The 144,179-nt window shown below is 43.4% G+C and overlaps 1 protein-coding gene across 4 annotated transcripts; it reads right to left on the reverse strand.

The window, feature by feature from the left end:
- Positions 1-21,400: 21,400 nt before the first annotated feature.
- Positions 21,401-109,073, reverse strand: ZNF462 (zinc finger protein 462). 4 transcript variants are annotated; one of them, XM_048290612.1, is made up of 13 exons: positions 108,956-109,073; positions 70,190-70,440; positions 64,068-69,586; positions 63,039-63,203; positions 61,282-61,556; positions 58,124-58,242; positions 53,755-53,946; positions 38,578-38,842; positions 35,923-36,059; positions 30,364-30,587; positions 27,868-28,000; positions 23,000-23,114; positions 21,401-22,042 (listed from the first exon to the last, which is right to left on the reverse strand). In XM_048290612.1, exons 2-13 carry the CDS (start codon positions 70,407-70,409, stop codon positions 21,841-21,843), a joined length of 7,566 nt encoding a protein of 2,521 aa, XP_048146569.1. In that variant the 5' UTR covers positions 70,410-70,440; positions 108,956-109,073; the 3' UTR covers positions 21,401-21,840. The 4 variants fall into 4 exon arrangements, with proteins under 4 accessions (XP_048146569.1, XP_048146567.1, XP_048146570.1 ...); XM_048290610.1 differs by having other exon boundaries at positions 108,007-109,073; XM_048290613.1 differs by having other exon boundaries at positions 61,282-61,385; positions 108,007-109,072.
- Between the last annotated feature and the right edge of the window lie 35,106 nt (positions 109,074-144,179).

The following is a 144,179-nucleotide window of genomic DNA, read 5'->3' on the forward strand; positions in this document are numbered from 1 at the left end:
TCCAGGCAGCAGGAGCAGCTGAGCCCGGGGGCATCGGTATCACACCTCCACCTCTGGAGAGATTAAAGAAGAGATTAGACAAACATCCATCTTGAATAACCAGCCTTGGGGCATGGAGATGGAGCAGATATCTCTTCCAGGCCTGTTCTCTGGTTTCCTGTTTGCCAATTGACTTTTTAAATAAAGCACCTCCATCAGAGGATTATTTTACTCTTCTGTTGTGTGAATGCGTTGCTGATGCTCAGATTCACTCTCTCCATTTTCCTCAGGCTCCTTTGTGCATTTGACATTGCAGAGCCCCAGAGCAGGGTTTCCTGGCTGTCTGATCACTGTGATCATGTCCCTTCCTTGTCCCTGAGCTACCACAGCTCAGCTGGTACTAGGTGGCTCCTCCAGCCATGGCTGGTCGTGTGCTTGAGCCTCAACAATCCTCCCCAGCTCTGTTTAGTCAAAAAGAACCTGAAAACCTTGGGGGAAATGCACTTTTGGAAAGATTACACTCCTCTCAACCCTTTGGTGTTGAAGGTCTACATGGAAGCAGAGTGCTTAATTCCACTTGTATTAATTTCTAATTAATGAACCTTTATTCCCCTCCCTGCGAATCCTCACATAATTCAGCTCCTACTCCCAGTTCTTGTGAATTCAGGAACTGGGAGTGCCCAGCTTGGAAATCAGAGGCTTGCTTGCCAGCTGCAGGGAAATCAGTGTGAAATCAACAGTCTGAAGCCCTGTGGGCTGTGTTCCTGCAATGGATCGTTTCCTCTGCGCTGGGCGTTCAGACGCAAGACCACAAAAGCCAATTTAGATAAGAAGGAACTTTGCAGCAGGGCCTTGTGATAAAAGGATCCAGAAACCAGGGCTGGGGAGGCAAGAACTGAGCCAGAAGGAGGAGGGGGTGGGGGGAATTTCCTGTTTTACACACACAAAACAAAATAGCAGCTAGAAACCCACAAAACCGTATGTCTTACCCCAAAGCTGACAATCACTTTTCCTGCTCTTTCAGCAACAGGAGGGAGGCACACACACATGATATGGAAGGCTGGCAAACCATCACCCCGTGCAAAGACACTGCTCTTAACAGAATGACACCTGTCCACTTCAGTAGCAGGGGTGTTTTTAGGGACTTTATTAGAATTGCGGCAATTGCTGGATAGGAAAACTTCTGTTCCATCCATCAGTCTGGGTGGATAAGGGCCCACATCCTCAGCTGCTGTCCAGAACCATGATTGTCTATACAGATACACTTCCCCAAAACAAAGCTTAGCTGCCTGCCAGCAAAGTTCCTTCACTCTAATTTTGGACTGGAGATAGGAGAAACATTCCCAACAATGTTGCTGTGGCACTTGGATCAAAATCAGTGTTATCAGGAGGAGTGGAACAAGGAACTAAACAGGGTTTTTTCCTAGAATTTCTTATTTCTCCTTATCTCTTTGACTCACAGCCTGAAAAAAGTTGTAGTTAGAATATATTTGGGTTTGGTATGGCTTGGGATTTTTAAGAAAAAGGCAGGGGGGAAAAAACTCCAAACCACCAGCCTGGAAAGCCCAGCAAACCTTCTGCTTTGGGATTTTCTTCAGAAGAAAAATGGTATGCAGGAAACTGCCTCACTCAGTTCAGAAAAGCATGCAGCAGCTCCTTCTTTCCCTTCAGCTGCAGCATTCCTGATGGCCAATTGTTGTCACACTTAAAGCAGCAACCAAGGACAACCCCAACATGTTATTTTTTTTTTCCCTGAGGGCTTCAAGGCTTTGAGGTTCTCCTTGCACCACGTTTGATGCCATCACTGTTCCTTCACTTCTCTGGCAATAGCACCCAGCAGCCTCAATCATTTTGGCAGATGTTGTGCGAACACAGAGGTCCATTTACACTGCCCTGCACGCCCTGAGCTCTTCCATTATTGCTGGGGCTTATTTGCAGAGCTGGTGAGTGTTACTGTGCTACCTGCCTTTCAAGCACCCTCATCTCAGCCAGATCTCTCAGAGAGCTTCTCAAAGTGTAAGCAAGCCAAGGCTTGGTGGAATCTCTCTCTTCAAGCTGTCATATTCCCTGAGAGAATGTTTTTGGGTCTTTTTCTTGCCTCTGGGCTGCCCCTTCTCAAAACTGGAGGCACCAAAGCAGATAGATGAGGAGAGCTCAGTTCTTTCTGAGCACTTGCCCATCAGTGTGTCGTTTATATTCCCCTCACTTTTAGAAACCCTTCTCAGGGCTTTGTTTGCTTTTCAACTGCTGCCAAACATTGTCCAGATGGTCTTAATGTCACATCACTGTAGGTCTTTTATTTTCTAGTCTGTGCCCTGTTTTGTCCTTCGTTCCAAGCCAATGTCTCTAAGACTATTTTTGGCCCCTTACTTCATTTCCCCTCCCTTCTGTCCATCAAGCTGGGTGAGTCACACTCATATGTCCAGGAAACCTCATCTATTACCCCAATTGTTCTGGACTGAAAGGAGGAGAAGAACAGTCACCTCCAGATGACATTGTTTATGCCACCCCAAAGTAGCTCACCAAAGGTTTGGGTACTTAATACCAAGCAGTGACTCCACACACACACAAAAGGCTGCCCTAGCACCGCTGACTGAACTTTCAGGAATGTGCTTTGGAGAGGGAGCATCCTGCCAGGAGCCTGCAGTTATCACATGCCTGTGTGTTTTTTAACAGCACCAGGAGATCCAATTCTCACCTATACAAGGTGAGAAGGAACCCACGGATGCCAGCAGAGATGTCCAAGCACAAACACTGGGCTGAGATTCAGCTCCTCGCGCAGGGTGGGCAAAGGAAGATGCAAACAATCCTTGGGTCTTAAATTCAGACAAATGGATGCCTTTCTTCAGCATTTTCCTCACCAACGTGATCATTAGAAGCCTTCGTCTCCCTCCTGAGTTTTTCTCTTGTATGACAAGCAACTATCTGCTCTGAGTTTAACTCCATCACAATGAACCCCTTTTCCATTCCTTCAGTCCCATTCTCAGGGAAGAAACCTTTCCTGACTTCCACCACTGCCTTCCAAATTCTGAGGACATTTTCCCAAGGCTGTTGGTTTCATCATTGTCCTTAGTTTTCATGCTCTCCTGCCTGCTCGGTTTTATCATCTGATCCTGGCCAAACATCACATTCCTCCAGAACAGGGAGCTCTTTCTCTCTAATGTAACCATCAATATCAGCAAACAGGAAGGAAAATAAATCATCTAAGCCTCGAGGAACAGCTACTCCTGCCCTTCAGAGGCAGAGTAGAGGAGACATTTGGGTTTTGGAAACAAGGCTGTGAAGGGTGGCAAGGTAGAACTGTAGACCCTTTTGCAACCCTCAGTTTAACACCAGTCATTTGTGAAAGGAGTGGGAATTATATCTGATTATAAAAACAAACAAAAAAAAAGGACTTCACTGACAGCATCTCAGGAGTCCCCACATTGTGTTCAATTCATCAGATTTTGTAAAACACAGAGCCAAATTATCACATTGCTTGCCTACCAGTGCAGATAAAACCCCTTCTAATGCCAGAGAGATAAATCTGGAACCACACACTTTTTCTAGGCAGTTTCTAGGAGGTGAACTTGGTGTTTTCTCTCCCATCCAGGTCCGGGGTTACGAAAGCACTGCAGAACTTTCCGTGGGGGGCCTTTGTGTGCTTACCAACTTGTGCAGCAAAAAGTGCTGCAACCAGCAAGTTAACAAGGTAGCAAGGTGCTGAGGGTCATAAGGTGTGCATACGAACTAATTTTGGGAAGGAAGGAAGTTTTTCTTTTCTGTGGGAAAAAAAAAAAAGAAGAAGAAATCTAGTTCACAGAAACCCCAGGTCGACCTCATTTTTTTTTTCTAAATGCACACAATTCCAAAATATCAAAAGCACCTGCAATCATTCAACACCTCTGTGAAATCAGGGCAAATCTTGGGCTTTTCTTATTCTCCAGAGTAATATAATACAGCAAGTTCAAACCAAAAGATCCTTCCCAGGCTGCCTAGTAATCTCCTGAGAGCCATCCCATACATCCAAACACAATGCTGTCAGCTGGATGATGGGATTAAATAGCATCCAGGTTAAAGCCAATGCAATCCAGAGAACAATGATTTCAAGCTCAGCAGTCTGGGAAGTGGAATGTATGGTGTTCCTCCTTTTTTTTTTTTTTTTGGTGCCTTCAGGAATACTCTTCCATGCTGAGAAAAGGAGAGTGAAACTCTCAAAGGTCACCCTCCCTGCCCACCAACATGAAGATCTGGGTGGGATGTAATGGTGTCAGGAGCCATTCAAGACCATATTTAAAGCAGAGATGTATTTTACAAGATTTTAGTTAAAGGAAATGCAAAAATATTATTATTTTTAAAATATATATAAATCTGTCCAATCCTACCTCCATTTCTCACCAGATTATGATGATACAGGCTTGGGTCCACAGAAACCAAAGTATTCAGGCACAAAAACTGGCTTTGGACTTTTCACTCCCTCTGTCTGTAACACAGCTTTCATATCTAGAAAGCAGAGAAAATGATCTTGAAAATTTTGGTAAAATCCTTAAACTCTGATTTTTGAGGTGTTTTGCACACACTGAATAGGCAAAGCTGGAGCGTGGCCTAAACAGACGAGTCTGGTGAGAAACCCAAATCAGAATTCCTATGAACAGTTTCCTCCCGACTCCACACCCCCATCATTACGGTTGTTATTGTAATTATTGTGGTTGTTGTTATTATTTCACCAGTTCTGATGTTTACATTCAGTCTCCATCTGCCAGGCAGCTGCTGCAGAGCGGGGATCCTCTGCGTATGTGCAGCTACTTTGGTGACCCGAGTAATTACAGAAGTACTTCATAGCTTCTCCCTTCCCTAGGCACCGTGGAGATGACATCCCTGAGACAGCAGGATACGGGTTTGGTCTGTGACTGTGGATCATCACTAAATTGTTTCCTGAGCTTCTGTCACCACCCTGTAAAGATTAATGTGAACTGAATGAAAAGCAGAGTTTTTCCTCTCAGACCCTTCCACTCCTGCTGCTCACAAAGGAGGGTGAGCATGCCCCACATGTTCTCAGCACTTGAGGCAGAGCACAGGAGCCTGGTAGGTGAGGAAGGAGGGCCAGGTCATGGCACAGTGAGGCACGAAGGGTGGGGATTTCACCGGCAAACTGAGCGTGCACTTCTCCACGCTCTTCTGAGCCTTGGTCAGGGACAGCTCTTTACCAAGACAGCTCTTTACCACATTTTTTTCTACCTTGCTTTGTCCTACCTCGTGCTGAATGCCTTGGGCCAAGCAGCACTCAACCCCAGAAGGCAGAGCTGGGGCACAGGTGAACCCACGCCGCTTGTCCCACTCCACACACAGATGCTCAGCCCTGCCACGTGAGGCCACTCAGCTTATCAGCAGCTCCAGTGGTCGGCCACGCTTTTGAAATTATTTACGCACTGATCTCCTGGAGGTTCCTCAGGCTTTTTTGTTCTCCAGACAGGAGGAGCAACAACTCTCAGAGCTTCACAAGTTTATGAGGCACAGCTCATGTCACTGCAACCACGGTTTAGAAACATTGAGGTGCTGTATCCAGCTAGCTATTTATAGAGGGACATAGGAGCATCTTCCAAATCACTGAGAATGCTCCAGTCTGACTCGTTTTGGCACTGGAACCAAAGGATGGGATTTCAAAGAACCTGGTCATGTAAATCTGCACCTCTGAGTACCTGACAGGGCAGCAAAGAGCAGTGGCCAGAGCCTCTGGTCAGATTCTTGAGGGGCACAAAGGAAGGTAGATCCATCAGTCAGTGGAGGGGTGGTGATTTGTGCCAGTGGAAGAACTGTTGCCCTGGGGGAAAACTTCACAAGCAGTCTTAGTCACACATTCCAGCTCCTCAGGAAGTTTCTCTTGCAGACACTGCAAGATGCATGTGTGGGCATGTGTGAAGGTAGCAAAATTTCCTTCTTTAAATGTTGGGGTTTTTTCTCTGCAGCTGGGTGGGAACAGCTTCATCCAAGCTCCTTAAGGACTGTTTGACAGCTATCCAAAGACTAGATCTTCCCCTATCTTCTAGTTCCATGCTCTGGTGTTCCCATCTTTCCACATTCATGACCTGTCCTTGCAGGGCCCCCACCTTTCCCAGTTCTCCGTGCCCAGTGCATCCCATTAACTTTGTGTCCTACATTATCTACCTGCCACATCTCTTTCAGGCAGCACTTGTCCTGGCAATGGAACCGAAATTCAGTGCCACAGCTGCCCTCATAAGGGATGAGCAGCCTCACTGTCACTGCCACAGGTTGGGAGATACTCAGGAGGTGTCCTTCCATTGCATTATTTTATCTCTTTTTGCAATATTTTTAATAGTACTCAGAGTCTTACTGTGTTTATTCAATCTTTCTGGAGATAATTCGACAGCATTCATAATCTTCTTTTACTGCGGCAGCATGAAGTACTAGAGGAAACAAGGGTTGACCAGTGTGGGTGAGAAAGAAGAAGCTGACAAAACTTCTGGGGTTTTTTTGCAGCCCCCTTGACAAAGAGGAACAAGCCACAGATGTGCAGTTGAGCAAAATAGGTGTTTTTGTAAGAAAGGGAGCATTACAGCTCTGGGCATCGTGTGAGCCTCAACCTTTTCTAAACTAAGGTTTAGGAGAACCTGTAACAAGTCTTTGTGTAACAAGAAAGAATATTGAACCAGCACAAGTCCACTGACAGTTGAAAACTCTTTATTGCCTTGTTTATATCTCTGGAAAGGCACAAGGAGGGGAAAAGACTCTGGTCTTCAAGCAGGAGCTGGTGGTAGGATACAAGAGGGAAACAAGACAGCTGCTGTGGGATGCTTGCAGGTTTAAAGGCATGATCCAGTTCTCTGGCACAGGGGTATTTTTCATCAGGGTAGTGTGAAGTGCATGCCCTTCTTTAGGATCCACAGTCAGTGAGACTCCCTGGTATGCCTCCTGGGCTGCACAAGGTGAGAACTGAGCCTGGTGAGGTCATGGAAAAACACCCGGGAAATGTTGCGTGACATGCTCTGCCTTTGCTCAGCCTGTGCTGTTTCTGTAATCCTGACCTCATCCTTCTCTCCGGTGTCCAGCCTGGATCCAGAGACGGTAACTGAAGCTTCTCATCTCAGTTGCCTGTCCCTTTACCAAGCTTCAGAGGAGCTGTCAGTAAAGGCATTGACTCCCTGACACTTCTGCTGCTTGGCTGAGGTGCCACCAGGCTTCAAAGCCCCCTTCTCTCTGCACCTCTCTTCCAGGTCCACAGGGATAACTCAGCTTTAATCCCTCTTGCTCACTGTGCCCCCATCTGACACCCCAACCATTCTGTCAGCACTAAGGAGAAATTGGAGAGCATGGATTCCTGCTTCAGAGTGTTTGTTTAACTAAGTGCCCAGATGCTGAAGTACCAATTGTCCTCTGTGCTGCTAGGGGTGCGTTTGTGGGACTTGGTGGAACAGGAACACGTGAAACCCATCAGGGCAGCTCAGCCGGGACTGAGGAGGAGAGGAGAAGGGACCTGCTCAGCCCTGCCTGCTCCACCCCAGGGAGGCTCTGGGCATCTCCACGGAGGCTCTAGTGAGGGGAGGCACAGAATTTTGGGGTACAGGCATGAGGCAAAACGTGATCACTGCCCTGCCAGCCTGTGGTGCCTCCCCACAGTGGGAACCAGGGCGTGAAGGAGAACCTGGAGTCCCCAGGCAAGCTGAGAGCAGGTGCCAAACCCCAGGGAGGGGCATCACCAGCTCTGCTACACGGTCGGAGCCACTGGTCCTCCCCAGCCGAGGTCCCTCTCAGCCCCCATGGGTGATGTGTGGTGTGTGACACATCCACAGAGCGAATTCTTGGGACTTCTCTTAATCCTATCCCGCATCCCGATGGAGAGGCGGGACACGGGGGTAAAGGTGATTGTCCTTCCCAAGGAGGAGAAAGGGACCTGCTTTCCAATCAAAACTGAAACCTTCCGTTTCAAATCGAGCTCTTAGCAGCGCATTGTCTCTAAACAAAGGCCGTCGCTGTCAGGACTTAGAGGAAGTGACACCCGCTGCTTTGATTTTCGAGGAGATCCCAGCCAGAGAAATGCTCCTGCACGGCAGGTTTTGCATTCATGGAACAGGCACCTCCCAGCAGAAAACCTTGCCTATGGAAAGTTTCCAGCCGTGCTTTGGAAACAGCGCTTGGGGCAAATCACACTGCCACATCAACACTGAATCATGCCTCAGATGGAGATAGAAGCCTACAGGGTTTCCAGAGCAAGCTTTTTTTCACCACACCCTTCATTCAAAAAAAATCCTTTTTCCACTTCCAGTTCTTCCCAGGGCAATGAGCATTGTTAGGAGTGTTTACATTGCTGCTCTCTGCCAAATTAACATCATCACTCTCACCACCGCAGGAGCTTCTGGGTGATGCTAGCTACTCTCAAGCAGCGATCTCAGAAGCACTAAAAGCAAACAGTATATATGGCTACATTTAACTACCACTCTGCTTCAACAAGCAAGAATCCTGACTCCTAAGCTTTGTGAAAAAGCCGGAATATCAGATGCCTCCGAGTTTAGTGAAAGCGACTTGCTTTGAGCACATATTTTGTTGCTCTTCGCTCTTTCAGGTGTCATTCCACAGCCACTGCTGTATCAGAAGGTCGTGAGAAGTAAAGAACCACCTAAAATATGATTATGGTGACCCAGGTCTACACAGAACATTTCATGACCCCTTTGCCCACCTTGAACCTCCTGTGGGATTCACCTTCCCCAGGTTCCTGCTGTCTGTAGGAGCAGGACAGCATTGCCACAGCTGACTGAGACACGAGTCATCCCGTGGTGTAGAACACTGAGGACGATTCATCTGAACCTTACCCCCAAGCCCGACCTTTAAGACTGTTTTTCCTCTCCCAGCTGCGTGTGCCAAGTCTCGATATATCATCATCAGTGGGAAATATGCAGCCGCGCTGGAGGAGGAAAATAACTGGGAGACATGTGAGTAACTGAGACAATGCAGAACTGCCAAATCTGTGACAGCTGCTGGGGGCAGCGCTACGGTCTGACATCCAGGTAAATTATCGTTTTGATATGTATTTTCCTGTGGGCACAGGAATCAGCACAAACATCAAGGGATTTTTTACTATTGTTATTATCACATTATGAAGGAAGCATTGAAAGCTCCATTTCACCAGTGGCTGTTTTCTGAAAGGGAGAAGACTGGTGGTGTCCCTCCCAAACACCCTGAAGTGGGTTGAATGAAGGCATTCCTTCAAAAATGCTAAATCTACAACTCCTTATCCAGCCAGAACATATTTTAAATTAGCTTTTCCAAAGTTTTCTAAAAGCCCTCAGCAACAATAACAGCAGCCTAAACACTGTAAACAAAGTGTCTTTTCCATGCTGAACAGCTTAAGGAAGAAGGAAAGTGAGAAAAAAAGAGACAGAATAGGAAGAGCAATGGAGCACCGAGGCTGTCCCTGTCTCTGTGGGGACAACTCCCCACACCTGGTCCGAGTGCCTTGTGGCTTCAGCAAAACCTCTGCCTCAAGCCTTCAGCTTTGCCAGGCAGGTTCCTGGCTGGTCTCAGCCCATGCTGGTCTGTTTGGTGTCCATCACCCTGTAGGATAAAGCACTTTCCCTGCTTTTTGTGCTGAGTGAGTCCCTGCAGCTCCACAGGAGCGTAGCCCCAAGCCTCTGGTGAAATGCACAGCGCTGCCTGAGGGACTGAGCTTCCCCAGGCTTGTTAAAAACCAGCCTCTCAATATCCTGCAGCCTGCCTGGGAAGTTTTGGCCAAGCTTCGTCAGTGAGATAGGATGAAATATACCATCTTGTGGTGGAAATATTAATTAGTTACTGTTTCTGAAGTGTATTAGATGTTATGGTGTCTCTGTCTCTTCTTATCTGCAATATGGGCTTTCTGGCCCTTCTCTCTACCCCAACCAATTTTTCATATAAACCTGGAGTGCAAAGTCTGCACTGACACATTACAGGATGAGCCAAGTGACTATCATTCAAATATTTATTTCATGAGAAGTAAGAACATTTTGCACTTTTCTCCAGAACTCTTTCAAAATCAGCTCATTTCTTCTTGTTGGAAGAGAGCCCATTGTTCATTTGACACTAAAGATAGAGCTTTGCTGTTTTCTTTTAAGTCTGCATTTGGAGGGTGGACAGCAGAGAGGGAGTTAAGCTTTATTATGCTGCCTTGTCAAAAGGATACAACATTATGCAAAAGGAATGAAGTGGAACAAAAAATTTGCTTTCTTTTCCACAAGCTGTCTCTCACTGGCATACAGTTTTCAAACGATATTCCTCTTTTGCTTTGTCTGGTAGATTGGGTTTCAGATGACTGTGTCAATTAAATGGCAAGAGCACCTTGCTGCCTCAGGAAACAGCCACCAGCTTCCTCCTGCCCTCAAAACTTCTGAATTAATGGGGCAGAGGGGTGGTGCTGTTTGTCTGGTTTTAAATCTCTCTTAAATAAGCATTTGAACAGCTTAGTGCTGGAGCCTGCAGTCTGGAATGAACAATGTTCCCCCAGAGCAAAGGCAGGCAGAGTGTCACACCCGCAGGAGGGCAGGAGGGGCCCTGAGGCACAAAGTGATCTGCCCGAGGTGACACCGAGCCTCAGTGCAGGGGCAGGGACCCAGGCTCACAGCTTCCCTGGCTTCAGACTGGCGGCAAACAGAGAGGGACTGCGTGATCCACCAAGAGAAAAGAGGACAGATGGTTGTTTTCCTCTGTGGCTTTGCAGGATAAACCAGGAAACACTGAGGGATGCCCCTCCTGATTTGTTTTTCTAACAACGTGTCCCTACATCCCAGCTGCTCGGCTCGCTGCAGAACGCTGTGCAGGGAAGGGCTGGAGCACAAATCTCATCAGGAGCAGCTGAGGGAGCTGGGGGAACTCAGCCTGGAGAAAAGGAGGCTCAGGAGGGACCTTCTGGCTCTGTTCAACTCCCTGACAGGAGGGTGCTGCCAGCTGAGGGTCGGGCTCTGCTCCCAGGGAACAGGGACAGGAGGAGAGGGAATGGCCTCGAGCTGGGCTAGGGGAGGTTTAGGTTGGGTATCAGGAAGAATTTCTTCACTGAAAGGGTGAAAAGCGTTGGAACAGGGTGTCTAGGGAGCTGATGGAGTCACCATCCTTGGAGGGATTTAAAGGATGTGTAGATGTGGCACCTGGGGACGTGGTTTAGTGTTGGGCTTGGCAGCGCTGAGTTAATGGTTGGACTTGATGATATTAAAGGGGTTTTTCAACCTGAACAGTTGCATGATAGCCAACAAAGTATTTCTTTGTGTGTTTATCACCCTTGGAAGTGGAATCCCTCATGGCTGGATGTAGCTTGCATGGTGCACAGCGAGGGACTCCAGGCAGACTCCCAGTGAAATCCCGAGCTGGGTGTGATTAACTTCCCTGCGCCTCTGAGGAGCAGCACCAGGAAATTGCTAACACTGTAAATTGTCTCAAACACGCACTTACTGAAGCCTTTAAAGAGCAATTACTATATGTTAACTGAACACCCATCAACTGTAAAACCAGCAGTTATGTGGGTTTAATAGGTATATAAAGGAGAAAATCTCACCACCCTGCAATTAGTTCTAAATCACATAAAAAGTGTAACTTGTACACTTATTGCTTATTAATACATAAAACATGTACAGCGTGTTAAAACATTTAATTAGCACGTGCCTAATAGGCTAAAAGTTAAGTACCAAATTATGACTAAAATACTGCTGAGCTCCTCATTAGCCATGTGAAACCACCCCCCAACACGCAGAGCTCATATTGTCCTGAGAATTAGGTGCTTTCAGCTGCTGTTCAGTGATTTTAGATAGGGGACAATGATATTCTGCCCACTTCCACTGACTCCAGAATCACCTCACAACACAGGATATTCCTGAGAGAGCCAGGAGGCAGAGGAGGGAAGAGATGCTCCTGAGCAAAGTCTACAGCCCTCACCTCCATGAGGCTGTGTTTAAAAATCTGGCCAGAAAATGAGGTGTGAACAACAATCCACATTGTGCTGACCTCCACCAGGGGCTATCAGCACATCAGGACAGAGAGGAGGAGGAGTGGAGAAGGTCCTCGTGATGGAAGAGGAGATCAGTGGTGAATGACATCAGCAGGAGGGTTTGTGGCAGAGGCCAGGGAAGAGGGGAGCCAAAACTGGAGGGCTGGAGGCCTCCAGCATCACCAAGAGGGAAGTGAGGGACTGGATATTACTGAAAAAGTAGGAAAAGGGGGTGAGGGCGGGCAGAGCAGGGGGTAGGGCTGCAACTTGGACCTGCAGCAAGGATGGATTCTTACCAGGGATCCCAGAGGGTGGAAAATAATATCTGGTGTGTGCCATTGGGAACGCCACCCCATCACGCAGTCTGTTGACAGAAGGAAACCACAACGCAGAATTACCCTTTGTTTAGTCTAAGTCAGCTGTCAGCATGCACATACACCACATGAAAGGCAAAACCTGAACATGTTCCCAGAACATCTTCCTGAAAAAGCCATCTGCTGCTGCCTGAGCTAATGTTACCGTCCTCCCCACCACTGTGAGCTTTGGAAGCATAAACTCCATTTTCCAAGCGAGATAACATCCTCACCTCTGCTTCAAGCCCCAAGAGACTTGTAGGGTTTCTCTGCTTGCACAAGGAGGTGGTGGGGGTGGGACATCCAGAGAGCTCCCTGATTCTGTGGGGTAGGTCTGGAAGTGGTTGGCCAAACTGAAAGTCCAACAAGAGAGGGCTTTCTCTTGACCCCAAACAAACAGAGGTGCAGTTGCTTCTCCCCAGAATGTGATGGCACTTTATTCATCTAGATAGTAGATCCTAACTCATGGTACCCCACCAGATGGAAAGATTAAAAAAAAATATTAAAAAATAAACATTAAAATTAATAATTAAAAAAAGAATTAAAAGTTGTGTGACTTTCATGCACAAAGATATAACTTGGAGCAAATATTTAACTGAAAGCTAAATCCTTTCCACTTCTAAATGTCTTCAGGCTAAGGCCATGGACAAGGATCCAACTCACCTGAATTTGTTTTTGGGTTATGATAGAATTCCTCAAAACAACCTCAAAAATACTGGTTCTCCATCTAGCAAAAAAGGATGGTAAACTCTTTTTCTGCTCCAGCAGAACAGTTCTTTATATTGCAAGATTTTTTTTGGTGGAGTATTTCTGCTCTGTTCCTTCCAGAGGAAACACTACAGAAATACTTGTGTGACATGACTTCTTTATGCTATTGTCATGTAAAATAGATTATTGTCTTGTTCCATTTTTCTTATTCCATCCTCTAATTACTCTCTTTGAAAGAGCATTAGTGGCAAAGGATAGTAGCATGAAACACTAACAGACTTTTGCTCAAACGCTATCTACTCTTGGTGAAAAGAAACATTAGATTTAAAATAACTGAAATACTTCATGAACATGAAAGCCTCTCTAGTGCAACTGATCCTTCATGAAAGGGACCTTGAAATGGTGATAGGAGATACTTATACATAGTTTTAAGCCCTTGTCTGTCACTGGACTATAAACAGGAATTAAAGTTTAGGGATTTTGAATGCAAGTTTTTACAACTCTTCCTCCTTTGAGAGACTCAAAGCCTAAATATTATAGGTTTAGTGAGTGTTATTCATGACACAGTAAAGGTAATCAAGAGGGGACTATCACTAGCTTTAAAAGAAAGAGATCCCAGCCTGAAACTGGAGACAACCTGGACTAACCATAGCTGTGCTGGAAACCTGCTTTTGAGGAAGAAAACAAGATTCCCCACTGCTCAGAGTCAGCTGAAGACAATCGAGAAAACTTTGTGTGCGTTCAAACCAGCCATGGAATGGAGTTCCTGGCATTTGCAGAAAATGTGGCTGAACACAGAATTAGTAAACTCCCACAAAGCAGAAACGCACCTGAGTGCTGGAGAGCAGCCCAGCTGCACTGCACCCTTGATATTTCATTTACAGCACTTGCTGGTGCTCATTCCAGGATGGGAGCTCTCTGAAACTTAATCTGGACATTTTAACTGAGAAATCTTGGAGACTTGTCTTGTTCAAGGTTCCACTTCTGCATGAAAAATGAAGTGATCACCTCTTTCCTGAGCATTTTAACCACTTGGTAGCACAGCACTTCTCCACTGCTGACTGGTGAAGGCACATGATCATGCCTCTATTTGAATTCAGAGTGTACAATCACAGAGTTTGCTTGCAAGGATGACACTGAGGAGAAGGTCTACCTTTTTTTCACAGCCAAAACCCAGGTGAATTCTCCCAGTCTAAGGCTCTCCCAGAATGCAGTGTCCCTGGGAACAGCCCATCGACTCAGCAACAGCACCCACTTGATATAAATTAATGGGAGAGGAAAAAACATCTCCTTGTCAGCTTTCCAATTAAATTACATGGAAAGAAATCTAGGTTACAGCACGAGACCCTGCAGAGGTCCTAACTGCTGAACATGCACTTTTAAATGGATTAAATAACAACATACAGTTAATCTGATGGTAAGAATATAATTAATACTTTTGTTGCTGCTGGTCATTTTCATGGGATATGATATCAACCTCTGATCACCTGTTCTTCCTACTCTTGGTTAACAGGACAGAAGCACAACCAGTTCCTCAGAGAAGGATCAGTCATATTTAAAGCTGTTGACCCCCAAAAATCTTTTTTCTGCCATTGAGCTGAAGAAGCACAAGTCCTGTCTGCAACACCTCCCAAACAACCATAATAATGTCTCCTTAAATATCCCAGCTCCTACCAGCCACATCCTGGGCCAGAGTTTTCCACCTGGCTCCCAGAGCACTCCTGTGAGGGAAGGTGGAAGAGGTGGCTACAGGAGCAGCTGAGGAACAGGGGGAGTAAACATCATTTTCTAACCTGGTTTCCAGGAGGATATTCCTGTGGCATTAGCGCAAGAAATAGCCTGCAACTGCAGCAAAATGTCTCAAAGGCCTCATGCCTTTCTGCAGGCAGCATGTTTTGAATGCTGGGTATTTATTCACCTATGAGAAACCAGATCCTTTCCACTTCTGAATGACTATTTTTGCTCAGATCATGTGGCTCCAACAATCATGTGCCTGAAGTCCTGAAGAGTCTAAGCAAAGGAAAACATTTTCTGGAAAAAAACACATCAAAGACCTAGTGCTTTACAGAGCTTGCCTGCTAATTCTCTATTGGTTCTTACAGACCCAAACTTCATTCCTTTAACTGCAGCATCTCTGCTAGAAGTCTGCAGTGACTTCAGTCTAAATGATTCCACAAACACTTGAAGCAATGTTTGGCACAGTAGCTGAATCTGGTTTCCTCCAGTTGCAGAGAAAAACTTAAAATTTCAGTCTAACATTTTCAACATGAGCTAAATTAATTTGAGGCATTGCTGGTGAGTACCCCCCTCTCTTTAAATGATGCTGAGAGCACAACAGAACAGCTGCAGAGAGACATATTTCACTTAGATCTGGAAGTCATGCATGTACAGTTGGCTAGACTGAGCTAAGCTCTTCATTAATAGAAGTGTAAACTCTACGGAGAATTCAAGAATTGAGCTGAGGCATATTTGCTGTTACACCAAACTTTCAAAGAGAGGAATTATTTGAGAAGGAAAGCGTGACTCTTCTCATTCCAGCACCTGACTTCATTTTTGTTCCCTAAGCATCCCAGCTGAAATTAATCAATAGCAATTCTTGACTGATTATTTTATGAAAAATGCATTTTATGAACAGTGTCAGAATAACAGGACTCTCACAACTAACTTTTAGGAAGCACTTCCTTTTAGGATACTAAAATAGCAAAATTTTTTAACACAGAAGTATTTCACCTCTCAGTTCTCATCAGAAAAACCAGGTGTTTAGTCAAATCCAAAACTGAACTGGTAGCAAAAGTACTGTGACTTATATTACTAGAACACAAAATTAATGTGAAAGAGGACTTCTACTTCTGTGGATAAAAGCTTTTGTCAGAATGGATTAAGGTGAGACTTTCATTAGGGACAGATTATTCCCTTCCTGCTCACCATGGGATTTTCTTTTTTCTCCTTCAGGAGTCAAGACATTGAACCAGAGAGGGAACACACTTGATCTGATCAATTTCCACATTCTGCTGGAACAAAACAGATCTCAAATGCAGCGAGAGGAAAGTCAATAGTGCTACCCGAGTCTTAGCTGCACACTCTGTTGCTACACAATACAGTGCAGTGCATGAGGATTTATGTTATTTTGCTTATTTTTTGAGGCTTTTTTCTCACTTTTTCGCAAGCTGACAGAGTTTGCATTGGATTCCTCTAGCTGTAAAAAGCAAGAACACTGGTTCAGCCATGAGAGCAAAGCAGACCCAAAATCTCTCCACACTGACACTGTTTTTTGGGTTTGATTTGAGGCATATTGCATGTGTGCTGCAGAGAAGGGATTGTGGGATCCAAGTTGGGATGAATTAAATCTGAGCTAGAGATCGATAACTTCTCCTCTGTGATGGTCACTTTCTACCTGTTAAGGGCTCTCGTGTGCTGTCACCCGGCAGTGATGCCTATGAACCTAAAGAGAAAATCTGACAAAACCCACTTTGATTCTGCTAAGAAACCACTGCCTTAGTTAGGTGATGTGCCACTGAGCATACATTTAGATGCTCATTTATTTTTGGTCAAAAATGATTAGCCGTAGGACAGGCAGAAATGCTGTTCAGAGAAGGGCTGTGAGTCAGTGAGCACAGCATCAAAGTAGTTCACACTTTCACCAAAAACCTGGGCTTGCAAAAGCAGACAGGCTGGAGAAGTCAAAGGTTTAGAGAACACCAGAGAAAGAGGAATTGGGAAACAGGCTCATGAAGGAGATCTGGAGGTCTCTGGTTCCGCCTCTTGCCAAAACCAGGATTATTGCTGACACTAGACCAGGCCAGTGGTGTTTGTGGTCTCTTTGCCTTGGAGCCAGACAGATGGCTTTCATGGTGGAAAAGTCCTGTGTCCTCAGAAAAATACTGAAGGAAGACTTCAGGGTGAGGAAGAGAGCAGAAACTTGGGCCAGCTCCCATTGAGCTGAACACCAGCAATTGTGTTTAGATATTTTCTTGAAGCCTGGGGGCTCTTTTGCTGTGTAGGTTCACATGAAGTCCTCCAAGATAACCGGGCCAAGAGTACCAACATTCCACATAGTCCCTATCACTTCCCTAAGAGTGGATTTTCCTCTGGAAACCCCACAGATCCAGTCTTCTGTGTGACCCTGCCAAGTGCCAGTGCTGTCCCTGAGTCACAGGACAACCTCAAAGGCTGACCTCTTCTCCAGGGAGGTTGGATGTTTGGAAGGGAGGGAGATATCAGCCTGATAACTGCTTTTCCCATAGCAACTCCTGCCAGGCCTTTGCTCTGGGGTGAACACAAAGGCAAGAGCTCTGCATGGGGAGCATTCAGTACCTCCAGGCTGAAGGAAAATGCCAGCAGTCAAGATAGCAACAGTAAGGCAAACATTTACCCAGGCTTCATAAGCAAAGGGAGGACAATGAGCCTGGGAACACAGTGTGTGCAAAATCCTGGCCGTCCCACGGCACAAACGCTCCCTGGGAAGCCCAGGGCTGAAAGAAAAGGACTTGCCCATCGAGGCAGAGAGGTAATGTGAGTAAAGGATCACTGTCAGTCACCATTCCCTTTGCTTCTTCTCTCCCACTCCTGTGTTGTGTTTCAGCTCAGCACAGGGAGCTCAGCACAGGTGATCCAGGACCTGAAGGGAACTTACAGGAAAGGTGGGGTAAGGCTGTCACTGTAGTGATAGGACAAGGGGGAGTGGGTTCAAATCAAAGTGAGTGGGTTTAGTTTAGATATTAGGAAAAAAATCTTGGCTGGGAGGGTGGGGAGGCCATGGCACAGGGTTCCCAGAGAAGCTGTGGCTGCCCCATCCCGCAAGGCCAGCTTGGACAGGGCTTGGAGCAACCTGGGATAGTGGAAGGTGTCCCTGTCCATGGCAGGGGGTGGAACAAGATGAGCTTTAAGGTTCCTTCCAAACCAAACCATTCTAGGATTTTGTGATCCAGTCACATCCAGCCTGATACCTAAACATGGGGAGATCAAATGCTTTTGTTTCCAACTCACACAATCCTGACGCCAAGGTGGATGGCAAAATGCAAGTGCAAGAATCTAGAACTCATCCCAGGGTCTCCCACTGTTACATCAGTGATGCAATCCTTATTAGTAATGTCTCACTGAGCAGCCCTTTCCTTTTTTAAAGTGGTGGAAGCGCAGGTAGGCTCTGGGCTAGAACACATTGCGTGCAAATTACTTGTAGGCCATCCTGAACAAATGTTGCCAGAGATCACTGGAAAAAGGTAGTGTCTGACAGCCCAGAATGCATCATTCCTCCCCTTCCCCTGTAAACATAGGTTAAGGAAATAAGCACTGTAACAGGGAGATAGAATATTTCTCTGCTTTTGACTTCTAGGGAAAAAAGCACACACAGCTACGAGGCGATCAAAGGTTTCATACTGTTTCACAGCACACACATTCCTTTAAGATCCAACTCCAGTAACAACCAGAAAGCTGCTTAAACTGGGAACAGGGTCTGATTAAAACACAACCAGATAAAAAAAAAAAATCTTCTGGCATCTTCTGAACATGCACTCAAAAATCTGTATTTAGCAAAGGAAGAGTCCATGACGACACCACGAGCATCACTTTAGGTTTCTGGAGGATGAGGAAAGCCTCCAGCTCCAGATTTCTGGTGTATATTCAGCTCCAGTTAAGCACAGCCCCAGTGCTGGATCCAGCAGGTCATCAGATACTGGGGAATACAATACTGCAGCAGCTCATGACGAGGCTGAGTTGGTAATCCAAATACCAGCCTGTCTCCATCTATTTTGATCTTCTGATACAGCCTGCAAAATTCCCTCATTTCTATGTTTGGGTTCAGGAGGAGTCAGCAGAGCTTGGCAGCATGCCCCTGACCTCTAATGGATGTTGGCTGGGGCATAGTTGAAGCATTCTTGGGGGATGTTGTAGACCAAGACCTGCGTGAGCTAGGGAAAGTCACTCCCCATAACCTGCCAATGAAAAATTCCCTGTGAAACACTGGGGGAAAGGGTGCAGGAGGGAAAAAAGAGCACTTTGCTCCCCTTCAAGAGCTGCCAAAGCCAGTCCAGTTGTAGGGACCCATCTCCAGAGCAAGCCAATAAAAAACCACACACAGACAAGCACGCACTCTTAAAAAGTTTTTATTAATTTTCATTGTTTTTTTTTTTTAAAAAAAACAAACCCGTCAGTGCAACAGTTCAGTATCCCCTTCCTATCCCCCATCAGTAAGCAGTAATTTTAAAATCAGGAAATACCGAGTGCTGAAGCCAATGGGTTAGCATTTTGCTATTATTTCCTTCTGTCAAACTCTGAAAAAGTCCTCTGTATAAATTAAACAATGAAAAAAATGTTATTTTCAATTCTATGTCATTACAGTCAACAGAATCATAATAATGCACCTAAAATGTGTGTCCACAATATATCAGGTATACATTTTTGGGAAAAGAAAAAAAAGGAAAAAAAATATGACATTCTAAGTTGTTAAAAGGATAATGGTCCCATATTTTTTTTATTACAGGTTAGCAAAACAAAATCCAATGGATTACAATATTTACATGTTATTTGAAAAATTAAGTAGTGATAAAAGCATGTCACAATCATTGTTTCTTTTTTTTTTTTTTTTTTTTTTTTTTTTTCCTTTTTCGTTTTTGGTAACCATTACAAACACCCAATCCAGGTATGGAACTGTTTAAATATATTTGAAATTAGGCCAATTAAAAAACAAATACACAAATAAAGACACAAAATGTGTATTTATACTTGTCCCTCCAATGTGTTTTTTCTATGATGTTCCCTCCCTATATAAAAAAAAAAACAAACCAAAAAAAAACCAAAAAAAAAACCCAACAGAAAAATTGAAAGAATCCCCTTAACACGCAATTGATGAATCCCCAAAAGCAAAACACCATGCTTCTCAAGTAGCACTTATTCCACAAATGCAACATTTTTGCCATCATTTTTAAGTGAAGCTCTCCAGGACACAATTTCCTGGAGAGCTTTCTATTTTCCCCCCTCCCCCTCCCCCAGATCCCCCCCAAAAAACAAAAAAAACAAACAAAGACACATGCATTTCTAAAACTAGGTTTCAGTCAAGTACTTTCTACTTTTTGGAAAGAAACTTTTTTTTTCAGTTTTTTTTTGTTTTTATCGTTTTTCCTTTTTTTTTTTTTTTTAATTCTTTTTTTTTTTTTCTCTTATTTTGTTCACAATCAGAACATACCATGGGCACCAGATCCTGTATTGGCCACTCAGGCAAAATCCCCAAATTGAGTTTAAATAGGCTTCATCGCCAAGGAGTAGTGCAGGATCAGCCACTTAAGGTATGCAGGTTTCTATCCATTCTACACTGCTCCCCCCATGCTAAAAAGCTAAGGAGGAGGGGAAAAAAACTCAGCAACTCCATCCACTGGATTAGAGTAAAAGTAGTTCTCCAGGCTCAATGTCGTGTGTAACCAACTCACCTCCGCTTGCAAAAAGATGTGTTAACAGACACCCCTCCCTCCCACCACACCTAAACAAAAAAACAAAACAAAACAAAACAAAACAAAAAAAAAAGAAGAAAACACTCACAAACCACAGACGGAATTAAAAAAAAAAAAGGGGAAAAAAACCAAAAAACAAAGGCAGCCAATCTCAACGAAAAGTTACTGGTGTGAGACTGATCGATGTTAATATGACAAGCAACAGAATGGTTATGAGGACCCATGTGTTTGGCCCATGAGCTGCATAGCTGTGCTGTAAGTTTGGTTCTTAAGGTTTTTTTTTTTTTAAAGTTAAAACTTCTTTGTTATCTCCATATGTTTAAAATTAACGAGGACGACGACAACAGCAACAACGAAAAAGGTTCTATTCACAAGATCTAGTCTCCTTTCCCTGTCCCCCACTCAAAAAGAAATACTCATTTTTACATGAGAAACTTAATTGTGCTGTATTTGTAACACCTCAGGCTGATAGAAAATAAAACGTGTGGCAAACAAAACTGCACAATCAGTCACATGAAATCTACCAAATACTAAAATTATAACTGAATACTAACAAACAGCTTACCTGGAATAAAGGATGACAATTCACAAACAGTTATCTAGGAATTAAAGTATTTCTCTCTTTTTTTTGTTTTTTTTTTTTACTAAAATAATTAAAAAAATCACAGTATTTTAAGAAATAAAACCCACACTGGGATTTTAAGCACAATTTGTTTTTTTTTCCTTTCTTTAAAACTTTTTTCTTCTTCTTCCTCCATTCACCACCTTGCCCAGCAGTCTCTCTACATTTAACCACAACAACAACAGGTAGTACTGACAAATGCAGAGATCTCCCTTGGTTAATTCTGAGGTACTAGGAAACAGGTGACTGTTTTTTAAGCAAAGCAGTTTCTGTTTTGTTTTTTTTGTTTTCCTTTTTTTTTTTTCTCCTTTTTATTTTTTCCTCTTTTTATCTTTTTTTTTTTTTTTTTCTTTTCTAAAGCAGTTGCGTTCAGTCTGGAAAAGCGTTATGTATTAAAACTAGAAAAACGCACACAAACTTGTGCGTTGAAAAGTTGTCCCCCCACCACTTCTTCCACACTCACGACGCTTCCACTCATAAAACAATCGAAGTCTCTCCACTGCAAAGCACGATGTGTAATGTAGGAAAAACACGGGGAGTTGCTTCATTAGTCCAAGATGAATATAACTTCCCATTGTCAGATCCAGGAGGAAAAAGATGCAGTGACGTAATGGAACCACTTATTCCATCACTTAAATAACTTTTAATATACACACACTCACACAGGTACCAGTGCTTTGAAAATAGATCATTCAGTCCTAAAAGCAGCTTTATCTCTTCCTTCTGCCCGCCCCACCCCACCCCGCCCCTCTCATCACCGTTCAAGTACGTCGATTAGAACCACACACCAAATGCTTATTCACTTTTGGCCTCCGGGTTGTCTAGGAGAGGTTTGTCAGCAGCCACGATGCTGACCGCTGTTTCTCCGGCGTGGGAGTAGTCCACCACCATGGTCTCGATGCCTTCCTTCTCTTCTGGCAGCGTGCTGGCGGTGTCCTCCACATCCTCCTTGGGCTGGCTGTCCTCGCCGCTCCTGTGCTTGCTCTCGTTCAGCGCCCTGCGGTGAAAAACAGGAACGGTCGGTCGGGCACAGGGTACAGCAAAGCCATGCCCGTCCCATGAGGGACAGGAGAGGATCACTTTCCAAAAGAGCAGCCACACCATGCCACAGGCTCAAAAGGAGAGGCAGACGAATGAATGTGCTGGTTGGACCCATGACATTCAAGCCCTGAAATCGAATCTTTGTTTGTTCCGCGCTGGGACAAACTTGGGACCAGAGGGAAGAACTCAAATTGTGACACTTGAAGTTTATTCCCATCTCCCTGGCCTCTTGTAAACAAGACTTAGGAGACACCAAACAAAAGAACAGGAAAGGAGTACTTTTCCCAACAAATTAATAAAATCCCATAAAACTTTTCATAGGTTGCAGCATTTCAAGTACTTATATTCAGACTTATATTCTCTTAAGGGTAAGAGAAGTTATTGTTTCTCCTCCCATCGCAGTTAACCCACAATATTGTACTCAAATGCTTCCCAGATGTCCGCAACCTTGAAAGAAATCCACTCTTTGAAGATACTCTGGCTATAAAGGAGATCTCTGCTACCAATGAGATCTTCATCAAAAGAAGGAAACAGACTGTTCCAGAGATGCCTGTGATGCATATCACACCACAGTGTGCAAACTGCCACAGAGAGGAAAAATTATTTTAAAAATCAACAGTACACTTAGGGGAAGTTAATCCTGGCCAAGAGGCATTCACCTAGAGACAATCTTTAAGTTTTAGAATCACAGTTAAACCCTACGGTTTATAGCCAGCCTGGTCAGCAGAGTTAAGAAGAATGAATGGGTGAACATGCAGAGACATCTGATGACAGTATCCACAGATTTAGGTCTACACAGAACTGTGTTTGCATTCATCGTGGCTTTTTGGGAGGGGAGATCTGGGGTGAGGAGAATATACAGAGTTCTACTGACACCCCTGGCTGTTTGGCAAGGGAACACAGAGCAACTTACATGCCGTGTCTCAGCACGTGCCGCTCCCACTCAGAGCCCTCTGTAAATGATCGGCCGCAGAACTCGCACGGGAAGCGTTTCTCTGGAGCGCTGCTGTCAGGAAACATCATGGGATCTGGAAAAGGACAGCACAGCCCATGAACTCGGAAATGCCAGGGCAAGAAGGGACCACTGTGATCCTCTTCTGATCCCCTCTGCTGCACCTCTCATTCCAGAGAAGCAAAAGGACTTTCCTGTCAAGTAACTGGGAAAATGCAACTCCTGCAAAAGAAAAGTGACGCTGCAAGTGACAAACCCCATCCTAGGTCTTAAAGCATCTCTGCAAGCAGGGGCAACAAGTTACTACTCCCTGTTCTTGTATTTCAACAAATGAAGAGACTGTGGAATTTGAATTCTAAATCAAAACTGTAAAGTCTAGGACTGAAGTGGCCTGAAAGCAAAATCGAAAAACCCACTCAAGTCCATCTACAGTTTTGGAACCGGTAGTACAAATTTTAGGAAACACATGGATTTGGTATATTTAACATGTGATTCTTGTAATAAATCATGAAGTCTCATGGATTAAGTCCTCCATCTTAACTACATAGGTGTTTCATCGCATCCTAATCTTTTATACAAAGTGCTTGGGGCCTCATTTGCAGAAGTGTAAAGCACCTTGTAAAATGAGTGAAGTCACTGGCAGCTCAGGGAGTGACATTCCTGAAAGCCAAGCTCCATGTGAACACAGCCTGCTCCGACAAAAGATGAAACATTTTCTCACAAATTAAGATGATCACCGCACAAGCCATTAAAAATAATTGCACGAACTATCTCACTTGATTCTTTTGCTGGAAATGAGACAGCACCATCTGCTCAGAGCATTAATTCCTTAGCAGGGATTATCTTAAGCAAGAAATCAACAGAATGTCTTTCTGACTCCTCCTGAACTACATAATAAAAGGGATTTTGCTTAATTTTGGTTCTGATCTCTGCTCACTTGATTTCTTCTCTCAGACTTACTCTGCTCGGGATCAGTCTATGAACTCAAAATTGCTCACACATTCCCTGTTATTCATACCTAAGTCCTGCAAATGCATTTTTGTGACACATTTCTCACTAGTTAACCTTTACCTCAATTTTATATGGAATGGTTCTTGACATAATTTTTTGCCTCTTCCCATGAAAGGAAAAAATAAAAATCCACTTTGCATTTCTTATTGTTGGGGACTTATTTGTTATGTGGTTAAATATCATAAAGCTGCTGTGTCAGGGGGAACACCAGAATGCAAGCAAATGCCATTAGCTCCGTTTACATCTGGATTTTTAACACCTTAAGCATGGCACAAATGCATAAACACACTGCAACACAGACTAGTCATGAGAGGGGGATTAATATTTTTGATATTTAAATCAGTTTTAGAGGCAAATGCTGCTGATGTTCTGTATAAGAATATACCTATGGTAATAGCACACAACAGGGTGTTTATTCTGGGCCTCTGCAGAGAGGAGATGTGAAACACAGAGACTGTTTTTGCCTAAACAGGGAGGAGCTGGGGTTGTGCAGCCTGGAGAAGAGGAATCTCTGGGGAGACCTTTCAGTTCTTAAGGGAGGCTTATGAGAAAGACAGAGAAACACTTTTCACCAGAGAGCAGTGACAGAGAAAAGAGCAACAGTTTTAAACTGAGAGTAGGATAAGACTGGACACAAGGAAGAAAATTTTGAAGATGAGAGTGTTGAGACAGTTGCAGAGGGTGCCCAGAGAAGCTGTGGCTGCCCCATCACTAGAAATGTCTAAAGCCAGGTTGGATGGGCCTTGGAGCAGCCTGGGACTGTGGAAGGTGTCCCTGCCCATGGCAGGGAGTGGAACAGGATGAGCTTTAAAGGGCCCTTCCAACCCAAGGCAGTCCACGATTTGCACCTGCAACCCCCATTAAGTTTAGCAAGTGTTACTCCAGTAAATTCACCACCTCTTCAGACAACACTATCCTGCTCATCCTACTTCCCAGTAACTTTTGCTTCTAGGGATGTGAATTTGGGCTGGTTCCCTGGAGGAGTATCAGCAGCTGCTCTTCTCTGGGTCCTGCAGAGGAGAAGTACCAGACTGCACACATGCCTGACTTCTCTGTGGTTTTGCTGTGTCACACAAGCACTCACAGACATTTAATTTTTGCCTGTTACAGAAAAACACCTCTCGATCTGCTAAGACCAACACATAAAGATCAGTAAGAACCTGTCTGAGACAGAGTTCCTACCTGGGAGAGCTGTACTTTGCATGGTCTATGCCAGACACTTCATTTCTCCCCACACATCTCCTTTTATGCTACATCCTTTACCACAAGCAAATGACTGCCCTCCTTTCCCATCCAAGACTGCAGGTCAGCTCTGCTGCCCAGCTCTGTCTGTCCACATGGACAATGGCCTTTCTTTGGACCAACGGCCCACTTGGAGAAGCCACAATCTCTTATTTGCACCTTCAATACTGCGCAGAGGAGCTCAAGTCAAAGTGGTGAATCTAGGGAAGAAATCCTGATTCTCCCAAAGTCACACACCTCGGACAGGTACTTGGAGCACACAGAGGCACTCTCAGCAAATCCCACTTCCTGCTAACACCACAAAGGCTAGAATTGTCATATGCACCCCACTAGCACCCAGGATTACACAGTTTGATGTGATTTGAAAGCTGTGACAGCATTAGCCACTGTGACAGGCTCTGTCTGAAACCACAGGTCTGGTCCTTTGCTAAGAGGACAAACCATTTCTGTGCCAGAAGTATCTTCTGAAAATGCCTAGGAAGATGCCAGCATGCAACTGAGCATCCACCCATGTCTTCAGTTCCTGTCTCATTGGGATATTTCTCAAAAATCTTGCACCTTAGAGTGGCAATTCACACAACTTGTCTAGAAAAATGCAATCAATACAGCTGGATCTTTTCTAATATCGTTATTGCAGTAGGCATAAGTGTTTTCCGCATTTTCTACCTATTTTAGTATCATCTATTACAAATGGTTAAGAGATTAAAAAGGAGGAAAAAAAAAATAACAACAGTGAGACATTAACCCTACAGGCCAGAGAGGAAAGAAATGCTGCAAAACAAACTTGAAACCTTGCCTGATTTTTTTAGGCTGGTCATCCAAACAAGTATGCAGAAATAATTTTAGCCAGTCATGGATTGAAGAAAACAGAGACACAGGTGAAAAAAAAAGGACAGAATCATTAAAACACTGCCTTGCTTAGCTCTGAAACATGAAGACAACACATCCATTAACCCTTGCAAATGTAAAACTCCAGCATAGAAGGTGACGGTTTTACACTTTCACAGTGTAACCTAAAGCCAGTTTAAACAATGAACTTCACCTTGGGCTGCCCCCCCTGCCCGTGGCACATTTGCAGGGATTTGTAAGGCTTGGCAGAGAGCACTTTCCTCTCCTTGGTCTGGGTACCACAGCCTCCAAGGTCACCTCAGCACCTGTGCCTGTGTGTAACGCTAAGGTAATCCTCACCAGGACAGCTTGACTCCTCACCCCCTGCTAGCTGTGGGTCTACACAGGACATTAATCAGCCTGCTGCATCTGCAGCTGTGGTGAGCTGGTGCTTCAGTCAAACCACAACACCATTTTTGTTCCAGCCACCAAGCTCTGAGGGTCGAAGCTGTCCCTGAGCAGACACAACCGAGCAGGTTCCCAAACAGCTGCTAATGCTGAACTCTGAAATGCATATGGAATTGACACCCCTTTAGGTCCTCCTCCACTGGCTTCCATTCTCATTTAAGTAAAAGCCATCACTACCCACTCTTGAAGTGCTGCTGATAAGCAGAAACTGAATTTATGCTGCAGGGACACTAAATTAAACCCAGGATGCTGGGGTCTTGCTGTTAAAAGGCAAGAGGCATGATCTGAACCCCCCTAGTTCTGTAAACTACCTGTAATCCCAGAAATAGGAATTTTTGAATGCCTGAAAATATGTACAGAGACATGTTTCTTTTTGTGAAAAGCCCTTGAGTGAGTTTGAAAGCTAAAAAATCAGGAGGAAGAAGGTAAAAATGGTGCAAGTACAGAGAACTTGGCTAACTGCAGTTGTCAGCATCAAGAACTGGGTGACCTGTTGTACAAACCACAAAGGGACTAAAGACATTAGAGAGCTGTTGCATTTGAATGCTGAATTGTTGCACCAGACAAAACACAGTTACACCAGATATTGAAATAACTTGGCTTTCATGGGAGAAGGTTGTTGGAAAAGAAACCCTTCATTTAATTAACTGAGAACTTACTTTTTCCCTGCTGATCTAACTTCAACCAAACCAAAAGCATATGGCCCGGCCTTGTTGAAGTTAGTGGGATTATTCTTAGATACAAACCATGGCACATATTTAAATATAAAATGGTACAGACAGGTGGGGTAGGGATGTACCGTGGCTCTGGAGCTGCCAGCTGCAGCAACTGCAAACAGGACTGACTATCTGACAAAGAATGCTGGCCAGAGAGTAAATAACAGCCCACAGAGTAGCCTACATCCCTCACTTGGACAACGCCAAGTGAAAGCTGGGTACTGGTTACTGAAACAGAAAATCTGACAGGCCACTAAAATACACTTCCATAGTTTTCCAAGTCCTTATAGATGTTATCTGAACAGGCAGATTAGTCACAGATGCTATCTGTGCTTTCTCATAGCATGTATTCTCTTAACAGAAACAAGGAGGATTAGAAACACAAGATTCCCAGAGGAGCTGTGTCTTCAGGAAAGCCACATTCTGCTTCTGCTGCCATGCCTGCTGCAGACTTTGTGCTGTCCACTCAACAGCTGACCTCGCACAGTTAGACTGCTGAGGCATGTTGCAGTGCCTAAAAAAACCCAATGAAAACCCCCCAACACATCAAAGAGCATCACTGACCTCTCTCTTCAGCCTTGGGGCTTAACTCTTCTTCTTTTTCTTCTTCATCACTGCTAGAGCTCTCTGTTTTCCCTTTCATTTGTTCCAACTGGTCCAAGTTAACCCGTCCAACCAGCTCAAAATTACGACTCACCTTTGAAAGAAACACTTCTGTTAGCACCCAGCACAATCACCAACCAACCAGAGACGTGGCCACATATGCAGAACAAAACCAAGCACACCCCAAAGCCTGCTCAGGTCGAGGTGACATGCAGCCCCCATAAACAAATTAACACTCATTTATTTCCAGTGACAGCGATCCTTCTACTGCTGTTTATTCGGCATTCCTAATTTCTGGTTTCTGGAAATTAATGAGATTCGGCAAACCCCCTTCATTTCTCCATCCAGTAAATGTGAAACATCAAGTCGTATCCTCATTTTTATGCCATTATTCAACCACTGTGATCAAACACTGCTACCACAGATCCACGCTGAAGGGAAACTCTCTGTGACTGGTTCATTCAGCTTTATTCATGAAAGGATGGTTCTTTTTCTCACTAAGCACACGGCTGCTGTGTGCCACATACACTCTCACTCATTAATAACAGATTAATTTTCATTACGCCGGGCTGCAAAGTGCTTTGCAAACTGATACACAGACTATAATGGGAACACACTTCACCCAGCAGACAAATTCAGCTAACCCTGGGGTGAAATGCACCAGCTACTTAACAGCTCACAGCAGCAGTATGAAAGGAGCAGCTCAGGGCACAGGAGTCAGGAACTCCACCACATCCAACAGGAACAGTGGAGCAGCAGCCCAGATTTACAGTGGAGGCGGAGAGCGTGGAGCATGACCAGGACACTGAGGCTAATACTTGCTGGATGACAAACGCCCTCTGAGCTCATTGATCACTGCTGGGAAGTGTTTTGGATTCATCTTTCATGCAGAGAGACAGCCCTCCAGCAGCACAGGCACTGAGCCACGGAGGCAGAGGGGATGGAGACAGAGTGGTGAGTGCAGTACAACATGTCCTGCAAGATGCTGAATGAAATATCAACACCCACTGACTGTTTTTTACCCCTCTGTGGGAAAGGAAATGGGAACGATCCCGAGGAGGATGTGAAGTAGACTGCAGTGTACATCCAAATAACAAAGTATCCTGAATGCAGAGGTGTGAGGATTCCTAGTACTGGGTACAGACAGTTGTGATGAGGTTCTCTAACTCAGCACATAACCCACAACAAATTTAAACAAACAAGACCACACGAAAGGCACTTGATTTAACTCAGCTCATACAAAGAAATTCTTTTTAAGGTGCGATAGACAACCTGTGTAGTAGCTGAGCCCAGAACTTAAAACACAAATTGGAGAGGTATAACTTCCAACGAAAAAAGGAGAAAGGATGCCCTAAACTCCCCAGCACCACCACTGCAAGTCCAGACTGGAAGGGAGAGCTAAGTTAAGGGAATAATCTTCCCAGCCTGATGCACTGTGTCAAAAAGAACCAAGCAAAAGCTCCTCCTGCATATACTAGACATCTTGCTGTGATGACCAGGAGGTGTGGAACTCCTTCTGCACCATTTGAATTGCAGAAGACTCTCCAGAAGTAATAAAAGATAGCAGAGGAGCATAGAAGCCCAGCATAAATTAACAAAGTTTGGTTTTGTAAGATGGACAAATATTTTTTAAGCATAAAAAGTGGGAGGTTTTTTCTGGGACTTCTGCTGCTAATACCTTCCCTATAAATATACTTGGCTTTAAGGAAAAGTCATTCAGTAAATGAAGTTTTAGTGAGGACCTTGGGCAGCTCAGCTCCAAGAGGTGAAGGCATATAGCTGCCTCCCCTGGAAACTGCCAAGGAAGCACGCTAGGAAATATTCCAAAACACATCCCAGTTCTAGAACTTAAACGGTTTCTCAGCTACAGAAATTCAAAGCTAGCAGTCTGTGGAAAGCCTTTAATGACTTCTCAAAGACTGGACCTGGTATGCACTCAGGTAATCCACAAAAACTCCAAAGCAGTCTTAACTTAGGACCTGGTTAGATTTGCTGTTTATCTTTCCCTTGTTAAATGTAAAGCGGGATATATAGCCCTCTTTGTTAATAAAATATGCATGGCATGTCACGCTGCTGAAGTTACCAGAGCAATCCTGTGCTTGGAATCTCCTGCCTTTTTACAGGGGCTGAATCACACTGCCTTGGTATTGTTCCACGACCCTTTTCCCACCCCCTTTTAAATAAGCCCAGCATGCACAAGGAGCCTTTTACAGATAATCACACTCTGCATGCAGCAGTTTGCCAATTCTGATCAATCTGAACAGCTTCAGAAATGATTATTTTTCAGTTTCTGAAGAAAAAAGAAAATAAGTAAGAGAAAAATGAGGAAGGGAAGTGCAACATGGGATTAGTTTCCAGATTTGGGGAGGTAAAAAACCCCCAATGCCAAATTGGCTACTAAGACATGCAAGTAAACCAATAATGTTTGCAATGAAATTAAAGCTATTTGGGTCTTACCTTGTGCTCATCTCGAAGGTGAGCGTCCAGCTCCTCTGTGTGTTTGGTCTCATAGTAGCAGAGTTGGCATTTGTAAGGTTTCAGTTCATTGTGCTTCTCTATGTGCTGCTGCAAGCTCTCGTCACTGGAGCAGGTGAAGGTACACTTGTCACAGCGGAAAACAACTCCCTTCAGGTACTTGGACAGCTTGGAACGGCAGACTTCAATGGGAACAACCCTCTCCTCTGTGGGGACAGCACAACATTCACTCAGTAACACCAGGGAACAGTTCTCCCTGCCAGGACGGGGTTAATCTCCAAAAACTACAAAGGCAGGTAATGGGTGATTGGGTGAAGAGGATAGGAATGGAAGGTTTTGGGCCAAATGAGACTCCATCTGTGAGTCAGAGGAGCAGAGCCCAGGAATACAAAACCAGCCACAAACCAGCCAAGACCGAAAGTGTGATTTTGTCCAGTACTTGACAGTGGCCAGCAACAGCTTCTAGAAAAGTAATAAACAGGGAAGCTGCAGGGTGCTTCCCAATGCATTACAGGCTGCTGGCTCTGCACAAATCCGAGCTGGTGTCCTCATCATCACACCCAAACCTACCCTCTGAGGACTCAGAAGGTGAGCAGGGCAGCACCTTTCCCTGGAAAAAGGCTGCATAATTCCCGACATACCCAGAGCCTTCAGAAAGCTCAGACTCAAACTCTGCACGTGTACGATGTACTGAAAATGCTCTTGCTGAGTTTCTAAACTCTCCACTCCTCTAACAAAGCACTGATGTTTAACAGAGCAGCAATTAATTTCGGTCATTTGACACAGCCAAAATCCGATGTGCCTCAACACTCATCCACTGTGGTTCCCTCCACGCTGTGCACACAACAGAAACCCCAAATCTGACCGTGCAGCTGAGAGTCACCAGCAGATCCTCATTAAGGCTTTTGTTACCCCAACTGGCATTTTGAGCTAGAACACTTGAAACTTAGCACTGTTCCTCCTTACGGACTGCACGTTAAAGGAGGGGTTTGATCCTTCTCATCCAGGCTCATCCCTAAGGACAGGCAAAAAAAAGAGGCCTGAATCTCTTACGGTACACATGAAGGCTGAAGGAATGTGAGACGTGGCAATGCACACATGGATCTGAGCCAACAGGCCCTTTCTTTCAGTGAGGAGGGTAAAATTACATCCAAAGACAACTACAGAAACACGCGCTCCCTTTACAGTAAGACTTTTTTCTTCAGCTCAACAAAATATTCCATCCTGCCTGGCTTTCCCCTGAGCACAAAACTTACCCTATCTCGTAACTTCCCTCTTTTTGAAGTTTTCCCCAAAGCTATGCCTTAACCAGAAAAGAAGGAAACAAACTCCCAAAGACTTGTGATTCTTTTCTACACCAACAACAGCTTCTCTAACCACAAAGAAACTGAGTAGCAGCCATTCAGGGTGGAAAGAGGGGAGGGGAGAATAGGGTTCAAGACACAGCAGAATTTGAAGCTATGCTGCTGAGATCACTAGAAAAACTTTTTACAAGGTTGTTGCAGCTGTGTGCTTTTGGACTCACAGAAGTAAGTGACACAGCTGGTTTCAAAAGTCAAAAAGCCAAGTGAGGTTTTCAAAAACAGAAATACTAATTAAAATACTTTAAAATTCACTTTTCGTGTAATGCCTGGCACAGATTTAAAAAGCTAAGACATGGAATGGTATAAAACTTTAAATCTACCAGTCTGAAGTAATGAAGCATTCTCTTACTCACATTAACAAAACCTATTACCTCACAATCACACAGAGTCAAAGGCAACAAAGTAAGAGGAGAAGAGCGAAACAGACATGAACATCAATTCCAGATTGAAGGATTTCAGTATCAGGGAATGATTTACAACCTTCACATGATGTATTCATGTCAGTGAGCTTCCTCCAAGCAGTGATTTTGGAACCTGCAGGGCTACCTGGACCTGGAATGTTACATTTCTTAAGGTGATGCTCTCACCTCCAGCTTGCCCCTGCAAAGCCCTGTTTATCTAATTACTCATTTACTATGCATTTATCATGTCTGGACAACAGAAAAATTACAGCAAACCATAAAACCCCCCCACACAAATTGAAGAGGTAGCTTCTTTACCCACGTGTAGACTTCTTCAAAGTTCATCAGTGTCTAATCAAAGGCTGCTGCAGACACCTCACAAAAAGATGTCCTGGCTTGTGGAACAATTTTGCAAGAGGTGTAATTAAAAAATAACCACAAAATAAACACCTGACAAAAGCATCATCTTGGTTTAAGAAATCCAATCCTTCCATTAGACTGGAATATTCAGGCTAATCACATCAGGGAATTAACTGAAAGGACATTAATGACTAACTATTTGCAGTGCTATAACTCAAAGTAGACACATATTTTTTTGCTCAAGGCACAAGAGAGCTCAGGACTGTATTACTCCTTAGTTTTAAGGAGATATCTTTATTCAGCAACACACCAAAGCTCATATAACTTATTTCCTTCTCTCAGAGGTAAACCAAAAAAAGCAGTCCTACTATCTAGACACAGACCAATTATTTGGTCATCCTGGGTTTTGAAAATGTGTATTTTTTGCCTGGAAATCCAAACTACAGTCACAGAACATGCAGAATTTGCACTCCAGTAGTCAAAAGCAAGCACTGCATAAGGGCTCTGCATGTTATCAGTGAAGTTGTATGCACAATGGAAAATGTCACAAACAAGCATGTGCAAGGAATCAGGATATGTGGCAAGGAAGCCTTTGGGGAGGTAGCTGAATTTGAAAATTTATCCAGAAGGTAACTACTCCAAACATGTGGGTGTTACCCCTCTTGTATGGGAGAAGAAAATCACTAATTCTCTAAGGGAAGGAAAAGGAAGAAAAATGCCCAAGGATTTAAAAGTAGAGCCAACAGTGAACTTGGTAAGCTGCATTCAGCCCTGGAAAAACACCAATACACTTCAAACTGCATGAGAGGAATGCTACTGGAAGGGATAACATCAGGAGAAAAGGTGGTCAGGCACTGGAAGGGGCTGCCCAGGGAGGTTTGGAGTCCCCATTCCTGGAGGTGTCCAAGGAACAACTGGAAGTGGCACTCAGTGCTCTGGGCTGGCTGACAAGGTGGGGATAGGTCACAGCTTGGACTCGATGGTCTCAGAGCTCATTTCCAACCTAAATGGTTCTGTGACACACTAATTGCATTGTCCAGCATAAAGGCCAACACTGCTGCTGGTCATGGATCAGGAATTCACTGTCTCCTCTTGCCTGTCATAGAGACCAGGAGGGAAAAGACCTGTCATAAAGAACCAGAGAGCCAAACTTCCCCTCAGTGACCTGCAGCAGCCTCTGGCTATGTCAGCCCCGTGGGACAGGACACCGGCAATCAGATGTCTGTGCTCCACCTGTACCCACAGAAGGGAGACTGAGCTGCCCTTATATTGATCAGGGGTGAGTGGTACATGACAGAAGCTCTTGGAGCCTCTCCTTCTTCATGGAAAGCAAATTCCTTGCCTAATTTTTTTCTGTTCTCACTAGGCATTCAGGCTTCTAGCTGATACTCCTTTAACCCTGTGAAATTCAGCCTCAGTAGCCACTCATCAGGAGGCAAATACATTCTCCATTTCAAGCACATGCTGTTTCACCAAGGATTAGGAGTGCAGCAACTTGGAAGTAATGTAAGAGTCATGCATCTGTAAACATGCCTTTTGCACAAAAAGGAACATTAACCATAAGTGGATCAAATCCTTCACTCCTGATTTTACATACTGCACCACTCCATCTACCTCAAAACTAATTTTCTTGGGCCGCAGCTCAGGGTTATGCCCTTGCTTTGCCAATGCAATGGCCATAAAACAGGAAGGCTATCTCAGACTACATTGACTATCCCTCAGTCTCTCTTCCAGTCCATGTTAAATCTTGTCAAAACTGTCTGCTCCAGCTGCCACACAATTAAACACAACAGCAGAGGGTTGTTTTTTAGCTGGATATATGCACCAGAAATAACTCTTTAAGTATGAACCCTGCTTCCTTTATTACCTGGATACGTGATGTCAAAGAAAACCCTGTGGTGGCCTCTGTGACTCTTTATCAGCTATAATCCCATTTGCATTAAAACTTCTTATGCTGCTTTTTCTCTCTCAGCACCGTGGTGCATATACCATTACGTCCTTTGCTATAAGGTTTGTTTCAGCAGCAAAAACTCTTTGAGGCTGGCTTCTGCAACTGAAGCAACAGTTCTACAGAAAAACAGATTGACAGTTTTACTCACCCAGGAGGCAAAAACCTCCTTGCAACGGGCCAGAAACAGCTCTGCACAAGCAGTAGAGCTGCTTGAGCTCATTAAGTGCTCTTCCACTTCTGCAACTGGACATTCCCAGTATCAAATCTATGCATGATGGAAAACACCCTAAATCCATCCAGTTCCCCCTGTTTTAAAAGTCTGGCATTGTCTCCTGGAGCCCTGGCACAGCCACAAAATGGAGCAAACCAGGCAAAATCTGACATAGCAACACCTTCAAAGACAGGAAGTACAAGCCAAAGCATCTGCCAAACCCTTGCAACCAAACATGGCAGCTTTGTAATGTGCATTCTGAATCACTAACAGGTCATTTCCCCAGATGTTGCCTCAGAACAGCCCTGCTAGCAGAAAGAAATCCAAATTCTGCCAAGCTCCCCATGCACCTGGTACAAGAAGGACTTCAAGCTACCAGCACTGAGAGTGGTATGTTACAAGGAATTACGGTAGCACTTGTCACACCAGAATCTCCTCCAGGAAAAAGATGGCATGCAAAACTTGTGTTTGCTCACCAGCAGTACCCCACTGTGAAACTCTGCCCAACCTGCACACAGGCAGAGTGCCATCCCAACACATGGGTTTGGATTTCGGCAGCCAACAGACCATCTACACGCATCAAGTGTGATAGCTGTGGGCAGGAATCCCAGCCCAGAGAGCCCAAACTGCTGTCTCTCCTGAGCTAGCAAGCCCACAGTTAATGGAATGTAGAAATCCCTAATCCCACTTTTAGCAGGCTTAAAAAAACTTAAAAAAAGGAGACATGTAGACAGAAAAGGAGTCTTACAGTAAAACAAAAAATGAGATATTTTGTTTCTAAGAACACTGAGGAGAAAATACTCAAGGAATTTATCAAGGGATATTTTGAGGCCTCTATGGTTAGCTGATAAACCTTTTGGGTGAGTTTATGATAGCAAGGCCTTTAAGATAACAAGGACATGAGCAGGGCACAGCTCTGGCCTAGATCAAAGTTGCAAATTAGGGCAACACTTGCTAAACAGGTGTTTGATGGCTGCTCACCTCCCTTGAGGAAGAGCTTAAAAACTATTCCAAATCTGCTCTGTTTTGGCACTGGTGAACTTTGAATTTTACAGGAAATAAATCAGATGCATCGTATAGAAACAAAACAAAAAGATAAGCAAGGGCTAGTGACTTCTTCAACATGAACTTGTCCTCATGTACAGAGAGAGTAAAAATTTAATGAAACCAGTGTAAACAATTTAAAGAAACCAGACCAGGGCAGCGTCCAGCACTCCCCTCGCTGGACACAGACACGGACACGGACGTTGTTACCTCTGTGCAGAACTATGTGGTCAATCATGTTGCGTTTGTATTTGGTGTGATAGAGACAGAGAGGGCAGCGAAGGTCTTTGGGTCCTTCCTCGGGGACTGCCGAATGCCCGGCTTCCACATGCATAGTAAAAGCAGATCTGTGAGAGAGGAGGGAGAGAATGGCAGCAGTCAGGAGGGGAACCACGAGGTGTCACAGCTCTATAAGGGATGTGTGGTGTAAAGAGGTGCAGATGCCACTCAGCTCTGTCTGCACGGCCCTGCAGAGGGGCTGCTCACATGAGTGACACATGAGCAGAGGTATCTGCAGGCTTGTACCCTCAAAGCAACAAACACTCCTTGTGACAAGATATTCTGCTGCATGGGTTGCCCCATATAGTCACGTTGCTATAGCTAAGATAGCAAAAGAATTCCCATCCTTCATGCTCATTATCTGTCTTCAGGCTGAAACATTCAGTACGCTTTCTCCAGCAAAGGTTCAATTTTTAGCCAGTTGAGCAAAATCCGTCAACTGTTCTGGGTTTGCAGAGGGGAGGACAAACTTATCTCGGGCAGAAAACACCTTAACCATCTTGATCTAACCAGCTAAACTTTAGGTTGTGGGTACAAAAGGGATTTGTATTCATACTGAGTTTGGCACGGAGTGGTTTAACTTTCAAAGCATCAGCCATAAATATGAAAACCCAAGACTTAGAATACTCTATTTATTAGTGTGGAAGAATAAATGAATACTCCACAGTACTCCTCAACCAAAAATTTCATGCTGGCATTACGCTGGCTGCATACTTAAAGGTTGCAAGAGATAACAGAACTTAACTGTACATCCATCTAACCACAAACTCAGTTGCTGAAATGAGAGCTGTGCCTAAACTTGAGGCACGTGGTAATTTTTTCCCAAAGCAGTGATAAACCTTGCAAAAGCTAAGAGACTTGACACATTGAACTGGAGTAAAAAGTGGCTTTGGACCCAATCCAGCAATCACTGAATTCTGCAGGTTTATTTCTATCAACTTTGGTCACTGCTTTCATACACTTAAGTTTCTAGGGTGGCTTGAAGATGGGATTGGTATGGGCTTTTTATTTTGCCTTCCCCATCCCTTTTTAAAGACAGAAAATACACTGCTATGAATGTGTTTAAATGCTGCCTATTTCATAACACCTAGCTGAAAGAAAATGGCACTTGCAAGACACAAAGAGATTGGACCTGGAAATTTCTGGTAGTATTTAAGACAGAGAGCAATCAGGATATTAAGCAGAAGTAGCACATTTTAACACAGAGAAAGCAAAAGTGAAGCCACAGAGGGTAGAGACATGTAACTAGGAGCTGCTCTCATGTGGATTCTCCAAGCTTTGCACTCAACATTTTCTTCAACAGAACTCCTTCCCTTTATCAGTCCTACTGTTTACTGTCACTAGTAACAAGTTTAAGACCTCAAATGTCAGCTGAGGGTGTTATGCTCAAGGGCCCAGCACATCAGGAGGAAATGATGAACTGCACAGGTGCCTTCTCTTTTCTTACAGAGGAGCAGCTAAAAACACACACACAAACAAACACACAAGGCACTGAGCCTTTAAATTTAAATAATTGGATTTTCTGAAATGTCTCTGTATGCTATCAGATATGCTAGAGAATAGCATCTTTCTACCATTTAGGCTAGAAAGATCGGAGGGAAATAGAATTACATGAGAAGGGTTTCTTCAGTAAGGTGATATAAATTCCCCTGTAGCCCCAGGACACTTGATTGTCCCACGTTTCATGCTGGTTGCACCAGGAAATTACATTATTTCTGCAGAGAAAATTTCCACACTTAAGGACAAAGGGATCATGAAATGATAGTTTTTGATTCTCAGAGAATCTCAAGAGAAGGAGGGGTGCAGCAAAACTACCACCATGGACTTCCAGAGGGCAGACTTTGGCCTGGTTAGGAGACTGGTAGAGAGTCCCTTGGGAGAGCATCCTGAAGGACAAAGGGATCCGGGAATACTAGATGTTTTCCAAGAAGGAAATTCTAAAGCTGCAAGAGCAGATTGACTCCATGTGCCAAAAGATGAGACTGGCCTGGCTGAACAGAGAGCTGTGTCTGGAACTTGGGGGGAAAAAAAGGAGAGTTTATGACCTCTGGAAGAAGGATTGTGCCAAGAGGACAATGGGGATGTTGTGAACCTGTCGGCCTTAAGTTGCACCAAGGGAGATTTAGATTGGATGTAAGGAAAAAATTCTTTCCAGAAAGGGTTGTCAGGCACTGGAACAGGCTGCCCAGGGAAGTGTTTGAGTCACCACCCCAGAGGGATTTAGAAGATGTGCAGATGTGTCACTAGCGTTTAATGTTGGGCTTGGCAGTGCTGGGTTAATGGTTAACTTGATGATCTTAAGGGTCTTTTCCATCCTGAACAATTCCATGACTCTAAAGCCTACTGCAAGGACTTACTGTGCTGTTGTCTGCAGCAGATGGTACCGGCTGTTGCAGGAGAGAAGAAAATGGATTACATGGATGCTGCTGTGATCTGGCATGGCATTTCCTACGCTCCTCTCCCTGGTCAGCAGTGGCCATGCCCCTGTTAGCTACAGCCAGCTCTCAAAGATCTCAGAAGTCTTTTCAACTGCTTAAAAACAAAAACCCCTATGAGTTAATTTCATCTGTTTTGTACAGTACTTACTTAAAGCCTGTATAAAAGGAGCAATCTTTGCACTTGAAGAGCTTTTTCCCTCCGTGCTTGTCGCGGTAGTGGCGCCGGATGCTCTGTATGTAACCCGAAGAGAATTCGCAAAATTCACAGTTAAGGATGGCTTCTGCTTTTTCCACTCCTGCAGCACTCCCTGAAAGTGGGATTGGGCTGATGTTGTTGTTGTTCCTGGCCAAAGCTGCTGACTGGTAGTGGTTCAACTGCTGCTGAACATCAGGAGGCTCCGAGTACGAAGAGTCTGCAGGGAAACAGAGCAAAGTTGTTATTCCAGGTGGATCAACAAATCTAAAAAAGGCTTGATGATGCCTGCTCCAGAACCTACTGGCTTTTGGAGGGAGTTGACCAAGCTGTTGGTTATGAAACTAATCCTGCTTTCTGAAGGGATTAAGAGGTGCGGCATTTCTTAATCTAATTTAATGTGTATTCCACAATTTAAAAGGTGAGCAGTATGAATTATGGTTTTTTAGATCTGATTTTGGGGAGGAAAGGAGTGACACATTTAAATTAAAAGTAGCCTAAAAAGAAGCCTGATTTTGAGACATTTAGTTTGTGAAGGTAAAGCCCGTTAATCATACTGCCAAATGTTTTATGTGTTTGGCACATAAATCAGACCAGATCCTCTCAAATATTTTATGCCAGTTCACACAAGGTGAAGATCTGGCACTGGATACATGTAAATAATCTATCTATATGGAAAAAAAAATAAAAGAAAAAGAAAAAGAAATGGATACTCTTCCCTATTCATGCTGATGATGTTAGAAATTAAATCACCACTGGATAAAAGAGATGTTTAATCATCAATTACAGCAAAGCAAACTTTCAAACCACTGTGTTTTGCTATACTGAGGAAAGAGATCCCTATAGACACATCCCTTCTACAGCCCTGCAGAACTCTGCCACGCCATTTTAATGGCATGTGGAAGAACACAGTCCAGAGATGTCTTGGTACTGAAACTGAAAGCTGTTAACATCTTGGTTGGATACCCCAAAAAAGGAGAGGGGGGGTGAGGGAGGGTGGTGTTGAACCTTTCCCAACACACTGCTTTGAATGTGGAGGTTAGGAATTCATCTGCTTTGTTCAATATAACCCACAGCTGCCCATGAATGGCACAAATCAAAGCAGATGAATAAAGCACAGATGAATTTCAGTGCAATTTTCCTGAATAGAAGACAAAAGGCTCTTTTCCTAAGCTTTCTAGAAGGGGGAAAAAAGCAATGAGGGGGGGTGTTGGGAGGGAGGGAAGGCAGGACACAAACTGTACCAGCCACCTCCTGCTTTGATGTGTACTTTGTTTTCCAAAGCTGAATTCCCCAAAGCTAGATATATAGGAATTCCCTAACAGACACACATTTGTGGGAACTTAACACCATCCATTCCGACCAATTAGTATGGGGAGACAAAAGGCAAACAGGCCTATACAACACTGAGTGTGGGGACTTCTCCACCTGTCTTCAAAAGAGCAAAATGCTTGCTTTTCTTTTCCCACTACCACAGGCGGGGGTTACACATGCCCAAAAAATGAGTAACAAATAATGACAATAAAAAAACTCACACCAAACCCCGAAACAAAACAGGCACAGCAGATAAATGTCTCTGGGCTCCCCTGGCTTTACCACCAGGTGTAGACAGCAAAGAGAAAGGCACAGACAAGAAAGATTCTGGTAAAATGAATTGTTTTGTTTTGTTTTCCTTATCCAAGCCCCATGAGCTGAGTGAGGCTGGATTACAACACAGCATTTCTCATCTCCTGCTTCCACCACTTCTACAGCACGTTTGTTCACCAGGAGAGCTCACAGTGAGCTCCACCTGTTTAAATGTCAAGGCTTTCTTTCCCTTGTGCTTGAAGCAGGCTTCCCACTTCCTTTACTTTGGCACAGGACAGGCCTGAGGAACTGTAAACCCTCTGCAGAAGCCTCTTTTCTCTCAAAGGCAGCAACTGTGTGCTCACCCTCCTTTGGAACAGAACCTTGAGGTCCAAGTGCACGGCTCAGAGGGGATTTGCTGACTCACTTCTCTGGGCTACCAGGTTCAGTGATTCTAAAAGCTCAAAACACTGTTAGACATGACAAGGGCATGGCAGCCTAAAAAGAAAGTTCATAGCATTTGGAACAACTTTTTTTTTTTTTTTTTTTTTTTGTGTAATCAAATTACTCTTAGGGTAATGAAGTCTAGTTTGCAGCTCACTTGTTCCCCTCCTCAGGAAGAAACGATCAAAAATTTCCACCACACCACCAATGTTCCTGGCCAAAGCCTCAAGAGATATCCATGGCTAAGAAAGCAACAGGTCTAAAAATGATTATTTTCAGAAGGAAGTTTTGCTGTTGTCTGCAAGATCTACTTTACTTCAGATGTTTTTACTCCTCCTATCATCTGGTGTCTATTATTCCAGCTTTCGAACTTTCCATCAATTATTTACACAGCCCTGTGGAACCTGGTACGTGAAAACTGCAGAAGTGGATAGCTTCATGTCAATTCCCACACACACACACACACACACACACACAAAAAAAAAGCACATCAAGTCACTTTCCCTGTCATCAGGAACAGCTAGAAGAAAATTCTACCTTTCACGCTGGCCACCTGGCAGGTTTTGGTATATTGTTCTTTTACAATTAAAATAGTTATGATATTTAGAGGAATTTAAAAAAGCCATCTGAAGAGTTTTTTTTCCAGTGAGTTGTACCCTTGGACAATGGTAGCTGCATGGCCTGGTGTACTCTTTGCCTTTTCCCTTGCCAAATTCTTTCATTATACGGCAATCTTGCTGTAGCTCAAGATCTACCACTTCCTGAAGGAAAACACTCAGGATTAACACGTGTGTAAAGGGCTTCTGTTGGTGTCTGAGAAGCAGCTTGCCAGACAGCTATCCTGGCATGAAGGTGCAGCCCGGCTCCACCAGGAACACCCTGGACAGAGTCCAAAGTTGACTGAAGGCACGGGAAGTTTTCCACTGGGTTCAGCGAGCCCCACCTTCATTGCGCCCACTCCAAAACCAGCAGAGGCAGTGGAATGACAGCAACTGACTTGAGCTTGCCTCCAAAGATCCTGGCACACAGAGCACAGAGCAAACTGCCAGCAAATGACAAACAGTGGATGGGGGTGAGATTTCGGATATTTTTTTAACATTTATTTTTCAAAAGCAGTGTCTCAGAGAAGGGCCAGGGGTTCCAAATCCACAGCCATGGAGCAACAGCAATGCTTTAAAAACGGTACTTTCCCTTGGGCACCAGCTGGAAGAGTGGGCTGATGTTCCAGACACATTTTGGAGGCTGCCCCAACAACAGGATGCCTGGATGCCAGGCTGGAGAATGAAGGAGGAAGGGAGCGGAGCTTTTCCCTCAGAACTGACCCAAAAACTGAGTCATGGCTGTACACAATGCAAGTTCCACCTCTTCTTTTTCCTGCACCCCAAGCACAAACGGCTGGGAGTGCTCTGATAAAGTGTTAACAACCTTGGCCTGGAGCAGGAAGAGGGTTTAGCCATCCACGTCTGAAAAAAGCAAAAAAGGCCCTAAGAGCCTACAAGGTCAAAAAGCAGAAAACATTTAAAATAAGCAAAGGGAAGATTTAAGAAAATTTGTATTAAGTACATGTAAAACACAACAGCAGCGAATAAACACAAATGAAAGGGAAATGAAATGAAGAAAAATGAAACGCCAGGAAGTACCGTTTACATTTTAAGGAAAAAAGGAGGGGTTTTTTTCACTAAACAGCCTTGAGGCAGCACAGGAAAATAAAGCACATTCATATATGCAGTGAAAGAGAAGAAAATGGAACACTTAGCCCTGACTCATTTGAAACAACCAACCCAACAAAAAAAGCCCACACCCAAAAACACTGAGATTCCTTTTCAAAAAGTAATTTTATTCAAAATAAATGGAAGGACTTCACCGTGCAACTCCAAAAATAAGACAACAGCATAGGATGATCTGAGATAAAATGAAGGACACCTACAGTTGTGTCAAGAGGCAAAAATTAACAGTGACTGCTGTAGTTAAAAACGGAAGAACAGCGGCAACGCTGCAAATCTCAATTTTGAGATTCTACATACGGCATCTACCTACAAATTACCTGCAGAGGATGAATAACAAGGCCAACAAATAATGTAACCCCTGTCAGCACCTGTGGATCTGAAAGCCATCATCTTCCCTTAGTACAGAACAGCGTTTTTATACCCAAAATTCCAGAAATGACTAGCTGAAAGGAAAGCAGGGGAAATGCCTGTCCATGTGGTGATTTAGCTGTATCTACATTACCACTGCACTCTGGTAAGAACACACAAGCAAGTCCCACTGTGTCCCTCCATGGGCATTACCCAGAGTGCCTAAAGCACTAAAATGCCTGGTCAGGGATCTTTTCACTCTGAAAAATTCATCCAGAGTACAGTACCAACAACTGGGACAATGAGTCTGCCAACAAACCTGGAAGTTACTACTTCACCCAAAAGAGCAAGGCAATAGAGTCATGACAATTCAGCTTGAATCCCTGCATACCCTGGGATCACACACTGGGGAAAAAATGTACAATGAAAACATACAATGAAAACCCACCAGAGAAGCAACATGAAAATCCAAGTTTTATTGGATCCTAAGCAGCATGTAACACGTTTGAGATACCTAAATGAAAACAAAACTTTGGGATCCCTCCAGAAGAAAAAAACGCAGTTTCAGCCCCTGAATACATAAATTTACACAGAAATTCAGTGATGTTTCCGTTTTTTGTAGGTATTTTCAGCGCCATCAATGAGCACCATATGCAACAGCAACACTTCCACAAGACTCCTAAACCCAACAACAACAGGCTGGAAATACACCCAGACATGTCTAAGTAAAGAGACACTGAGCAACCGCTGGGAAACAAGAGGGAAAAGGACTTTATTAAAGCGAAGAAATTAAACCACTGCTTCATCCTTTTAGGGTGGACAGAACCAGATATATGTAATATAAACACTTTCATGCTTGCAAAGTGATGGATAGGGGTGGAGGGAGGAACACTGCTTAGGAAAAGCAGTTGTTGGAGTACACTGGAAAGTGACGTTATTGAATTCACAGAATTTTAATAATTCAGCAGCTCAACGACCAGGAGGAGTCACTGGGAGATTAAAGTGAACACATCATGCTCTCCTGGTATATCCACACACAAACATCAACCACTCAAAAGAGACCAGCATTTGCAAGAACAGTGAAACTGGAGACAGAGATGTTTGGCTCATGAGGTACGAAAAAACCCCGAAGAGAATGTATAAATAACATTATACACACAAGCACAAAAAGTGCTTAGTAACGCTTTGTGAGGAAAAAGAAGGAAATTAAGTATTAATAGAGGCCTAGGACATTCTGGATCTGTGAGGAAATGTTCTAGAGAGACTAAGAGGAAAATATTTGGAATGTTATTTAATTTTATCTTTCATTCATAAAGAAGATTTTCATCAAGAACGACAGAAAAAAAATCCAAGGGTTTAAGAAAAGCAGCAGTTTCCTCTGGATAGAAACAAATTTGTAAAACCAAGTACAGATGCAGTAAGACCAAAGAACATTGACAAACAACATACGGCCAATTATTGCTTTAAAATGCTTAAGATAAGCGTAAGGGTGGAACTTAGGAGATTTAGGAACACAATCCTTTCCAAAATTCAATGGGACTCAAAATTACCAGCTGACTGAGTGGCAGGATTGCACACATAGCCATGAATGGCAACAGCTTGAAAAGTGGGAGGGTGGTGAAGCAGGGTGTCATACAAAGATTGTGAAGACTGCACACATTTGTTCACTTTATGCCATGCAGCACTGACCTGGAAGGAAGAGTACGTGGGAGGGTGAAATGTTCTGGCAATAAATTAAAGCTGAGGGGAGGGGAAGATAGAAGAGATTAAAACTCTGAGAGATACAGCTAAACACTCATGAAGAAGCTCAGGGAAGCAGACAGCCCAAAGAAGTCTTGTTCACTGCATATTTAAAAACAGAGCGTGAGCCCTCTACCTAAATCCTGATTTCTGCTAATGAACCTTTATGCTGCTAGAATGTTGTGAGTTAGAGACAATAGAAGCAAGTTTTGTGCCCTCAGTCACACACTCCAAAAGAAAAAAGAAAAGTAATCACCAAGTAAAGAAAATAAAGCCCTGGAATAAAATTGCCGTTTAAAGGATTTATACACTGCCACCACGCCCCTAAAAAACCCACAAAACCCAACAACGAACCCAAACCAAACCAAACCAAACACCTTCTTGGAGGAATTTATTTCAGCATTATCTGTGAAGGCCACTTCTTGGATCATGTCAGAGCAGCTTTTGTGAGAAAGATATTACATCTATTTCTAAGCCTCAGAAGAGAGCAATGAGAAATACACGTGAACCATGCAATCTTGTTTATTCAGAAGAGGTGAGAGAAGCTATATCCATATTTCTTTATAACTTTTAATTTCCTCCTAGGTTGTGTGCATAACCTAGCTCTGATTGGGACTGAGACAGGATAGAGGCTATGCAGCTTCTTGTGCTAATATCCAAATAATTTCCAAGGGACACAAATTTCACCAAATATGAAGAAAATAATAAATAATTTTTATCATCTGAATCACTTCCACAGAGTGAATCTCACACTGCTGCCTGTAAAAGAATTTTGGAGCTTCATAGCTGAGATCAAGAGTGGCTATAATAGTCCGTGTAAGATGATGCATTTGAAAGCAGTAGGAACTAATCAGGATTTACGTAGGAGTAATGTAATTTATGAAGTAAGTTATATCATTGTATTTCCATAAGAAGAAAAAGATCAGTCCAGGAGATCCCCATGCCCTCCTGTTTTAGAGTATCTGGCACCACCAGGAACTCCTATTTGCATGAGCTCTCAAGGCATGCACAACCCTGCTCTGCTGATGTTGTGATTTGAAAGGATCAATTTAGCAGTCAGGAAATGCTTCACCATAACTTCCAGTTATCCCTTGTTTTTATCTCTTCTCCCCACAACAATATTTCTTTCCTGGTTTCAACTCAGTCTAACTTTCCTGCAGTTCTTTAGGTGACTTGGCCACTTACTGGTCTCATTTAGGCTGCACACAACCCTCTCATTCTAAACGGAGTTAAATTCCATTATCTAAATACAGGATTGCACTTAAAACCAAGACTTCTGCTCCATGTCAAACACTGGGACCTCCATGAACTTACCCATTTCCATAAAATGCATAAAATAAAAAGTTTGTCTAGCTATTCCTTATTCTGTTGAACCAAACTCAAACTTCATAAATGGAAGTGCATTTACAGAAGAGAGGAACACAAACAGAAGTGGAAATAGCTTGAGCAAGACACTGATTTAACCAATCTCCTAAAATGACTTACAGGTAACAGGTTTTTTTCAGAGTTTACAAATGTACAAAGTTCTACTTCAACTCACTCTTCACTCAAGACAATAATTTACCATCAGTGACCAAATGATCCTTGTGCTATTCTGTTCCATGATTTCCTTCTCATTTTTAAGGGCAATTCATGAGGTGTTTTTCAGATTTCCTTCTGTATTGCACTGACCCTCTACATATTTGTATTAATACAAACACAGTGCCACAAACACATGTTCCTGTCACCTAAATGCTCACTCTCCTCTAAGGCTTGAAATGAAGAGGAAAAAGAAATCAGATTTATCAAGCAATAGATATTTGCATTCTGCTTTAAAACTGGCCCTAAAATTACAGTGGCAATATATGACTACCAAGGATTCATTCTAACCACAGAACTCAGGAACATGAACTTGTGTGATTTGTTCTGGAGACCTCCAGCATACACCTTGACATTATTTTTACTGCCAACAGAAAGTCCTCATCTCTGTCACCAGCTCGGAGCTCAGAACACTTCGGGCACTATTTTCAAGCACTTGTAGTAACAATGTTCCTTAAAGAAGAAATAAAACCAGCTACCTAAATGTCAAATATTGGGCTGTCAACTATGATGATAACACACATCCATTTCAACAGAGCTAAAATGAGCAAAGAAGTTATACCTCTCTGCCAAGCACCAAATCTCTCCAGTATGTTTTAAATCAATGGGATAAACTGGAGTCTCAGGTGACAGGGAGAATATCAGTGAGGCTGACAGAGAAGGCTACGAGTATGTGGGAATGCAGAAATGCCCTCTTGCACACCCTTGGTCATGTCACACCCTGTATCCCTTCATGCCAACAGCATCCTTTTTTACTCTGTGTTGAGTGATCACAAATTCCCCAGACACACAAGTGATCAGCATCTACCACTCTTGTCCTCTTCCTGAACATAAAAAACAGAGCCAAAAGAAAGCGAAAACCTCAGGGAAAAAAACCAAAACAAAACGCACAACAGGAATCAGGATATGCTTCTTTCTTTTCACTGTGGGTGCAATCAGGTGAACTCCTTCTGCTCAGAATGAACCCAGAAGATGTTTCTTCCTTCATCTGTTTCTTGATCCGCCCAAACATTTTTCTTCTCCCTACCCTAGGGAAGCCTTTCAGTGCCACAGCAATCCCATCACAGCAGGGTGGCCGACTCCATACAAGGCTGACAGCAACCTTCTCCCAGCTGCATGAGCTCCAGTCTGTGTCCTGTTGAACCTCAGCTCTGCCTTTGCCCATCCAGCTCAAGCACAAAAAACAGTACCAGAAAAAAAGCACAATGAACAGCGAGCTGACACTCCCCTCAGCACAGCCAATGACATCTTCCTCTGTTCCACCAGCCACAAAACAGCTCTCAACGTGCTGTAGGAAAAGGCCAGAAGCCAAACAACCATATCGCAGTGGAAGAGAACTACAGAGAACAAGGTCATTCCCCCCCCAGTGCCTCAGGACCTTGAAACACTGAGGAGTTTGTTCAGTAAAAGCGGAGGTGAACAAGCCCTGTGCTTGTTCCACCAGTCCCTGCCAATCTCATGAAGGAGAAAAGTCCTATGTGATCAAGCATCTGGTATTTAGCTTTAACACTAACCACAAGGAGTAAGACACACCAAGTTCCACTGAGTTTTACAAGCACTGGAAGGCAGTGTGGCCACTGTGGGAAGAAGAGACAGGCAAAGGCTGAGGGGAAAGCAGGAACTTGCTTGCTCTAGGTTAGAGAAAGAAGGAACACAGCTGGGGAAAATAAAAAAAGCAGCCTGGAGGTAACACAGATTAATCTGATACTTGAGAGTGAGCATGAGGCATCACTCCTTTGGGGCACAAAAGCAGGGAAACAAGCAGAACAAGCTCTTTGCAGCCCAGCTGTAACTACAAAAGCAGAGGCATCTGCTGTTCTGCAGTAGGCAGATCACCATCTTGCATCCCTGCCATGGATGCAATCCTTCCAACTCACCTGGCAATTAAAGCAATTAGCTGCTGAGGCTCCGCCTGAATTTGCCCTGTAGTCACTACTGGCTCTCTGCCCTTCCAGTCAAACTACAGTGAAACAAAAGGGTCTGAAACTTCAAAAGAGTCTTTGTCCAAGCCCCTCCTCCCAAAAACACCCCAAACCCTGAACTAAATACATTGTGCTCTAACACAGTGTCTTCTGGCTGTGACGACTGACCATTGTGATTTTCCCCAGACAGCAGCAGCCATAAAACACAAAGACACACCAGCAACAATGAGAGAGAAACAGCACCACAGGGGAAGGGACCATCTTAAGAACTTTCTGCCCCGAATGCAAGGTTAGAAAAATATCCCTTACCAAGAGTAACAGTGCACATGAATAAAAATAAGCAAGTCAGACACAATCCATTATACAGATCAAAAAAACCAAAACCCAACAGCAACAAAAACCAAGAGAACCCAAAAATCAGGGCAGCACGTCTGATAAGATGGAAAGCCTGCCTCTCTTCTGAAAGGTGGAAGGCAGAATCATGACTCACTGGCATCAGATTAGTGGATCTCATTGAAACGGTGCCCTGCTGCCCACAGTTCTCCTCTCATTCTGGTACTACATGAAATTGCTTCAGCAAACCTACTACCAGGCCCTCTGCACCCTTCGGGGGTTCATCTGTGAGGCACCACACAAGAAGACTGATTATGCACTATCTGCTTCATAAAAGTGTACAGAAACAGGAAGGGATTTACAGTTCTGAAATAGCAGTCCAAGACACAAGACTTAGTCAAGTAGTTTTGTGCCCAGCCTAGCTCTGGCAAAGCAAGCAGATGTATTTATATTTCAGTCTCTAGATGAGGCAAAGTCATTTTCCACTGGCAAAGGCTAAAGTTCAGGAAAAAAAAACTGGAACGGGGCACTGGATGTTTCACTTAGCAGTTTTCAATGCATTTGCTGCTGCAAGTAATTAAATTTAATGAAGATGTTGACATACCATGTATTGGAAGACTCAAGAAATCTTCTAGTTCTGACCTTACGTGTGTTTTGTGATGTGTATTGGTATTAATGACAGATCCGGTTTGGTTTGCACAACAGTGAAAAGAGTAATTATTCAGCTTCAAGGGTACACAGGAAGTGTTGTGGCTTTCTATAGATCAAGAACTGGTGACCAGTAAAAACAAATGGCCTTATACCACAGCAGCACGACTGAGGAGACATTAGAAACCACACCCAGGTCTGTTCAGCCTTGCACTTTGCTGTTTTATTTTGACAATTCTGTATTCCTAAACAGTAAAATTTTAAAAAACCATAATTTTGAATTACTGCACACAGTCATGATACAAAGAAATTTATGAGGCTCCAAATCTGCCAGCCATATGAGTAAAGAGCAGTGCTTTTCTCTACAACATGGTTAGGCCAATGGGGTCATTTTCAAAAAATAAAGGGCTACTCCAAAAATCAGTAATAGCACCCAGGGCAATTTAGGGCAGGTATTTCACACGCTCTCAAGAAGTCTCTGCTGTGGGTGAAGTCATAATGTGAAACTCTTTATCAATCCATTGAGTCACTCTACTTTACAGACTTCATGACAAGGGGTTGAGCTCGTGAGTCTCTCCAGTTTGTGAGAGGGAGGCAGTTCACCACCTCCACAGCCCCTGAACACGAGCACACAGTTGTAACACCAGCAGTGTCTGTGGACAAGTGCTTTCCCCTCAGCTGATGATCCCTTTGCACACAACTCCTGCTGCTGTTTGTGTTTTGTCACGTTCAGCCACACAATCTTTGTGTCCCTGCCTCGCCTGCAGCTCTTCCCTATGGAAAGAGAAGGGAGCCTTCCAGTGTGGCGCCTTGGCAATGCAGGTGGTGGGATTCCATTGCCTTGCACTGAACAGGAGCAGAGCTGGGAACACTTACCTGTGACACACAGAGCCCCACAGGATGACACCACCACCAAAAAACCCAAAAAACCCATTCTGGCCAGAGATCAACACGAACGCAAGCTCTTACTCTCACAAAGGCTGAAAGAATGTGGAAGCAGGTCTTGTGAAGAGAGTCATCCAGCCCTCCTAGCAGTTCGTAGCATTTAAATTTACAATTAACTTTTGCTGTGCAAGTTCTCCAAACTGTTAAGCAACATTTTGGTGTAAATCACAAATAAGTAAACTCAAGCAAACAAGCCAAACACACTTGCAAATATATAGGAAATCCCCACCACTTCCTTCTTGCAAGACAAAAAATACCAGTGAACTATCAGGAGAGCAAAAGAACATTTTACCACAATGGCAACCTCATCATGTTAACAAGAGCTGGACACTACAAACTATTCAGTGCTCCTACACTTTGAAAAGCAGAAAAATAGCACTCGTGACCAACATTATCTGGGTTGGTTTTTTTTTTTTGTGACTGTTCATAAGTAAAACACCCACAAACCAAAATATTATTACCCCACAGTGCCCAAAAAAACCCCTCTGAGTGCTTTGCCTCTGGTTAGAATAGCATTCAGTGAAAACAGGTTCTTTATATACCAAAATATTGCCCAGCAGGCAAAGAGGGGTACGATACAAAAGGGAGGATCTTTGAATAATGTATCTTTAAAAAAAACCTTCTCTGCTGACTCACTGAGAGTGACACAATCACCTTCTTACACTACTGCCCTGAGAGAAGCACACATGCCTCTGAATCACTGTTATTAACTGGACTGAAGAGGTTTTTATGCTTTCTAATGACAACTGTCACTACCAGAATTGTCACTACAGTTGGCAAGGATAGGTCTACCCAAAACATTCAGCACCTACTCCATTTTAGCTTCAGTTCCATGAAAAAAGTCTATCAGGCATCCCAAAACACCTCTGGGATGTACAGCTGAGTGCTTCAGGTAAGTCTGCTGCTACCAACACACAACTGAAACAGACAAGCCACAGAAATCTAAATACATTCACTTCTTTTAATGAATGGATCAATCTAAAAGAACAAAAGGAATGTTCTAAGAAAGGCCCGTCAGGGAACAATTTTTTCCGGGAAAAGAAGCATCACAGAAATTCCACTGGGCTGCTGTCCCAGAGCAGCTCTATTCAGACATGCACTCTGCTATTACAGCTCAGTACCCTTCTTTCTCCCTCTTCTACATTTTTACAGAGCTCCACAATCGACAAGATGAGTTCTGCTAGCTCCCCAAATACCCACAAGCCACCCTGCCGTATTTCCTATTCCAACCACAATACTCATTCACAGACAGGAACAGCTCCTCTCTGCAACCATTTCAATCACACAAGCCTGCTGCACACCTATCAACTCACAAAACAAGTTCCCTAACAATGGGATACAACCTTTTGTCTGTCTCTCACCTCAGCCCTAGTTCAGTGCTGCATCCCAGGTGAAATGACTCGATTCACGGTTCACACTGCAGGTTACTTTATACACACCCACAGACAAAATCCAGCTACACCACACCATGTGAGCCCTTCCTAATACTCCAGCTGGACATAATAGTACCTGCACAATAATTTCTTATTATTGGGACCAGTATTTTATCTAGCCTTGCACCTATTTTATCTATCACCTGCAACTCACAGGCCTGGGCCAGAGGCAATGGTTTACGGCCTTCTAAAACAAAAAAAAACCATTAAATGGTGTGAGAGCGGCCACCATTAACCTGATCTGCAGCCAACAGTATAATGTCAAAAAATTACTTAAAGCAGGTTATTCCTTCCTCAAGCAATGCTGAAAATGCTAACATGATTATTATAACACCTGTACTTGTCTGACCAGCTCCCCAGTGGGTGGCTTCTATTCTTGTCAAAGTGACTTAACCATTAACCCCATTTAAAGATGATCTAGCTAATTGGGACAAATTTGGCCTTGGTCTCAGGCTGTAGTGCGCAGTGCAAACCTAGGTAACAGAAGTCAACCCAATGAAATGCTTTTGTTAATAGAGTCATCATTTTATCTATTTTTAAGAGGAGTTCTTAAAGGCTGAAAAATTATCCTCTACAGGATCTGCAGTTGAATTTTAACTCCACTAATCATGAGTTTGAGGTCCCAGAATAAGCAAAATAATAATAATAATAATAAAAAAAAAGTAACTGAACCATCCTTCTCAAAACTGAGTATTGTCCTTCTGTATCTCTCCACACACCACTGCTAGCAAAAGACTGCTAACACACAGGAAAGGCTAGGACAGCCACTGAAAATTATTCTGCACTTCTTAAGTCAGTAACAGAACATTTTATTTAAAAGGCAGTAAAAAAAAAAAAAAACAGTGGAATACACCTCAAGATGTACTCAGCTTGTTGGATTAGTTTAAGCAAGCATTAGCAAAGAAACTCAGTAATTTCACTCTTCCAGACAACCCACTGACAAAAAGTTGTCTGGGAGCAGCTGGTCAAAATCTTTTGTTAAGATTCTGATTCTGACCCAAAAAGTGACTTGCTAAATCACAAAAATATTTTGCATGTCTTTTTTTTTTTCTTCAATAAAGTATTTCTATGCTAATTACTTATTTCTTTCAATTCCTTTCAGCCATTTTCTGAGCTTCTTTTTCTTGCACTCTTTCTCATTTCACTTCTGGGTTTTTTTGTTGTTGGTTTTTTGGTGGTTTTTTTTTTTTCTGGTGAGAAAGAAAAGGAAGCTAGGACACCAAAAATGCTACAGAATGATTACTGATAGTGATTACCTCCCATCCTTAGTTCACCAGTATTCCAAGCAAAACAACAAATAACAAAATTCTTGCTGTTTAGCAGCTAGAACCACTCAAGCTTCTGGAAAAAGAAGTATTTTCCCCTCTTCTAACACTCCTTCCATACATTCCAGTTCTCTGAACATCTGCAAACATTCTCCTTCCATGTCAATGAAACTCATCCAGGAATTAAAGCTGTTTTGTTTTGGCTTTTTTCCACAGAAGAGCTCTTTTCTTAACTGGTAGCAAGTGACACCCAAAGATGCCTCATAAGCTACTACTTAAAAAGCCTTAAAGCTTGCTGTGATACCACACAACACCTCTTCTATTTCTCTGTTTAAACAGTGTCCCCTCCCTCTGCTGCTGTCCAAGAGTCTTCTTCCCCAGCCCTCCAGCACAAGGGCATTAACAGCTTTCAAAGGAAGCACTGAAATGAAAACAGTGCTCAGGTTCTCCTTCCTGTAGCTGAATATCTGAAGGTACTTTTGGTGCCCTCTGTAGCCAGGACAACAACAATAACTACCCTTACTACTATTACAGGTTCACATTTTAAGCTTAATCATGTAGTTTAACTGAAGTGCCCTACTAACAAGATTAGGTATTAGGAAAAAAATTGTTCCCTGTGAGGGTGGGGAGGCCCTGGCACAGGGTGCCCAGAGAAGCTGTGGCTGCCCCTGGATCCCTGGAAGTGTCCAAAGCCAGGCTGGACATTGGGACTTGGAGCAACACCTGGGATAGTGGAAGGTGTCCCTGCCTGTGGGAGAGGGGTGAAACAAGATGATCTTCACGTTCCCCTTCCAACCCAAACCACTCTATGATTCTACGAATGCAACGGAAAATCAGCAGCACGGATGGAATTTGAAGATCCCTTCCCCACCGGCTATCAACAGAAACTATGAAAATCTTCTACAATGTAAATATCTGCTAACAAAGCCAGCAGTGACATATTCCAAAGTCAGCTGGTGCAGTGAAGGGACAAATTAATGTGGAATGAACCAGTGAGGCCCTCAAGCAGATCACTTCCTACAACACCACGTTTACTCTTGGTTTTGATGCAACTTCTGGGTTTCCTCTTAATGGTCAAATGAAGATGCTTTAGGTGCAAAGCTGCCTGCTGCAATTTTGTTTGCAATAAAAATATTAAGCGGCACCTTAGACAATTAAATTCTTGCTCTGAGGCACCTCTTACCATTAGAGTCCTCCACTTCTTCAGCAGGAGTGTGGTTCTTGGAGGTGTGGTGGGCGTGTGAGGCTGCAAGGTTGACAATGCGGGGTCTTGGTAGTGTCAGTGCTTTCCCATGCACTTTCAAGGAGTGCTCTTTCAGCTGGCTGATTGTCATGGTGGAAAATGAGCAGGAGGAACATTTGTAGGCATGTTCACCTGGGTGAGCGAAATACAGGCAAGTCATCAGCTCACAAAAGAAACAAAATGGGGCCCTCACACTTCTCTTACTGAACTTGGCAGTAAAATTCCCATGGACTCTTCAGCGAAAGAATGATCCCAAAGAAAACAAGCTATGCATGTCTCCTTGCTGGAGCAGTCTGGAGCCTGTGGGTGTAGACACCTGCTTTGGACCAAAGCATCACTTTCTGACAACTGCAGATCCTTGCACAGCAGCTGAAGTCAAAAAAACAGAGACCAGACTCTTAGCATGCCTGTGTTGCATGGTATGGGAAGAAAACAGACTCTGGGATGAAAATGGAGTCACTTAACCACGGCACTTCCAAATTTCTTTGGGAGCACAGCAACTAGAGATGGTGAAATCACTTGTTTCTGCATGCAGCACATCCAGCGTCATTATTAATGAAGCAAGAAGGACACTACAAAACTTTTAACAAAGGGCCCTCCACAGAAAAATAAGAAAGAAAAAAAAAAATTTAAAAAAACCCCCGCCAGTGTGGTGTAATTACATTTGGGAACGGTCACAGTTTTCCTTGTGAAAAACCTGCCATTAGGCAGCAGTAATCTTCACAAAAGTGGCAACCAAGTCAAGGTTGTGAACACAGCAAGGCCAAGTACAAAGGGTGTACCTACGAGGCTGTGTGGAAGTGTGTTATGAAAAAGCACTAAAAGGAGTGAAAGAACAGAAGTAATGCACAGTAGTGGATTTAATTCTGAATACATTCCAAGCCATAGAGACAGCAAACAAAGGGAAACAAATCTTGATACAAGATTTGTTTTGCATGGAGGCATGGAGGCAATTGGAACACAAAGTGAAACTGTCCCAACACAAACAATGTGATATTATATACAGGTGCCAAGTTATTGTTTTGGAAGTGCCACTTCCATGTACAAGAGTAACACTGGCCACATATGAGTCATACATAAAGTGCCAAAACTAATATAGGAGTGAAATATTCATGAACAGGAACAGAAGAACGAGAGTTCTGGTAATGAACGAAGCAGAAAATGTTTTCCACCTCTCAACAAATCCAGCAAAGAAGGTTCTCAAGCAGCATGGTTTCCCACACCAGAAATAAGTGAACCAAAAGAGAATATGAAAACACACGTGTTGCAGCCAATCAGAGTAAGCACACCTGAAAGGATTAGCAACCATCCTCCACAAAACTCCCACCCCTGTCTTCCAGAAAAACCACACTAATTGTCAGGACAAAATACAAGCTCTTAGAACGCCCTTTTTTGGTGCACCTGAAAAAGAACAGATCACTCAGAGTCTGAAGTGGTGAAACAAAAAACTGTCCTGCGTGTTTTTTTCAAGTGACATTCCTCACCTGTGCATTGTGTGAGCCACATATTTCCTTTTTACAAACAGAAGTAGAACATTTCTTGAGTAGCACGCACAACGAGTTGTTCAATGGAACATAAAAATTTGTGGACAAAAGATATTCCAAGGTTACGAGATACCAGTGGGATACAGATAGAGACCTTCATGGCTTTGTCAGTGTAAGAGATTCCTGGATGACAATATGCACCAACCAACCATTAACTTAAAAACACCACAAGACATTAAAGCAAATAAAGGATGATTACATACCAAGCAGCCTAGACACACTAATAAATATGCTCACTATTCATTTCAAATGGACATCAAATCATGAAAGGATGTGCCTGATTGCAGAGGAAAAGCGACAGTTTGGCTCAACAGAAGTCTTCTGCACTTTTTTTGACTGCTAGTTTTGCATCTGACAAAGTAATCACATTAATACACATACAAATAAATAAATAAATGCAAGGATTTATGTAGTGGGTCTCAACACTTGATATGTACTCAAAGCATTATGTTCCAGATTACGCAGAAACTGAACAGGCCCAATGCTCTTCTCCTGCAGTCACCCATTTCTGCATTTCCAGAGTAATTACTAATTAAGAAATTGGTAACAAGGATCCCTCAAAAACACAAGCAAAAAAAAAAAAACAACCCCAAAAAAACCCCCAAAAAAACAAAAAAGAAAACAACAGGTGAAAAAGTTCAAATGCAAACAACAAAGAGCCCGTTTAGAGAAACTGTAAACTGTTCTGCTCCACGCCAAAGGAGATGGCACAACTGGATGAAAAACAAATGCCAGAAACACTGGTACCAGCTGTCACACAAGAACGGATTTTGTAGTTCACTGAATTTTGATCCATGCCCAGAAAATGAGGGAGAGAGGCAGACTGAGTAAAACACTTCAGGATTCAGGATTTTACAGACCTTTATAAGACCTCCAGGAGACTTCAGGAAAAATTCGGGAGGACTGAAGTTTTAAATTCTAAATAAACGGATAATGAGATGATTGACAATTGACAAAAAAATGGCAACATGAGAGAGTTTCAGAGAACCACCATGTTACTGAAAAACTGGGGCGTCTGAGGAAGTCAGACATTTGTTCAGTAATACATACTTCTGAATGACTGACTCAAAACATACTAAAGCAAAGGTCTGACTGAAAAACATACAAGCAACTTTTCTGTGACGTGACCATTCATTTGGTAGATATGGGACTGAGGCAGAAACACATCTGTAATCCTTTGGAAACCCTATTACCCAAGTCATTGTGCGAGCACTATCTAGGCAACCATGAAATTGTGTTCTTGTACAATGCAAAACACGGCCCTTCAAGGGGTGTCCATCCACTAAACCAAGTTCAGAAGCATGAATTCCTAATAAATAAATCAATGAACTACATGAAGAGAAGAGTGAAGTAAATATTAGCTGCACGGCAACTTTGGGTCTAAAAATCTGGCAGGTTCAAGCAGGAAGCCCAGCTGTGTAATAGCATAAAGAAAACATTACTTTGTGGTTGGTGAAAATAAAGAACCATGGCTCCTCCGTACAGGATGTGGGATTCTGTGACCTGGAACTGCTGTATACAGTTGGATTTCCTAGAAGGGACAGAATGCCATGGTCCCATAGAATGGGAAGGTGGCAAAAGTTGAGCTAATCTGTTTTATCCATCCAAGTACAGAAACTGGCACAAGCTCTGTGAAATCCAAAAAAAATACAGGAAACAAAGTACACAAGACCATCAATCCCTCCTATACTTCTGTAGATGACAAATGCCTTTGGATCAATGGCAACAGTTAATTTTTAGTTTGGTTTTTTTTTTTAATCAGCAGACAGCTAGAAATTTCTTATGCCTTTTCCCCCCATTTTTCCACCTTCCTCCTCCACCACAGCCAGAGTATATGACTTTAAGCAAGCAAAAAATAGAAAAAGGAACATTCTTGTAGTCCTTTTTGTCAGAAACTCCTGTTCAAGGAGTTCCTAGTCAAAAGTTTTTAACAACTGGGCTGGTTTTCAGGTTCTCAGACTGGTCACTATTCTATTATTTGCATCAGAGTGCATGTTTGGATTGCAAACCAAAGGATAACCTTTCAATTCAGGATGCATGACGGTGCCAAGAGTCTACGGCCGAGGAATAAAGATGAGGAAATCCTGAGTCTCATTTTTTAATGATCAACGGTGCCACAATCTCAGGTGACCTACTCTGCGTGACACATCACCTTCCCAGTTCCAGTTCCTCAGAAGCATGTCTGCTTGCTTGCTTGCATGGATTCCATACTGAAATACAGAGATTTGCAGATTTCCATGTCTGGTAATGCAATTCTGACATTCTCAGTCTGTTGCACACAGACCTGACTCCCAAAGTTTGCAGTGTTTGGTTACAACATGAAAACCAGTATAAGACTCTACCAAAACCAAGGTGCAGTTCACAGTCTTTTTCCCAGAGTCACCTAAAGCAGAAACATAAATACAAAGAGCAGAGCAAAGCTCACTGCCAATTTTGTTATGGCGTCTGTGGTGTTAAGTGATGAAATCCACTTGGAGAAAAGCAGAAATAAGGAAAAAAAAATACCACTCATATAAAAGAAAAGAGAAGAAAGAAGTTCTTGAAGTACCCATCATTTTAAATCCCTGCCCTTCCCATTACCCAAACGCCCACTTATCCCAACAGGTTTCACTGGCTGGCAAGCCACGACTGTGGCCTTTGGAAAAAAATCTTACCCAGTTCTGGTGACAAAACACGTGGTTCAACCCAGCATCTGTGATCAGCCACAAGAACAACACGGGCCATTTCAGCTGCCAGGCTGCAAGACTCAGAGAGGAAAAACTTACCAGCGTGAGCCTTGAGGATATGGGTTTTCAGGCGGCTGTTGTAGGAGGACTTGAAGGGGCACAGTTTGCAGCGGAACGGCTTGTGGTGTCCATGGTGGGTCTGCATGTGGCGGTCCAGGCTTGAAAAGAGACAGAAAGGGAGACAAGAAAAGAGTCAACCATTTCAGCCGTCCCTTCAGAGGCAAACCAAAGCACTTTATAGCAACAACAGAACAAGTAAGGATTCTTTCTCATACTCTCTCTTCAACAAACTCAACACATCTGCTTAAACAACAAAGTCAAACCTAGTGTGATGGAAAGGAGCAGAGCTGACACCAGTTCTGTTCATACAGAGAGCAAGCCACCTAAATAAACTTACAGGGCAAGATTAGTATAAACTAAGTTATGCATGACCCAGAAAGAAGAAATATGAAACAGGCAAGAAATTATTTTCTTATTAAATGATCATTATACAGTTTTTCTCCTGCCAAACGTTTTTGTGAAAATATGTCCCCTCTTGTCCTGTTGATCAAGGATTAAAAAAAAAATAAAAAAAAATATATTTTTTTTGTTGACCAGCTTTACTGAGGAAGCCTTCTTTTGGTTACTGCAGCAAAAGCAGATTAGAGATCCTGCTCTGGGGAGGGTGCCAGCAGGGTACAGTTGATGAGTTCCAGGATTAAAAGGCAGCGGAGTTTCAGAAGCAGCAGTGTAGGAGATTCTACATGAAGCTCAGCAGGAGGAGAAGGGGTGGCAAAGACCAGCCTCTACTTTCTTCAGGGAAAATGGAAGTACCAACAGCCTGAATACAGCGAAGTGATCAAACACTGCTCTCTCCACAATTTGCTGTAGCAGCTCAGTAAAGTTTGGAGGAGGAAAAAAGGATGTTTCCCACATTTTCTAACATAAGATCAAATTCATTCTAACTGAGTGAATCCTGCAGAGCTCTGCAGTTCCTACACTGTGGCTGACAGGCATGAATTCACTGTCTCTGGGTGGCAGGCAAGTAGTCTGAGCCCAAGCTGTAAACATTTCCAGTGCAGCCTCTACTTTGGACACATTTCTGCTTTGTGATCTCGTCTTAGCTTGAGTCATCTCACACACACACGGTGATGGAACAACAACAGGGCAGAGACACTGCAGGAGTTGCAACTTGCCAAAACTGCCCTCCATCCCCCACTTAGTTCTGGATGTATTTCGGGCATAGTTCTTTTTATTTGTCCCAAATTGTCCTGCTCTTTTATGGAATATCAACATGTAGCTCAAGTAGCAGTTGCTCCAGCCCTGTCACGCTACACAAGATTTCACGTGATCTTTAGTCCCACACTGACAAGAGCCTGAGCCAGAAAATCCCTGTTTACGAGAGCTAACACTGAAGCCTGTGTATTCAAACATCTGATAACAGCAAAAAAAAAAAAAAAATAGAAAATGAACTTGTATCTCCTCTCAGGGTCACTTCATACAATATAACTTTAGCAGAAATCCAGGATGGGGATTCTGGCAAGACAAAATGCACAGGTTTCCTAGAGAAATGGGGGAAAAATTCTCCTAAATGAGTAAGGCTTTGAATGCCTGCAGTGAGTACTTCACAGAACAAAACTTGTTTTAAATAGCCTCCAGGGAATGAGATTACTTAACAATTAAAGCAGGCTGCCAAAGAGGTATGTAATACATATTAAGCTATTATAAATATATACCTCAAGGTACTCTACATGGCAATAATTAAAACTATATTCACAACCACATACTTTGCCAGCTGCACTCTTCCAAAAGGAGGTTTTAAAAGTTTCGTTCAGATTCAGGCTGTTTAAACATTTGGTTTGGTTTCTTTCACAGACTTAATCTCCCAGGAGAATAATTGCATCAGAAACAAAAATAAAAGAAGAAGCAAACAACTTCAACAACAGAAACCACACCTATTATCAAGTTAGGTGATGAGCTCTTCCCTGCCATCCACCACTTTTTGATTTACCCATCCTGCAACTTCTGGGACATGACTTATCCTCTGCAGGAAACAGAGTAACTAGGCACCAAACCCAACAAAAGTCTGATTGTTGAAGCAAGTTTACTGGGCAAACAGCAAGTCCTGCAGGGGCTCTCCTCACTGTCAGCCTTCCCAAAGCAGTACACATCCTTCCCCTAAATCCCTTTCCTACTCTGGGCTGCTCAAGCCCGTGGACCTTCCCAACAAGGCAGACCAAACTGTGGCATCAATTTGCAGTGCTGTGACACCACCAGAAACCTTGCTTTTTAACACAAGGAACTAAAAAAATGCCTTCTCTTCCACATGCATTTGATTGCAAAGTGGTGACGTCATCACCAAATTTAAGAGAGAGTGCTGTGAATGCCTACATCAAATGAGTACCTGGATCTGTCTTCTTTTGTTAAAAGAGTGAATAAGCAGCTCTCTCCCCAGACATTAAGAGAAAATACAGACCTGTGAATCAGGTCCAGGATGCCAAAATATATCACAAACCCCATTTTGGGGGAGGGGGACACACATTTTTACAATTAAAATAATTTCTAAAACTAACAAACTTAAAACTAAGTCAAAGCTCAGGGAAACAAATTATAAGAAATGTGACTATTAATGATCAACATGTATCAGACAAGGAAGCAGGGTGAAGGAGTCATTCCTATACCACACTGGTATGAATTTGAAATATTTGTAGACTGAAACTGCATGCCATAATTAAGAAAAAAAAATCTGATCTAAGATAAATTTATGGCACTGTTTTAACAAGAGAAATGAAAACTCAACCCACAAAGAGCTGTAGTAATTACAAACAAGGTAAGTTACATGCAGCAGAAGTTTCTTAAATATGAAAGATTAACTAGGAAAATACTTCTTGGCTTGTTAAGCCTCATGCATTTGACAAGGGTGCCTAAAGTAGTGGGCTGCACTGTTTGCCTACTGAAATAATTCTTATTCTTTGGCCTGCATGCCTCTCCCCTACATGCAAAAAGAGGGCTGACATGAATTCAAGAAAATACAAAGGTGAAATCTTATGAACAGCCAACCATAATGGCCAAGGATATTGTAGGTGGGAACTATGTAAATACCACGAGAAAAGCGTGGCTCAACATCAAGTCGAGCGAGCCCTTCTTCAGTGTCAGCCCACAAAACAGCACTGCTAGCAGGTGATTTTTAGGAAACAAAAGTAAAAGCCACAACTTACTTGTGCCTGAAAGCAGAGACAAAGGAGCAATACTGGCAGCTGTACTTGTCTTCCCGGGTAAACATGGCCAGAGCCAAGTGACTCCTCTCGTGGGATCGCAGACCCTGCATAGACATCAAAACCCGGTCACACTGGCTGCAGTGGTAGCCCCCAGGCCTGGCTTCATCTTCCAGGGATGCTCCATATTCAGCTTCTGTAAATTCCACAATGCCAGGGTCTTTGGCTCCCTCAAAACCCTCCATCAAAGTTGTGTTTGAAGGATCTTCAGCTTCCTGCTAAAAAACACATACCCCCCCAGAGCCATCAATTCTCTCTCCCTTCTGCCCCTCGGTCTTTCCCCTGTGTTCATCAGAATGTCCAGGTTTCCCACTGCATTATTTCTCTAAATATATCCCTACACAAACTCCACATCAATGGCTTTCTGAAAAAAAAAATATAAAAAAATTATCTATTCTTGGGAGGGAAAAACATGATTATATCTATTATATACATGCATGCATATGTCAAAAAAAAAAAAACTCACTCCTTGATCAAGATAAATGACAGTTTATTTTGCTCTGGCTGACTGTAGCTACCCTGCAAACTAATATAGTTGTCTACTCCACAGTAGGTTTTGTCCATCAGTGTCGAACTCTAAAGAAAGAAGCCGGTACACTAAGCCCCTAGAAACCTCTTCAAAAATATAGAGCAAACAGAAAAAGTCTTTTTTATTTTCAACTCTCTTTCATAACTTTCCTTTCTCTTTTCTAACCAGAACATGCATTTGTGCAGCTACTTAAATACCCTGTAAGAGCACATTCTTTAGACCGTGGCTCTCAGCTTTTGTTCCCTGATGCAAGATTTCTATTTACTCAAAAGAAAGCACTGACCCTACATAAGCATGACTTGAGAAGCGAGGAGAAGAGGGAAAGGACTCTTAGGAGGGAAGCATCTGAATCTGTCAGGAGTACCAGATAAGAAGGTAAAGAAAGGTCAGTGGTAGGGCAATGAAAGCTCTCTCAGGTGGTGCGAGTTAGGCTGTGGAGGACACGGCTTCCCCATAAAAAGCAGATTATGTCACCAAAAAAGCCCTGTCAGTCAGGCAGCAGGAGTCTCTGACAAGAGCTAGTTCCCACAGCCTTGGTGCACTTTCACTTCCCCTGCCAATAAATATCCTGGAAATCAGACTTTGGGACATCGCCTGTCCTTGGAGATGTCATAGGAGGCACCTCTTTCCACAGGGAGAAAGGAACAACACGTTTGCACCTCATCACCTGAAGGGGATCGCTGGCTCAGCTGGCCACTGACTGTTTTGTTTGGAGCCAGCGTGCAAGTTCCAATGTGGAAAGGTGCACACTTCCTCTTCTTAAAAAAAAAAATTTAAAAAAAATATATATATAAAAGGAAAATTAACAGCTCTTTTTGAGCTTAACTAAGCAGAAACGTAGCCCAGAAAGTAGCTGAGAGAAAGTTCCCCGCTCATAAACCAAGTCTTTCGGTCATCAACGACATCAACTCCTTTGTGGCTGAGAAGAAATGAGAATTTAAAGAGTCTTCGTGCCCCTGGATCAAGAGTGAAAAAAAGTTAAAACATCTTGAAATGAACCAAACACACTTCAGAAACTTAATGTTAGATTAAAACATCATGCTGAACCGGAATGTCCAGTTCAAAACCCATTCAACTTCACAAGAGCCCTCCACAGGTTAACAACAAGGCCTTTATTTTACACAATGCGAGTAGTTTCAGTCACTTTCAGTCACCTTTAAGGAATTCTTACCTTTACTGTGGCTGACACAGAAGAGACATTCCCGTATTGGACATGCTTGCGGAGGTGATTACAGATGGCTCGAAGTGTTGGATGGACTTCCACGCAAAATTTGCATTTGTAGCCAACCACCTTCCTCTCCTTGAGTTTTGAAACGTCTTCCAAGTGTCCAAAAGCCTGTTTGAGCACACAAGCATAAATCAATGAAGCAGGTTTTGTCACATCGTTCTTAGGAGCACAGACCAGACTTCAGACCTGACGTTATACTCGATGTCCAGTTCTGCAGAACTGCAAGGTCAATTCCTGTTGACATCATTAATTCCTACCAAGTGGACGAGACATCTGTGCAGAAAAACCCTTCAGTTCATGGTTAACAGCGGTCCTCTAGAAGACCATTCCACTTTAGCCTGAACTGTGCCTTCTCCTCCATGACCCCATGACCTCCCCAACATCTGTGCAAAGCTTTTCCTGCCAAGTGTATTTCTCAAACTGAAGCAGAAGGAAGGAGGAAAGCGGGCAAGAAACTGAGCAACAATTTGGTCCTCTAAGGCACTTGCCCAAAGCTTCTGTCACCAGACAGGTTTATGTCATGCTCACACTGAGTGCTCAATGAGAAAAAGGACTGAGAGAGAGAAGGTTGAGAAGCAAACTGATATGTTATTCAGAGGGACATGGAAGAAGAGGATGGGACATTTTGTAGAGAATCTGCGACACAGTACATGGCAGCCTTGCCACAAAAGAACAAGCGACTGTCAGACACAGATGGCCCTCCAGAAGCGTGGGAGGGAGGAAAGAAGATAAAGAAAACACTGAATGAAGCAGTAGGAAGGAACAAGATTTCCTACAGAACCTAGGGAGATGTGGGGATGGATGAAGAATTAAAGCAGAATGTGTAATTGACTTATGGAGCTCACTGGCACTCTGAGTCATCCATTAGCCTGTGGTCATTTGGCTGTCAAAGAGAACATGCAAGTGGGTATTGGTGGGCTCCCCAGAGGGGAGCAGGGGGCAGAGAAAGAGACCAGACACACAAATCCTTACCCTCTCTTGTTTGAAATCTGCAAAAGCACCATCTGCATATTTCTGCTTGCTCAAAAGCTGCTTCCTCCTCTCCTGACGTTTGGCACGCTTCTGGAATTCCTCATTGTGACCATTCAAGTGTGCAGTCAGCTCTGCCGTGCTATGCAGTTTTGTATCACAGTGCTTGCACTGGTAGACAGGGCTCTGAGAGCGGGTGCCGCTTCCAAGTATGGAAAAGTCCCTCTTCAAATCCTTGCTGTGGTGGTCAGTGTAATGCATGCACAGCAGCTCTGCCGTGCTGAAGGACAGCTTGAAACATTTAATGCACCTGAAGGGAAGCCACTCGATTTCCTGAGCCTCAGCCTCCACCTCAGGCTTTTCGAAGTCGTTCCTCTCCTCGGCTGGAGCTGGTTTTTCATGCTCATCAGCGTACACAGCAGTGAAGTATCCCCCCAGCTTGCTGGCGTGCTGCTTCTTAGGGAAGACACCAGGGTGACGCTTCATGTAGTGGGAAACGATGCCCTTCTTGCTGAAGGACTGGAAGGAGCAGAGCGAGCACTTCTTCTTCTCTACAGCCCTCCTCAGCTCCTCACTTAGCTGAGGAGTGTCATCCTTGGGAGGAGATGGAATGATCACTTTATTGGGTTTGTCGCTTACCGTCCTGGAGGCTGCCAGGCAGTGAGTGTAGTAAGCATCAATGTCATGTCTTTTCTGGTAGTGTGCTGCAAGCCCTTTGCGGATGGGGTTGGTGTAGGAACATAGAGCACACTTGAAGAGGTTGTTCTTGCCCTCTGGCTGTGCCCGGACATTGTTATGTTTGATGCGGTAGTGCCTGGCTATCCCCTTCCGGGTGGAGCAGAAATATTTGCAGAGCTGACACCGGAAAACTGTGTGAGACACTAAGTGAGAACTGGAGAAATGAGGCGCTGGCATGGAGACCTCTCCAACATCCTCAGCAGCAATTTCTGGGGAGGCCTTGATTTCAGTCACCATGTCTGGCTCCACTGAGGCAGACACCTTTGGTGGCGACTGGGCAAAAACATCAAATTCAGGTTGATTGTGGTACTTCTCGTAGTGGATTTTCAGCTTCTCAAGGGTTCCGTGGGTGTAAGGGCAGAGTTTGCACCGGTAAGCACCATAGCCTTGCTTGAAAATCCTGCTTGTCTCTTCCACATCGTTCTGAGCAATATCAGTCGACTGCTCCACGTCATGCACAAAGTCTTCAGCAGTGACTTTTACTGATGGGTGCCGCTTCTGGTAGTGTGTGAGGACACCATGAATACGTGTGTTAATGTATGGGCAGTGTCTGCACTTATAGACAGCCCCTGGGTTAATGTCTATGTCCTGAGCAAAGTCTGCTGCTTTCACTTTCATGCCAGGATGCTTTTTGCCATAATGTGTCAGGAGGCCATGCAGGTTGTTGTACTCAGACTGGCACACTGTGCACTGATACGGAGTGGAGGAGATGGCAGGATTTGCAGAAGCCAGCTGGACAGTTTTTTCATGGGAAAGGCTGGGATCCTCTGCACACTCAGCATCCTGATCCATCTGTGATGTTGCCATCTGGTCTTCAGAATCCATTCTGACCCCACCTTCATCAGGCTGTGGCATGGTTTTCTCAACAGAATCTTTCTCCTTAATGATATCTAGCAACACAGACTCATCTCCATTCATGGCCCAAGGGTGAAATGCTTGGTAGTGATTAGTAATATCCCAAATAGAAGATGCTTCAAAAATGCAGTCTCTGCATTTATAGGTCTTCATCTCTGTTGGCATCACTAGGGCAGGAGGGGAAGGATCAGGACCTGCCCAGAGTTTGGTTGCCATGTAGGTATAATCAACATAATGCTCGGGATGTCTCCTTTGGTAATGCACAAGCAAGCCACTTGGCTCAGTGTGTGAATAAATGCACCATTCACAGTGATAACCAGCTTCTATCAAGCCATCCAGAAACGCCCACCTCAGTATGGACGTGACCGTGGCCTTCAGATTCGGGTGGTCTTTCTTAATATGCTTCCTCAATGCATAGAAGTACGGGGACGTGTAGCTGCACTGCCTGCACTTGAGGGCTCTCAGCTTGGACTTGTCCCGCTCGGTGCCGGAGGTGTGGGCAGGCAGGCTGCCAGCTGACTTCTTCTGGCTGCGGTCACAAAGGCTCCTGATGGTGGCCGTGTGTTGCCGGATCACATCCGCGTTGGCTTTGAAGTCGCGATGCTTCTTCTGATAGTGGATGAGCACGCCCTTCACGGTCCGGTTCCCGTAATCACAGTGCTGGCAGAAGAACATTTCGTTCTCGGGAGGGTTCACGGAGGTCTCGGATCCGCCGCGGCCCAGCTGCTGCATGGACACCGGCGGCCTCTGCATGCCAGGTGGCAGCTCCCCTGCCCGCATCATGGCTGCGGTCGGGGGGGCCTGCCTGATGTACTTGGCCGTGACTTTGATCTCTGGGTGCCTCTTCTGGTAGTGGACAAGCACCCCCACCACAGAGCGGTTGCTGTAGGAACAGTGTTTGCAGTAGTAGAGCTCAGTAGAGAGGTCTGGGGGTGGTGGTGGGGGAGGTGGAGGCTGAGAAGCCAAGTTGGACAGTTTTGGGGAGATGGGAGCCCCCAGCTCAAACGACATTTGAGCGAGGGCAGAGCCCCTGTCGACAGAGACTACACGCATGGTCTTCTGGATTCTGAAATAAGAGGCTTTCTCTTCGGGGTGCTTTTTCTGGTAGTGCACCAAAACTGAGTGCATGTTAGGGCTTGCAAATGAACACACATCACAGTCATAAACAACCACAGTGTTGACTGAAGGTTCCTTCTGATTTTCACATTCAGGACTGAAGCTCTTGGTGGCACTTTTGTTAAAACCAGCTGGCACACCAGCCCCGCGAGCCACGGGGGTGGAGGTTGCCATAGTTTTTGGAGCAGAATTCAAGATCTCTCTCAGTGTCTGAGACTCCGTGTTCAGCCCTTCTTGCTGCTCAACAACATAGCTTGAAAATATCATTGCATTGTTAATTTTCACTGTGGGATGCATTCTTTGGTAATGTGGCATCAGGCTTCTAACATTTGGGCTTGTGTAAGAGCAGAAGCGGCAGCGGTAGATCAGATCAGAATGATCAAAGTTCAGTACATTCATAGCTTCAGGATGATGCTCTCCATAATGCTGCTGCAGGTCTTCAAAGTTTGTGTAGTCAATGTAGCACTCAAGACAGCGGTACACTGCACTGTGATCATTGGGATCCAGGATGTACCTAAAGCTGAATTTTATGTAGGGATGCATTCGCTGGTAGTGGGTGCTAACACTCCTGGCAGATTTGTTGCTGAAATCACAGTGTTTACAATAGTAAAGCCTGCCAGAGTCACTGAACTCCGAATTCTCATTGTTCTGGTCGGTACCGTACATGTTGGACTGGCTCCCCAGAACAGAGGCATTAGGGCTCTGATGGTCCTTCATGCTGACAGCAGAGTAATAGTCCTCCTCATCCTCGGACAAAGTAAGCTCAATCTCTGCCCCGTTGGTGGAATTGTAGTCATGCTGCATGCTCCTGAAGCTTGCCTCCTTCTGGGAATCATTAGCCTCTCTGCCCCACATTTGCTGGGGTGCGTAAGAACTGGAAACCTCTATCATTGGTTCTGTTTGCTCTTCTTCTCTGTCTAACTCCACCTCTATCTCCACCTCATTGTCCTCCTCCTCTTCCTCATCATCCTCCACATTAATCACAGCATCCTCCTGCTGTTTGTTTTGGCTGATCTTGCTCTGCAGGTTGCTCGCTATTTCATCAATTCTAGTTCTCTTTTTCACGGGAGAGAGATCTAAGGGGAAGTCATTTGAGACCTTCCTAGGAGCTTTTGCAACAAAGTTATTTTTAGATGAGAGCCCAAGGATGGAGGTCTGGCTCTTCTTCACCGTGCTGGCAGAGGGGTGAGCATCTGCCTCGCTCTCCTGTGGTGCGTTCGATGGTGGCCCATCGTATTTTGGCAAGTTGTCACAGAACGAATGCTTGTGCTGCTGATGAACTCTGAGGCCTTTCAAAGTGGTGGTGGAATAGTTGCACAACGTGCACTTGTATGGATGCTGTGAATGGGGCTGGGGTGATTGCTGCTGCGGCTGCTGCGGCTGCGGCTGAGGCTGAGGCTGTGGCTGCACGGGTTCCATCATCCCAGCTGACTTCCTGCCGTTGATATTCCCACTCTCAAAAGACACTGTGCTGTCATTCAGGGACGAGGCAATGCTCTCAGCCTGGGAGTTCATGGTGTCCCAGTCGGATGTTGCTCCTGTGTGACACTGCTTGTGGGCACCGAGCTTCAGTGAGCTCTTGCAGGTGAAGGGGCACTCATCACACTTGTACACCGCCGTCTTCCCAGACAGGTGGATGTTCTCGATGTGACGGGAAATACTTCGGCGGTGCATCGTCAGGAAAGGGCAGAAAGGACACTGGAACCTGTTCATGTATCTTCTAAAGGGAATTCCCTTTGTTTCCAATAGTTTGTTGCCATCAGATCCCATCAGCTGCTCTGCAGACATTCCTGAGGTCTGGTGATCCATGGAGTTTAAGCCATTCTCGCTGTCCATTTCATTTAGCTCTTCATCTGAGCTGGAGTCATTTAGCATACTGCTTGTTTCCAGGTCAGCAGAAGAATTCGTCATATCAGCAATTCCATAGCGGGATCTGTCAGACAAATTAACCATGCCCGAGTTGTGAGGTGACTTAGGCTTTATTTGAGGGTAAGACACAGAAGAAAACTTTGAAGATGTAGAAGAGTTGGGCCTGATAAGAGAATTGCCCATTGATCCCCTGAAGTTTGAGACATTAGCATTCGACATCTCACGTCCTGTTGTGTTCATGGAAATGTAATTCGAGTTTGGAGAGGCACTCTGGGCACTCTTACTCTGCAGCTCGGGTGCACTGGTTCCATCCTGCTGCTGCCTCAGGCTCGACAGTATTTTCACCATGCTGCGGTGCTTCTTCATCATGTGGTCACACCAGCGCTCCCTCCGAGGTGTCTGGTAGCTGCACCACTCACAGCAAAAGTTGCCCCTAGACTTGGTCAGGGGCTTGACCATCGACTCCAAAATGCTCCGCTCCACCACCTCTGCCGGCAGCTCCTTGCAGGGTTCCTGCACTGGCACAGAAGCAGACGATGATTCAGACACAGCAGCAGCAGCAGCAGCAGAAGAAGAAGGAGCTGAACTCTCTTTCAGGTTGTTTTTGTGATACATTTTCTGGTGCTTAATAATCCTTGCACGCCTGGGTGACTTGTAGGTGCAGAACTGGCAACTGAAAACTTTACCAAACCCTTCATGCATCATGATGTTGTAATTTAGGGAACTAGAAGCTGGTGGCCCCACTGAGCTTCCCCCAGCCTGTGCTCCATGAACCTTCCGTGTGTGCTCTATGAGGAGGTTTTTGGAACGGAAGTAACGCACACAGAACTTGCACTGGAAAAACTTGCTGGTTGGTTTAGGATTTGGAGCCATATGCTGCCCATAGAAAGTCTGGCTCTGGCTATAGTAACTTCCAGTCCCCATCTGACTTGTTGCATTTTGCCCTAAAATGAGAATTAAGGTGTATATGTAAATAAATAAAATAAAATAAAAAGGCTTTTCCTCCACCCACCCCGTATGCTTAAGAATGTAACCACATCCTGAACTGACAATAACCACTCCAGGATTCCCTCACTTACTTATGGTAATATCTACAGACCTGGCAATGGTCAGAAAAGTGACCACTGTGCATGTCTACATATAAACGACTGTGGCGTACAGTTTTGGGTGGATAATTACCAATACTACCTTCTTGGGGGAAAAAAATAAAACTAGTACACTAACAAAAGTTGAAAATTTTGAGGAGATTCATGGTAGTGAAGAACAACCATGAGAAGCTGAAAATGAAAAATCAGTATGCAGAACCCCATGAAAAGAAGCTGGGAAATAAAACCATCCTCCATGCTTACATTTGCGGGGGGAAAAAAAAAAAAAGCCATGGTCAGAACCAGTATGGCTGATGCTAGATACCTGCTTTGCTGACATAATGCAAATTTTTAAACCACATTAAAGGCAGAAACTAAAACATATTGAAATAAGACAAATGTAAAATAGGGGGTAAGAGCTCAGATCTTAGAGTTGAGACCAGTCTTGGAGTTGAGATTTACCTGCTATGTCATCTGCAATTGCGAATTCATCCTTTACAGAAGAAAATTCAACCTCGGTCTGGTTGCTAGCATTGAGGGAACCAGACCTTGGCTGGGTAGGACTCTCCTCAGAGACATCAGTTGGCTGCAGAAAAGCAGTGTGAACATCCTGAATGTGAGCTTTTAGGTCTTCGTAAGATGGAGCTCGAAAATCGCAGCCATCACACTGCAGGACCTCCATGGTTCAGGATGATCTTTTACATTAGAAAAATCTGCAAGAAACACAGGGGAAGGAAACAAGAAGAAAGATATGAGTTTACAGCAGTGCTTTTGGAACAAATCCTGGAAACACCAAGGTAACACCAAGCTTCTGATGACTCAGTCATTTGCAGAGATTCCACAAACACAGCAGCGTGAAACTCAACCTTTCCTTAACCTATTAAGAAGCGTCTACTCAGATCCACAAGAAGTCCTATCTGGTAGCTCACAAGCTGCTGACTCAACTCCACGAACAGTCGAATCTCTGACAAGTGACTACTGATCCAGTGGACTCTGTCCTCTTGGCTTTTCCATTACATAGGGCTGTTATTCAGAACTTGGTCCTGTTCAAAGACCACAGCCCATGTGAAGAGAAATGGCACATCACTCCCTGTCATGCACTGGAATTTACCAACAGAAGACAGGAGCTTCTGCCTTCAGGAGACACACCCTAACCTTCCAGGAAGTTGACAATTCCTGCATCATTCACTACCATGCATCAAAAGCTTTCACAGGGAGAAATCTGCCTTCCTTCACAGCATCCTATCAGTCCTGATATTGGTGGAAAACCTAGACCTAACAGCAAGGTTAGATGCAGTGACACCAACCCAAGGCAGAATACTTTCCTCTGCTGTACTTCCACCAAGCTTTTAAGGGTACCTCCACTCTTGTTAAAATGCTTACAGTTTCATTTCAGTCTATTCTAGGGACAAGACCTTCGTGCCTTAGCAGTCTGTGAGATGGAGACAGCCAGAGGAAGAAAAGGACAGCAACGGGAATAACCATACCGAAAAAGTACAATGGAAACATGAGTTACAAAGACTCAAGAGCCATTATGACTTCCTTGATTTATCCAAAAACCCTGCATACCTTCAAGTATAAAGCAACATAAAATACAGTGAAGGATGGTGGTTCAGCTCGTGACAATTAATCCTGCGACAGAGGGCTGCACTGCCATGAAGGACAGGAGACACAAAGCACATGCCAAACAAAAGACTTAGACCCTCCTACCCTGTGCAGTGCTTAGACACAAGAGCTACCTTCCTGTGCTAATACAGCAATTGCCTCTCTAGGCTTCTATGCATGTGCCGGAAAAGGATGACAAATCAAGCATTTCAGCAGCCCAAGACACAACAGCAGCCCAAAGCAATTTAAATTCCTTGCATCTGTTGTATGTGGAGTATGAAGGAAGCAACCTACCAAGTGAGGAGAAAGCTCCAAAACACTAAGGCACAGAAACAACAGAGGGTACTGCACCAGGATTTTAGATGAAAGAATGCTTCTTCTGATAGCCTGCTAAAATAAACTTCTAGCAAGTCAAATTCCGGACAGTCTGAGCGCAGAGGCTCTCCACATATTTACCTGCATTACTTTGCAGGCTGCACCGTGTGCTTTCTCTCCCCCCACTCCTTCTCACCACCAATAAAGAAAATGAACGCTGCACCAGCTTCTTTTCAGCTAACAAAGTTACAATAATCGAGATACTCAAGCCTTTATGTGCAAGCACCAGACCAAATTGTGTGGAAGAGGTTGCTATCTGCTCTGGATCAAATTACAGCAGTCAGTGAAGCCCCACCCCACGTCTCCTTTAGCACAGTCCATTAGACCTGAAAACAAATTTTTCCATGGAGCAGACGACTCCTGCATTTAGAGCACTTCACAGAAAAGCAGATCATCCAGTTTTCACTACCCATCCCCCAAGCTTAGTCCTTTCATCTCAGCCAAACAAGCCACAGCTCTGCTGAATGTGTTTATCACACTTTCAAGAGATATGAGCCCCTGCGTCACTGAAGCTTTAAGACTCACTAAGCTGCCCTAGTCCTCTGAGCTTTGGGAGCAGCCATTTTAGCTCAGACAACTCCTGCACTCAGAGCCTCAGAGCTTCTTGCCTGTGCACAACATGGCCTCACTTAGCTTCAGCTCAAGCACACCAGCCTTTTTTTTTTCTCCTTTTTTTTTTTCCCCCTTTTTAAACTCCTCCTCCTTAGGTGATGCTTTAAAAATCACCATCCCCCAGAACACATCTCCCTTTCTCCTGCATGGCTTGCCTTCCAAATTGTGTCGCTGCTCTCCCCCTGCCCTCCTCAAAGCTGCACCTTCTCTCCTTCACCAGAGGCTTGGGTTTCCCCAAACCATCTCCTCAGGGTTGGGTTCCCCTGTCCCATGGATGACAAAACGTGACGGTTCGCTCCACAAACGCTGCATTCACAGCATCAGGACACTGGTCCAAGCTGTCCTACATGCAGAGGCGACACACCGCTGAGCCTCCCAGGAGCAGGAGGAGGAGGAGGAGGCGCGGGGGAGTGAGGGGGGACAGCAGGCGGGGAGCCTCCACCCGGGCCTGTCCCTGGGGAGCTCTCCTGCTTGGCGCAGAAGACACACCACCCCACTCCCCTGCCAGATTCCAAAGTCTAATGACCTTTGTTAATCACCAGCCAGCCTGTCTGCATCAGCAAACCCTGCCAGCAGACACACCCTTCACACAAAGGCTGTAGCTATGCCTTTTAAGAGAGGTTCTCTGAAAGCTCCATTGTGTGGAAGAGATGAAAAACAACGCGCACACAAAAAACCCTCACTCTTCCCCCCCCTTCCCACAGCCCTCCCCCTCCTCAGACCCCCGAAAACTTCAGACCCTTTAGAAACATCACCGCAAAACGCTCTCAGCTCTGTCTCTTTTGGAAAACTTCAGGTCAGCTTACGAAATAGAAAACCAGAAGGGAGACCAACGCTGAGAATATGAAAAAAAGACTATCCTGGCAGCTTCAAGAGGTGAAAACCATCACCATGTTCATCTCCAGCACAGGCTGCTGCTTGGAGAATGCATCCTTAAGGATGCTGCTGTCTACACAAGCTTAAACCAACCTTTGTGTTGAGAGGTATCATTAATAGCTGGTGATTACAAAACTGGTGGAGACTCTCTAACGGGTTCCAGCTTGAATCTCAGCAAGGTCTGCCCCAAAAAGGCAGCACCAAGTCCGAGAAGAGGTTAATCTTACTGCTTCCCGTGAGGAACAAACATCAGGTACAGCTGAGTGGACTTCAGTGTGATGTTTTCACCATGCATCACCCTGACAGTGGGATGAAGCATTCTGTAAGGAATTCTGCTCTACCATTTCCATGTTCTTCTTTAAAATCCTGTCATTGCACGAGGGCTAAAAACAGAAACTTCCAGTTGGTGCTCATATATCAAAAGAAACTGTAACACAATGTGCATCTTTCTTCCTTTTTTGTCCGCATGGGACGTGACACCGGGAGAGACCCACCTACCAACCAGCAAAGAGCGTTTTCAAGTGCCAATGGTAATACACTGGCAAGACACATTCCAAGCCAAGGAGACAAAGCAAGGTTCTCCCATCTCCATCATGGTCAGCTAAGGGAACACATTCCATAACCATTTACATTTTCAGTAAGAAAATTTAGAGGGGAATGGAGGTGGAGTGAGACAGGAGTTACCAGATCTACTAACTCAACAGCAGAAGTGTGGGAAGAAAAACCCGAAGCAACCAAACAAAACCACCGTTAAATGAATCTATAAATCCCACAAGCCCTTGAACATATTCACAAGCAATCTCTTGAGACCACATTGCCTATAAATAATATGTGATTTCTAAAATACTTTTACTAATGCAATGCTAACCTCACGAAACATTATTAAAATGCCATTGTCTGGCTAATTTGCATTTACAACCTCTTCTTAAATACATGGCCTTAATGCTTAAATATGGAGGTATTCTCATTTTTCTTATGAGCAAAAAGCTTTCAAAACATTGGGCAAAAGAGATTCTCAAAGCCACCATTTTAAAGACAAAAGGTGGTCTCAAATTGTCTTCAGCATCCTTCTCTACACTCATAAATGCCTGAGAACATCTGAGACACAGTTGCATTAGATTTCGAGGTTTTTAAAAATCCAAAACAAAAGATAATTGTGCTTGTTGAACAACAGTAATTACAGAATTTGGCAGCAGCCAAAGTAGTACAAATCATTATGTTTAAGTTTGGTTTTAAAGCTTCAAAATACAAAATTAATTGTGAAGCCCAAGGCACTGACCTCAAAATTGAGTTTCTGTGGTTTGACTACCCATCTATTATATTTTGAGATGGAGTCAGCAGAGCTTCTACAAGTTAAGAATATGCACACGCACAACCACAACTAAAAAGGTCAGTCAGACCACACAACACTCTGTGAGCTTCCAGCTCAGCATTAGTAACACTACATGTGAAACAAAGGCATCTCCAGCTCTCCAGCCCTTCCTCTGGTCAGAGGATCTGGGGCATCTTCATCCCTACATCACAAAACCCAGATTGCACACACAGCTTTCATTTTACTCAGTGAGAAGGTGGAGCTGAAGAGAAAATTTCTTCCCCCTTGCAGGGACCAGGGAAATGGTTGAGTCACCCTCCCTGGAGGTATTTAAAAGATGTGTGGATGTGTACCTTGGGAGCACGGTTTAGTGGGTGAACATGGGCAGTGCTGGTTGATGGTTAGACTAGATGGTCCTCGAGGTTTTTCCAGCCTTCTGCACCCTTCCAGAAATTAACTACCAAACACCATGGAACTGCAATTTGCTGGCAAGTAATTGCTTGATAAGACAAGTTCTCAAAACTCCCATGAGTAACACCTCAGGCATTTGTCCTTGCTGGAGAAGGCTGGGTTTTATACCAGTGCCTACAGCTGTGCTGAGAACATTCCAATTCAGCCCTGCTGCCTGGGCTCCTGGCCAGGTTCAGCCCATGTACAGTGGAGCTGCTGCTCTGATGTCTTTGGATTTGGGACTTTCTTTTTTCCCCCCTGATTTTTTTTTTCTTCAACACTTTTTATAATGTAAGATCACAACAGAGAAAACGAGGACTGAACAAATACAATTATACGAGTAATGCAAAAACTTACACATTGAGAAACTGGAAACCAGAAGGCTATTCCAACTGGAGGAAGCCAGCCTCATCTTTCATTTATGAAAGGAAACCCCATAATTAATTAAGAATTCAGAAAATAAATTCAGCTCTCAACTGCAGTCAGGCAAACTTACTCAACTCATGGGTCTGTTTCAATGACTGAATTCCAGTCAAGCTATTGGAATTCTTGGTCCTCTGAGGACTGTCTTTGGAGTTACTTCTCTGAGCCGGTAGCAACATAAACTAAACTGAAAGACCATTTCTTTTTCCACTTTTTTTTTTCTTTTCAATTTCATAGAACTGGATTTTGATGGAACTCCATGAATTGGGTTGCAACTCTGCAATATACATCCTTTGTGGTTCATATTTTCTTGTAAAGGAATTAATGATAAAATTTTATCACCTGTTACAGCTTTAATTATCAGTATCTCCATACATCCAGTTTGGGGTTGTTTGTTCCATTCTGAAACTCAGCACTTAAGGTGAAAGAGATTTGTTAGTTGATACCTATGATTCCATTCTTCCACTAAGTATTTCCCTTGACTTACATGGGAAAATGTATCAAAATTTAATGTATTTTCAGGAAGAACTTTACTATTAGAGATTCATAACAAATAAGTAGTAATAACAATCTAAACTGAGAAGACACAAACTCATTTTCTTCCAAAAATGTCCTTATCCAGCCACCTGAAAAGGTGTTTGAACCTGAAGTGGGCTTCAGATCTGATTCCACGAAAGGAGGTATTCCTACTACACATTCTTAGTACATTATCTTCCAGACTTTTCAGAAATCTCCCTGTCATGGACAATAGGATAGCAAACTTTGTTGATCTCCATACAGTTGATATTTATTTATGTTCCTGAATACAGACATTTAACATACCTGATACCACACTAAGTCTATCACACCTTGCAAAATCTTCTACGTTTTAAAAAAAATATAAACCACATTAATCTTAAAGCTCATGGAAGAGATGCTACTAACTGCTGCCAGAAGCATGGCTGGGGGGTTTTTTTCAGTTCAAGAAAATAACAAGGATTCACAGAACCTCTCACATAAATGATATGAAATGAGTCCATACATTGCTATCAACTCAACTGGGTCCCCAAGACTATGACTTCTCAAAAAATGGGGGTGGAAAAAAGTCAAAACAAAGAAACAAAAAATCCAAAACTCTAGAAAAACATGTTTATGGAGTATTAATACCTATTAGCCATCTCACTGTAAGACCCTAGCAGGATAAAGGCACACCATGGATTTTCGATGAATGTGTGTAAGGAGAATCAGACAGTGGCACCTGTCTGCTTCTGCTGGGGCTTTACTGATTCAGGCTACCTACCGTGCCGATCATGCCTTCATTTCTCACAAATAATGTTTCTTCTACTTTTTTCTGTCCTGGGGTCTACATATATATCTGTTCTGTTTAAAAAAATACATTAGGAGGCCATCCAAATGACTGAAGGCTACTTTCAAACTTCAAACTTTTGAAATAAAAGCAGATTGCAAATAAAATGCCACAATCTTATTAAAAGACAGACTGTCATGCAAATTACAATTCTGGCTTTTTTTGTCCTTCTTTCCTTTGGCTTAGCTGTGAGGCAGTACATGATACAGAGCATAGGCAACAGAGTCTTAGGATAAAGAACTTCCCTTATGAGAAAGGCTCTCAAACATTAAATGCTCTTGCTCCAAGCAAGGCTAGGATGAGTTCTTCTGATCTTCTGAATTACTTTCATGGCAAGTTATTAATCCCTACAGAAATCAGAAAGACACTAAAATTATATATAAGAATCTGAACAACTGGATGGTCAGAGTAGCACTTTCTTCCTTATTAAGTACAATACTTAATTTGCTGCACAAAACTAGTTTAAGAGGGAGATGAAACAGCATGGGGCAAAACTTTTAGAATAGAAATGTGGTTTTGCCACTTGGTTTCTGTACTAAATGCTCACAGGACATGAGCCAAGTCATCCACCTCCCTGACACAACCCAGCCCTTCAACGCTCTTGTGCACAGACACACGTGTCGAAGGGGCAAGTGGGCTGGCCCAGCCGGGGAAAACAGACACCAGAGCCAAGCAGCTTGGCTTTTGTACCCTGCTCATTAGTGCTCCCCATATGGCACAATGGAACTGAATGCGCTGGGTCTGGGGTTTCTAATTTCCAGCCAAGAGTGTATTGTTAATCACCTCGAGTAATGCTGTTGCTGTGAGTTAAGAGGTGCAAACCCCGGTGTGCGTGGAGTTGAGAGAGAGAGGGAGATGTCAGTAGGTGGTGCTGAAGAACACGGCAGCACCGTGCCTGGGTACTCCAGAAACAACCTAATTCCTTCTCATGCATTGCAAATACCTTCCAGGAGCTTTTACACAAAGGATGCATTACCAGCCTCACCCTGGAAGGAGCAGGGGAGGAGCAGGCTCCTCAGTTTGGCACAACCCCAGCAAAGATCTCTTCCCTGCCAAGAAAAGTCAGAGCTGTTTTAAAGGGGGTCCTGCCAGGAGCAAATCAGATGCGACAACTTCCACCAGAGACTCTGATGGACCATGGACAGAAAGAACAAAGTCACAAAGTCGTGTCTGAAGAGAAAAGAGATTATCTCCTGTTAGCCATATGCCCTTAAAACACTCTCTAGTGCCTTTAGAAGTAATCTTGCCATTCACCCTGAACTCCATGCTCCATGCCATGGTCACTGGCAGTGCTGTGGCTGGTGAGCTGCAAACTTTAAAGACCAAATCTCAGTCTGCAAGAAGCACGGTATTTTTACAGAGGCTAAATGCAGCTTTATAAACTGGCAACAGAGCTAAACCATGGGAACACAGAAACTGCTGGATTATTTCAGGTGCCACAGAATTTTAATCTTAAAAGATCTGAGATTAGGCCAGCCAACACAGCTGGTTTAAAACACACACAGGCACTCAGTGTAGTCACAGAGGTGAAAATCAAGTCACTAGCACTCAGAAACCACAAATGCAAAGGGCAAAGCTCTGCTTTGGGCCTGCTACTGAAAAAATGTGATGCCAAATAAAGCCACAGTATCACTAGCTTGAAAGATGGATGTGAAAAGTTGCTTTCCTGGACTCACGTTCCTCCTTTAAGTGCAGAAACTGAACCGGACCTGATGTAGCTGTGGTGACAGAGATTGAACTTGGCTGGTGAGAGGAGTAATCTTCCAGCCAGAGATCATTTCCCTAATTTGGCACCCCATTACCCTGTTTGGTCATTCAAGACTCGCTAAGAGAAGTTCACAGGGGCAGTTGGGAACCAAAGGAACATTGCCTGGATCAGATCCAAGGAAGCCACAGCCCTCTGCCCGTCTTTCATCACCCATAAGAGCTCAGCTGACTAAGGACCCTTGGAAGTAAGGAGCCCTCTCCCTCAGTCCATCCAGAGATCTTACATGCTCCAGAGGTACTTTAAAAGTACAAGAGAGCTTGTGGAGGGGATGGAAAAGGACATTCAGAGGAATGGTTTTAACCCCACAAAACTGAAGCACCAGAAGTCATGTTCTGTACCAGCAAGCAAAGCTGAGTGCAACAGCACATCACCTCATGCAAACCAAAACCCACCTCGTGCATGACTCCAATTATAAAGCAAGATCCACTGCTGAAACCCTGCTGGAGGATAAGAAAATGCTGATTAACGAAGTCTGAAGATTGTTCAGCTCTCCCAGCCTACCCCTCAGAAGCACGTTTGTTTGAGGAGCTCCACTGACACCCTAGCTATTTTAACACTGCCTTTGTCTCCAGCTATCCCTCCCCTTCCCCCAAGCTTTCTGCTATATTTGACATTTGCAGGGCAGCAAGCAGAAGCTTCTCTGTCCGCCAGTTCATTTCCTCAGGTAATACAAATCCATCACTGACCCATTTATAATACCAGACAGAATACACAGTTTTATTTGCCCACTGACTCACACGCAGTATGGCAGCCAGCATCTCTGCCCCAGGTAAAAGAGCACACACTTTTCCAGCACTTGACAAATCTCAGACCAGTGATTACCATTAGGCTGCCACCTTTCTCCCTGCCAGCCCCTCCCAAGAGATCTTTTCCACCTGAGAAAGTGAAGGTCCTCTGTCTGTTTTGTGGTAGTGGCAGCAAGATGCTGGTGCTGCCACTGATGGATGAGATGGGATGATGCAGAAAAGGAGGACAAGTTGCTGCTAATGTATTGCCCAAAATACTTTGTCCCAAACAACTTCAGCTGTAGATAAAGAGTCGAATTACATGTTGAGATGCACTATGAATGCAATATCCTGGGTCCAAATGAGAAACTTGCTCCTTTTTGTCCCCCCTTCAGCCCCCATTTCCACCCACTTACTCCTTCCAGGAATCAAATTTTTGCAGTTGTTGTGTAATAATACAAAAATCAACTACAAAATACTTAAAACAGCACTCTGGCTCATAATCATAATCATTAATGTGATACATAGATGGCAGATGTGCCCTAGAAGATACCAAGTGTCTACAGTGCAGTTCACGATGGGGGGAAAGGGGAATTCTGAGTGATCCTGGGATTACGGATCACAACATTTGTGAATCCACCACAGTTAATGAAAGTTCTCCAGCCAGAAAGTGTTTTAATCAAAGAGGAATTAGAAACTATTAGATTAAAACCAGGAAAAAGCTGTTATTCCCTGAATATTAAAAAAACCCAAACTTTGTTATGCAGGTAATAATTAAGAACAATCTCCCATCCAAAAAGAAAAACAAATAACACAACCAACCTCTTGTTAACCTTATTTCAATTCTTTCCAGTAATAAACATCTCTTGCCCCTGACTACTGCAGATGCATTCAAATTAAGGAGAAATCTGCTATTAAAACTTGGTTGTATCAAAAATGGTAAGAGGTTGAAGCTCGTAATGGAGTTCTTCTGCCCTACTTTAATCCTTTTTTTGCTTTAAATAAGCTGTTTGAGGGTCAGCCACTGAGATCCAATTTCTTTTTCTTCCTCCTAAGAAATACTCAAACAGGAAATGGATCATAACAAATAAAAAATAACTAAGACTTTCTTTGTCATAAGGGCTGCGATTATAAGCAACTGCATCCTTCAAAAGCTACAATCCGTGCAAGTATGTAGCCATTACAGAACTCTTAAGAGTTTTTTTCTCTTCTGCAAGTCCATTACACAACACCTTATTTTTTTTTCAGCTGTTGCAAATGCTTTGCATTTAACGACTTAAAACTCAGCATTGTCTTCAGGCATTTAAATTCATCTAGGAAGGTAACAAAATCCAATTTTAGAACAAAATAGTCAGTCCCCGTCATAAAGATGACTCATCTTGAAGAGCCATTCTCACTTGACCTTAAAGATACGGGGGATGAAATCTGATAAAAGAGAAAGTGGCTGCCAAAACTTGGCTCCAGAATATGTAAACAATTGCCAAACTACATATATAGCCCCCAAGGTCTCTTGCCACAAGGAAAGTTCAATTCAAGACTAGTTTATCAACATAAAAAGTATCTCTTGGGACAAAAAAAAAAAAACAAACAAACCCACCCAACAACAACTGAGTAACCTGGAATCTGCACTCAAGTATTTTATTTTTGTAACAGGCAAGAAGAGACTGGAAGAGATTTTGAGTTTTCCTGGCGTAAGAGAATTCTTGGGTAAATTCAAGGTGTCAGGACTTTTTAGAAAGCACTTAATGTATGTCCCTAGTAAAAATTTGGACCTTTTCCAATTAGGAAAAAACAAAATGCACTTAAAACCCCATCAAGATTCTTAGACAAATTCAAGAAAAGGCAGCCCAGTGGCAGCTCAGGCTTTGTCAGGATTTTGGTTTGGTGCATAATAAGCAATAAAGAGAAGCCTCAGGAGAAGCATTAAATAAACAGCCAATAAATGGTCTTCTAATAGGACCTGTCCTCAGAAAAACCCTTATTTTGTTGCAAATGCAGTTACATTATTGAAAATTGGTGGGACAGTGGCTCTTCAGGACAAGTATTCTGCTTTTGGCAACAACTAGAAGGCCACCCACACTTGGCTTCAGAGAAGCAGGGTGGGCAGCAGGTCAGTTCTCCTCTCCCCCCACCAGCACACTCGCTTTAGAGAGCACCTGAGGGAGAAGCTGCTCCAGGAATATTCCCTCTCTGGAATGAAGCAGACAGATCATCTGGGCTGCCAGCAGCTCCACGGCCAGAACACAGAAACACAACCCAGTGTCTGCCTGTGTGAGTGTGGAGCAGATCCTCAGGTTCATCCTGCACATCACACCCAGCCATGTGTGTGAGCAGGGACACAGGTGAGGCTGTACCCAGAGCCAGACGTGCTTTGGGACCAAAAAAGGCTGTTTGGAACTGCAGTGCCTCTGTCTAAATAACTCCATGGCTTGGAAAACCTTGACATTTATTCTGCATGCAAGAGTGGATAGAAGCGGCTAAGATATTTTAAGCTAATAAAGATGGAAAAGAAAAAAAAAAGGGTTTACAAATATGCAAAAGAAACTCAGAAGATTCAGGTCCTGTGGTGGTGTAAAATCCATCCGTAAACCAAGCAGAACCTTCAACCTGATGAGATACAAACAAAATTATGGAATACAGCTTGCCTTTTAATCTGGAAAGTTCAGAAGTAATGTTCTGAAAGCACTGGCTCCCAGTGATTTCAACAAAGAGAAAGTAAATTCACCTATGATAATGGCAAAGACACCTCTACTGCATTCCCAGTTCCAAAGCAAAGGGGTACATAATTCCTATTATCTTTACTGATTATTGTAGAGCCACTTAAAAAAAAGGAACCAAGGTTTGACTTAAAGGGAAGGCACTTAAAACCTTCCCAACTTACTGCTTTTCTAAGACGTACATATAAGTACTTCCAGAAGATCGAATGCCATTGAATCCTCCAGCTCAAGGAACTTTTAAAATAAAGCAGGATTAAGTTCAAAGCAGAACCACATAAAGAATTCTATTTTGTTCTTACTGAAGGAATAAAGATGGAAACAAGCAAGCAAGAAACAAAAACAAACAAGCCAAAAAAACCCAGAAAACAAAACCTAAAGTATAAAGACATATGTTAAACTCAACTGTTTAAAAAAAAAAAAGTTTTATGGTGGTTGAAAGGGACAGGGTACATATTTTCATTTACAAATGGAGAGGAGACAAGGACAATCACATATATAAACAGCACATTCTCATTTCATTAGGAGTCCAGCTAAGTGAACAGCTCTTCAGACACAGCTTTCAGCAACACCACTTGCCAGTCAGTCAGGTGGATCTCCTCCCCGTTCCTTTCATCCCAAAAGAGCCATACATGAACCTGATGACACCAGAATTCATACAAAGAGTATTCCGAGACATTTGATTTGTTTTTAGCCAACATCCTTGAACACTAAGGAAGAGAAAAAAGAATGTAATGCGGTTTGCAGTCCACGCTGGACTTTTTTCCGTTTTAAAAGTCATTTGAATAAAAGGCATTTGCGCCTTTTTTTTTATTCGTTTCTAGCAACAAGCATTCATTCAGGCGTGGGTTCTTGTTTGCAGGAATGCACGCAGAGTCAAAGTTCCACATTAATTTATGACCTCATTGACAATGTGTCTATGGGAGAAGTGTACAATCAGTTCTGCGCAGATTTCATTTTCCCTTCTGCTGTTTATGGAACACTGGAGCATGACAAAAGACAGGATCATATGTTTCAGGTTTCCATTCATTTATCACAGACAAGTCATTAAAGTCAGCAGAAGTCACTTGCTGCCAGACAGAGCAAAGACTGAAGTATCCCCCTGTTTTTCAAATGGCTTTAAATTCAAAACGAAATCTGAAGGCTCACAATTTTAAACTGCACATAAGAAACAAAAAGGCAGATTTAAGTATTTCAGGCAGCAGTACTGACAGTCTATTCCATCCAACCACAACCTATTTCTTTGACTCATGCAGTTCAGGCCACACTTGTTGGTGGGCTCTGTCTGTGTGAAAAGCGAGTTGAGTGAGTCTGCACCACAAAAAAAACTTCTTCCTTTACCTGGTAGTGGAGAACCACAAAGAAGTGCAGCAGCCTGGCTCCAGGTCACACAGCTGGTCTGTGGCACAGCCAGCAGCACAAAGTGGCTTTCCAGACTCCAATGCTTGCTTGTTAGGCCATGCTACCTTCCTGTCCCTGGAATCCCAGTGCTAACTTCCCACAAGAGGAAGAAATGAAAAAGCTCCCCAGCAGAGCAGAAGTTAAAATTCCAGAAGCAAGGGTAAATCAAAACACCACACACAAGGGTACAACTGATGCTCTTTATTTATCTTTGTGTTTACTTTCTAACTGGAGTTGCCATTTCCACCTTTCTGCACAGAATCCAGGCCTTTTGCTGAAGAATTTAGGTCAACTCGGCAAAATGTCTGCAGAGCTGCAGAGAAGAATACCAGTGGAGACAAAGTTCGGGGCTGGTGAACATGGTCTAACCCTCATAATACTTGACATTGCAGTGGAGGAGGGACCTGTTTTTTCAGGAGGGCTTTATTTGAGGGTGAGGAAGGATATTTGGTTTTCAGGGCTGGCATCTAGAAAAAACTGAAATTCTCAGTGAGCTGATAGGCTTTTGTTTTAATAGGACTTTGCCCAAACTGCTGAGCCTTTCTACTCTATTCCCAAACTCTTCTAAATAATCAGCAAAATAATATTAATTCTGTTCTAGCAAATATCTGGACAAAACTCCATCAATACTTACTAGCAGTCATCAAAGAGAGTCTCCTTTATAAAGGATATCTGCAAGAGGAACTCTCTGGGTCTTCTTCAATGTCTTTTTTTAAGCAGGAGATATTCAAGACCATGGAAGAGGAAGTTTGATTTAATCAGACCTCTCTTTCACTCATGCTAGCTGGAGCCACAAAGCATGTGCACACTTCCACTCCACCCTGGCTGTCAAAATTTATGACAGCAAACCAAGCAATTAGTTTTCACATGCTGACAGTTGACACCTATCCTTCATTGTTTGTACGTCACCACAAGCAAGATACAGGTATTTTATGGATTTCTTGCAAAAATGCTTAGGTTGTAAGAGAATCACATCCTACAAAACCTTTAGGCTACACATCACCTTCGGCCTATGTTCAGCCAGCATGTGAAGGTACTGTGGTTTTTTTGAAAATGTAGTTTTTCAGAAAATAAGTGTTCCATACTGAGAGTCTGGTGTCTAAGAAAACACATCTTTCCAAAAGACTCTGTGCTCAGAGCCATGTGCAGCCTACCAAGGACTCCTGATCCCGTTTAATGTGAACCCAAACTCTGCAAAAGGAGCTTACAGACACAGAGCAGCCTCTGTAGTAATCCAAGATACTGCTGGCATTCCTGCTGAAGGAAGCACACTGAGCATGCTTCATCCTGTGTCTGCAGAGCAGAACCAGCCTGAGCTCTGCCAAAAGCCAAGTGTGTCATGGGCAGCTGTGACTGCTACTTTGCCTGGGCAGAGATGAGGGAAAACACCTCTTCTTTGGGTGTTTATTTTCCCTGCCTGTAGCTGTCAACTGAGATACACAAAGATTCTTGGTGCAGCTGGAAGACACCTGGCTAAAAAACTCAGTTTGCATTTGCAAGGTACATCTGGGCACACCATGCAGTAGAAAGCATGGGCTCCAATCTTCCGGCACACCTGAGGTGGCACACGGGCTGTGCACAGGTGCCTGCGGCACTCAGTCTCTGACAGTGTCACCCCAGAGAAGGACAACCCCTGCTGCTTCACACCCTGGAGGAACCCTGGCTTCCCACCCTGGTCAGCCCAGCTCACAGTTGCCACGCAGAGCCTGGGAGTTGGTGTGAGATCAGCACTTTGGGGAAGCAGGCAAAAAAGGGTTAAGTCTTTCACTATCTTCATCCCTCTCCACATTCATAATTAATGAAGAATTGTATCCTCCTAGGTTCCTAGACTTGTTTGTCTGAGTAGAGTCACCTTTTCTTTCAAAAGACCATTCCTTTCTAAGATAATTTGCCTCACTTTCCAAGCTGTGTTCCTGGCATTAAACTGCACCTTTCTGCTTTTCTGTCACAAATTATTCTTCCTGGTCTATCCACTATCTCCTCTGTATGCCTCTCATCCTCCAGGTCTTCTAGAAAGATGATCTGATCATCTGCTATTTCTACAGTCCAACAGATAAACATGCCAGTGATATGGGTCTGAAGCCAAAATAGTTGGTCCTCCCTTTCTTCTGAAGGTGTCTGGCATCCCCATCACTCAGCACTCAGCATGAAGTAAAAGCCACTGCTTTTCTCACTTAAGAAAGGAGCACATTCTCAAAAAAGACTGCTCAGCCCAGACCCCTTACTCAGTAGGGCAGAGAAAATGAGGGAGAGAGAAGGGAGTGCCGGGAAGGGCCTACAGCAAACATCACCAGGAATGACTGGCAGCTGTCTGTCCCTGAACCTGCTGCTGCTCCTGCTGAGGGGCCTCCCATGCACACCAGAAACTGGCATCTGAGGCTACAGAAGCCCTGATATTTCTTCCTCTTTCTTTTTGAGGAACAAGACTCCCTTTTTGGTTCTCATTGTCTGCTGCTCGGGGCTCTATAACTGATACAACCGTGGCCAGCCGAGGTCCTGCGTATGTGTTGTGCGTGTGTGTTTGCTATGTCTGGATCCTCAGGAAGGCAGCCTGGTATTTTATTTTTAAACTTTGGCTCCTGTTGCACAGCCCCACATATAATGGCTCCACTCCTGAAGGTTGGATAGTCTTCTGCTATCAGTTTTCAATGAAAAACAAAGCCATCCAAGCCAGTACCACCAAGAGGACAGGAGCAAAGTTCTCGCCTGAAGATTTTCATTCTCACAAAAAAAAACCAACAAAAAACCAAGAGATTACAAAAAATATTAAGCCATCACTGTCATCCCAGCTTCATGCTGCTGTATTCTTGCAAGCTGTAGAATATTGTGCAAGTCCCAGTAACTGCTGTGGTTTTAGAGACTTCTCTAGGTTTTTATTTCTAGAAATTTGCTGGAGTTCTGCCAGTTTTCCCCAGCTGAGGACCAGACCTTTACGTGGATCAGTACTCACTTCAGCTTTTATGATGGAGAGTCAAAACAGGAGTTTCTCCTCACCTGAAAGCAGAACCTGCAATGGATCTCCCAGGTCTCAGAAGCTGAAGGAGGCAGAACCCAGACATGATAATCAAGGCCTGGTGCTATGGTTCACCCTTCCTGGAGCACCTGACCTTCAGATGTGTTGCAAAGCTGACAAACTAACTGATATCCTATACTTCTAAGCCACCTGCAGTACAAGATCATTTAAGCAGTGAAGGTTCACTGTCAAGAAAGAAATAAAAAAGAAGGAGGTTTCATTTTCAGCTGAGCACACAGGGTCTATATCTACAGTCCTGATTACTAGAAGAAAGGAAATGTTCAAGTTGAAGACAAGAGAACTTGCACCCATGCCTGGGAGAAAAGATTTGACAAAGGATATGGGAGAGAAATGGAGAAAAAGTGGTTTGAAAAGAGGAAGTCATCTTTTTATATCTTATCTTATCTTTACTTGCAGTTCATGATGGGGCACCACTAATCAGAGTGTTATTTACAGGTTAAAATAGTCACTCACTCCAAAAACAAGAGGGGAAAGCTTCAACATCTGTCTCCTTCTTCATTGCTGACCACCTTTCTTCTCCCATTGTCTTCTAGCTCTTTCAGTCAGACTACTGCCATACAGAGTTCTGAATCTGGAAAGAAATCTTCCAAAACTGAAACTACAAATTAAGAACTGAAAACAATCTGCCAATTAGGGAATCAAAATTCTCCTTCATCCTGCCGTAGTAATTGGTTTATAAAGTTTAAAAAAATAGCATTTACAGTGAGGCCTCTACTGCTGACCTTCAAAGCCAGGCTAATGTACTATTTTTCCCCTGAAACTGACTTGGTTTTTCATCAGTTATCAAAAAAGAGGATCTAATGGTAGTGCTTACTGTTAAAGTCTTTCATAAGCACAGATGATGAGTTAATCTCTAGGTTGCCTAGATTTATCACCTTTAACACTCCAAAGGCTAAGATTTTGAAAGATGACTAACAAAAAAAAAATGAAACCAATTACTACTGAAATCACTGAGACCCTGAAATCTACTGAAATGCATTCACAATAATAATACTACTGCTAGTAATAATTTCAGATGGCTTAGTTGGGCTACCTAGAGTAGAATGTTAGGTTACCCTAGGAGATTGGCGTGTTGACAAATTATGATTGGGTTTTTGTGCAACAACCTCTTCTATGGTAACTACAGGACAAAAGCCTCCAGTTCCCATCTGTAAAACCAGGACTAAAGTTTGGGGTGACTAAAGTGCTGCTAAGTTCCAGAGGAAACCAGAGATCTGCCTTCTGGGGGATTTATTTATCCTGTAGAAATCACTATGTGAAAGTCTACAGTAGCTCTGTCAGGACTATTAAAAAAAAAAAATCTATTTCATTTTTTTCTCTGCTGTAGAGACAACAGAAAAATGCATCTGACTGTGAAGAGGATCAACTTCCACCCACCTTCTGCACAGATTCCACTTTTCCACTTGGAGAACAAAATGCAAATCACTGGTCCATAGTTTTAAGCTGAAAACGGGGATATGGAGGAAAACCCACTATAGATAATCAAGCCCAAACTGATAACTACAAACCTACATTCAGCCTTATCATTTCACTCAGTTTGGTTAATTTGCTTCCCATTCGTTTGCCAGGTGAGAAGGAATCTTCTTGCATGTTCTGGTAGAACACAACCACCTCCTTGGACTCCCTGCAGCTCCACATGGCAGGATTGTCATCAGCTGTGCTTTAATCCCTAAACTGACACGAGATAACAGCACTGGGACTCATCTTGTTGAACGTTCAGCTTCTCCAGCCACACAGTTTGTCCACAACCAACCCAATCAAGCCTGTCTCCCACCACAGCATCCGAAGAGAAACTACACTTGACGCCTTACAACTTCTGACAGTCCATCAGAAATTCCAGTACCTCTTAATTTTTTTGCACCATTAAATTAGAAATAAAAAATTGTTTACATAATGAGCATTTTTCTAGTCTCATGTTCCAGCCACTGCATCTTTATACAGCTTAGTACAGACTCCAGATTCCAATAATCCTGGACACAGACTAGCAAATTGTCTGCTTTTAGTCCTTCAAATGTCACTCCTGAAAACCTCTGAAAGGAAAGAATGGACTACCTGAAAGCTTTCATGATGAAGCACAATTTTCTAGACTTCAAACTGTTACTATCCCCAGCATTTCAGCCTAGTCCGCTGTTCTAACTGTTTTAAATATCTACTACTTTGCAGGATCACTTTTTTTGTATTTTTTTTTTAATTCAAAAGGAGGACAGGACCCTCTAAGCCCACACAGGCTACAAAGCCAACACATTTCTTGAGTGAGTCACAGAGCTTTTTCTGTTCCACATTTCCTATCTTTTGCAGATACAAACTGAACAATGAGCTTTTACGTCTGACACATTAAAAAATATAAATTACTGGTGTAGAAAACAGACAGAAAAAAAGGAAAAGTCTCTTTAAATCCTGTCAGATACCCTTCTTGTCTGACCTGTGGGATGCTTTTGTTTTGAATGGAATGGGTCCAAAATACAAAGGAAAACCCTTGCTTATCTCTTTGGGATCAAGGGTTCTCAGAGGCACAGCACTGGTGTTATTTGTTTGATACATCAAAGCAAGGTCATTACTTCAATCTTGGAAAGATCCAGAAGTCTTCTGATATGCCAGAAAAGCCAATGGCCAGTGGGATCTATGACTCTCCTGCACTGTCTGCATGGAATTTTCTCATCCCACAGTCCCTCTCTCCTAGAGCTGCAAAAAACAGGTGCCTCCATCTGGATGATCCCTGAGGCACTGACCCAATTCTCGATTCCTTTTACTTGGGGGGAAGTAAACCAAAACAGAAACAAACAAAAAGCAAACCACACAAGATGTCAGACTTAGATCTAAAGATGGTGCAAATACATGTTTTGATCATTTGTCTCCTTCAGCTCAGCTCCACTGTGAACATTCAACGACAACCCAAAAGTCTGTTGTAGTCTTTTGAGTGCAATGGATGAATTCCAAAATTCAAGTTTTGTCCACAGGAACTTCAGACATCCACTCTGCTTGACCTAAGAGATGCCTGAGAACCCAAGCACACTGCTGTCATTCATGCAAGCCACTCCTCCTTGCTTCCCATGCTTCCTCTTTGATTTAGGTCACAATATAGCTGCTTTTTTTTTTTTTTTTTTTTTTTTTTTTTTTTTTTGGCAAAAACATTATCTGCTTTATGATTGGCACAGTGCTCTGACTTTTCAGAAAGCAGTGATTGGTCCAACTGTCTTATATCTTAAGGAGATCTATTACTAAGAAAATAATAAAAATATCCCATAAAGATAAGATCTGCCTAACATAAATTTGGTAACAGCTTCAAAGGATGCTTTTCTCAAGATCTCCAAACCTAGCCAAGATCCTCTACTGTCCCTCCTACTTCTTGAAGAGGTGAGTATGCAGAAGATAGTGAGAGATCATTTTGCAGCCTTCACTGATACACAATTGACCTTTTAATCTCTGCTTAGTGGCAGGCTGATACTGTTCTTTCACTTTTAGACCCAAAACTTTATCACTTGAGAGAACACTCCTTTTTTTTTTTTTTCTTTTTTTTTTTTTTTTTCTTTTTTTTGGTGAGATTTATATGCACCCATGAGATTTTTCCCCTTGTCCTCACACTCAGGCATGGATTGAAAGCTCACTGATCTCCTTCCATAGGACAGTTTTGGAATATAAACATTTTTGATCATCTTGTCCAAATAACACTGACTTAGTTTAGACACAGTTTGCAGCCATGGTTGAATAAAGGAGCAATATTGTGGTATTATTTCCTGTCCCCAGTATTACTCCCTTCAGGTCAAAGATGCTGGAAACTCATGCTGGTGGTTGTTGGGACAAATCCAGTATGGCACATCCTCTGGGATGGCTTTTTAGCCTCTGCTGAGAATAAACAGAGGGAACAGTGAGGTGGATTGAGAACTGGCTGAAGGGCAGTCTCAGAGGATGTGACCAGTGGCACAGAGTCCTGTAATTAGTGGTGTCCCCAAGGTTGGACACTGGGTCCAGTATTGTTTAATGGCTTGGTATAGAGTGTCCCCTCAGCAAGTTCACTGATGATACAAAACTGGGAGTGGCTGATGCCCCAAAGTGCTGTGCTGCCATTCTCAAGGGCCTCAAGTGCCTGAAGGGATGGGCAGAGCAGGACTTTTTGAAATTCAGCAATACAGGGTCCCGCACATGGGCAGGAATAACCCCAAGCAGCAGCACAGGCCGGGGTGATCTGCTGGAACACGGCTCTGCAGAGAAGGACCTGGAGGTCCTGGGGGACAAACAGCTGTCCCCGAGCCAGCAGAGTGTCCTGGGCACAAGGAGGCCAATGGGATCCTGGGGTGCACTCAGAAGGGCATTGCCAGCAGGTCAGGGAGGGATCCTGCCCCTCTGCCCAGCCCTGCGAGGCAGCTCTGGAGCGCTGTGTCCAGCTCTGGCTCCTCAGCACAAGAGGGACACGGAGCTCCTGGAGCAGGGCCAGCAGAGGATACAAATGTGATTGAGGCACTGGAGCATCTCCTTCATGCAGAAAGGCTGGGAGAACTGGGGCTGTTTCTTGAAAAGAGACAACAGGAGGTTGGACCAGATGACCTCCAGTGGTCCCTTTCCAACCTGATCCTTGCTGTGATTCTGTGTGATTCTGCAAATTTTCACAATTGCTTTTGGATACTAAACATGCCAATCACGGCAGCCCAGCCATCACACATTTGAAAGTGTCAACACAGGCTTCCAGTCAGGAGAGTCTGATGACTTTCTGATGCGCTTTTTTTTAAGTGGGCTTCTAAAGCAGCAGCTTCATTCCCAGTGCATGCTGATGATGGACTGTCAGCATCCTGAGGAATTAATTATGTCTCTTTTGAATTGACAGAATCTTCTAGGCTGTATGTGGGGGGAAAAAAAGGGCAGAAGGGATCTTGTGGATGGCCAAGACCAGTTGTGTTAGCACAGATACAAATCTAATCTTCATTAACTCAAAGAAGAGAAAATAGCATGTTTGCTAAAAAAAAAATTACAGCTGTTGATTCCTGAGCCAAGGAATGCTCTATTTTAAAGAAAACTGGTTCCATATGAAAGCCTTCCAATCATGGTGCACCTAACTGCTAGCAATTTCTAGTCCCAGTGACCAAGCAAAAAGGTAATACACTGAGATCTAACCAGCAAGGTTACTGATATAAATTCTACACCCCTCCCTCCGAAGGATTCATTTCTCAGCTGAAATACCCCTTGAGGCTGGAAGTCATATATTATAGTTCTGAAATGTGAAGTAACCCTCAATTCTATGCAGCTTATCAAAAATTCCTGTCCTGCTCTCACTCTTCTCACATTTCCTTGGCTTCATTATGCTTTTAAAAAGGGAGATTGCTACTAAAATCCCAGTTGGGTTAATCTGACAGCTGGAGCAAGAGAAACCACAAGAATCTCCCAAGGAGAAGGTTCTGACTGTCCCAGCAATTTCATCAGTCCAGCTCTTCCTATGCAAAAGTCCCATCAGGAACACAACTGAGAGGTATCCCAGAAAACACAGACAAGCTATTTAGGGGACACAGGGAAAGAACAAAAGGGGGGAAAAAAAAAAAAGAAAACCACAAAAAACCAAGAAGAAAAGTATAGAAAAAGTCTCAGCTAGGAGATCATAGTTCAGTGGATTTAAAGACCCACTGAGTATCCTTCAAGGTAGGCTTGGTCTCATATTCCAGGCCTGGAACATTTCAGCAGTTTCCTAATTACAGATCAGATTTTCTATGCAGGCTACAGAAGTGAAAGTGCTCCTTCAATACCAGTAGTCCACTGCCACATTTTCCTGCTACAGGCTTGTCAGCCTGCCAATGCAGAGAACTTCTAGAACTCCTCCTTGCTCTCTTCCCACAGAACACAAAGCAGCATATTCCTTCAGAAGCCCTATTCAAACTCCCTTTCTTCTCCATGAGCCTGCATCTTTGAGACAATGGATAAGAGGAGGCGGACCACTTCCGCCATTCATTTGCTCAGCCTGCTGAAACGTCAGATCTGTCTGATCTTGCAGCAGAAGCATTATCCTTTGTTCTGATCAGGTTGCACAAATAGCTGTGCTTGTGTCAGTCGCAGAGCAGAGATATTTTTTTTTTTTTTTCCTCCTTTTTTTTTTTTCATGACCAGTATGATTTACGGCTCACACAACACATTATGTCCTGCTAAAAATGTTGCAGTTTTGTTTTCCACCAGGCAGCTCTCCTACAAAAAAACTCAGTTCAGTATTACACACTTAAGGAAGAAGGGGAAACTGCACAATGCTGTTGCTACATGTATCCTAGACAAACCTGCCGAAATATTCCCAGCCTCACACAAATGAGCCCGGAGTCAGAAGATGCACCTAAACAGGCTCAGGTTGAAGGACTTAAGAGAGGCAAGAGATGACTGTGACTCCCACCACTTCTCTGAAGGTTGGGCACTCCTCCTGCCCATCAGCAGCACCTGCATGTCCTGACAGCTTACTGCATCCCACACAGACAAATCAGGCTGGGCCCAGCCCCCCCCACCACTGTGGTGACATACCTCTGCCCAGAATTCACACCTGGACTGCTTGCAAGCCATCTGCAAGCGAAGAGACAAAGGTTGGCCACTGCCAGGTTGTGTGAACACACACCGTGGAATTACTGTCTGGTGAGCAGTTCAGCTTCCCGCACACTCGGAGGCAAAACAGATCTCCACATCTACTGATAGAGTGCTGAGCTCTGAAGAGGTTACAAAACGTGGCTTTAGCTTTCCCTTCCCCCTGTTCTACCATACTTGCTTATGAAAACAGTCGTTATCATACATCCTTCCTCTTCCTAGGGCAGAAAACCAAATCAACCAGAAAACACAGCCAGCAAGTTCTTCAGAACTTCAGTGTGTCGCAAAGCCTCGTTCAGGCTGGAGGTTGAACTTTACCTACTACCTCCAAATTCCTCATATTTTTGCCTAAGTGCAAGTATGTGTGTGAGTATTCTGTCTCTGTTATCAGGTAAAAGCTCTAATACCCATTTCTGGCTTCTAGCCAGCATTTAAAAAGGAAAAAAAATTTGCTAATCCAATGGTTGCAATGGAAAAAACACCTACCACAGGGAAAAAATCCTCCTGCCTTTAGCCAAATCTAATCTAATCTTTTCTCACAGCTGTAATATCACTCTGAATGCTTCACTACCTAACTTTAACTTCACATACGGAGCAGGGGGAATTATTGATACAAACCTTTTGTACAAGGCCAGCCTGGGAAAAAAAAAAAAATACATGAGTGGCTGTGTTCAACATTCCTGAGTTTGCCATCAGAATCAATACAGCTCCATGAAGATACTGCCATTTTTAGTAACTATGTCCAAAATGCAACAGCATTATATGATTTCTGTCTCATAGAGGCTTTGACGTTCCATCTATTATCCCAGTCTTGCTTTAGCACATATTTTATATTAGAATGCGTTCCAGGAGGCATATGGCAATAGAACTAGGTCAACCATTAACCAAATAACAGGAAGCTGCTCTGCAGAGCACACCCTTCAAAGCTTGCCTAATGAGCTGGCTCTTCAGAGTGTGTCCTTCAGTAAGGTGGAAGCTAACTGTTCCATGGGATTTTCCTTAAAGACACAAGGTCGCCCAGGGCAGGTGACTTATGGACATGACAGACTCTGAAGAGCCATCCTAGAAGTGTAAAAGCATCTGGGTCAGATTTTGATATGAAGAACAGTCCACGGTCACACCTGGGACATCAAACATCAGGAACCAGCTCCAATGATTTCCTTATCTTATGGAGCAGAGCCCGTTCCATCATTAATCTGCTCCCACAACTTCACAGGGAAAGAGCAGAGCCTCTGTAGAGTTTGTAGGGAAGGATACCATCACTAGATAAAGATTTAGCATCTCTCTGTCCAGATGAGTCAATTCCAAACTCTTGCAAGGTTTGGGAGAAATGAGGGCTGATACTAAGCCTTGCAAGTCAGTCTTTGACTAAATTCTTTGAGAAAGCATGTTTGCTTTCTGATTGATCTCGTTGAGATACATGGATTTAACATCATCTGCCAAAACCAGTAGAAAAAGAAGTCCATCATAATTGCTGATATCTTCATTTGTTCCACCTCAATCTTACCAAGGGCCTCCACTAAATATCACATTCCACACTTTTAAGCAACCGCAGGTGCCCAAGCTTGAAAGACAAGTTTTTAGGACTGAGAAGCACCAGGCACCACAGAGGAGAATCCATGAGTAACATGGAAGTTAGAAAAAGTTCTGACTCATATTATACTGTCAACAAAGCAGTAGAGATGGCCTGATCCAGTTGTTTTTAGACAAATAAAAGGTGAACACTTGCCAGCACCCTCATTGAGAGGAAGTTTGCATACAGCAGCCACTGATACCCATCACATAACTGTTGCAATAACATGGTAACTCAACAGCCACGTAGCACAAAGCACTGTGAACTTTTCAAATTCAAAAAAGACACCATCGAGCTATGTGACTACAGCTAAATCTTCCCACTAAGTATATTGGGATACTAATATTAGTTTTCTACACTCTCATAAAAAATGGATATAGTCTCTTATCTCTTTATCACAGTCTTCCTTCTGGACAGTATCTCTACGAAACAAAACATTCAGAGATCCTGAGGCTGTTATTTAGCCAAACAAAGCAAACAGTAAAAAAAAAAAATCCTCTCTACACCATTACCAGGGATAGGCTTGTATTTCTCCATAATTTAAAATAGGAATGAGTGCTGTAAACATATATATATATATATATATATATATATATATATCTCAAGAGTTTCCCCAGTAATTCACATCTATCCTTGTGACAAAAATAAAAGGCAAAAAGCCCATGTCTAACAGACATTCTTCTACTAGAGCCTCCATAACTGCGAACTTCTCTGCAACCAAATCTTTGTGAGGTGGGAACTCAGGTCCATCTTTCTGGTGGTGGATCCTGCTGGTTTACCAGACAATAATTCCAGTTCCTAATTACAGACACAGGAAATGATAAGGCATCCATGATGACTGAGAAAATAGTCAGTGTGTGTGATCATATGTCCCTGCAGATTGCTTTGTATCTTAAGCGACAGCTCCTTGCTGAAACAGGCTAACTCAGTGGAAGACTGCCAAGCATGCTGTGGTGAGATTATCATCTTAGTAGTTATTTATAATAAACTATCTTCAGCAAGTAGCACCTTTTTCAGTAGGAAAAAGTCAAGGACAATGCATTTTCTTCGCAGTACAGAGATGGTGTATGAGAAAACGTGCAGACAATTATCTGGTGGCATTGTTCATTTGCATATGAAGAAGAACCTCTGATGAACATTCCTCCAGCATGTTCTGAAAACTGTTCCAACGCCACTAGAAAAGGCACAAAACAACCAGCCACTACAAAATACAACCTGCAATGGAAATTATGTGGATAGACAGAACAGGGTGGCCATACTTTATTTTTAAAAAATCTTTTGATTTGCCTGCATCCCTAAGACTTGTGATGATGAAACAGCCACACCATGGCATATCTATGGAACCAAGAGAGAGTTCTGCCCTGAGAGATGGTGTTCAAGTCTCAGATAACTCCTCAGTGCCACTTCTTTGCAAGAGCCCTATGCAGAAGTGCCAGAGTCCCATAGCTCCAACCAAAAAATCTGAATGGGGCCAGTGGGGCAGTTTTAAGGATGGAGTTACTGCAGAACAGAACAAACAGTCTTCACACACAAGCCATGTTTTATGTGCATTCCCTCCTCCCATCACCAAGTTGCAACTGGGAAAACATACCTGTGGGCTGACTACTCCCACACTCCCACTCCAGTTCTTAGGAACACATGAAGGAAGTCATGCTTCTGCAGGGCTGCCACGGAACGGTGTCTAAGACAAGGATTCATTCAAGGGGATCTGTAATATATTCTCTGAAGATCCTGCTGAACAGGCAATGGAAACCATGAGAGCTCTGATTATGAAGTTCAGCTCTGCTGTGTCCATCAAGAAGCAAGCTCTGGTATTCTGGAGTTTCCCAAGCTGCAGCTACAGGAAGGTATCTCCAAATGGTATGGGTGGAAAAAAACCCTAGACCAGTTGACCAGTGTGTGGCTGAGCTGACAGAAGACATACCACCAGATTTTTTAAGTCCATTGAATGCTTAGCAAGCTTATTTAGAAATCTTCTTTCTGCAGACTTAGATAGACATGTAACAAGATTTGGCTCTTTAAAAAAAAAAAAAAAAAAAAAAAAAAGGTGTCATGGCTTTAGCCAAATAGGACAAAGGCATTCTAAAAGTGCATTTCTGCTAAAAAGAAAGCAGGAACAGTTACAGTAGCTTCCTAGAGTTTCTGAGTAATTACAGCGTTTCAAGGTCTACACAGTATCACAGCATTCCATACCTTCTGCATTTCGCAGCTGCAGTTCAACGCTCCCAAATGGTTACAGCTTTTGAACAAACTGTGTCTGCACTAAAGCCAAAAGGATCTACAGTGGAGCTTCATCGGAGGCTCAGGACTTGCACATGACTGAACGCTTCTCTTTCTCCAGCTCTGCTTAGCCCTTCAGCCTCCCCCCAGCCCCTTTTATAATCCATCTGACATGCCTCTGGAGTGCACTTCATTGCTTTGTGTTTGGTTTGTTTTTTTTAAAAAGAAACATACACACAAAAACCCAAAAAAACCCCCCAAAACAAAACCAAGGAAAAAAGCCCCCACAGGTTCAGAAAGAGAGGAAGAAATGGAGCCCTGCTGGGCTGAAGTTTTCAGATGACAAAGCTGAAGGTAGTCGTTTAATACCAACTATGAAAGCAGCACAAAAGGACAAGATGCAGAGGGGGGAAAAAAATCTATTTGGGCTTCCTGCACTGGCATGAAATGGCTGCTTTCCTTCTTACTGCCAGCTCCCATGCTTCATGTTGACATTACACATCCTGTGCTGTAGATCCACCCCCATGCTGATGCTTGCCCAACAGAATTATCTCCTGCGTCACAGCAGTGGTAACAGAACTGCTGGCTCTGCAGATCCCAGAGCACCATTTCAACACTTAATACATGCAGCAACTGGACACACCACCAGATATTCCGGGCTGGTTTATGGCACTCTCAGCACTGTACTGCTTTGCCTAACCTTCTGTTAACCAGATGGTCTGCTCTCCCCTTGGGACCAAACCATTAAACTTTATTTTATTAATTTCTACCAAAACGCAGGGATGGTTTGGAGCACTTGTATCTGGTTTATCTCCAACAGGGTTGCTAAGATGGAAATGGCCTAAAAATAACTGGAAACGCTGCTTCACACCAACAGAGAACAAGATCTTTTGGAGTAAATATTTAAATGATCTTCCAGATGAGCCACCACAGCAGCATGAACCACATGGATGGGAACTTGCATTATGTACACACACGCAAAGGTACACGCTCCTGTCATTGTGGAAGGACCTAGGTTGCCTTTTTCCTGATCCAAAACACTTTTGTCTTCAACAAGCCATTACCATATTAGTATCTATTCAAGCCAATCCCTTAATTAAGAAGAAAAAAATGAGGCAAAATGAGGGCTTCCAAAACCACCACAGTTAATGATGGGACTCCAGAATGCATGAACATCATCCACAGGAATCACACCAACAGGAATGTTCTCACTAGAACATCTGCAAAGTCACATGAAATCGTACTTGAGGGACATGCCAGCACTAATTGAAGTCAAAGTTGAGTATTTATAACATTCATGCTCCTACTGTCAAAATAGAAAGAGTGAGAATGAAAGAAGGAGCACATGAATGAAAGTGAAAGAATTATCTCATGCATATGCTTCCGCTGAATCTTGCAAATCTGCTACAGCCATGCCCTCACATGCAACCACAAATGAGCATCTCATGTATGTAGGTGGAAGCTGTTGAAAGTTAAGGGCATCCTCAATTCAAGATGTAATTTTCAAACGCCTCCCTGAAAGCTCCACAAGAATTACTCCACGCAGCGAAGGATCTGATCTTCAAATGTTTACTCACACAAGTAGCTGCAGTGAAAACTCAGAATCAGAGCACAGCGACTATTCACATGAATGAGCTCTTAGAGCACAAGGGCTTTAGCTCCCATCATCTATTATCTACCAAATGCAATACGGTAACATGAAAATGCAGCAGTGGTGAGGCCTGACCTCTTAAAAAGCCTTTGTTAACATTCCTAAAAGTGGCAGTGAGCAGTTATGAAATAAATAAATAAAGCGCACATGCCTGCACACTCAACAAAATCCCAGGAATGTAAGAAGAATCCTGTAAAAGTTGCAGTTTTGCTGTCTTCCAAAGGAAATAGGAAGCAAATCCACATAAAATCTAACTATAACAAATCATTAAAATCTGTTCTTCATGGCTACCACCACAGTGCAGTGCTTCGAGAGCACGACTGGATTCACTGCTCAGATTGCTGCTCGCATAAATTTGTCTGAGACTGGAAATCATCAACCTAAAGCTCCAAATCTCTGCAGGCTGGGGTGTCAAACACTCAAAGAGGACGGCACTGCCAATATCCAACTTCCTACATGTGACTAACTTCTTCACACCACCTGGGCAGCTAAAATGTTCTTGTGGTCATCCATTACTAAAAGTCTTACTGAGACATGAATAACCCTCCAATCTGGATGTCAACAGATCAGCAGGTATTGCCTTCAGCTCATAAGCAGACTGCTTAATTCACCTGTAAAGAGGATTAGATGTCTTCAGCATATCAAGGAAACAAGCATGAGAACAGGCTGTGTGACATTTTAGCTCCATCTATCTTTAAAATTTCCCCAAAGAGCAAGATTTTTTTTTTTTAATGTCCCATTTAAGTTACTAACTCATCATCACATGACTGGCCTCCACTGCTATGACATACAAAACTTCAGTATATGGTGACAGGCCCCCTAGAAAGTCATTCCACAACCTGAAACATCATCTACCCTTCAAACACACTAAAAATAGATTCCTCACCCCCTTGAGGTCTCAGCAGCCCATCTGATATTACAGTACAGTATTAACAAACCTATGTAGACACGAATTCTTAAAATAAATATCTTCAGAGATAAGACCAGAATACCAGCAAGCAAACTATATTCCTGTGCACCACTGGTGAACCTGTGGAAGCACTGAAGAACCATGGAGGGCAATGACCATTCCATGTTCATTTTGCAGGAGCACAACTCGTGCAACCTTTGGTCAACCTGCCTGACACCTTGCCAAGCAGCTTCTGACTGTCTGAAAGACATTTTCTGAGTACAGCCTCAGCAGTTTTTTTATGTGGTTGCTTGGGAGAACAACACACTGAAAATCTTGTCTCCCCCCCAGTCCCTGCCCCATGGTGGGAGGAGAGCAGCACATTTGTAGAGGGTGTGGAATGGAAAATTCATAGTAGTACTTTATCACCTCTGCAATCTGATCCTTTTAGAATAATTCAGGTTTACTCATTTATTCATGCAAAGACCCAAACACACTGACTCACTCTCTCAGCGGTCCCAGTGAGTAATAGTTATGTCCTTGGAGCCAGAGATTTCAGGTCTCACACATGCACGGGGTGTTCTGGCAGGAGAAACCCGCATGCTCTTGAGCAACAACAGCTTCTTCTCAAACCTACCAGGATGGGAACACACCAGGAGCCAGGGCCACTGAAGGGTTAAACACACCCATCCTGCAAGCCCCGAGGTGCCATTCACCATCTATGCTGAGAAGAATGTGGCCTTGGGTCACATTTACCTACAGAAGGGCTGCTGGAGTGCTCCTCTGCCCAGGCCCTGGTGCTGTTGCACACTGGGCTGTTTCACACCATCTGCTTGATCACAGACAAGAGAACTTGGCCTCTAGGTGACCTGACAGAGCTGAAAGCTGATACGCTTTCTCCCCACTGCCCTCCCCCAGCAAAGATAAAAGGTCATTTAGACCAAAAGAAACCTGTCCACACTGACTTGAAATTACATTAATTCAACTTTTGGGATGCACTCCTGGCCGGGAACCCAAACTCTTTCTCGCAGGGCTGCAAGCCACAGCCATATGACGGGGCAGGAACAATTCAGCAGTCAAGGAGCTAATTAACTAGGCTGAGAGCTGTCTGGCTGCTCTCAATTTTCCATCAGCCATTTGTTACATTTTTTTATACTTGTCAAGCTATTTAGAAGCTGAGCAGGATAGAAGCAAGGCTTCAGAGCCCGCCAGTCCTGGGGGTCCCACATCCAGGAGCCAGAGCCACCCAGCTGTAGACAGAAGGGAGGGGAAAAACTGAAATGCAAAATCAGAGCTCCCAATCAAATACTGAGAGAAATAATTCCAAATTTCTTCACACTGAAGTTTTATTTATTTATTTGTTTTCACAGCGCCACTTGTCTCACAACACAGAAGAAAACAAGAAGATGACTCCGTTGGCCACCGTGCCTTCCAAACTTTGCTGCATCACCAACTAAGCAGGTACTGTGAATATATATATTTGTCCATACTCACCGCAAGCAACAACACACTTGAGAAGACAGGATCAGTCAGAATTACAGCAGTGACACAGAAACAAGGTGGCAGGTAACCACATCTCATCTCTCAAGCGCCTGCCAAGAGCAGAGCAGGTTTGCTCCAGTCTCACACACCAGAACCACTCATGAAAGGAGGCTTTTCTTTTCTTATCTTGGTTTGTTTTAACACACACAGCAACAGAATCCAGCACCAGGGTCTTAATTTCCAATATGGCTGTTAAATCCTAATTATGCCTATTTTACTGGGTAGGGGGATAGATGGTTGAAGGAACAAAAAAAATTAAGAGCAAGATTTCAAGGGCTAGACAGCAAATCTTTGGTCTCCTTACAAAGAGCCTCATGTCCACAAATCTAGCTGAGTCTGACTAGAACTGAAGAATCCAAGTCTGAGTTAAAATAAATAAACATCCATGGGCCTCTTAAGTTCTCTCCAGAAGCAGTTTGCTCAACTAGAGATGAGTACTCATCCTTGACTCACTGCAGCCCCCTCAAGACCAGCACTCCTCAGGCTGTTCCAAGTTTATCCCAGACTGCAGTTATCAGTTTGTTTAACAAAAACATGAAAACTAAAAATTAAAAAAAAAAAAAAAAGGAAATGACAAAAAAGTTATTAAACAATCACCACTGACATAAACCACTTTCACCAATCCTTCTGGAATTTCTGACCTAGGATCTATTTCAGCTGCCCTAATATCAACAAGAGGGAGGCAGAAAGGAAAAAAACAAACCCTTTTCAGCATCATCAGCCAGCTGAATTCTGACTTTTGGGCCACAGCAAGGCCTTTATTAATGATCCCTTTCCCAGCTGCACACTCAGTTGAATTCTCCAGCATGTCAGTCATTAGAAGGTAAATGGACCACCCTCCACATCACCATCATGCTGGACCAGAATCTTCCAGCACAAGTAGTCTCCCCTTAGCTTTGCTGTTTATTTGACAAATACAGAGAAAATTAAAAAAAAGTGTGCCTGCTGGAGCACAGGTTCCAAGCGTCACATGCCCCCATCCTGCTCTTTTCTTTGAGAGGTCTGGGGACAGTGTGTGGGAGGAATGTGTTTGCCTGGCTCCTGTGATAAGTGGCCATTGTGCTTTGAAGCATTTGCATGACAACAGTCCAACCCAGGATGACCCATCTTCTTCCCAAAAGGAATATCCTGTGATGCCTTCTTTCCGCAGCAGCCACCGATACCACCCCAAGCCACTGTTTGAACCTAAGAGCTGCAGGCGGAAAGGAAGGGTTTGCTCATCCGAGCAATGCAAAAGAAGCCCCCATTGTCCTACCAGGCCACGGAAACACTGACCACATGTGCATCAGAAGATTCCATTTTTAGCATCTTTCAAAACAAAGTCTTCTCTTTCACATTATCACGAGCACACTGAATCCTCAGTCTTCCTATATCATTCTCTGCAATGTCTGCTTTGTTTTGTCTTGAAAAATCGTTCTCTCCTGCCTCTCTACCCCATGCCATTGCTCTGTTAGCAGCAAGTTTCCACTGCACATAATTACGGCATGCTTTAGCCTACTTTTTTTCTGTTTGCTGAATAGCTCTGCCTATTTTCTACTTGTGCTGATGCTACCATTTACTTTTCCTGACGCTCTAATCCTTGTATCCTTTGAAGGCCTGACTTCCTCCACACCATGACAGCAGCTGGGGTTCTCAGGCCCCTTTCCAGACCTTTTTAATAGCAACAGTAATGCCACTGATGAACATCCTACTTCCTAATCTTCAGGTCAGCATAGAGCCTGCATCTGTAACAAGTGCTGCAAATACACCATCCAGGGCTGCTGAGCACCCATTATCTAAATGACTATCAAGTTATTAATTGCATATTCCTGGAACTGGAAGGAGAAGGAAAAACACAGCCACATAATGCAAGCACTTAGCTTCTTCACACATAATCCCAATTAGAAGGTCTTATTTTCCACTAGGAAGTAACAAGTGACACACTTCAGGAACTGAATACTTAATATAACTGGTTCAAAACTAATAGAAGTAGCCCAGTGAATCAAGTGCTTTCTCAGAATTATTCGTCCTAAACACACACTGGTCTTGCAATGATTTCTACCCTAATAAGCTCTAAATAAATCCTTCCTAACCACTCAGTACATTGATGCTGTGCCTACAGCTCTTTATGCTGACATTATTAAACAAGTATTCTTAAAGAAATTGCGTTTGACTCCACTCAAGAACAATTCCTGAACATCCTGAGATCTCCTGTTTCCATCTTCCTTCAATTGCCAGCTAAACTAAACTAAATTAATTGCTTCTCTTGATGGATCTTACCATCTTCTACCTAAGAAGCTGTTTTTAGCCCAAGCCAAAACCCCACTGTACTTCCCCTAGACAGCAGCTGTGGAGGTCCATTATTATACCACCAAAAAATCCAGCCAAAAGCGATGAGACTTTTGATCAAGGTAAAATATAATATACAGCACTGCTGCTAGGTCTGGAACAGATGTCCTGAAAACCAACGGATCTCCAGAAATGACTGCTACAGAGCAGTCAAAACCAATAAGGGAAAGCTCTTTCCCAAACATTGCTCAAAGAATAGTTCCTTCAAGTATTGATTAGGCCAGGATATTTTGAGTTACTGCAGTAACATATGTTGCCTCAAGCTGACCAAAGCAACTGTACCAAGATCTTCAACTCCCAGAGAGCTGAAAAGAGCACAGGAAAAAAAAAAAAAATTACATTGTACTTAAAATTGTATTCAACTATAAGGCACTAGACACAAAGATTCCCCTTTCGTCATCTCAGACTCTCTCCTCTCCTTCAAATCCCTTTAGAGATGTATTTGTGCTGCAACTCCTGGCATGGCTCAATAAAGCTCAAGAGATGAGGGGCAGACTTTTTAGTTCTTTGGCATTGTTTTTAAAGTTAAAAGAACAAAACGGAATAGAACCCAAAAACAGTCTCAGTGCTTTTGTATTTACCTATGTGCTGAACTTCCCAAGCACAACCTGAGAGCAGAAGAGTACTTCCAAAACTCAGAACAAAAATGAAGAGCACATTCTATTAAACCTGGTCCTCTTAGTTTGGAAACTTCTACTGATGCCCTTTTTTTTTGCTACAACCAACAAGATAATTATCATAAGTTGATCTATCTCCCTTCCTCCCCCCTTTTCTTCTTTCAGCACTGGCATACAAACCATGCTATTTTAACTTCTTTCCTGTTCTCCCAGTTCTTCTGGAACATTTTATTTTCAACAGTCAACTCATTTGGAGAAGTGCCATGCTGAAGTTCAACCGTTTACAATGTTAACTGTGTCTCTGCCAGCAGCTGAGGACTTGCATCACACTACCTTCTCCAGCACCTCTTGATTAAACAATTAAGAGTTCCTCTCTCTGAGAAGTCAGATGTTTAAGCAACCTTCACTCTCATCACAGTCCTATTTTTTTTTCCCCCCCTCAAAAATTATTCTCACTCTCTGAAGAGTAAGATGGCATTTCTCATTCTCTCCTCAACTAACTCTTAGCAGACCTCCTGCTCACCTCCTATGGGCCCACAGATTTCTTGGTTATTTAGTGTTCTAGAGTGAAGCAACTGTTTGACAAGCAAGCAAGCATTTGAACTGATGAAGTTCAACATCTCTGCTGAAGCCAGCAATTAGAAGTTCATACTTGAACACATCTTGGATCAAGAATGCACCTTAAGCAAATCATACAGTTCTGGCACAGGTAGCAGACCATATTCATCCAGAACAAGTTCACAAAAATATATAATCTTTAAAGTAGAGAAATATCTGTTAAGAGTCAAAATAGAGAAACATATGATGTTAAAGGAGAATTTCCATTATTTTTCTCCTACAATGGATTGGAACTGTAACAAAATATAAGGAAAAAAAAGACACATGAAAGGACACAGACATCTTGGCCTTCGTAGACCTTTCCTGATCTGTGAGAAACAGGACCTCCTTCCTCTATTAGCAGCTTCTTCAGATCACTATTTCACTGGGGACTTTTGCATTTGTCCCTAAGTTTGCCTGGTGAAGCTTCAACATGGGACAATATTAGTTAATAAACAGTACACAACTATTCACCAATTTCACACTTTTAAGTCCTTTTTATGCGGTTTCTTACTTCAAAGCAGTGTTGTTCTGCCCAATTAAGGAAATTATCCACAACACCACACAGAGAAAGTGTTACAGTAAACTGAGGTAATCTCAATTTATGTTGTAACTCCACACATGTTGCTTGGAATAACGGGAAAACCCAATAAGAAAAGATGATTTACACTGGGTTTCTGCGAGTTCCAGATTTCAAGAGACATCTTTTGAGCTCTTCTGAAGTAACCTCCCTCAAACTGTAAGTTGTACTATTATAAGACTTAAGTTCTTCCCATTTCCTTTTTAAGGCTAAAATTAAACTTGCCCATTCCTTGGGGCCCAGAGGAACATCTGCCAGATGTCCAGACATCTATGTTGAACAATAGTCATCTACTTGTCAACTCTCTTTTTAATCATCCTTTTATCGGTCTTCATAAAAGTCAGTCCTCTTTTAAGTCAAAGTTCACAACACTAACAAATTTGTTATAAAGGTTACTGGATTGGAATAATCATATTTTTATCCGTTTCCACTTGCAGTTGCCCTGCTTTCCCTTTCCAGCACCCCATTATGTCCTCATATTCTTCACAATCTTAAGCACACACAATTGTATTTTTAGTTTTCCTCTTGCAACAAAATAGTATTTTTAATTACAGAAGGAAATTGTAAACATGACATCTTAAGTTTCTCATCAACATAACCTGGTATGAAGCTAGTGAAAATATGAAAGGAAATCAAGTAATTGTTTACATATTTTTAAAGTAGTGGTTCATAGGCTATGTCTAATAGGTGTGAGAAAAGTGATTAAGAAAAGCGTATTTAAATACTGGAGAACAAGGTATCAGTGCTTATTCTTTCTGTTAGAGCTTGCACCAAGAAAAGGTTCTGTGTGCTCCAAACCAAAACCAATTGAAAGCCATTGTCTGAATGAAGAAATTTATGCCTAATTAGGAGAAACATCCATGTCATCACCATGGCATGAATTAAGATCTTCTCTCTGGAGCTTCTTTAAAAACCAATGGGTTTTCGGGTTTTTCTTATTTGTTTCTTTGTTTGTTTGGGATTTTTTTGGGGAGTAGAATTGTCTTGCGTTGTTTTGGCTGGTTTTTAGGTTTTTTTTAAATAAAAGTTCTTCAGCTAGTATTGTAATAGCAAGGTGAACTTCAGTCTGTGTGGGCAGAACTACAGCAAAAAACACCATTAACAAGAATATAATTCTCTGAAGAGGTTTCAGTCTCATAGGGAGGAAACCCAGGAAAAAAAAAAACTACAAAAAAACCCCAAACAAATAAACAAACCATTAAAACACCACCATTCTCACTCCAGCTCGAACTACTGCAATGTTGTTTGGTTTTCTAGGGTGTAAGAGGCCCTCCCATAAAGGTCCTGATCTTAAATCTCAGCGTTGTTCTTGGATTGCACATGCCACGTTCAAGGGCAGTGTGTCTGCAGGGCACACCGTAGTGCCAGCACTGGGCTGACCTCCCCAGAAGTAAGAGGAGAGATTCACAGCTCTCTGTCAGAGAGCCACAAGCACTCTGCATACAGTCCATATAGGGGATGGATATTTGGGATCTGACCCAAATAACCAAAGGTCAGTGGGCAAATTTTCAATTTTTCTTCAATGGCTGATTTAGACCTGTGCAGAGACTGAAAAATGCATCAAAGAATATCACCTCAGGGGGGAAAAAAGGAAAACCAAAACACCACAACAACAGCAGAAACAAACAAACAAAACCCCAAAACCAAAAGCAGTTAACCTTTCTATTTGTCAAAATGTAAGATTAAACATACCTGAATGGTATGTTCCATGGCCCTCTTCTGAAAGATGGAGACAACCAGAGTATTTTAGTAATTTGGGTGACGCATCAGCAACCAGAACTTAAGAAATGCACAGTTGATAAAGCAATATCCTTGCACAGCATATTAGATTACACATTAAAACATTTCTTCCACAGCAAAAATAAAACAAGGGCATTGATTTTAACGTTTAAGCCGGATCTCAAGTTCATCACCCATCACTGCAATCCTCAAATCTTTCTGGTTTTTTGCACATCTGGGATCGTGTTCTGATTCACATTCACTGGTCCCCATCCTGCCACTTAACAGCTTTCCATATTTGTTCTTAAATCCCTCAGAGTAACCAATGTAGGGACATTACTCACACCTTCCCATGGAGCTGTGCCTTCAAACTCAGCAGCACTGCACCCTGGTATCCCCCTCATGCATTTCAGGATGTATTTTGAACTTATTGAGGAGCTGCATCTACTGTGCAGCAGACGTGTATTTTTCAGCGGGTGGGAAAAGATCCGAGGCCTGCTTTGGGTCTACTCAAAATCGCTTCAGATTAAAAGGTGGGTTAAAAACAAAGCACACAAATTCCTGCTCAACTGCTATCTCACTTTAAAGATCTCAGGTTTCCATAATGACATTAAAATCACAGTAAGAATGTTGCTGTAAGTTTCAGGAAAAAAGAATATTTTATGACACCAAAAAGACAGCTGTGAAAACTGTTTTGCTTTTTCCAAGAGAAATTATGTATGTTATGATGCTCTGAGGAACCTACTAAACGCTTGCCAGTATCACTTTAATGCAACCTAGTGAGTGGAGAGAAATATTCCATCTTAATTTAAAACACATCCAAAAGAAGGAATGCTCTTGAAAATGAGATGTTAAAAATCCCAAAAAATTAGGCATCAGCACCTAGGAAAAAAAGAGACATTTCATGATACCCTCTGGAAGAACCTGAGCAGCCTCAAGCTGCAAGCACTTACCTCCAAATGCTTTCAGGAATCTATAAATATATGCTTATATACACTATTTACTTGGCCAACTGATCAACCTCCAAAATCCTGTGGTCTTTAACCAAAGAAAAATATCTAGAAAGGTGACCTCCGCATGAAAGCATCAGAGAAAAAAAGCCTGAGGATGTGTTTCTCTGTGTGAAGGAGAATCTGAGCAATTTCCTCCAATCCTCATTTCCTGATAGCATGAAGACAGCGAGAAGACCCATCACAATGTTGTGCATTGAAAAATCTGAAGGAAACCTTAGGGGAAAAAATCATGATTAAGCCAGCTCCTGCCCAGCAAAGCCTCAAAACATGGAGAGACATCCACAATGTTAGGAGCACTTCCCATCTCAGCTTTGTCTACTCTCTCTCTCCTCCATTTTCTGGTGGAGCTAGAGAACATGACATGGCTTACCTGACTCAGATCACAGCTCTCTGCCAAACTAGTCACTTCCTCTTAGACATGCAAGCAGCTTCATGAGACAAACAGACCCCCACAGACGCGCACACAAAAGCAGGAGCAGAAAGCACTCAAAACTTGAAGGTCTTTCCCCTTCCAAACACCAGAAAAACAAATGAAACTTTTCCCTTTTTCTCCCCCAAAAGAGGGGAGGTGAAGGGAGGGGGAAGAAATCCTATCAGATCACAACTACATGAAGCTCCAGGAGGATCTCTCTGTGTGGAGAATAGAAACCACAATGCTGAGAGGAGCCGGGGGGGACGGGGGGGGAAGGAGAAGGTTACTCCAGAAGACATAAAGAGCCTGTGGACCGTGTGTGTGCATGTGTGCGAGAGCGAGGAGAAGCTTTGTGTTGTGGAGCCTGGACTGGAACCAAAGCAGACAGCTTGCAAATGGAGGACAGGGAGATAAAGAAAGGGAAAGAGGGGGAGAGATAGGGAGAAACCTGCTCCGGGTGGGTTGAGAAAAGGGCAGGGGAGAAAGCGCCTTCTCCCTTGCCTGGTTTAAAGGTAGGGACATCGGGGAACTGAGCAAGTAGAAGTGGGCTCCTTCCCCTTCCTTTCTTCCCTTCTCGCTCTCTTTTCTCTCAAAGGAGAGCACAAGCGTGTGTAATGGCTCCTGCTCTCCAGCTGAACGCTGTCCTCCTCCAAGCCACCTCCTGCGGGCACCACCAGCCCCCCAGCCCCGACGCCGCCGGGGACCCCCGCATCCCAACTCCAGGAGAGCCGCGGTGGAGGCACCACCGCCGGGGTGAGGGACCAGCCTCGCCAGCGGCGAGGAGGGCAGCGAGAGGGGACGAGGAGAAAGAGGAGGAGGGGGAGAGTGCCTGGGAGAGAGAAAGAAAGCAAGAAAGAAAGAAAGAAGGAAAGAGAGCGAGAAAGAAAGAAAGGAAGAAAGAGGTCACCCGATTGCGTGGGTCGTGCCAGCACGGAGCTTTTCTCTCCTCCGTGTGTCTCCCGTCTCTGATCCAAGTCCACACGCACAGCACCATCCAGACCTCGCACACACACACATATCCTCTCAGGCACCCCCCACCCCGAAAGCTCGGCTGGTATCTCACTTATCTCCCCATATTTCCCCCCCACCCCCCCGTAATGCAACAACAAAAAATTAATTAACCGCCTTCCTCCTCCTCCCACCACCACCACCACCACCACCAGCACCTCCTCCTCTTCTCCTCCTCCATGCAAGAGACTTCTCTCTCAAACAAAACACCCCGCTCTCGCTCCCCTCTCTTCTCTTTTTTTTTTCTTCCTTTCTTTCTTCTTCCTTCCTCCGTTGACCGAATGAATGGATTTCAGAGGAAGGTGGTGGAAAGAAAGACAGACATAAAAGACCAAACAAAATAACACACACACAGACACACACAGACACACACACACACACAAACGAGAGATGATCTCTCCAATGCCAAACCAGAGATGGGTTTTAATTGCAAGAACTTACAGGAGCGTCCCGGCACTGCTGCTCTTGCTGCTGCCTCCTCTCCTCTCCTCTTCCTCTCTGCCTAGCTCTTCTTGTTATTGTTGTGGAAGTTGTTTTGTGAGTCTCATGTGCTCCTTGCCAGGTCTCAGCAATGGAGGATCGCCATCTTTCCCTGCTTTTCCCCCCCTCTCTCTCTCTCCCTCTCCCTCTCTCTCTCTCTCCTTCACTGGTTTGCTGCAGCTGCAGATGACCTGAGATATCCGTCTCTCTCTCTCTCTCTCTCTCACCCTCTGTGTCTCTCTCTGAATAATGAGCAACCAGAGGGAGAGAGAGAAAGAAGACAATCTCCTCTCCTACCACACAAAACGCAAGAGCACCAGGGGGTGCAAGAATCCTTTCTAACAACAACAACAACGTGTAGGGGAAGAGGAGGAAAAAGAGAAAGAAAAGAGAAGAAAAGAGAGGAGGAAAAGGCAAGAAGAAAGAGGAGGGAGGTGGAAGAGGAGGGGGGAAAGCAAGCAAGCGAGAGAGAGATCCAGCAGGCAGACAGATGGAGGAGAAGATGGTAGTGATAGAGGAGGAGGTGTTGAAGATGAAGGAGATTAAGAGGAGGAAGGTGGTAACAAAAAGTTAAGGTTTGGGACACTGAATCACTCACAGGCCAGGGAGGAGGAGAAGAAGGGGGAAAGATCTGAAGATCTTCCCCTTCCAAGCTGTTGCCTTCACAAAGCTTGCTGTGCAGGAGCACTCAGCAGCTCCTGCGATGCTGGGGGAGCCGCTCGGATGGAGCGCTCTGCTGGGTCATAGCTCTCTTCCAGCCATGACAAAAACCGGTTTCTGCATGCAGATCTGCCCCCGAGGTGATCCCTCAGACACATCCATCTAGAGGCTAATCTTCCCTGAGCAGGGTAAAGAACATAAATGGAGCTGGAGGTTGCAAAGTATAAAACCAGATCTACCACGTGGTTGGTTTTTAATCCCCCTTCCAGCTCGCATTTGATGTGGAGAAAGGACACTCAAATTGTCCATTTCTGGCACGTATTTTGAAGTCTACTCCTGGAAATAAAGACAGTCATCTCCAGGTTTTTTATTTCTCACAAGCGTTTGGGAGAAAAGAGAGCTTGTACTACTATCACCAAAATCACTTCCTACATTGGTGAAACGTTTTTTGGCTGCAAAATAAAATAAATAATTCCACTTAAAATAACTTTTATGCCTCCCAACACCTAGTTGTCTGCTTCTTTGTGACTGATTATTTAAAACCGTGGAAACTAACGATCAAGGCTCACAAAGAAAGGTATCTGGGTGATGAAGGCAAGCAGACAAAGACAAAGAGGCTGTAGCCTGCATTTTTATTTAGTCTCGTTTCTATTAAGCATTGTCCTGAGCTACTTCTTTTGCTGCCCCCACCTCAGCGCTCCCCCCCCCCCCCCCCCTCCAATCTTTCCACAGCACCAGGTCAGATTCTTCCTGGGGTTATGTCTAGCGGGGAAAGGGGGATGGGGGTGGAGGGGCGGGAGGAATTAGGGTTTACGTGCAGACTCAGTGAATCAATACGCGGGAGTGAGGCAAAATCAATTTGAGCACAAGGGCATGACTGGTATTGGAAGATCAGTGGGGTTTCTCGAGCTCTCAAGCTCTCCGCAGCTCGCATGGGCTGGAAGAGAGACTAGAACCAAGGAGCTCCGGTTCGGGTGAAGGGGGAGATCCTCCCCTGCTCCGAGGAAGTTACATACGAGTGTTGAACCTGAGGTGATCTCCTGGAAATTTTGAGTTCAGGTTTTCTGACTCTGGGAGAAGTGTCAGGCATGTTAGAACTTCATTGTCTCTCCCAGCTCAGCTGAAGACCAAATGCAGAAATACTAACAATAGCAGTAAAATAAAATAAAATAACGAAAATCGGTCACCCAGGTACTGGTCAAATATTAAACCCATACACCCTCCGATCTTCCCATCCGCAAGAATGCCGTGAGTACAAAGCACACATGCGGGATCCCTCCTATTAAATCTTCTTTTTCTTTGAGCCGTGCAAGTTAATGACTAAACAGGAGAAAGATCTTCTCCCTCCTCCTCCTCCTCCTCTCCCCTCTTTCCGCTCCCCCCCCTCCACCCCAAACAAGTGCTGTGAGAAATGGGAGGAAGGATAATATCTGGGCAGGAGCACTGTTGGATTTAGAGAATCCTTCTTAAGGAAAAGGGGAAAAAACACCAAAACTGAGGATTCCTACTAAGACTACTGGTTTCATGCAGACAAACGGAGCGGACACCTCCTAAGAAGCTGATAAAAGAACATTAAGGAAAGGGAGGGACTGTCTTTACGGCTGCCAGAATGTGCATGTGTTCTGCCTGCAATTTTCTATAAATCATCCTCATCGCAGGAGCAGAGCGCCTGGGCTTTGCAATGTTGACGTACCATCAACGCCGAGGCAGATAATTCACCTCTTTGTCTCTCAGCGTTATATCTTATATTTAAAAACCAACCAAACAAACAAACAAAAGGGGGGAAAAAAACCCCAAAACAACAAACCCAAACCGGAAAAAAAAAAAAAATAAATAAAAAGAGACCGAGAAAGAAAGAGCAACCCACAACCACAAAACACGTTACTTCTGACCAGAAAGAAAGAAACTGGATCTTCATGGAGATAGTCTGGAAGTGTTTTCCTGCCCTATCCCCTCGCTCCTTCGGCGGGGGGGAGGGGGAGTCCCTCCCGCGGCGGTCCCGGAGGAGACCCCCGAGCTCCGGGGGGACAGCGGGGCTCCGGACACGCACCCGCGGTCCCGGCGGGAGGAGGTCGGGGCGGCCGGAGGAACCGCGGTTCTATGGGGCAGCGGCGGGGGGCACGGGGCGGGAGGCTTCTCCCCAGGGGTCCGGTGGTCCATAACTTCCTCCCGCAGGCTTTGTGACATCCCCGCCGCGCTCAGAGCGCCGCCGGGGAGAGCCCGCAGCGAGGTGGACACGCTGGGCTGTGAAGAAGCAGCCACCAGGGAAAAGAGAAGGGGGGAGCCTCCCCGGAGACCCCTGAGCCCTCGGAGCGATGGTTTCGCGCAGGAACTGGCATTTCTGGCTACGGAGGCGAGGGGGGCGAGCCCGGGGGGTGCAGGATTCTCCGCGGGTGGTGGGAGTGCGGGGGGACCCTCCTGGCTGCCCCCGGTGCCGCGGCCGGCAATAAAGAGGTTAATCGTGCTGACAGCCCCCCTGGTCTTAATTACCCCGGCGGATTAAGTGTCCCATTAAGGGCAAGGAAGACAGTTTGGTCCTCTCTGGGTGCTGGCATTTGGGTCTCCGGGGGACGTCGGGCTGTAGCCAGGATCTGCGGGGGCTCCTCTGACAGAGCCCACGGCAGCCCCGCTGCCCACACGCGGGTGGGAAGCTAGAGAGGAATTTCAGCCATCGTCCATCTTCCCAGCGAAGGTGGTGTCCCCACCGCCGTGTTGGTTTGAAGCCACCGGAAAAGGGATGATCTTGGTTTCACATTAAAAAATTAAGCCTTTGGTCATTGATGTGGAGTAGATGGTCGATGTTCCACCAAGGGAAAGAAAAGCCTGGGGTGAGAAAAGAGAAAAAAAACGAAAAGAAACAAACCCAGACATTTTTCCAGCCTCTCGGATTGGCTGCATCTTTCCTCACCCAAAAAAATCTAACCAGCCTGAGCCCAGTCCCAAGCATTTCATCGCTAAAACTGGGGTTGGCTGGTGTGCAGTGGTCAGGTTTGCATGGCCGTGGCTGATACCTGCATCCTGCTCCTTCAGCCACAGCAGCCCGTGGAGGCTGCACAGTGAGCCCCAGGGTAGCAAGGCCACAGGCAGAACGTGAGCAGGCAGTGTAGAAAGATCAAGATGATGCTGTTCTGACTTTCCTTTTCCCCTAGCCCACTGCCTCCACCCAAACCTATTTCTCCATGGGATGGAGAAACATCATTTCAGGGTTTGGCAGACTGGTACATTTAGCAAGGTCAGTGAACACAGCCTTAGTGAGCAGGAGATACCAGAAAAGCAATGTGGAAAGTAAGACACTGAGAACACAATCATTGTCCATGATCAATAGTGAGGCGCTGTTGTTGATGTCCACTGACAGAACTGGAAGTGCCTTCCCTTTTTTCCTTCCCGGATTTGGAAGGATTTCTTCCTTTTCCTACAAGGAGTTTGTATGAACTTCTGTTTATTCTCCTCTTCTTCATGACTGTTTTATCCTACCAGAGCCAGGCTTCAAAGTCCTTCTGCAAGAGGCGAGTAAGTATTCTATCAGCTGCCTGAACAACTAAATATCAGTCTGTCTGTAGAATAGTGTGTTCTGCAGCTATTGAGAGAACTCCACTTTCCTGTCTCTAAAAGATTAGTAATGTGCTGATCTGACCTTTACCCTGTCAACTCACTTATTTTTTTAACCTCCAAGAGTTTCCTTACTGTGAAAGGACTTTGTGGAGAAACTGGTTGGCTGGCAACACTGAAGTCTTGCCCTCATCTATGAAAGACAAGGGATATCTCATCAATAAAATTTTCTTTAAGCAGATTCTCTTATAGAAGACAGTGGATTTAAGAAGGTTTACTTGTAAATAGCCCAAGTCTATGCTCTTAAGAACTCTTCAGAAAATTCTCCTATTAAAACATAAAACTTTCAGCCTGCTAACAAAATTTTAAATGCTTTTTTTTACCTGACAGAGCTCAGACTGGAATCCGAGAGCTCTGACTGGAATCTCCAAGAGCCAGCTCTTCACTGGTGAGATCACTTTGCCTGCAAGGACACCCTAGAATGTAGTATACATGTTGAAAACCCATAGAAAGATATATTTTTATGTTGCTGAGAATGCTTAAGAGAAGTGCACTGGTGAGGACCATGCTGGGTATTGCAAGTAATTTCCTTCTCTGATAGATGCATATTGTGGCAATTATAAGAGAAATAGAGGTTTTGCTCCTTTGAGGAAGATGAATCTTTGGCAGTCAAGTGTCTGAGTAAATTCACAGTTAGGTTTTTACCTGCCCCCAGTATTCCTCAGAAACTCTTCACTAGGACCAGGACTCAAGAAATCATTTTGCAAAGAGAACCAGCCCTACTCCAAAACCTTTTAATTGAGGCATGAGACAGGAATAATGGATGTGTGGTGTTGGCAGGCTGTGGTAGACCGCAAGGTGGGTTTCGTGGGTACCACAGGTCACACTTCCCCAACCTTAGAAAGTGTCTAAAAGTGCAGGCAGCAGAAAAACTTGTGCTTGGAGAGCAGTGAAACTTGCAGTGGAGTTAACGAAAAATAATTCCTTCAGTGTTAAAATTAACTGGGTTGGAACCGAACAAAACACATCCCTAGTCACTAAAACATGAACCTCAAATGGCCCTAGATCTTTATTAAGTAATTTGTCGGCATATATCCACTCTTCAGTGATAAGTTTGATTTAATAAAATAATAGAATGAAGTCTAGTCAAAAGGATGTTTTATCCACCACTAGAAGACTAGCAACAAACTGACTTTGCAAAAGTCTGCAATTACCATAACAAGGATTTCCAAGCAACTAAAGGCACATCCTGACTTCACTTCTCACTGCTGAAAAGCAGTGACCATGAAGCTTAATCAAATTCAGGGGTTTTTTTTCATTTTTGAAATCTTTAGAAGCAAAATATTCTTTGCTGTAGGTGCAAATTAAGTTTTATGAAATTCAGTCCTTCAAAAGACACAGCTGGATTTCATTTACCTTCCGTGTGGCTTTAGATGGAGTCAGTGAGATTGGAACTGCAGTCATTTTACATCATCTGACCTCTGGACGATGACAACAGTTTGCTGGTTGGGTTATCGTATCCCAATATTGCATTATGCTCACTGCTAAGACGACTTCAGGAGAGAAACATTTTGATGTTGTCTTCAGAAGAGAGAGGTACTGAGTGATTTGTGAAATGATTTTGAATTTATGGGTTAGACACAAATGGTTTCTGGCTATATTTACTGGTCATTTTCCAGTGTGTGCCGCCCTCCTACTGTATTTTACTAGATGTATGCAATTCAATACAAATCTATTTATACTTGTATACCCTTGAGAAAAGCATTTCCCTTTTTTTTTTCCCAAGACCTAAATACAACTCTTGCATCTCCTAAGGTCTAACACCTTAGTATTTTTAAAACTTAAGCTCTCAAATACCAGCCAAATAACTTTTATTCTGTGTGTCCTAATCAACTTGTATAATATACAGCCTCTGAAAAGCTTGAGTTCCCCTTCCTAGCCAGTTTTTCTGATACCTAATTTTTCTAGACACGCCATAAAATTGATCAAGGCCATCTCTGGCTTTGTAGGGAAGTACCTGGTACCACGGAATAATCTGTCTGGTGTATGCAGTTTGATGGCATTTTTATTGATACATTACAAAGTTAGCCCAACTTTCATTTTTTGAAGCAACTCCGGTAGGTATTTCCATTGCCTGTGGAAGGATTTCAGGCGTAGTTGATTTCCCATCTTGCATGCCTTTGAAGATATAAAAAGGAAACAATGTATTTTATCTTCTACTTTTTGAACTACTTCAGCTTATAGTTTATCTCCTAATGAAGGTGTTTCTTCTTCAGCTTCTGCTGAAGTCCCAGTGCTACCCATGGGTCAATTCCAGTTCATTTTCCCTGGGAGCAGAGGGATGCACACTGCAGAAAGTGGAACGTTGCTGAAGTGCCTGCCAAAGCTCTATTCTTCTAATAATTCTCATTTGTTTTGGGCACCCCTTTTCCTCTCTTTGAGCTTGTCACTGCCGCTGCTACTCTGGAGAGGTTTCGACAAAATCCCTCTGAAGATTTTGCTCAGGATTTTAAATTTGTGACTAGCACAAAATCAAGGTCTTCCTCATCCCTCTGCCAGCCATTCATCTTTGTTAAAAGATTGAATTTTCTCTAATCCCATATATTTATGGCATTTCTTTTTTTTTCCCCCCCTATTCTGCATCTCGAAATGATCAGCCAAATCCTCAGCTGATGCAATTTGGCTGGCTTCATTGACTCCAATGGATAAAGTGCTAATTTAAACCTTCTGCTTGGCTCATTCTTGCATCTAATTGGGTTAATAATCTTTACCAATTCCTTTCAGTAGTTTAGAGATTTCTCTTTTTACTTGTAGGTGTCATGTATTGAAATTACATGTTTCTCTCTCCATTGGTGTTTTATTTATGATACAGTGATAGCTCATAAAGTCTTAGTCTCTTTTTGAAAATTACATTTTTTTCTGCTTCCTTTTCTGATCTCTCCAGAGTTACTGTCTCCTAATGCCCACCCTGACCTCCTTTATTTTAAACCACACTTTTGCTGAGTTTCTCTCTCCATTAATTTATTTTAATATGCTGTATTTCAAAGGAGCCCTTCTTCTGCAACATCTCACCCATACTCATGTTGTGACAATTATGCAGAAGGCATTTTTTCCAGTCTTTATCTTCACAGCTGTTGTGTTCTCTAGAATAATTGAAGATGCACCATTTGTAATATGAGTTCATATTTCCAGTGATTACATTGCAGGCTGATCTAGTCAAGGGTGGCCAATCCTATTGTCATGAAATGTAACCTCATATTTAAGGAGAGAAGTGCTACACTGTATATTAAAAAAAAAAAAAAAATCCAAATATATTTCATAATTTACAGACATCCTTACCTGTCTTGCAACTGCACATAGTAATGTTTTTACACTAACACATGGAAACAGCTGGATACATTTTGCTTCCTTTTTTGCCAGTGCCAAATATTAGGATTTTCCAGCCTTTTTATGGAAACCTAGGCATTTGAGGTGACTGGGTGGATCCCGTTAATAGGGAGAAGGTAGGACAAAAGAAAGATGCAAAGAAGAACACAAAAGAAAGTCCATAAATAGTACCAGCACACTTGGAAAAAATCCTCACCTATAATTGCAAAAATATTTCAGCATCCCATTCTCTCTTCAGAAAGGTAACAATTATTTATACATATCAGTCGCTATGTAAATGCCACCTGTCCAATCAATATATTAATATTTGAATTAATTTCAAAAGAAGATGGCAGAAAAAAAAAGCCATCATTTCCTCAGTAATGAACTAATTTATCTGAAAATCTGACAACTGCAAGTGGGTGGTACTCTTTTCGGTGTAGTCTTTCAAAAGATATAGCTGCAATCAAGCTGGTACTTATTATTCTAATAGTAAAACATGCCGAGCATCAAAACTTGACATGGAATGTAATGAGAAGTGATATAATTGAGCAGAGATTTAGCAGACATGTTAGTGATATTATGTGAGCATGGTTTCTGCTCCAGTTCTTGAAAAGTTTATACACACACGCACACTTGATGAGTGAGACAATCTCTGGTGGAAAGTGGACCTTAGGGAAGGACCTGGAAGAGACAAAAAAAGGAAATGTGGCCAATGTAGGGACAACGCTCTGATATTAAATAGGCAAATAGAAGAGTTTATTATGACAGATGAAACAGTGGCTTGTTCAGCAGAGTCGAGGGGAAGGGAAGGGAAATAAGGCAAAGGGGTTAAAAAAAGGGAACAGAGGAAGAAACGTTTAAATTTTACTTGAATGCAAGTAGTAACCAGAGAAGAGGATTCAGGAGAGGGCTGAAATGTAGCTGGGAATCACGTGTTGATATTTAGTGGTGGTATCTGGGACAGATTGAAAGGGACATGGTGGGTGTTGGGAAATGCACCAGAACTGATTGTGGCAAAGGTAACCAAGCCAAAGTTTCTCAGAACAGCCACAAAGAAATCAATAGCTTCAGGGAAAAGAGTAAGGATTCATGTTTGGGCTAAAAAAGGTGTGGGCAATAGCAAGTTCACAGCTCTTCAGAAGGAAAACTAGATAAATTACATATGCAGGGGGTATAATCAGGTTTATTCTGCAGCCAGTTAGCTCCAGTTCAGTTGAATTTGCACTGAAAATTGCTCCCTGTCTCTAGACTGGATTATCATACTTGTTGCTGCTTGCCTGTTCTGTTCTCAGTGGTTTTTTGCTGCAGGTGCTGTTGCCTGTGGAAGCTTCTCCCTGGTGCCCGGTTGTTCTCCAAGGCCCAAGTGTGCATGTTGTATAACGTGTTTCTAGTCATTGTAACTGCAAATTAAATTCTGATAAATGTGCCTCAAACACAGCTGATGCAGGTACTTCTGAGTCTGCAGAGAGCCTGGAGCAGTAGCTCCAAAAGGTTTGGACCTTCTCATTCATCTCAGTATGTTCTTAAATTGTCATTCTTCACATTCTTCTAGCTTAAATATCAGCTTTAGAGCCGGGCTCACGTGTTTAACTGTTTCCCTTTTGATCATTTCATAGAAGCCCTCTGAAGTTTTTATTCCTTAATTTCAAAGTGTTTCTTGTGCCCTCCAGGTGAGAAAGTCCGGAGCTGCAGTGATATCTATTTTCCCTCTTGACAACTTTCAAGCTGCAAATGGGAATTTCCAGTGCAGGAACCCATGGCATACTAGAAAAAACATAGGGACTCCAATAAATTAATTGGTTTGCCTACCTACTAAGTTGTCCCTGGGATTAATGTATTGAGTGATTAATTGCCTTCATAGCCAGTTACTCACGGGTTTCAATATCTTCAGTGTAAAATCAGGCTGCCATGTAATTTCCCGGCAAAAAGAATGCTTTGGCACACCAACTCAGGTGTGGTTTGCTGGTGAGGAGCCCTTAGATGTCAAAATGTCTTTATTCACTCTTGATCTTGCACTCCTGGGGTTGGAGGGCTGGTGTTAACCAGTTTTGTTCCACCAAATGCTACCTAATTGCGCTGATCAAATGTCAATTCACAGCAGTTTAGTGCTCCACGAGTTTATTCAAACATCCATCCTCCTCTGCTGTTAAGTCGTTAAGTTAAACAATTGCTCTTTGTCCCTTGGGCATGGGGATTGAAGGACACAAGCAGGGGAAGTGTGAGTCACCGGGGATGGACACTGGCATTCCCGGGCAGTGAATCCTGTCCCAGCGTTCACCATCAGAAGGAACCCAGTTTCCCTGCTGGAAACCTGTTCATCTGCCAAAAGCTGTTCTCCTTGGTCTTCCCCAGCAAGCAGGACTGAAAGCCAACTTTGGACTAAGCTCTGAGATAGCCACAGTTTAGCCTGATGGGTAAACCTGGCCAGCTTTGTGCTTTCCCTCTCTCATAAGGATTCCTTTGCCTTGCTAAGGTCTCATCTGCATCAGGAAACTGATGAGCCAAGCTTTAGCAGTATCATTATTTCAATATAACCAGTCCATTTCCTGTGTAGACAAGCCCTTCAGACTAATCTTCTTGCCTGACCCACAACCCCAGTTGCAGAAGCCTTGGAACATGTTTTGGAGCCTCGTTCCACTCCTAGATTATGAAGCCTGCCAAACCTTTTCATTTTGCTCAAGGCTTCCTGCCATTTCAGCGTTGGAACCCATCTGATCTGATCTGATCTTTTGCCCACCAGCCAAGAAGTTTCAGCCAAGCCACATACATCCTGCCACCAGGATGCTCCTACCGTGCCAAGCTCAAAATCCTCCTCAGTTCTTCTGTCCATGGATATCTAACCTTGTTCAAACTTTAACGACTTGAGGAGTGGACATTTTGAGGCCAGAACGCAAGTTTGGAGGTCTGTTCCTTTTCCTCATTGTTAGTTTTCGCAAATGGATACAGAGGCACCTGCTCCTAGAGAGTTCTGTGATGTAAAGGTTGTCTCTAATGTTGCCTTACAAAATAAAGAAATTCCATCATTCCTGTTCAATCCTTTTCTTAGTTTAGCCACCAGACACTGATTTCATCAACTTACCTCTGTGAAAATAGCAGGCAAAGATGACATTTTTCTTCTGCACTTCTTATTTCATGCTCTTCTACATACCATTATTCTTGCTTTAAGTTTTTTTACACATTATTAAATTATATGAAAAAAAAAAAACCCAAACCAAAAACCACCAAAACACCTAACAGATATGCAATGATGCAGATAGATGTATCTTATGAAGACACCTAAATGCAAGTATGCACCACGGGGTGAATAGGGTTTTTTTTACATTTTGTAGTTTTCAGTTTCAATAAGTCTCACACACTATTCCAATTTTTTTTTTTTTTTTTTTTATTTTTTTATTTTATTATTGTTATTAGATTCCAAGCCAGACCAGCAAGAGCAAGCTTATGTGCAGTTTTTAGCATTGTGGGCATGCACTATAAAAAGAAGACTGCAACAGAAGCACAAGTTTCACTGTATAGCAGTAATTCTTCTTCTTGCTGTGTAAAATTCAACACTACAAAAGAATCCCACTGCTTAAATGCTCTCAGGTAGGAAGTGCAGTAACTCCTGCTCATCCCTTCACTGGGGGAAAAAAAAAATCAGTCACCACATCAAGATCACAGTCTTGGCTGTTTGCCTCACAATTTCAACCTCACTTCTGCCAAGTTCTGTCAGGGCCTTCCACTGCTTACCTGAAATCCCCTAAAATCTTCACTGCTGACAGGACCTCTCAGCCAGGTCAGCCCTCTCTCATTTCTCCCGTCACTTGGGGACCACACTGAGGAGCAGCATTCCCATGTCCTTCGTAAGGATCTGCTCTCCAGCAGGGCTGGCTGTCCCCATGGCCCCAGAGGGACACACTTATCCTGCACTGGAAGTCGAGGAAGGGTTGTATCCCATCTTCCAGCCACGTCTTTCATCCTGCTATACCAGCCCTTCCCAGCTCATTTTTCACCACTGGGCACTCAAGGTTGAAATCAGGGCTGGGAAGGACCTTGAAGACCAGAGATCTGACCTGGAATGAAGTGTTGGAACCAAATGTTGTACAGAAATGTGTGTCTAGAGGGCCATCTAACTTTTTCCTGTCTCAAAAAAAGTGTTTATTGAAAGGTAAAAAAAGCACTCAGATTTTGAAGTGTGAATAGTGTTGATTATGTTCTTTGCTTTATTAAGAAAAGCTCTGGCAGGTGAGGACAAAAATCAAATTAATCCCATTCCCTGCCACTGGTGATTCTTCCCTGTGGTCTTGAGAGCATAAATCATTCCTTATTCTCTCCTTTCCTCTGAAACGTTAGAGAACAAGATGCAGTAGCTTTCAAATAGCTTTCAATTGATCTTCCTGAGAAGCATGGGTGTATTGGGTCACTTCAGCCATGCTGTGGAACACAATTAAAGGTATTCTAAAGTATTAATAAACATGCCACAAAAGGCCATCAATTAATTCAGGCCCTTCTTATTTCAGGTGTCTTTTCTTTAATGAGTGTGTTATTTTTAATGGACACTAAGTAAAGTTTTCAGGAAAACACACTTTTAAATTCAAGAGAGGTTGGCTATTTTTAATTTTTTTTTTGTTGTTCTATTCAGAAGAGGAAGTAAAAAGCTCTTACGACTATTTCAATGTATTTTAAATTAATGGCTCATTTTCTGATTAAAAATTACCAAAGCCATAACAGTAGCATTTTGGTAAAACTGTGTAAGTGTATACAGAAAACTGGCATCTCAAAAGTAATTTTAATAATTCTTTTGTGCTTCCATGCATTTTTCTAGCCATGAGTGCTAAACACATTCCAATTGACCCAATTTTTAAAATAATTTGTTAACAATATATAAATGGTATCCCAATAACTTACTTACTGATAGCTGGAAAGGTTTAAAAAATAGTCTTCTCTAACAGAGGCTTGAATGAAAGTATAGTTGTACTGAAATTTATTAATATTTTATATATTTTTTCTCTGAGTACAGTGGTAATGATTTGAAAACTTTTAAAGCAGGGATTTAGTATTTTCACAAAACTTTTATCACTTTAGAAGTTATTAGCATCCTAGATTAAACAGATTCATTCCCTAGTGTGGGAATTTGGGAAAATTATAACCCCAGTCATTGAGATCTACAGAAAAAAAATAGGTGGAAGCTGTAATCCATTCACCTGGGCAAATTTTGTGGAATTTGCATTCCAGTCATATAAACAATTGTCGGGATAAAAGGGAAGCAAGCATCTTTCCAAAATTTGGGTAGGCATGGCAGATATGAAAGACTGATACTCACTGAACTAAAGTTTCTCAGGCAAGTGTTAACAAAAAAAAAACCAGCGTAATAACAGTGTGTTCAAAATAATGAGAAGAGCAGAGCAGGAGGGTGAACAAACCAAAGTTTGAAAGACCACAATTAAGCAGATCTTTAATAAAGGTGAAGCAACACAAAGGCTAAACCGAACCTCTCAATACCAGGATTGCCTGGAGAAAACATGCAGTTAAGAGGAAAAAAAGTGCCTTTGCTCAGTTTGAGGCACAGGTGGGTTCGGCTGAGTGAAGAAGGAAAGGCATAATCACGAATTACTTTACCTCTGACATCCACAAGCACCTCACTTCACCACCTGTGGCAAGGAGGGGCACAAACCACCCCTGGTCTGCACACTTTCTGCACAAGTGTGCAAAGCACCAGTGCCTGCTGCTGCCCCTGACACCTGGAGAATCCCTCGCGCACGGGTCCTGTCCTTTGGCAATTGGTGGGGCTGGGCGCAGGAGGCGTGCTGGAAATTGAATTGCCAAATATAGGAAACAATCTCTGGGAAAATGAATGCTAGTCGGATTTGATCAACCTGGAAGCCACGTTTCATAAACAGCAAAGCGTCCTGAGCTGCAGCCTTGTCCTATTTCCACTCAGAGATTTTCAGCCCTGTCGCTTTCTCACCCTCGTTTTTTTGCAAGGGTGAAACAACAGCAAGTATTGCTTGAGGAGGAGGTTTCTACCTCGTTATGTGTGTATTCCTTGTTGCTGAAGGCAAAGTAAGGTTTTCCTTGAAGATCAAAGACTTCCTGTAGTGTGATCGGTATCTAAAAAAGACTTCATATACATGATGAGCTTGCACCTTTCTGATTCATTCCTGTAACGGGGAACTGCACGCTCACTGCCCTATAAACAAGGCATGCCACCACTCATTAATATGCTCCACTCAAATGAATGGAAGCCTTTCCATCAACCACAAAAGGGTTTGACTCAAACCTTGAGGGCCTGGTGCATCTAATCTTCCTTGCTCCGAGGGGTGCTTCCCTTTGGATGTAGTCCCACCATCCTCATCCTCTCTGGCAGCCTCTGCCACCTCTTCCCCAGCTCAGGCACTGGCTTTTTTCTCTCTGCAGCAGCAGAGTGGAGAGGGAGGAGCATCCGTGCATCCCTGGTTTTCAGTGTGGCCTTAATTTTACAGGCAAGGGAAGGATGCTTCCCCTTGCTCCTCCTCCAAAACCCTGCTCCAGGTCTCACTTAGCAAGGCCATGCTTCAGCACACAAAGCAGCAGGATAAGCAGAGCAATGGGCTGCCTGTTGCAATCGTTTGCTAGGCTTTTTGGTTTGGGTTTTTTTTTTTTTTTTTTGCATCTTCAGATGGTCCTCTGCAAAGGATTAGCCCCTTCCTGCCACACATCTAACCAAACCGAGAAAAAAAACCCAAAAAGGTGTTTCCTTCTAGGTCTACTTGCACTTTGCTCTTTTAATAGAAGAACTTGTCAGTCCTTCAGTTCAGAAAGGATTTTAAGCAGGGGAACAATGTCCCATGGGGCCTCAATCATCTTTCCCTTTGTTTTCCAAGGTAACAAGTGCCCTTCATGCCTGCAGAGCAGAGTGGATCCCCCACCCTGCAAAGGCAGCACTTGCTGAGCAGAACAGAGCATCTTGTCAGGGCTTGGGGCTACGCTAAGAAATGGCCTTATAAGGACAATTGCAAACTGCACCACTGTTTAAAAAGGAAGCTGTGCTTCTTTGCAATTGCCCTGGCTCATGCAGACACACAGCCACAAGCACATGCGAATGTGAAGTCTGCGTGCATGCGAGCACACAGAACTGCGTGAGCAGAATACCTGCGAGCCCAAACAACCTGTTGAGAGAGGGTCAGAGAGCAGACACGCCACAGACCTCAGCTGGCTTGCTCAGTGCCCCACCTGAAATGCTCAGAGACCCAAGTGATGCACGTATACGGACCCCAAGTAGAAGAGAACAGAAAGCTCTTCAACCACTCAAAGTGAGTTGATTTTGGCTGAGCTACTATAGAACATTTGATAAAGTCAAAGTTTTGGCAAGCTTCAGGCTCCTCAATCCAAGCTCAATATAGTGAGGATTGTTCTACAGAAATGAAGGGATTGCCTGTTCTATTTTGGCCAAATAGTTTGCAGGGTTGAGTATTAGTGGCACTGTGACTGTCATCCTCATGGTGTTAACTCCCCGAGGGGCCCTCAGATTCCTCCTCTGTGTTTGTTCTTCCACTGCACAGGGAACAGTCTGATGGATTTTGCTCCTGTTGTTTAGGTGTGTGCTTTATTTCATTCCCAGTTAAACCTATTTTGGAGGAGGGGTTGGGGGAGGTGGTGGTGTTCAAACGTGGCCGGGGCTGAAAATCCAAGCTGCGTTGCAGTAAAAGTGGATGACTTGATGAGGTGCTGTTCTCTGACAAGACATTCAAAGGCTGCGGTTTCAAAGCTCTGCTCTGGGGTGCAGCAGGTCAGGTGCTTTTTCATGGAGTTACTGGCCTTGTGAGCCAGCTGCTGCTCAAAGTGTGAGATTGGAGTGAAGCGACTGGAAGCCCCTTCCGGAGGTGCATGACATTAAGCACAGGGGCAATTACACAACCAAATTCTCACAGCATGCAGTAATATATTCAGGTTTGTAGAGGCTTATCTTAATTTATTTTTTTTCAGGATGTGAAGGAGTATACCATGAAAAGATCTCTCTGGTAGCTGTTCTGACCTCATATTCCTTCCTCAAGCATCTACTGTTGGTCATTGTCAGAGATGGGACCAATCTGACCTAACAAGACGAATTCTGCATACCTTAGGTAATTGTACATTTTCTTTTTTTTCTGCTTGACATTGCAGATGAATAGTTGAGTGGGATGGAGCCTTGATTTTGCCTGATGCTGCTAAATAAATAATATTAGTAAAGAAGGAGGGAACGGATTAAATTCTAAAGTCTTGGCACTACAACAGCTCTACAGCATCACTTTCTGCATTAGGAGCACAACAGACATGCAAAAAATTATGTATATGCTAAGGTAAGCCAGAGTAGGCCTCAATTTTCCACAGAATTTACACAGGCTCTCTGATGCCTTGCTTTTTATTTAATCAGGAGTGCTAATGTTCCTGACTGAAGTCCTTGTTCTTAAACTCTTAAAACTGAAGAGCGTGTCTTCTTGTACCTCTAGGAGGCTGAGATGTGGGTCCCCAAGAGGAATCTTACATTTTTATTTGATTTATTTTATTTTGTTTTGTTTTGTTTTATTGAATTTTTAATCTTACCAGGCCACTAACAAGCCTTTCAGAGGAGGAATCTGATGGAAACACAAGCCAGCTCTGCTGGTTGTAGGCACACTGGCAGTGCTGTGGGGAACACAGATCTCCGTTTTTGTCCCCAAAATCCTTGCCCAGTAGGTAACAGTGTGGTGACAGTGGTTTTGGGGGAGCTGCGTTGACTTTCCCCTGCAGGATTTCAGATGTGTGCAGGCAATCATGCCAGAAACATATAAGAATTTGTAATTCCAGAAAATTCCATAAGAGGAAGGCTGTATTTGCATGTCTTCCCTATAGATTGGTCATGAAACTCTGGATGTTAAGGACTGAAGGTTTAACTGCTTTGCTTTTCTCACAAAAGTCATGTAATGGATATTTTATAGGTCTCTCTTGAGTTTTTGATGAATTTTTTGGTATCAGATATTGACTACTAGACTGCCATTTTCATTCATGACTTTTTAATAAAAAAATGGAAATAAAAAAAAAAAAAAGTTGTTCACGTGAAGTAACCACTTAAATCTAAACTTGTCAATCTTTGTTTACTATATTACAAATTTTGTCTATTTTCCACGAAAAGGTAGCCTTTTTCAGAAGAAAAAAAAAAAAAAGTGGGATTTATTGTCAGTGATTGTTTCTTCATGAGTGAAAGAAAAAAAAAATTATGAGTAGTTATACTATAAACACATTAAAGACTTGAAATGTAAATATTCAGAGAAAAAAAAAAAGAGGTTTCAGCTTTTCATTCATGAATACCAGAGAGCTAAACAAGACTGTCTTTATTTAATCTCATATTACCCAGTTCGATAGTGGGGCATGAAAATGTGAAGCATATATTTTGCATATCTTGTATAAACAAAGGCATCTCATGTATCATGGAGAAATTCTGGACATCTTTAAAAGAACAAATCCTGGGGAGAGGTGCCTGGGTGAGAGGTGCAGTAGAAAGACCAAAAAAAAATGAAGTGCCAGGGCTGTAAGTGGAGAAATGCTTGGATGGAGTGGTAAAAGTGTATGAGAACAGAAGCCTGAACCAGAGAAAAAGGATTTAAAGCTCCCTTATGCCCTCAAGATAACTCTCTTAATGAAGAAAAAGTCCTCCATGAGTGGCAGAAATAATGAATTTTGGTTTTCAGCATCTCTTTCTTATGTGCTTTTTCCCATCTCTAATAAAGGGTGAGGTTATTAGCCACTCTCGGGGAAAGAAAAAGGAAACATCGTACGCTCAATTATACGAGAGGCTTCTCTCTGGAAAAAAAGGGCTGAAGCTGCTGTAAAGCCTCTGCTCAAAGAGAGCAGAGCCCAAGCTAAGAGCACCCAGGAACCAAATAAAATATCCCAGTTAAAATTCTGGCCTATTGGTATGGATGGCAGAGCTTTCCTTGACTTTACGATGCTGGGCTTTCACCCCTGTTTTTAATTGTCTGCTGAAGGTAAACAGCTCTTTTTCTCTTCTCTCAGGGTAAGATGTGAAATTTTTACTAACCCTTTGGTTCTTGACTAGCCCAGGTTTCCTGGGATGATAAAATAAACCTAAATTTAAAAAGTGCCCTAGCTATGAGGCTGGGCGAGGACATCAGCTGTATCTCAGGGTGAAATATCAGAAGACTGCAGTGCTGGAGGAGAGGCTTAGCACATCAACTTTTCTGTTAAAAAAAAAAAAAGTAGTACTTGTGATGATGCAGTGATAAAGCTAACATGGTTATGAAGGCAAGTGACTACAGACTTTCCAAGCTTAAGGATTAAGGTTTTAGGTTAAGCAGTCCTTCTGGACAGAAAGAGGGAAGGATTAAAAATCAGAAGGAAGATCAACTGTCTCTGTTCATAATATGGGCAATAGGTAAATTGGAAAAAGTGCTGTTAAAATATTTTGCCTTTGGAACATCAGGGTGGAATGGACGTTCAGGGCCACACAGCAAAGGGGGAGTCCTCACACTTTTAAATCCCAGCTGTGTGATAAGGAGTTTTCACATGACATGGGGCTAATCTGTTTACAGCAGTGATGCAGATGATCCCATGGCCTGTTTGTTTTTGCTTTTGTTTCCTTTTTTTTTTTTCTTGAGGATAGTAGACTGGCATAATCCATAGATATGAATCTGCAAAACAAAAATTAAAAATCTCCTTCTGCTTCTCGATCTGTCAGGCATGTTCAGAGTTCCTCTCTGAGCTTCCAGCAAGGAAGCAATGTTCCTTCAGGAGAGAAAGTGAAGGAAATCTGCCTGACTATTTATGCCACCACATTTTTCAATGGTCAAAAGAGGACAAGTCAGGAATCTCTGTGGTGTGGGTGGTTAACCATTCTTCTTTGTTCTGCTACATGCACAAAGCCAACGCCCACCTGTTTTCCTCTTAAACTTGGTTTGCAGAAACTTGACATTTTTTACAGAAATTTATTTTATTTCCTTCCTAGGACTTTAAAAGCACCCAAGGTATGTTTATGTTTCACATGCCTCCTTGGTGCACAAAAGGTGCTACAGAATGGGGTGGGGGGGGAGGCTGGGAGTGTGGGAAACCTTTCCTATCATCTCAAATATTTGCAGGGCTAGAAAAATCAATGTCATTTGCACAGTGTTATAGAGAAAAAAAAAAAGGACAAAAAACCAAAACCCAGGACCATTTAAATTTCTGTTGCAAGACACAGTGAATAAACTATGACTTTTGGGGAAAAATAGAATGCTACAAAAGGCTGAGTTATAATCAGCTCAGCAGGGGTCATAGCAGGTTGATCCAACAGCCATCCTCATTGAGGTCCCAGTTCCACACAGCATTTAAATGCATGCTTAATTTTAATCACATACATAAGTCCTGCATGACCTTAATGTTAAGCACGTGCTCCCGTGAATTGCTGAAGTGCGGGTGGAGACGTAATTTCGTGAGGGCTGGGAGCAAGAAGAGGAAAGAGGCCCTTGCTGTAGGTTCTCATTTATGGGCCTCAGGCACGATCAAAGGCTGCAGCATTAGTTCTGAAGCAGGAAATGTCCTCACAATGCTGTGAAGCAGACAACAGAGGTAAGCAATTTGTAGGGAAGGTGTAGTAGGAGCTGGAAAACATGGCCCACAGGTTGGCTGTGCACTCCTCTTCTCTCTGGGCTGCATCCAGCCCTGTGGCACTCATTCCACAAGGACTTTAGGAAATGCTTATGGTCTGATGACAATATCTGATGACTTCAGCGGGAGAAATTCAACTCATGCTCTGCTTGAGTTATTTTGCAAAATGTAAGTCTACACACACTGCTCGTTGGCACAAGGTTGAATTTTACTGTCTGCTCCCTTTTCCTCAGACTTTGCTGTCATTCTTTTGATTTTAAGGATGTTGTTCTCCTGATGCAAATGAAAAAGCCCACCCTTCTAATTCAGGATAAAAGGGGGAGAGAATTTTTCTTCCAAGAACATCAGGCCAGCATCCCAATGGCAGTCAGGTTCCTCAATCACGTTCACTTGCCAGTAGTATTAAACTATCAGAAGTGTCTTGATATTTATGCCTGGATTCAGTAGTTCAGCTGCTTCAAGAAAAGTCTTGGAATGGCCACTTCCCCTTATTTACTTGTGGAGTTCTGTCAAATAAATTGAACGCAGGGCAGATGTTAGAGGAAGCATGTTAGATGGGGTCCTAACGTCAGTATTGTACTCACTGGGCCAAATTCTTTTATATTTGTTCGTTACTTTGTCAGGAACACTTTGGTAGATAATACTGATTTAAACGGGCCAACAAGTGCATCAAACAGCCTAAGAAACTGTTGTATGAGAACAACCATAATCAAAAATGTGGACTCTCCTAGTGCAGTGCTCCGACTGGTGAGTTTGGCCTCTCTGGATTCCTTGGTGACTCTCCTGCACAAACAACTCTGCTCCTTCACCCATAGCTGGGGGGAGAAAAAGACTCTCTGCTCCTTATTTGTAAAAGCCAACACAGTTAGGGCTATGGTGAGCGCCATAAAACAAATATTTTAGGTTGAGGGTGAAGGAGGATCAGCATGGTTCACAGTTCCACCACTGTTCTGCTGTGATTCTGGCCAATGTGGCTGGCAGCACAGGGACTTCTTCAGCAGTCCTGCTGTTTGGCCTCAGACAGAAAGTGTGTTCATGACTTGGGCAGATGTTTCTGCTTTTAGGAATCAGCCGTTTCCTCTTTTCCAGAAGCACATGCCAGCACAGTCAGTATCTGGAAACCTGCTGCTTCACAGTAGGTCCAGAGTCTAAACTGGTACTTTACTAGAAAATGGTAATAAAGCAGTTTGAATTCCTTTTATCCTTCATGCTCTTAATGGCTTTCAGGTTCATATGAGACCAATCAATTAATCCTGGTTCAGACCTAGAGGAATAGGATGTTTCTCACCCTCTGAACAGGAAAGAAACCCATAACAAAGATTACCAATCCACTTATTAAGACTTATGTTGGCAGCATAGTCTAACAGAGCCTCCAGCTGGGGTTGGGACTACAGATTTGCAATCTTGTATAAGCCTAATGTTCACTAGTCATATGCTAATTAATTGCTAAATCACAAAAGGCAAATCATAATTATTGTTTCAGGTTAGCAATTCTCCCTGACCTGATTGCATGCTTGCTGTTTGAAAGAATTAAGGAATGAGGCTCATTTAGGAACGCTCACCTGTGTAATCTATGTTTTTGGCTCCATTAGCTTTTGTTTCCAGGTGATGAAAAACTCTTTCTGATCTGAATTTTCATTTTAACTTTTCTTGGATGGATTCTGCTACACTTCATCATCCTGGGAGGTCAATCAAGTAGTAAGAATAAGAGAGGAAGAGCACAAAGAGTTGAAGTGGTTATGGCTCTGGTCATGCAAAGATTTTCAGTGGGCTGAATGTGTCACACTGTGGCCAGCTACACTTGGCTAGGTTTGTGCAGACTGGGGTACTTGAAGTTTCCCATTTCAGGACTTCTTTCTGGAGGCAATTGGGCCACTTGTATAGCAAGCCGAAGCTTTTCTAGCTTCTTTCCTTATTTGCCCCATGTAGTGCTAGCACTTGGTAAAAACATTCCTGCTGAAGTTTTTGTTGGTGAACAGAGGCACAGGAATTACTTAAGCTGTTCCAAAAATCCCACTAAAATGAGAAGCAAAACTCCTGTTGATCTCAGGCATACAGAGTCAAACTTTTATTTTTTTAAAAAATGTTAATGGCATATTTGAAAACTGATCAAAGAAAGCTTCCCCAGTTCTTTTGTCACGTGGGCCAGTGCAGTGCACCCAAAACTCCCAGTGAAGGGAGTCAAAGGGTCATCAGGAAGCTTTCTGGCTGACAGTCAGGCATATTCACATGTGAGGGCTGGCTGACATGTGGCTGAAGTCATGAGGATGCAGAGGATACTGCCTTGGCTCAGAAAGCTCTTACTCAGCTTGCTATCTAAAACTGTCCCAACCCATCAAGCCTAACGTGCTTAGATCTCTTCCAATCGTTATCTGTTAGTTGTGTGGTGAGAAGGTTGACTTGGCAGCTCTGAAATGACAGTCCAGAAATTGGAGTAATTTCCCTGCTAGGATAAGGTAGTTCTGGCAGTCCTAAGAGTAACTGTGCAGGAGGGATGAGGCTGCTGCATAAATCCCTAGTCTGAGGATATCTCACCAACAGACACATGCTGATCTGCCCACTGTTACTAGTCAAGGTCATAACTGAAAGATTTTGATGGTTGCCCCGAGCTAGCCAAATCTCAGGGCTGTTGCTCCCTGCTGCCCTGTGTCTTCTGGTTCAAACTGGGACTGCAGAGGAGCAACCCCTGGCCAAGGGCAGCTGCATGGGTTCCTGGTGGAAAAAGGAAAAGCAAGATGAAAAGAAAAGAGGACTGTGGCTCCTGGGCAGTAGATGAGTCAGGAGCATTGGGAGAATTTTCTAGCAAGCAAGAAGCTGCTGCAGATGAAGAGACACTCCCTCCACCCTGCTGTAACGCTAGCCAGCCGGCCAAGCAGCAGAGCAGGCATTCAGTGGCACTGGCCCCAGCCCAGCTCCCTGTGCCAGACTCCCAGCACACCTGTTGAGCATATTCCTTTCACCCAGCCTTCAGCTAACATTTCAACCGTGGCTGGTGATACACCCAGCCTGCTGCAGAGCTGCAGTACTCACTCATCACACCTCAGTGCCCACCACGGCGCTGGGATGTCCCAGCCAGGCAGAGAGCGCTGTCACCCTAAAATGCACAGGGTGATCCACCTGCCTGGTGTGGCAGGAGGAGCTCAGGAAGCGTGGAGTTGCATTGGGTTTGGTCAGCACTGAGGAAAGGAGATGGGAAAACGCCCAGCACAAGGGCAACCTCTTCATAAGTCCTGCCTTCTGTCTTTGGTGCTCCATCCATCCATCCATCCATCCATCCATGGGCTTGCACTGGCATCTCTCTGCCCAAGCCCCACATCCTGCTGTGCTGTCCTGCCTGAGGATGGTGAGAGCTCCATGGTCTGGGTGAGAGCAGCAGACAGGCATCCTGGCTGGTGCTGATCTTGCTCTTCCCTTCAGGATGTTCAGCAGTGAAGTCTGCTCCCCTTAAGGGCTACCAGCAGCTTTTAGAGGTGCAGCTCTCAGAGATATGAGGGTGGGGAAGTGTAGGATGAGGGGCAAGGCCTCAATGTGAAAGTGCAGGTTACCTGCCCTCCCTGCTGCTACTCCCTTGATCTTTGACTCCCTTGAAGTTAGAGGCTGGAAATAAGAGTTGGGTTAAGCTCATGATGAATTTCTTAACAAAGGAGGGACAAGGAGCTGCAGGAAGAGTAGGAAAAACAGCAGCAGACGTTTGAAAGGACAACTCGGGCCTCAGGTGGCTTTTAGGCAAGGTGTAATATCTCTACAGACATGTCTTCTTGCCACATGATGCAAGATTAAAAGGAGTGCAAAATGATATGGTACTCTTCTTCCTCTTCGTTTAGCTTGTCTCTTTTTCATGTTTAGAAACACATATGGATGGTGTGTGCCTTAGTGTTTCATGAGGAATTTCCAGGTATGCCCTAGCTAGTTTTATGCAATGAAGAGGATTAAATTGCCTCCTCAAATAATCTCTGGTTTACCTGTCCACTGCTGGAAAATCCACTGGGCAGTTTTGTTAGAAAGTGCTCACAGCAATGAACATTTTCATGTGAACTTCTGGTTTAGAATCAGGGCTTTTGAAAACCTCAAGAAAAAGTGTAGACAGGGAGGACTCCACATACAAAGGATGGTTTATTCCACCCCACTATGCAGATAGAACTGTTCCAAGTACTGTTCCTGAAGCCAAAGTTTGAGCTGTTTTCTACAAACCTAGAGATAAAGCCACAATTCTTGCAATATGAGACAACTCACACATAGTGATGGGTGAGGTTCAGAGCTGCTTCATTTCAGTCATCCCCATCTGACAACACAGCAGGAGCAGAGGGAGTTTTGGAGGTTCAATCTCTCCCCAAGAAACTTTAGAGTAGTTATGAAGCAGCCTTAAACTTCTCTCCTGATCGTGATCCAGCTGAGTCCTTGATCCCAACCCAAGTTAAGAAGGCTGGAATTGTCTCTAGGCTGAATGTCATTTTCTTGCACTAGGACCTTTTATCTCCCTGTGGTTGTTTAGAGCAGTGGCTGTTCTTTCATGTTGAAAACACATTGTCTGTGTAGGCTTGGCTGTGGTGGAGTACAGGTCTCACTCTTTTCGTTAGCAAAGTCATGAGTGAGATGTTTACTCTTCACAGCGCTCAAGGGCAGCGCTAATTTATTTTTGTAGCAGTCCTTTTTAGACGGAGAAGTTGGTGACAGCCATAATTTATTCATGGTGCTTTGCAGCTCTGCATGGCATGTCACACAGGCCTGCAGCAACTGGAAGTAGTTATTTTCTTAGGAAAGTGTAGAGACCAAAACTGATAACACACAGCGACATACAGGAATCTGCTTATGCTTAAGGAAGATAATGCACGTCAGCAAAGGGAACTGCAGACGGATGAGACTTCTTGTTTTCCTCATGTCCTCTCTCTCAGTTCTCCTCACATGAGTGTGTGTTCAGCTTCATGAGACCATGTTTACAGCAAGCAGAAATTATTTTCATCCCTCCATGCTGGTGTCCACAGCTAATGCACTCACAAGAGCTGCATTTAAGGGCTCTCTCCACGATTCCCAAGGAGAGACGTGGAGATATAACCAGGTTTGCTCTTCAGGGACGAGAGCTCCAAGTCACATCTGCTCTCATTAGGTTCAAATTTGGCTATGCTGAACACATGCCATCATCACTGTCATTGCCATGGCAACCCGTGGCAACATCAGACTATCCCAGCCATGTGACAGGAGGTCAGGCTGAAAGGAAACCTGGGCTGGGAGAAACGCGGCGCTCGCATCCTCACTGGTATTAATCAACAAAACAGCCACCAGCAAAGTAAATTTGCTTTTGTGCAAATATTCCCTTCCTCAAGCTTGCCTGAATGAAAAAGCTGCTCTCCAGGGATTTGTCTGCTGCTTTGGTCTGGCCAGGGCTTTAGGCTGCCCATTCTCCTACCTACGGCTGGAGTGCTGGTTCCCACAGGGTTGTTGGGGGGGGACTGGTGTCATTCTGCATGCCTTCCACCAAATTAGAAAAAAAAGAAGGAAATCTTTGGGAACCAGGCATCCAGCTTCATGCAGTTTTTGAGCATTAGCCTCTCTGTTCAGATGATGGAATGCCATAAATTATGTGCTTTATTTTTTTATAAAGTTGGCTGTCCTTCTATTCAAAGGGAGGGGGAGAAAAACAAAGCCTTAAGATTAAGGGGATTTATGAATAATTTGAGACCATGTTAGCTTTTAAGAACATCTGGATTAAACAAAAATTAAACTGGAGCGTAAGAAATTCAAAATTAGGATTGTTGTTCCTTCTCATGCAGTCTTGAAGCCAGTAAATGTTCTTCCTCTGACTTCAACGTGTTTTACCAAGACCTCCAACAACCACAATGTCCTGATTCTTCTCCATTAGAGACAAGAAAAGCAACAAGAGTATCACCATTTGTTACATCCAAACAATTTCTCAGCGCATGCAAGCTGAGGGTTTATTATGCCACAATCTACAACAAGTTTTTTCCAAAAACTTACCTAGCAACATTTTCATATTAGCTTCACCATCATAGTCCAAACATATGATTTAGTGTTTTGTCATTGTACATATGGGGAGAATCACTTTCAAAGTCAGTGCTGGGTCAGCTTCTGTTTTAAGAATTAAAGCAGAAGTTAATTAACTAGCATATTTCATATCTTTGTAGTATAGGTTACACTAAAATTAGCCAGAGAGACAAAAATCTGCAGTGACATAAAGGACAAGTTAAGGTGGCAAACACATGTTTGGGGTCTTCAAAATCCTGTGTCTCCCTGTGATTTCTTGGGCAGTCCTTCACTTCTGCTACCATTTCCCACTGAAATAAGAGTGCATGGAAAATTATGAAAGAAACAGTAATTTACTATGGCCATACCCACTCTGTATGCATTTTAGAAAGGACAAGCGGAAAACCATAAAGATGCCCAACAGTCACTGAGAAGCAACACCCAACATGATCTTATTTGTAAACCACAGATACTAACAAAATAGGTTCCTTTTGATTTTAATCACTGGACTGGTTTTATAGTGCCTCATCCAGTATGATGCCATTCAAGATAAAAAGAGTTAATGTTTCTGCATTTGTAGCTGGGGGGGTTGAGGGAAAAAAAAAAAAAGAGAAACTGCAGAAGATCTTTCTGGAGTACATTGTTTGAAAATCCACACTTATTCTTTATCAGCCTGCAATTTTTGTAAAATAGAATTAGTGTCATTCAGCCTTAGATAAAGCTTCATTAACGCCAAGATAGGAGGGAACTCTGTTTACTCGTTTGCTCAGTCCGTTGTGAAAATTTTAATATCATTATGCTCTCTAAAACCCTAGTAGCCTAAATACGTAAGATAATAAGTAGATATAGATTTACAGAATAATTTGGGTGTAAGGGAGCTCTGGAGGCCATCTGATAGTTCAACATCTTACTCAGCTAGGTCAGTTTGCTCCAAGTCTTGACAAGTTAAGTTTTTAAAACCAAGGGGAAAGGTCCCATGAGAATGCTGGGCCTCTGTTCCAATGTTTAACTACTCATATTGTGATTTTGCTGTTCCTCCATATGTAGACAAAACTCAGCTAGCTGCATTGCCTTTCACCCTAAGAGGAGTCTGGCTCTATCCTATCTCTGCTTCCTGAAGGGCTGAAATCTGCAATAAGGTCCTTCTTTAGTCAGACCTCTCATAGCAAGACACAAAAAAACCCCCATAAAACTGAGCCACAGGAGAGCTCTGGCAGAAAAAGTTTGTGCAAAAATCACCTTACAGGACATCTACTCAGCATTGTTTGCATGGGAGGAGATCCTAGGAACACCAATTGGAGACTGGTGTCTGTGCTGGGCACTGAGGAGGAGCTGTAGCTGCGTGCACGGAAATGTTTTGTAGGGATGGACAGACAATAAACAGACCAGAGGGGAAATGAGGAACAAGGGAGTGAAGCTGTGACCCCATTAACACATAGAGGAGCAAGGGGGTGGCAGATTATCTTACAAGTCATTTGAATGTTCCTTCTGAAATACTGAATTGCGTTGCCAAGGTTATAAATTCTGTTTTCAAGGAAAAAATAGGAAGGCCCTGCACGCATACAGATGTCAATATGACCCTCCCCTCCTACCTTTATGCCAAAGGTATTGCTCAAAATGTTTATTGGCATCATCAATATGTCAAATAATATTAATGACATTACTAATATGTCTTGGCCTAAGTGTGATTGAACAACTCCAGGCAGCTCTCTGCTCTCAGAGCACTTGTAAGCAAGTCTGGCAGCCTCCTATTGGAACTGGCTGTCTACAGAAAGGGGTCTTGTAATAAACTGCCAGTGCCACTGGAATTAATAAATTCCTCTGTTGGGTGGGCTTTTTTTCTTTTTTTTTTTCCCCCTCTTTTTTTCTCTTTTTTTTTCCCAATTTTTTTCTATCCCATAAGGAAGAACCAAAGAGAATTTTTGTCTCATATCCACAATCAGACCCATCAGGCAGATAAACCTACATGGGAGGTGGAGGGCAACACCTTGAACTGAGACCATGAGGCGACAGGCTGTGTCAGACCTTGGGTTCTGCTTGCTGCAGCAGCCTTTGCCTCAGGGTAAGGAACACCTCCAGACATTCAGGAGGAGAACTGCTGTCTGCAGTATATCTTCAGCAGATATGTGTCTCACTGCTGGGCTACCGACTACAGAGAGAAATCTTTGTTACTGCCAGATCAGAGACCTCTGTTTGAACACTGAGGTTTCTCCCTGTGTGCAAACTTTTTTTTTTTTTTTTAAAGCAGAGTCCAAATAATCCAGTAGCCCAAATAAATGCATCTAAGTAATGAAATCCTGTTAGCTGAAGGGCAGCCAGTAGGTGAGAAGATGTTCTGTTTCCTCTGGACATCTTTTTGTAGCATTAAATACTAATGGAAGTGCTGAGCCTAAATTCTAATAATCTCCTGCAGGGGTTGTTTTAGTTATTATATTTATCATCTTCATGGAATTAACAAAAAAATATAAAACTAAACCTTGTTCTCTTGCCTTCTTCCACCCCCATCCAAAAACTTCTTTCCTTTTAGCTCAGCTTTTTCTGTAGAACCTCTTTGCAATTTATACTTACCTCCACACTTGGGAGGGTGTTTTTTTAGAGCACATTTGCTGGAGCAGAGGCATTATTTCTCTGTGCATTGAGCTTGCTTCTGCCCACTATGAAGAACAGAAGTTTCCACAGATGCTGAAAGTAGATTATTTCCTGTTTGGTCCTGTTTCTAAGCACTACAAGTGCAAGAAAACCAATCTGCTGGTAGAGCCAGGGCCAGAGTCCACTGAGGTAAGAGGCTTCAGAAATTGAGTGAATAACTTTTGAATGGATGGAGGAACAAGCAATCTAAGGCACTGCATGAGTCTCAGTTCATTTTGATACTAATCACAAATTATACAAAGTATTTAGTTGAACAGATGCAGGTGAGTTTATTTCATTTTTAAAGATCAAGTTCACTTTCTGGTCCTTGAAGACACTGATCAGTGAAACCCAGTTGCAGTTTCTAGGGCTGGATACTTCATTAAGCTGCTTGCTTATGTATAAGTGGTGGAGTTTTGCTTTCATAAAATTCCAGTGGTCTAAGTTACAACATCCTCCTTTGGCCCCTTTGCTTGGCCACAATGCTTGAAGATCTCCATGAAAATGGGAGATTTGACCCAGGCAGCCCTGAGCCCCGGAGCAATGCTGTCCATGCCGACTTCCCAGCATGAGGCATTGTTTAGAACCAGAGATAACGGCGGGCAGCAAGGTACACCTCCCTTCTGGGAGCTGTGTGCCACCTTTCCAGCACTTTATCTCCTGGAAGGAAAACAGCTTTAGACTAAACCAAACACTCTTCTTTCTGCCCGGTTGCCTCACCCTTATTGTTCCTTTCTGGCCTGAGGCATCCTCTAAGGAGCTCAGGATGTTCCTTCCTCCACAAAAGTCCTGCTCTGAATCCTGCAGCAGCTTCTCTGCAGCCCCAGCCCGGTTTCCTTATGCCTTAGCTGATCCTGCAAGTAAACAAAAGCCACCTGCCAAGTAAGCACATCCTGCTCAGGGGTCCTCCTCACCCTGGAGCTTTGTCTCCTGAATCTCATCCCTTAGAGAGATCTTTTGCTTCTTTAGATGACTGCATTGATACCTGGCTCCTTTGTTCTGGCTCCAGGAAAATTCCACAGCCTGGAGCCTGCCCTCAGCACGGACTTACGGCCTCAGCCTTCTCGTCGAATTACCGATGCTTCCACATAAATGGAAGATGTTTGTTAATGGTCTCCTATTGTTAACCATGTGTCACCCCCACCCCGTGCAATCTCAGTTTAAAACTGTGGTAAAAACAGGACCAAGAGGGATAATTGCCTACTTTCAGAGCCGGGCTTCCAGTCCGTCAAAGAAAGTCCTGCATTTTCAAGGAGAATTAGTGAAAATCTCAAGCCGTTTCCAGATATGCAACTGTGCCAGTAGACTTTGGTTTACTTGATTTCAGAGGTTTTCTGATTTGACTAAAGGTCACACAATTAAGTTAATAGCTAATAATCCATATATGTAGTTTAAAAGAGGTTTTTAACAAATACCTAGATGAAGATGATAAAGCATCTTCAAGAAATTTAATTAGGTCTGAGTCTTCAAAGCTGATTTTTAGTATGTTGGTGTATCATAGCTGGAAAGTGTCTTGGACACCCCTTCATATCTTCCACAGTTAAATAAATATTAGGGCTTTCAAAAGCTATTTGAGACTGAGATAACCAAGATGAATTTGGAGTGCACCTTGGAATTTACTTATTAAATCTCATCAAGGTCTCTTCTCTCCACTGAGCTCAGTTCCTTCCTTCATGTCTTTTAAATGTTTCACTTTTTTTTTTTTTCCTAAATTAATCCTTTGGACAAACTTTTAGGCCATAAATTTCAGAGCAAATGATTCAAAATCCCCACCGTGAGTTTTTCAAAATTGCAGAGTGTAGGCCAAATGATGCTTTCATTGAAGTAAGTGGTAAAAAACGTCAAGCAGTTTCAAAAGAAGCCAGCACAAGAGTCCTTATGAAAATACCACCTTTATTACTTTAAAAAGGAGGGGAAGTTTGAAAGGACTAACTAAGAAAATTCAATGCCCAAATCCCATTGTAATTCAATAGGAATGGGGCGCCAAATTCCCTTAGGCTGCTTTGCAAATTCTCTCTCAACAATGGATGGCAATCCACTGCCATTATGAGCCGGTCATTCTGCAGTGTCAGAGGGTCAAGGTGATCGCTGGGTGGTGTTACCTGGCCCACAGCTGAAATAACGCCGTGGAACTTTGGTATTTTCGCCACTGAGACAAAATCATCTGGACCAGGCCAGACCCAGCTGGAGGCTGCAGATGGCTGGGGCTGGTTGTTGTGTTTTAGAGGGTCATTAGGCATCTCCAGGATGCTTCACCTCTACTTCTAGGACCCTCTGAGCCCTGGAGAGAGAAATGGGACAAGGAACTTGCAGGCAAGCTCACAAAGGCCTGAAGCATTTGATTAAGAAATCACCCAAAAGAGCAAATCCTGTTTCTTATGGTTGTCTCTCCAGATCAAGTGAAGGCAACACTGCAGCTCCTTCCTCTGCCAACCATCCCTCGGACACATGGGCCAAGAGATGTCAAATCTTCCTCGCTGCTTGCCACAGGCTGGAAAAAGCATTTCTGCTGTAGCAGAGGTTTGGGAAGCAGCATCCAGGAATGGCAGACCCTCCACCCCATGCTGAGACCTTCCACACCACCAGCAGCCCAGTTTTTGGCCCTGCACTGTCTGCAGTGAATTCTTGTTGTTCACAGCCTGGTGTGCCAGCTCCCTCTAATGCTCTGTCTGCATGTGAGAATATTCACCTAGAATAGCAGAGGGGTGCAAACAGGTTCTTTGGGGCAAACAGTTCCTACTGACTTTATAAATTCATACAAAAGGCTTTAATTTCTCGGAAGAAAAAAGGCCAACAGTGGTTCCTCCACTGGCACCAGACAAGAAATCTTTTTTTACTGAGGCTTATTAAATCTTTTTTCCTCTTCAAAAGGAGAGCCCTGTCCCAAAAATTAAAATAAAACCATCCTCTGCCCTTTCAGTCATTGTTAATATTGGTCAGCTTCATGAGCTGAACCAAGAGGTTTATAAGGTTTCTTTCATTGTGTAGATTAATTCCACATACTTTTAGATTCTCAGAGGTTTTTCTTTTTCAAAAGACAGAAGGCATATTTTGTTTTGACAACTCAACTTTTTAACCAGTTACATCAATTCTTGCATTTAGATGAACTCCCCCCCCGTTTTAAGCTCAAATTTACCTACCAGAGACCAGGGGAAACAACCCAAGAGTGCTATTGAGATATCATTTGTTTCAAGCTCCCTTCAGAGCTGTGTTCCTCCTGCCTAAATTATATCTCATGGTGCCGTTTTTAGCAGGCAGGTTCTTAGATTATGTATGATTTGGGTTTATTGATGGAGCCAGTCAGTCTGCAGGCACTGTTTCTTAAACAGTTTTCAGAGAGAAAAAAGAGATTTCCAGTTTGTTGGTATTATCTAAACCAGAGCAGGCTGCTGTCACATGTAAGGAGGAGCGCATTGTATATCACAGGGATGTGGTTTCCCTTAGCAATGAGATTTCAGAGGGGTTCCAGAGCAAAGCCCATGAAAGCCTAAACACTCCAGTTGACTTGACTGGGCAGATTTGAGCACCAAGGAAAACCCACAGAGTTAACAACACCGTGATTGAGGGCACATTTGTTGATTATGTTTCAATCATTCTCTGTTCAGGTTTCCTGAAAGTAAATATGCAAACTCCTAAGACACTAAAATCACTTTCTCTCTTTATACATATATATATATATGTATATGTATGCATGTATGTATATATAAGAATTTTCATGCTGTTCTCCCTGTGATCTTCAGCCATTTCTGAGTCTTAGTCGAGATAACAGTGAAGTCAGTGATGTGTGAAAGACGTGGTGGATGGAGCTGGCTTAGCTTTGGGATTGCTTGTGGGGACTGGATATAATTCTGAACACTGCGTGTTTTTGGTGGGCACATCACAGCTCAGAGAGGATCCCATATTTGAGCTAATTTAATGTCACAGCAAATGGTTTTTCTGTAAAAACTGCTCGCAAACAAATATTTGAGGTTCATTCTTCCTTTAGGTGGTGAGGGCTAGGAGTTAGGAGGTGGGCAGAACACTCAGTTCATCTCTTTGGTTTTGTTACTGAAGGAATATTTTTTTAGAGTGAATAAGACCACCTTCCAGTAGTTGCTTTCCTTTTCCTCCTCAGGCTATTAGGAGCTTCTGTGCATGCAACTATTCCAAATCAACTCCATGCAGGAATGTTTTTCTTGAGAATAAGCACTCATTTTCATAGTTTACTTGAACCCACTTCAGGACCAGCAAGGCATTCCTGACAGTGGAATCAAGGAAATCAGTGCCTGTGTTTCACAGAGACTGAGAGGCCAATCCCTCACCCTCTGCTTTCTAAACACAGAGAGCAAAGAGTGATTGCCACTGATCTGCTCTTCTTCTAGAGAATCCTCCTGTCCACAACAGAGAAGGCCTCAGGTGCTCAAAAAAAAAAAACCCAAAAAAACCCAAAAAACCAACCAAACAAAAAAAACCCAGTTAAAATTCCTAGTCTGAAAATCATTGTGCATCAGGACCTTGGCAAATTACACCAAGCAACTTTTCCCCCACCATTTTATCAGACATTCTTGATTTTGCATTGCAGTGCCAGCTGTATACACATACTGTTATATTATGCTTTGTATTTATGTTATTCACCAGTGATGCCAAAGAGAATACAAAAATATGCTTCAAGTACTTCAAAACTGAAACTAGGGCTCTCAATTCATCTATTTATGTCATTTGAGGACAAGCAAGAAAACTCCTAGACAAGAGTGAAATGTACATTTGTTAATGTATTTTTTTTGGAGGGGGGGGAAATTGAGTTCTTCATAAATGAATCCCTGGTGATGCATAAAGGCAGCTTCTTTTTTTTGTTTTTGCTTTTGATGCCATGTAGATTCTAAAAACATTATCCTAGTAAGGCTGCATTCTGGGCAAGGACCACTAAAATTTGCAATTTTAGTATCACCAGACATTCCCTATCAGAGAATAGCCAAGCTTATTGGAAGTGTCATATGTTTTAAAATATTACTCGCCCACACTGGCCTTGACTCGTTCTGTTTTCTAGTATCAGTAATCTCTGAAGGTCTTTTCACGGTGCTGCTGTCTGTTAAGTAGATACAGGAAGTATTTATCCTCTGAATGGAGTAATTAACCTTTCGTCAGTGTCCTCCCAGAAGGCTTCCTTGTCCTTCTCCATGGCCACTCAAACGTCCAGACAAAACAAAACTCCCTTCTTTCTGAGGGTTCAGCAATATGGTTTTCTGCAGAGTTCTCAGAGGCTGAGAGAAGGAGTTGAAGTACATATGGAAACCAGGAGGTCCCAATACCTTGGGCATAAGCTTCCCTCCACTGCTGCTATATAGCACAAGCAGAAATCCTCTGTGATCAGAGCTTTCAGTGAAAGCATTGGCAAGGCTGGAAGACTTTCTTAATCATCCTTTGTCCCTGGCAATTTGTTTGTTTGTGCTTCCAGTGGATGTTACAGCACACAAGGACGAGCACAGTCACTTGTTTTGTGCCTCAGGTGATTCCAGGAGTCTCTCCCAACAACTTCTCCATTAAATCCATAACCTGAACTGTACATTACCTGTTCAGACAGAATAAACTAGCAAAATCCTTAACCAGTCATTTCACTGATGTCCTCCCCCATATTTTTCCTCTAATTTTGTCATTCTTCATATCCCTCTCACTCAGCTTTGCTCTTTGCCTCTTCTGTCATGTAGAAGAAAGTATCAGAAGCTGGTGGATGGTGACAGACTAGCAGGCTTGCCTACCTGATTTTGCACGTGGCTGAAACTGTCATGATGCTGCCCTCCTTCCATGTGTCTGTGCCTCCTGCTTCCCTCATATATTTATTTTGCTGCTCATGGCAAATTTCCACCTTGGGCACAGGGAAGAGGGGAAGGAATCCCAGAGGTTATTCCTTTCCTTCCTCAGAAACAGGCGACTTCGTTCAAGGGCTGCTTTGCTGCTTTGCCAAGTAAAGTCTTAAATGCACCTCTTTTCTTCTCCTGCTCACCAGCTTGCAAAGTCCTTCCCTCTCTTTTTTTGTCCCCACATGCAGGGAGCTACTTGCAAAAAACTGAACAGCTCCAACAGGAAAAAAAATCAAGGCTGTGATTTGATGAACACTGGCTTCTTCCAAAAAGGACAACTTGTTCATAGTTCGTCCTTTACCCTTCGCTCCTGCCCACTCAATCATACCAGCTCAAGTTTGTTGCAGCTGAACAGAACGAGGAAAATTGTCTCATTTAAAAACACCCTCCTTTTCCTTGCTTTGGTTTGGTTTTGGAGGCGGCTTTTGTGTGTTTTGTTTTGTTTGTTTTATCCTTAAGCCTGCAAGCAGTTGTAAAAACACAACTAGGGAAGCAGCTAGGAGGGAGAAGAGAACAGCAGAAAGATGCGTGAGAGTCACGCCAGAGTTGCAAATGAACAAAAAGCTCACCTAACTGTGGCTTTAGACACCTCCACCTCAAACAGAGTTCTGGGGAGAGACAACTCTCCCAAAGATTTACAGAGGAAAGTAAAGGCATTAATTCCTCCATTAATTCCTCCTGAGTCCAAGCACCCTATTAAAAGCCCCCCAAAAACTCAAAGTGAAAACAAACAAAGAACCCTTTCTTAGCTTGGAAAAATGTGACAGAAACTTTGACATTTCAAATAACATGTTTTGGATTGAATAGAAAGTTTCATGCAATCTGGAGAAGTCTCTTTTTTTTTTTCCTTCTCCCTTTTTTTTTTTTTTAAACTCCGGAGTTTTTGAAAGGCAGCTATGTTATCAAACAGATATGCTACTCTGTGCTCAGCAAGCCTGCATGCCCTGAACTGCTCCAGGTCCCGTCAAATGGAGTGCAGACACAGAGTGGAAGTTATTGGCTCAATGAACATCACTCGGGTCAGATCTGACATCCACCTGTGTC

This window comes from Corvus hawaiiensis, chromosome Z (genome assembly GCF_020740725.1).
Source record: "Corvus hawaiiensis isolate bCorHaw1 chromosome Z, bCorHaw1.pri.cur, whole genome shotgun sequence".
Taxonomy (NCBI): domain Eukaryota; kingdom Metazoa; phylum Chordata; class Aves; order Passeriformes; family Corvidae; genus Corvus; species Corvus hawaiiensis.

Bases quoted from the DNA above. Each gene is read 5' to 3' on its own strand.
- ZNF462 (XM_048290612.1), bottom strand. From the start codon at position 70,409: ATGGAGGTCCTGCAGTGTGATGGCTGCGATTTTCGAGCTCCATCTTAC. The intron at 69,587-70,189 runs GTAAATCTCAAC...TTCTCATTTTAG, and splicing joins AATTGCAGATGACATAGCAG to GGCAAAATGCAACAAGTCAG. The intron at 61,557-63,038 runs GTAAGAATTCCT...TGTGTTTTTTAG, and splicing joins CTGTGTCAGCCACAGTAAAG to CAGGAAGCTGAAGATCCTTC.